General features: G+C 41.9%; 2 protein-coding genes and 1 long non-coding RNA gene across 6 annotated transcripts; all 3 read right to left on the bottom strand.

The window, feature by feature from the left end:
- Positions 1-33,135: 33,135 nt before the first annotated feature.
- LOC131562698 (uncharacterized) lies at positions 33,136-53,936 on the bottom strand. 4 transcript variants are annotated; one of them, XR_009275171.1, is made up of 5 exons: positions 53,881-53,936; positions 52,060-52,211; positions 51,866-51,977; positions 37,203-37,243; positions 33,136-33,350 (listed from the first exon to the last, which is right to left on the bottom strand). It is a non-coding gene; the product is annotated as an uncharacterized LOC131562698 (long non-coding RNA). The 4 variants fall into 4 exon arrangements; XR_009275172.1 differs by lacking the exon at positions 33,136-33,350 and adding an exon at positions 35,559-35,849; XR_009275169.1 differs by lacking the exon at positions 33,136-33,350 and adding an exon at positions 36,892-36,971.
- An 11,409-nt stretch (positions 53,937-65,345) lies between these two features.
- Positions 65,346-68,481, bottom strand: KCNE4 (potassium voltage-gated channel subfamily E regulatory subunit 4). The gene is made up of 2 exons (XM_058812305.1): positions 68,302-68,481; positions 65,346-67,883 (listed from the first exon to the last, which is right to left on the bottom strand). The coding sequence occupies exon 2, from the start codon at positions 67,855-67,857 to the stop codon at positions 67,366-67,368; it is 492 nt and encodes a 163-aa protein (XP_058668288.1). The 5' UTR covers positions 67,858-67,883; positions 68,302-68,481; the 3' UTR covers positions 65,346-67,365.
- Positions 68,482-88,926: 20,445 nt separating this feature from the next.
- ACSL3 (acyl-CoA synthetase long chain family member 3) lies at positions 88,927-139,281 on the bottom strand. Its single transcript, XM_058811988.1, has 16 exons — positions 139,191-139,281; positions 123,702-123,805; positions 118,826-119,247; positions 112,301-112,478; positions 108,384-108,493; positions 107,027-107,165; positions 105,099-105,249; positions 104,361-104,484; positions 104,134-104,205; positions 103,496-103,635; positions 102,631-102,803; positions 101,302-101,376; positions 100,464-100,655; positions 99,560-99,674; positions 94,930-95,087; positions 88,927-93,016 (listed from the first exon to the last, which is right to left on the bottom strand). Exons 3-16 carry the CDS (start codon positions 119,174-119,176, stop codon positions 92,853-92,855), a joined length of 2,142 nt encoding a protein of 713 aa, XP_058667971.1. The 5' UTR covers positions 119,177-119,247; positions 123,702-123,805; positions 139,191-139,281; the 3' UTR covers positions 88,927-92,852.
- Between the last annotated feature and the right edge of the window lie 4,898 nt (positions 139,282-144,179).

The raw sequence follows: 144,179 nt of genomic DNA, 5'->3' as shown, positions 1-144,179 counted from the left end.
TCCTCTTAGAAGCAGTGATTAGGACAGCCAGTAACAATGGTCAAAGAAAATACAGTATGTGATGTTGGAAACAAATTCCACACCAGGGAATCACTCTGTGCAAAAGCCCTTTTTATACAACAGCACCAATTATTTCAGAGTTGAAAGCCACAGCTTTGAACTTTAGTGGGGGAAACAAAACAAACCCAAATATCTTTAATTCCGTCCTAGCTCTTGTCAACTTCACATCTGTAGCACGAGCACCTTCTGCCCTTTATGGTGCAGGTATCACCTCACAGCTGTGTGCAAGCTGTGACTGGGTCCAGACGTGCAGAGCAATTGGGAGGATGCGGATTCACAGGACGAAGCAGCCCAAGGCTGTTTGCTCTTGTGTGGACAGCAGAAGGAAGGATGTGCATAACCCAGCCTTCCCTGGGCTGCAGGAGGGCTCGGGAGGGAGGCCCTTGGGTGGCTGCTTGGCAGGGAAGATGAGTGCCCTACACTGCCCTGCAACACACAGGGAAAGAGAGAGGATTGAAGTGTCACTACCCTGGGCTCGGGGTGACAAACCCAAAGTGTTCACAGCACAAGGGACAGAGTCTGCCCAACAGGCACTGTGATGGGTTGGGCTCATGGCTGGGTTGTTCTTTCCTTCCCAGTCAGCTCAGGGAAGGAAAGAACAACTCAGCCAGGAAAACACTCTGAAAAATCCTTCAGACGTTTGAAACGGTGCTTATTATTTTTAATATCTGCATTTCAGATTTTTCCTGGGGTTATTGTTATTCCTATCCTTTAACAAGTAGAAAGAGATGTGGAAGAGCTAAGATATTTCCTGATCTATTTTGTTTGCCTTTAGATAAATAAACCTGCAAACTTTTCAAAAGATGCTCTGAGTTCTGTTTCCAATACACATGACCCACGTCATTTCCTCTCAGAAATATCTTTGTGGGAATGCTCAACCAGCTCTTGCGCTGACATCCATAATAGCCAACTTCTGATTTCAAATTAAAGCAGGCAATCACCAGTACTTCTGCGCATGACTGGAGCTCATTGGCATGTGGGGGACACTTGTCTAAAGTATTACTTCTCTAAAGTCACTGCTCTAAATTCACGTACTTCTCTTTTGCAGGCTGCCATACTTTCCTGCACTACTGGTGCCCCTTACAGACATTGTTTTGCCCTGATGTAAAAAATCCCAGAGTACAGACCGAATTGTGTTGAAAAAAGAGTTTTCTGGTGGCTCTTTTTGCCTCAGAACAAACAAGTAGCAGTAGCACAAGTGATTGTGATCCTTGGGACTGTTTTCATTCTAATGAAGTACAACAGCAGCAGCAAAGCAAAAAGCTCTTTTAACTCCTTGCCAGCTGGATGCAAAGAATCAACTCCAGCTTTTTCTGCATTGCAACACTTTCCAAGTGCTTTCCCAAGACACCCACAGAAAACAGCCAGTGCAATCCTCAGCCCAGCAATAAAGCTAACATTGCTCATCAGAGCCACCACCCAAAGATCATGGAACTCGAGGCAGCAGTACACGCTGCTGCTGAAACACCCATCCCTGCTTTCATCCTGCCTTCTACTGATGTGAAAAAAGCCCATTTCACCTTGAAAAGAGAGCCAGCAGGCAGGATTTGAAGTGTGGATCCTGCAGGCTGAAAGGCTGCTGTTCCATGTCTTTCTGTTATTCCACGGCATGTCAAAGCAAGGGATGCAAGGCCATTACTCCATAACATTTTAGCTACTGAGAGCTTGACTGAAGAAGCCAGGCTGTACTGGAATGCTACCTGCTTTTATTCAGTAGAATACCAGGTTTGATATATATTGGGATCATTTTCCTTTATAAGAGAAGGATTCCTTCATAAAGGACAAAAAAAAAAAGCCAAACCCAAACCCCTCACTTCTAATTTAAAGTGCCTGAGTGTTTTGGGTTTTTTTAAAATCTTTTATAGAACAAAAGCTGGGGAGGAAAGATCTCTAGTGCTCATAGGACGTGAAGGTAACCTTCAAAGTGTGAGTCAAATATAACCTATGCAGCAAAGCCTACTCGAGTTACAAAGAGCTCGAAGTAACAACACATTAACTGTCCAGTTCTGCTTCTAGAAAAATTATCCACACCAGCTATTTCAGTGCTCAGCCAACACAGGTAAAAGGAACATGGTCATTACTCCAGGGATCTGTAAAATACAGTGCTGTCAACCTCAAATACTGAAAACTCCCACATCAATTCCCCTTCCCCAAAAAGACAAAGGACCAAGTAAAAGAGTTTAAATTAAATTCTTGTGGGTATTGTTTTATGCCTTTTTAATTTCATATCTCTTGTGTACACTGAGGCCAAAGTTTCAGGCTTTTATCCACATTCAGAAATGTAAGAAAAAAAAAATGAAAGTCATAATGCAGCCACTTGGCTTTTAAGGGCAGAGAGAAATGCATCATTCTTAAGCCCACATTTAACCCATAAGAGAGCTGACAAGGTCAGCAGCCACATGTGACCAGTCTCTCTTTTCTGGTGCTGAAGACAGCAGATTCTGATGGATCAGCCTTACATCAGCATATGATAAACTGGTCCTGAAAGGTTAAAGCCAGCTGAAGAAAGGTGAGCCTGTTTCCATGGCTCCATTTATACATCACATTTATTCATTTACTCTGGTAAAGACTCACCCCTTTAGCCCAGTCTGTTAAAGATGAAATCATTACTGTAAGTCATGCCCTCCTCCTTCACACCAAAGGACCTCATTCTTGTCACCATATATTTATGTGGCTGAAAACCAATGACAAATGTGTGCTGTGTGAATAAATCCAAAATGCAGTCCTGATAACAGTGTAGGAAGAATTACAATCACCGCAACACAAAAGAGAACCACTCCACTAGTCCATGAGACAATGCAATGAAGAAGCCCATTTCCAACATCACTTCCACGAGAAATAAAAACCAAGCCTGTCAAAACACAGATTGCACCTCTCAGCCTTTCAGCCCAAGGGAATGAATGCCAGAAATAAATAGCAAAAGCAGAAATGCCAGCAACCACAGCCATATTCCAGGCTGCTTTCAAGGGCAAGCTTTGATCCTGTGGTGGTGTGGGGAGATGAGAGGACAGGGTGGGTTCCCATTTCTGAAGCACCACATGGTGCAAGCATCCTTTGCTCTAAGCAAGCTCTAGATTTGTGTCCAGCACAACCCACTGCATTGCTCAGGAGAAGGAAGAGAATTGTACAAGTTTTCCCCCATTCTCCCCCAAAGTGCCTTTTACTTTAGAGAGACCCTTGAATCCACAAACACAAGCAAGGGCAAGGCAGTCTTTTTGGTTCCTCTGCAAGATTTCCTCCAAGTCAGAGCCTGTTTTAATTTCCTTCACAATAAAACAATACATGTCTGTCCCTAGTTACTATGGAGTTTAGGAAAGGGAGAGGCAGAAGTGCAAGGCTCCTTACAAGTAATGCTCTGAGCAATGTTCCTTACTATCCTTCTGTAGCATCAGACATTCATTAAAAAATCTTGGCTGTGCTCTCTTCCTTGTTAATAAAGCCTGTGTGGAGCTGTGGAGTCCTGCTTCAGGCACAATCCCTACTACAGATCATCTTTATTGAATTCAGTTCCATTGTACTTATATTTTCTTTGCACAAGGACTTCTGCAATTTCCAATCCGAAACTTGTTGTAGCATTTGTAACATTGTGGGTCTTTTTTTCCTTTCCTGAGTTATCCAAGTTCAAGCTGGACAGACTTGAGATACTTCCTATCTGGTTGCAAATCGTCATGTGTTCTCCATTGGAACAGATCCCAGTGGAAAAATTTTAGCTGGGATTCAACAGCCTGTTGCAATTTCCCCTTGATTTTATGGCCAAAAAGATGAAGGAACCAAGCTCTTCTATTTTTCCACAAAGGCCTCTTGCCATTGGGACTGTGCTCATCATTACAACAACAGCAGTGCAGTGAAGACCTTTGAGGCTCACAGAAATTCATTTCAGACTAACCAGGAGTGGAGAGGACTGCTGCAGAAAGCTGCCACCATTGCCTTCCTGTCCCTGTCCTCACTGGCACTGTGCATTCCTTCGGCCAAATCTTTGCACAATCCTTGAAGAGAAGGGAGCCAAAGGCCAGGCTGGTCCCCATCCTGACCATCAGCTCTCCTGCCCACCCTGTCCCACAGCAATGGGAGCTGTTGGCTGCTCATCAGACCCAGACGCCACAGCTGTGCTCGCAGCAAGAGCTGGATTCTGCCTCAAGCACCAGCTCTAACTAAAAAGGAAAGTAAAGAGCACATTACCCTGCTGTTTCACAGAGCACCAAGGCTAGCACAATATATCTTCTCTAGATGAAATGTTTGCAACCAGCAGATCCATCCATCTTCCCTGGGTGCAGTCATTTTTGCCAGTGTTGCTTGTGTTGGTAAAAAGGGGCAGCAAAGAGCCTTTTATCTGAAAGCACGTTTCCCAGGAGATCAAAAGTATATTCTTTAGTTTTCAAATCTTCCCTCTTTATCCTCACAGTTCCCATATAGGGGAAAAAAATGGCAAAATGTTAGTGAGAGTATATATAAATCACACCAACCCGTGATCCTCTTATCCAGTAACCATAACACATCATACATTGAAAGTCTTTCTCTGAGAGAGTAAAATAAATTACATTTTCCTTGCCAGCATACTGAACTTTATGTTGGTTATTGTAAATTACAGAAAGCACAAAGGTAGAGTCTTTGTGTGCTCTTCTTGGAATATGGAACATGAACATCAAAGGCAGCAGCTATCAGAAACTGCTCTTTCTCTGCCTCTGCTTTTGAAAATGGGCTCAGCTTCTCCCAGCCATTACCAAGTTAAAAGAAACAGAATTTGACAAACCATTAGAAAAAACAATTGTTATCAAAGATAACAAATTATCTGTGGTATAAATATCACCATAAACAAATAGTCAGCATTCAAACAATTACTTATATCATAAAAGCATAGACTAACAAAAAAAAGAGGTGAAAAAAGGATATGCTCCTTATAATTTTTTTCAACATTTAAGTTTTTTAAAATGCTACCACCTCTACAGCTGTTGAAAGGAATCATTGCTATCATCAAAATTTCATTTTTAAACAGTAGAAGATCATCCTTTTGCATGTGACAACATTAGCCAATGTGCAATCATCCTAGCTTTTTTCACCAGTCTGTTTTCAGAGTCAAGGTGAACTTGGCTCTTACTCTGAAACAGACACAGCAAGACACAGAGTTTTTATCTAGGGATTCTGGAACAAAATTGCACTTTTTTTGCATTCTTTACCACAAATAACTTAAGAATTTATCTCTTTCTTAATAAGAAAAATACCACAAGCATCACCACCACATTCATTTGTCCCATTCAAACCCACTAATCTATTTTAATTCTGGGGTATCACAAAGCTGCCCACAGCTGTACCCCACCTATAGCTCTAGGGTGGTTTCAGAAACGATGTTCCTGACTTGTACAACTTGGGCTCAGGTAAGAAAGCAAAGCAGCCTGGAGTTACTTCATTAATTAACTTGTATGGATTTTCTGTAACAGAACAGAGGATGCCTGCAGGTTTTTATGCTGTTTCCTGAGCAGCTGTACTTTCTCTTGAAGGTCTCAATCTTTTCCCAACAGATTAATTAGAGTCAGTGATAGCTGAGATTCTCCATCATGTTAAAACCTTGCCTTCTTTCAAGCAACATACCTAACTCATCAGCTCAATAATTACAACAAACAAACCAAATTTCCCCTCTGTCTCACTCTAGGTAGAGCCCATTTAACATCAGGGCCTGCAGATGCTGCTTTGGACAGGCTGCAGAGGCTGCAGGAATGGGGAGCCACAACCTCCTGACCTCATGGTGCAGAGCAGGACTGGTCCCTTCACTCCCTGTGCTCTCCACAGGGAGAGAGCAGATAGCAAAGGCAGTCAAATGGGAAGAGAATGTCTCTTCTCCTTGTCAAGAGGGCATTTTAATTATGTTTCTCAGTTTTAAAATGCACCACAATGACTTTGTTTTATAAACGCTATGGAGCCCGAGGCACACATTTGTATTACAGTTGAGTGCTTTTATTGCATTTTTAATTGTATTTTCAATTGTTCCTTAGAAGATCAAGCATCTTTCCACTGAGAAATCTAATACATTATTATTATTTCTGATTCCACAATTATTTGGATCACTGTGGTGCATGTCAGCCACATGACTCCTGTGTATCTTTCTTTTTCTTCCTCTCTCAAAGGATTCAGTTGTTTGGATTATGCAATCATTTTGTTAATACCAGGACAGATGGCCACAATGAAAACACACAGGGTACTCTCTCTGATAGATACTTGCCAATATCAACAGGAAAGAACAGAATTAAATTCATGAACTTCAGAGAGAAAACAGAAACTTGTTCTTGAGCAGCAAATGGCATAACGCTTTAATGTACAAAGAAACAGCCAGTGCCAGTCCAGGGATATGCAGGTTGAGAGACTTGAATAATTCAACACAGGGTCTGAAGTCACCTGTAGAGGTCATGTCACAGAGAGCTGCAAGTGCCCTGTTTGTCACAAATGGCACAAGGCCAGATGTGGAGAGGACGCAAGATAAGAATCCAAGGCTTTGCCACCCAAAATGTTTCCTAACACCAAAGTTAAACTGCCACCTTCCTGCTGCAATTGAGGCCCACATCTCCCACTCTGCCCAGTATTTATTCACCTCATTCTTCAGTCTGGAAAACTCTTCCTTTATCTGCCTGCTGCCACCTCTAAAGCAGGACAAACCAAGCCCCTGTGATTTAACCTCTGGCAGCACCATCAGTAGCACTCAATGACCCTGGCACTGAGCCTGTAACCCCTGGGGGAGCTGGGGGCACACACAGCTAAACACACATGTCCCACCATGTGCTCTGAGCAGGGGAGAAGGCTTCCTACCCAGGAATCCAGATTCCAGCTTGAAAACTTGCAGATTTGGCTGCTAAACTCACCAGACCCCAGCTGCTGAAAGGAAGTCCAGGACATCTGGAAAATTTCCATCCTCCTGCTACTGCCTGTTCCCATGACGTCATTGCTAGCTCTCAACCAAGAGAGAGACTCTCAGATGTCACTCAGTAGCACCAGGAAATCCATCTCCCTCCACTCACAAAGGGCTTTTGCATGTGAGAACCTTAGCCAGAACGTTCCACAGAAAGAGCTCGTGGCACAGAGGGTCACTAAGGAGCAAGGAGATTTAACAAGAGAATGCCTCCAACCAATGAAAAAAATTCTTTTAAAGATTAAAAAAAGTAAACATTAAAACTTTCATCTGACACTTTTTTACCAGCAAAATGATGATGTTAAATAAGCCACTGCTGACATAAGAAAGCTGGATGAAGGTAAAAGACAATCTTTGCTTTCTTAAACATATGGTCTCAGACACCTGGTAAATTTGTTTTAGAGCTTGGTACATCCAGAAGTCTCAAAATAATTAAGTGGGGCAAAGTCTGAGAAGAGAATTGGGCATCATTGCTAGAGAACCCTGTATTTCTTTAGACCAAGTGACAAAGACCAGATCCCGCTCAAGCCAATATTCCTTGTCTTTGCAATCAAAATGGAGACTCCTACACTAAGCAGACACTCTACCAAAGCTTACACCCTTATATTCCGTGAGCCTAAACCTCAAGATGAGACGTGCTATTTCCAATACCTCCAAAATCTCAATTTAGATGTCTCTGGTTTCCAGCCTAGGGCTCACACACCCTTGCAAGAGCACTAGGATACAGTATTAGCTCATTTGTCTGCGTTGCTCTCAGGCAGAAATGGGAAATACCTATTTGGGCCTAATGGAAGCAAACCAACATTGTATAAATTATCATTCAGGGAACTGTCTTTGCACTTTTGTCCTCAAAGTTTTTCCTTGTACTCATTAGCAGTTAAAGCAGAAGGATAAAGAGGAAATTCTGCCTCAATTTCTTTATCAACTGGATCAAGATATATATATATATATATATATATATATATATATATATATATATATATATATATATATATCTTCTGCAACCATATTTCAAGGAAAAAACATCTTCAGCTGTCAATAGCAAAAGGTAGGTTGGATATGAGTGAAATGGTGGGATACAAAACAAGGACTCTTTTGCAAATATGATTGTATTGTCCCACATATATATTCAAGACCTAATGTAAAAATTGGTTTTTGTCTCAACCTAAAGTAAGACAAGGCAATAAGTCTGTGTTCATTGAAGTGAAGCACATTAACAAATATCAGCTTTTCATGAACCTGACCTTCTGCTGGAGAAATTTAAACACTGGCTTTTGCTATCCAGAAATAGGATGGACTTTGGAGAACAAGTGAAACCAACTTCTGGAAAGATATGTGAAAATATCTGGGTTGATCAACATATTTCCTCGGAGAAAATGGGAACAATGAAGGCTGTGTCCATCTCAGCAGACATCTTTCAGAACAGAATTATAGACAACACTGTGGTAAACTGATACAGAGAAAAGTAAAGTCCTGGATTTATATACCATGCTCTCAAAAGAGCTCAGGCAACTTCCCAAGAGATCTGAAGTACTTGTCCTATGCTGATTTAGTTCCCACCAAGAATATTTTTTCCCATATTGGCATTTTAAAACAGGGCTTTTAATACTAATTTCCATGCCATTACAAAGAAAATGGCACAAATTAAAACTTAAGAAGCAACCTTGAGAAAGAATAATTCTGAGTCCTCATTTCAGTCCTTGTATTCCCTCACTCACTTATTCTAGCTGTCATCCCATTGTTTGGTTCATGTTTCATTAAAAATGGTTTTGACAAATGCACATTTTGTAGTGAAAACAGTTGCAAAAAAGAACACAGCAGTATTTTTATTCATAATAGTTCTAAAGACTATTGAATAAAACAGAAGGATGACATGTCAGCTGAGTTTATTTACTCCATCTGACTTTAAAGTATTATCTTAGAGTTCTTTAATGGAAGCATATGAAAAATTAAGACAATGGATGTGACTACCAGTGATACTTTCCCTAAATGGAGCGCTTCATCACAGCTGTTGAGCACTGGCAGAATCCCACTCATTTCATTTGCACAAGCAACTCCAAACCCTTCCAACATGCACATGAAAACTGCCATAAGGCTTTACCACACACCCACACCACTGCTGGCAGTAGAAGTGCAATTTCCTGCTGATCACACAATGTTTTCTCCCTCAAATCTATCAAGTGAAGCTTCCCATGAAAGTACTTGCTAGCACTGAGTCTCATCTCCCTTCAGCAAGTTATAAGTAGGGCAAAATGAAGATGTATTTCCCACGTAAATTAAAATTGTTCTTATGATTGCAATATTTGTGTCCCCTAGAGAAGAAGAGTGTTTGAGGTGGGTGGATAAACAAATATTCTAATCACATTCTTTTGAATGCTGCAATTTGATTTCAACATCAGTTAAATTTTTCCTTTTTAATTTCTCCTCTTAGCTCAGTGGGAACTATTAAAAAAACCCAACAAAAACATGTCCTTGTAACTTACTGCTTTTCGATCTGTTATGATTTATTTGCGTGTTTATTTTCCTTGTTATAATGATTGGCTTAATGTATTTGCCTTTTTTTAATTCCTGTTTCCACAGTGCATTTCAGGGATCAGCTCCACTTGATTTCTAGCTGCTGAGTGATTAACCCGGAGGGAGCCCATCTGCAAGCCCCAGGAGCCAGCTGGGTTGCGTTCCCTCGTGCTTCCAGCTCCATTGGCTGGATTTGCACCATGCTGCCAGGGTGGGTTCTGCTCACGTCAGAGCTCTGGTGGTGAGGAAGATGGGCTCAGGTTCTGTGCTGGCCCAAGGCTGCACTCACAGGACACCGAGCACAGGTCACAGCTGCCCTGGGCATGGGTCAGCCTTTAGGGAAATTAAAGGAAAAAATCTTAAAGCAGTGTTGTCACTGTCATGTTTTCTGAAAGACCCTCTTTGCCCAGGATTCCTCTCCTGGGAAGCTGTGAAGCCTCAGAGAAAAAGGAAAACAATATTATCTCATTTGCTTCTCCTGTGTTTTCCTGCTTTGGAATGTGGTTTGGAGATTGTTTATCCAACAGGCGCTTGTTTCATTGTAATTGTGAATTGTTTTAACTTAATGACCAGTCACAGTCAGGCTGTGTCAGGACTCTGGAAGGAGTCATGAGTTTCTCATTATTATCTTTTAGCTTTCTGTTTGTATCCTTTCTCTATTCATTAGTATTGTTTAGTATAGCATTCTATAAATAAATTAAATAATTAATTAGCCTTCAAAGGACATGGAGACAGATTCAATCATTTCTTCCCTTCGTCTGGGGAACCCTGGAAGTACCACACAGGGTCAACATGCATCCATTGTGCATGCTGCACTTACATGAGGGAGGTGCTAAGGGGTTAATTTGTGTATATTAAAGTAATTAAAACAGCAGCTCTGGAATTATCTTCCTATGTAGTGGAGTACTTTAAATAGTATCCCATTTGCATGGGCAGATTGTCACTACCTGCAGTGACATGGTAACAGCTTTTAGTGGCACAAGAGGCAATCTCTGAAGTCCTTTAACTAACAGGACCCTATTCATTTACTGGATCTATGGATGGCTTAGCCATGCAATTGCTTTGCATTCTACAAAAAGACATTACATTTTGCCATCTACACAACCCACAAGTGTCTGATGTCTTCCTAGTGTTTCCCTCTATCTGTCAATGATAGAAAAAACACAAGAGAATTTGAGTGGAGCAGGGTTCTGGATCTGAGCTGGAGAGAAGGCAGCCAAGGGAGAGAAGTAAAGGAGCAGTGGGACATGGGGGGACTGTGTGACCACTACTGCTTGTAGTAAGGTTTACAAGGTTTGGAAGAGAAGAAATCCTGAAAAAACTACTATGGGGAACATGGGAATGCCAGTAAGAGCAGCAGTCCAAAGAGAGCAAGACCAAAACTACAGAAATTAACTGAGACAAAGGCACTCAAATCATCAGAGGTAAATGCACAGTAAGTAAGTAATAATTAATGCTAGGGTGACAGTTCACTCTGCATATTTATATTTCTCTTCACTTTGTATTCACAGAGCTCTTTGAAATGCAGGAGTAAGTTTCTGGGAGGCTTAAAGGATTTAGCCATCTAGCTAAAATAAACAAAACACTCCTGTCTGCTGGAGAAGCAGTAGATAAGCCCAGTTACAAGAAATGCTTTAACCAGTTGCTACAAAAAGAAAAACAATCTAATAGAAACAACAAAAAAACCCAAACCCAATTAAAAAAACAAAGAGCAACAACTCAACCAAAACCAATCCAAAAACCAACCCAAACCTAAACATTCATCTTAATTTTAAGTATGTGAGTGTTGCTGCCACTCCACCTGTTCTGTAGGGCTTGGTGTCCCAACAGGAGAAAAGAAACACTGGAAAGATGGAAACACCAGAAGGACTTGGGAGAAACCATTCAAAAGGGTATTTCTGATTATTCAAGCTGTCCCTTCCAGTAATTTTCTTTGCACTCTTGCTCCTGGGAATGATCAGTTGCAGCTTTGAAACACACAGGAGTGCTCAACATGAAACAGCCAGACCACATGGACATGACCCAGATATTACCACATCACTATATTACATAAAAAGTCAAAAAAGTTTATTGCCCCTCCTCACTTAGAGCATTATCTCTGCCCTCCATGTTTCCAAAAAAGGGTTGGTGGAAAAGATTAGCAGAGCCAAAAATATTCCTCATCCAGAAAATACAGAAGAGAGCTTGAACTCAGACAATCCCCACTTGATATTTTTGCTTGCTATGAGCTGGCAAATAGCTGAAATTTTAGATAGCAAAAACCCAAGATGTATTTGGAAATTAATCAGTACATGAATTCTTCACATGAGAAGGTTGAAGAATGGGGGAGAAACAGATGCTATATAAGCAGAACCAAGAGAATAATGACCTGGATGCAGGTAGGAGTCTCTCCTGTACTTCTGTGAACAGATTATTTGCTGCACTATTGCCCAGTCTCCAACAGAAGGAACATATCTATTTTTCAAAATTGTGCTTAGGAGTATGAAGAAAAAACCATAGTGGGCAAGTCCCACATGACAGTGATGGGAACTTCTCATTCTGAAGTATGAGGAGGCTCCAAGCACACAGGCAGATTTCATTATTTCATTTCTCCTGCCATATCTGCGGTGTGCCTAGTTATCTCTTTCATGTAAAAGAACAAAAAATATCTATTTGAAGCACACTAATATTTCAAGACATTGTCTCTGCAATGTTTAATGACACACAGAATGAAATCTGGATGCAAGCCTGTGTAACAGTGCCAAAATTATTCACTAGGAAATGTCCATTCCTCACCTGAGCATTGCCCCAGTGCTCTGCCCTGCAGTTCTGTGTGTGCAGCCTTGTGCTGCTGCTCTGCTTTCTCAACAAGTCTGAAAGCTCCTGTTGCTAACAGACCTTTGACATCCTTCACACATTCCTTTTTTGAGGCAGCAGAAGGACAATTTATTTTCAAGACACATAGCTACCCACCTTCCCCCAGCCACTCTCCCAGAGGTCACCCAGTAATTCCATTTCAACACAATGTGTTTGCATGCTGGCATTATCTAAAAGCTCTCCCTGTGTGTTTTAAAGACCTGTTTTCTGTGGTTACTGAAAATTGGCAGGTGTCGCATGAGTGACTGAAGAAAGCAAGCAGTGCACAAAGCCAAGGGAGGGTGACATTCAGACAGGTTGTGTGCACTCTTTTAAGGTAATCACCCTAAATGCACACTCCTGTCAGTTATTTACTAATCTCATCTCCATTAGGATCTGTTTACAAAGCTCTAAATATAAAGAAATACAGGAAGTTCCCATTTCCCAAGTAGAGGATAAGAACTTGAGTTGTTTTCTCTGTGAAACGGAAACACTAGAAGTGAATATTACAGCCCTTTATAATGTTTTTGACAAGACATTTTTCATGAAATAAAATGTTATTTAATGACATATGAAGTTCAGTTCAGGTAGGTATCTGGGATCTCAAGTGAAGTCACAAAGATCCCAAATTTTAAAAAAGTCTGACTTGGGAATCTGAAAATGGGTGTTTCAACAGCTCTACTTCACAGACAGTAAAAGGTTTGATCTGGTTCCAGTGGGGAATTTCAAAACCTTAGAGGCTGTTGCAAGACAGAATTTCTTGTTCCTCAGCCAGCTCTTGTTAGCATAGTCATAATAACCATAATCAGAGATTTATGGAGTCTTTTATCCCTATAGAACTTAAAGCAGTTTGCAAGTGACTGTAATCATAAAAAGCATGTATGAAACAGTCACACTCATACTCCCCACTAAGTTAAAGAGGTTAGTCTGCACTGAATTATGACAGCTGTTGAAGAAACTGCAGAGTTATGGTTTAAGAATAAGTGTGGGGTAAATACAGCAACTAATTGAACAGCAAAGGAGATTTAAGTAAGCAACTTATAATTATTATAACTGAATTGAGCTATAAGATGAAAGCAAGTAAGCAGGTTTTACTGAGAGGATTTGTAAGATGTGCATCATTTGATGTCTCAATAAAGGCTCCTCCCATCTGTGGATGCCACTGAAAGCCCAGTTTTAGTCCCTAAGCTGAGTACCATGAGCCTGCTTTCACCTGATACAGCAAACCCAGAGTCAGACAGGTTTGTGAATAAGGTTTACCAGTGTCTGGAAAAGTTACTACATCACTGCAAACAGCTTCTCCACGACCACCAAACCAGAAGTGGAATGTCATGGGAAATAATTTACATACTACCTGATTAAAAAAAAAAATTAATTCCAATCTGTGCAGTTACACGCACAAAATTTGAGGCATTCTTATCACAACTACAAAGTTAAGCAGAGAAGATGAAGACAGTTGACATGATTCCAAATAGGCCAAAAAGGCATTTCTCATTCACACAATTTTAGAAGCTCCACATGCCAATCTCATACCACTTGGGGCTTAAATTCGTAATATACTCCTGTGAGATGCTTTAAAGGTTATTGTGTCAAAGAGCAAAGCAGAAAGCTCTGACAGGGAAGAAATTTCCAGGAGTTTCCTGAGACAAGCTCAGCAGAACACACAGCTGCTGAAGGAGAGTTTCTGCTGAGGGAAAACCAGCTACCTCTGTTAAAAGCAAAGACAAGAAACTTGTGCAGTTCTGCACAGGAGAAATACTCACCAAAGTGCAAAGAGCTGCAAAGAACACTGACAGAAACTTTGCCATTATCATGGCTGTGGGATGGCATTATCACTGCAGTGAATGCTTGTGCACCAAAGGCAAAAGAGACCAAAAAACGTTGTGTAAATATTGTAGGATTGTTGAATGGGATGCTGCTCTTCTGAATTTGTTTAAATTTATCAGAAATAAAACTATTTTTTCTTTTAGAAGAATGATTGATGGAATCTTCTCACATCAGGTTTAATTGCAATTCTGAAGTCATATGTAAGCTAACAAATAAAAGCTACTAAAAAGACTAAATTACACTGACATTTTAGCCTTTTTTTATTATATATATTTGTTCTTTATTGGAATATGAAACAACACACTGCAACAGTTCTAACCTTTTTTGTTATACCAGAATAAAGGGGACAAATCAGTTAGATTTGACCATCTCCTCAGTGTCCTCAACCAAAGTGGAATTTTTGAGATGTAAAAGCTTATCAAAAGAGACAAGAAGCCCTTCTTGCTCCCTAAATGAGGCTTTAAGGTGTCTCGTGGCAGGCCTGACCCCTTCGTGGGGGGCTGTTCTCTGTGCCCCTTGCCATGCACACTCTGGATCCAAAGTTTGCCATGGTTTCCTCACAGCGTACTTTGCTCAAACCTAACCAGCAAAGATTAGTGTGATCCAGGCATGCTTGGACTCACTCAAAATCATCACACACCTGAAATGGAGTGAAAATGAAACAGTTTAAGCAAAACTGAGCCCTGACAGAACTGTAATCTGTGAACCCAAGCAGGTTCTGGAGAAGGGTTCCTGGGCAAAAAAGGAGCACAGAGTATAGCAAAGGGATTTCAAAGTTCTTGATGCAACTCAAAGGAAAGGAGAAATTGAAAGAAGGCCCTGAACAAAATTTAAAATGTTTCTTTTTCCAGTGAAAGGCCTCTCAGAGAAAGGAGCACAAACATGCCTCTGCTCATGAAATGATGCTCACTCTCTCCCTGTGGTCTCTCCCATATGAAGTTGGGAAGATCCAACATCAATTGTGGAGCCTGCCTAGTGTTCCTCATTAGGTTCTTAAGAAGTCCCTGCTATGAAATCCCCAAGGGAAAATGAATAAGGCTGGGTTTGGGCACACAGAAAAATTGAATTCTGAATGGATATTTCTGTGGAGCACAACAAGGCATCCTTGACCGCAGTGAAGTTCTGTTCACTGCACACCCTGCAGACTATACCAAACCCTTTCATACATCTCAGCAAGGAGTGGCTAGCAAAAAATGGCATTGTGTCCCTGGCAGCTGAGGACTGCTGGGCTCACATGCAAGCAAGGTGATGGAGCTGGACTTAACACTGGTAACAATTGCTGTTGCTTTGTCTTCTAAAGCACAGTGTCTTGTCTGCTCACATCTGGGGAAAGGTCTCTCTTCTGTTTTTCCTGCAACTCCTGAGGCATTGCTTTCACACAGCCCTGTCCACAAAAGCAGAGGGATCTCTGCCAGACAAGAAAGCTCTTTTTGGTCCCACAGGTCAAAACCTGTTCCATGGACACACAGGAATGTCAGCAAGCACAAAAATCCAATGGACTCGAGGCTTCATGGTCTTGGGGACTCGACTTTTAAACTTGATAAAATTAACACTTTAAAAGGACTGACCCCTAGAGAATTTGTTCAAGTTTCATGAACACTTCAGCTTATATGAATTAGCTTCTACTGAGTATTTTGTTCACAGAAAAACATGTAATCCAGGCACTATTAAAGCTCAATCCAAAGCATTTCTAAAATAATTTATTACGCACTTTCAACTAATGGGTACTAGAGCTACATAGTAACTCTTGAGAACAGGAGAAACTTACCCCTTTGCCTGAGGAATGGCCATCAAAACAAGCTCACCGCCTTTCCCTCACTGACAGACAGCTTGCATCCAACTTCAAATCCCTTCTGAAGCCTGAGCTTCAAGTGTGGAAGGAAAATAAAACAAGAACCCCCCCTATTAAAGGAAGACTTCTGCAGGAACCTGCGTTGGAGTCCTGGATGCTGAGAATTTTAGACTTTCTGTGCATACAGACTCTAACTGTAATTGGCTTTGAGACAAAATTGGGACATGATGACATTCCCCTACCGTGGGCTGCCACAGTGACATTTCTGACTTTACAGTTATTTGTTTTCAGAGCAGTTTTTCCAGTTTTGCATCTTAATGTGGGGAGAATGTGTATTTGGCTTTCACTTCATTAGAGATTTTGCACTTCTATCAACAGAACAACAAAAACAGTAAAAAGCAATAACAACTCCCAGTCTAATTTTGATTTCAAGACTGCCTTCACACTTGCTTTACATAGGCTTTATGATGCAGCATTAAACTTTGTTAGGACAAGATTCCTATCCTTGCAACAATAAAGAACTCTGCAGTAGACCCTAAGAACTCTTCCCTGTGGAAATGTTAACACCCAAGGAATTTTCACCCTGATCATTCAGTTTTCTTTTTATTTCTTGCTACTTTCCAATGCACCAGTGCACACTGAATAGTACACAGGAATCTGCCTCCTTGCTAGTAGATAAGTGAATTATAATCACCCTCAACAAATAAAGCAGCCTAAATTTAGGTGCATAAACACAAACTTGCAGTGAAGTAATTGACTTGCAAGCTACAAGACGAAGATTAAACAAGCTACAAGATTAAACAATAAACGGAAGAGAATGCATGGTTATGAAAATGATTCTTTAAAAGCTTAAAAAGGATTTGGACTGAGTTGGAAACAGTGATTCTCATGTGAAAATCTTAATTAGTTTGTAAAAGTGTCCTTATTTAGACTTGCTATATGCTAAGAACTTCTCTTTGTGATTTTTTTTCTTTTTAAACTAGAAACAATTAAATGGTAATTTTTTACAGTGGTGTGGAAGATTTAGATGGCTGTTCTATAACTGCACTCTCTTTGGCTGGATAAGTAGTTTTCCATCTCAGGATTTTTTTTCCCTGCTTGCAAAAAGACTTCTTCACAGTTGAAAATAATACAAGAGAATATAACATAAGAGGAATATAATAAATCTCTTGCAAAAGCTACATATTTCAAATTTTTTTAGGTTACCTATTTTGATAAAAATGTGTCAGAATTATTCCCCTAGAGGAGAAAGTCAGGTATCCCTTAACAAAATATATGTATATTCAAGGCTTCTTCATTGTTTTTTCCATGGTATCTAGATTTAAAACAGATTAAAGTCTAAAACCTAAAATGAGGCAATTAGGTGAATCATAGCTGATCTTTAATTTGAAGGTTCAGGTGAGTCATTACGTTTTATAAGTTTCCTGATTACTAAGCTCCCCAACATACAGATAAGCACCCTGGATTAATTATGAGTAACAGCAGAAGCACAGGAGAAATATCACCACTTGTGTCTGAGATGAGGAGAAAAAATAAGGTTCCTGCCAAAACCACCCCCAGCACAATGCAGAATGGCTGGAGGTTCTTTAATAATATTATTGGGTGTAATTTGAGTTCAGATGAAGGCAGGAGAGGAAAAACATCAAAATATTAAGTAGAAAACCATTTTCTTTACAGACTTGCTCCATCTTGTGTGTGTATATGGGTTTTTCCCTGGCAGTCTTTTAACACAATCCTGTTCTTCACATCGTCTGGTTGGAATTACATTCACAAGGCTTTAAACCAAACAGTGCATATGAACCAAAATTATTAAACCTTCTCTATTGTTGCTGCTTATACCGCATATGAGTATCATATGTCTGCTAAAGGAATAGAAATGTCTTTTCTTTGCACACAGTAAGTTCTTTATCCAAGCTAACATCTCCATGATTCAGGGACAGGGCTTGGGGTGTCCAAACAGTGACAAGCCCTGGATTTCATGCTCCACTTCAGCTGGTATAGGCTGTATCACTGTGTGTCAGACCTGCAGATCATTCATGTGAATTCCATGAAGCCAAACCACTTTAGGAGCTGACAGTCTTGGTCTGGGTTATTTTTCCTTTCACATCAGTGTTGGGGTATGGAATTAACTACCAGGGTAGTAGTACTGAATTCTGTCCTTTTCTGCTTAATGTTGCATAGCAAGGGACTGGTCTGTGATTGCAACATTAACCACAATACCACACAATGAGGATGTGCAGAGCTTAAAGACACTGCTTGCTGCTGCTTGAACCTCACATGGCACTGAGGAGATGCATTAACCTTCAATTGCCTTGTGCTAATAAACAATTTAACAAAAAAAAAAAAAATGTTAAAGGAAAGCCCGTACCTGGCCCAGCCAAAACAACTGCAAAACTGCAGCTCTCCTGGTGCTCAGCTCTGTCCCAGCTGATCCGCTCAGCATTGTGCACATCCCAAAGATAGCTGAGAAACCAAAATATGAGATTTGTAACCCTTTCAACTTCTCTGCCCCAGAAGCCTGCACACAGAAACACCCAGCTGTGCAGGGAGCAGCACAGGCCATTATCAGCAAACAGAACCATTATCAGCTGGCCATGAGCACAGACCCCCTGCCCTGAGCATGAGGTGGGGTGCAGAGCCCTGACAACAGAGCACCCACAGCACAGGGCCGCAGCACTGAGACCCTCATCTGCTTCCTGACTAAAGGAAATCACAGATAGGGGTGCAGAGAATTATATTAACCTTGATAAGACCCCTCTCTAAATATATTAAATCATCTCCCTGTTCTTCGAGAAAGCAGCTTTGAATTCCTAAGCCAGCTGCTGTATACACTCCAGGGAAAGTGCCACACATACATTTGCAGCAGCTGAGTCTCAGCACAGCACTTTCCTGTCTGGAGAGACTCACCAGCTAAAAGATGATCAAAATGCAGAGTCCCAAGGAGCAGTGTGGAAAGGAGCATTGTCACCTGGCAGGTGTCCTCCTGCAGGACTGCTGATGCACCAAGCAGTGTTCTCTGCATGAACACGTTAGGATGATGGAGATGGAACAGAGGAGGGGAAGAGAAAGCTGCAGCTTGTGATCAAGTCTTTGTAAATCACTGCTTCACACTGAGAAAAGAGCCACATGGATTAGAACATGCCAATATTTTGTTGTAGGGATCAGGCTAGCATAACATCAAAGCTCTACAGCAAAGACTCAGTCCTGTTTCTCTGAAATGCCTGTGCTTTCCTTCCCCCTTCTCCCTTCCCCTTCCTTCTGATGATCTTTCCAATGCATGAAAAAAACCAGAGAGGCATCCACAGAGAGCCTGCTTATCTCAAAGCCTGACTATCCGCTGCCCAGAATGATACCAGAGCCCCACAGAATCTCTGTGGCAGCTGTGGAGCAGAACATCCAAAGGTGTCAGCAGAAGGAGGTGAACTGAGGTTGGATAGACCTGGTCATAAGAAATGGAAGTATCCAGAAATCATTGATTTCTGAATCATGAACTCTTGCCTAACTTTCATCCCGTTTCCTACCTGCAAACTTACCACACTCTTCAGAGAAGGTAAACAACATAATTTCATTTTATTGTGGGGAAACAGAGAAACAAAGCAATAAAAAGATTGGTCCATAATAATCCAAAAGACCCATGACAGAGCCGGACATCATTCTAAATCATCCTGGCCCTTTGGACAGGAGATGTAGCCAGGTACCCCAGCAATGCTGTGGGTCTCTGGTGCTGGTGCTTGGCCAGGGAGCCCTGGCTCAGTGCAGTGCAGACCCACTGCCCGCAGCAGCCACCCCCAGGACTCCACTGCCACCAGAGAAGGATGAAAGCAGCTCCTCACAAGCTGCAGGACAACCACATGGTGACCTCCAACACAACACACCCCAAGTAAGTAAATATTGTAAATAATGCCCAGTTAAAAGAGAAGAAAGTTTAAAAAAGAAAAAAGTAGTGGCATTTTCCTCCATTTGTTGCCAGCCAAGTGCTGCTGTTCACCCAGGTAAAAATATTACTTGTGTCTACAGGATGGTAGAAATATACTTTATTATTAGCAGTTGCTGAGAGGCAGCTGTGTAAACTTTCTCCTGATTCCTGCTGGTGGGTTGAGCAACAATTTGATTTACCACATTCAGATTTCCTTTTGGTTGTTCACTCCATCACATATACACATCAGAGGACACCACAGAGAAATTCTGGCCCATCTTCAGTTTAAACTATTAATGTAATACTTTGACTCATCCATCTCTCACACTATAAATGTTTTGTTAATATGATACAGTACTCAAGATGAGGATAAATCATGGCTGTAAAAAGAATTTGCTTTCCACTTCCAGAACCACCCTTTGAGTACCCGCATAGAATATTGACCTATGACACAATGAAAGCCTAGTAAAAACTAAATTAATAAATGCAAATCTATTAATAAACCCAGCTAAAATGTGGAATGAGGATGTTCACCTTCTCCTTAGATTTTTCATTGTGCCAGGGACAGAACAGGGGATTAAGGCTATGATTACTTTTCTGTTGGTTTCTATACCAGCTCATTTCACAAAAGGGACACTGGGACGTTAAACACTCTTGGAATAATAATCATCAACTGATTATCAGTGATTTCAATACAAAATTGAAGCAGTAGCAAACCACTGAAAAGCTCAAGCCACTATTGAAAGCTCAGTCTGTGTCCATTCTGATCTGAACCAAAAAAGATAGCTGGTTCTGGGACCAATTCAAGATAGTTTGGCTTAAAATGGAGCTGGAAGTAGGAGCTGGCTTGCTAACAAAGCATTTTTTTTTTTTCACAGAAAGAATAAATTGTAGAAAATTTTCCAAAACTTCTGCATGCATTGCTAGAATAGCTGAATTGCTCTAAACCATTTCTATTATTAACAAACTTTCGTTAGTTTCAGAAAACAACATACTTTCCAAGGTATTTAACAACCATATGTATATATGAAAGAGAGAAAAATATTTGTCCCTCCTTAGATACTTATTATTCAATCATAAGCTAATTTCCCCTCCCCTAGTTCCCTTCCTGAGTTGTATAATTTTTCTGCAAGAAAGGAAAATACTGGTGCCTGATCACAAGTTGGGATCTTGATAACAGCAGAAGTCAGCATTAAATCATCTGAAAGCAGTTCAAGTGACCCAGGTTCAACATATTCATTAAAGATTTATATAAAGCCATCTGCATTAAAACCTTGAGCCAAAGGTTGCATTACACTGGAAAAAACCCAAAATGTGAGTTTGATGAAAGTTACTGCAGAAAAGCAATTTGAATGATTGCTTAGGAGCAGTGAATGTGGGTCCTTTCAGACCCCAGGTAACACCCTGAGCTAGGAATAAATGCAGTATGTGCAGCCCAGAATAAAGAAAAATTACCTGGTGTGGATTACAATTTAGGCAACTTGGATTAATTTTAAGAACACCTATATTCATACAAAATTATGACAACATCAATTTGTTACAAAGTAATTATATATGTAATTTTGCCTATTTAATATGTTTATTGGTTAAGAAATGGTTTTAGCTCTTTGGGAAAAATCAGCAGTGAACTTCCAGCTCAAGGTTAAACTTAGGCATCAAGCCACCATAGGCTAACAGAGCATATCCTGCAAATTACCCAGCCCACTGTGCATATGCTGAATCAGTGCTTCTCAAACCATCAAAGTGTTCACAGGATCAGTTTAACAAGCTGATGTCACCCACATCAGAGATTTGGAAAGAACTTTGCACCCCATAGATCAGTTCAAATTGTGCTTTCAACCAGAAGACAGGCTCCTTTTCAGTCCAAGTAGGAGAAAAGTAAACTCAGTCTTACCCCTGGAAATGTTTCCACTAATACTGGGTTTCTTCTGCTCCCTAAAAGGCAAAAGAACTTAATCTGTGTTTAAAGAATGCAGAGTAGAGAATTTTTGAGCAGCCTCTTGAGGCAGGTGCACTTTCACACTAAATCTGTAGTGACCCAGCCAAAGAGGAACCCATCCTCCCGTGGTACCGTGTTGTTGTGTCACTGCTGTGGCTTGGGACAGCTAAACCCTGCTCCTTTAGCTCCTTTGCAGGGTGCTCACCTCCAGGGCTGATTGGCACCACAACTCACAGGGAACTGTCTTCTAAAGTCACCCAACAGCCACATATTCAACTCAGTGATCTTTTGAGCTCAGCTAAAGCTGAGTCAGCTTCTTTGATGAACTCCATGCTACAAATGCCAAGTCTCTGAGGAAATGGAGTACTGGCTTTGGCACTGAAAGGAAGGGCTTTAAATTATATTCTGTGTGGCTTCTACATAGGGAAAAAGTCAGGTTTAGCTACCTCAGCATAAAATCTTCTAAGTAGATGAGTCTCCAATTAGACAAGGATAGAAGTCACTCATTCTGAATCTAAACATGCTTGGGCTTTGGATCACACTGATTGGAAATTAGTGCCTCACATTTATTTCTAGTTAAAGTAGGCTAACTAAATTCCACAATTCATGATGTTTATTCTTTCCAGATCTACATACAGTGAGCAAACAGCAACTTAATTTCCAAGTAGCTCTGCCGTACTTGTGATTGCCTTCTGCAGCTCAGAACCATAAAAGGTTCCATACCTTTTAACCAAAAGGTTCCATACCTTTTAAGGAACCAAAAAAGAACCATACACAATTTTTTCCTCTTTTTAGTTTTCTTTGTTTTTCTCCCTCTTTTTGCCAGATGTCAAATAAAGGGATTTTATCTTTCTGCTGCTATTTCTCATTTTTCAGCTGCATCTCTGATCTCACCACAATTATCTGGAGTGCTCCTCTGCCTCCACACAGCACAAACAACAGGGCAGACCCAGCAGGAAGGATCCAGAGGAATCAAACAGCATTAGCAACAAGCTATTCTAAATGTGCAAAGAGATAAGGCCTTACCTGCTACAGAAGGGACTGCTGGTTAGAAGGTCAATGAAATCCTGCCCCTCTAGAAGTTCAGCCATTAACTGCACTGCCATTGGAACACGAGATTTGTCAGTGGCAGAGCCTGTGTGGACACAGATCCGATCAGATCACCCCAGTTCCAGCCTACCTGCAATTCCACACTCCTCAGTCACAAACCATGCCTCCTGCAGGGACATCTCCATTGTAGGGGCAAGATGAGGATTTTTTTTTTTTCACAGGAGGATCTCTTTTCACAGGATGACACAACTATCAAGTTGCATTGCCATCTTTGCCCATAATAAAAATGACAGAAGCAAAAATTGGTCTCTGAATTGCAACTTAAAGGAGGGACAACCTCATCACTTATTTTTTTAATTTATAGCTTTATTCGGAGAGAGGATCTTCAGCTCATCCTTCAACTTCAGCTGCTTAAAAAGAGATGCCAGAGGTCACTGAATCACCCTTAACCTGCTATGTCACCTTTAGGCAGAGGGATTATCTATGGCTTAGCTGAACTCTAGGTAGGGAGCTGAAATGGATTGCAAAAGATCCTGAGCAAATCTCATAGGGACAGGTGGGTTCAGAAGCATTAAACTGTTAATCCAATGAAAAGGAAGGGGCTACATTCATTACATATGCAATCAAATAATATAATTAAGCTTATTTTAAAGGAATGACTGTTTCGTGAAATGAAGGATGAATTTGCATGACAAATGTACAGGTGCCTTCCCACAAATATAAGTCTGAACCAATGGGTTGCTTCACACCTACTGTGTTATAGAGAGAAGGGCTGTATTTATTGCTGCTCACACCCACACCAATTTATGGCCACAGCTCTTTTCCAACAGCATCAGCTATGTTTTGGTCCAGGATACATAGCCAGAAGAAACATGAAGTCAAAATCAACCAGACCTGAATATAAACATGTGTTCACAAGTGTCTGATCAAATTTATGATTTTCAATAATATGTGCCTAGATTCAAGTCTGTTTTACTAGGAGAATGCAAAGTAAATACTGAATTGTTTAAACTACTTTTATTTTCCATGACTTCTAATATTGCTGCACTGCAAAACAAGGTCCAAAATTAATGATTTCACCACACAGGAATCTGAAAGATTTTTACCTCCTTTCTGGGTTCCTATATTTAAATGTCAATACATTTGATAATCTCCAGTGGCAAAAATAGTTATTTTCATTATAAATACCTTTACTCGTGATATTTGCATCTGTGTTATTATTTTATTATAATAGAGAGAAACTAAGGAAGAGTAAAATTGCTTGTAAGTAGAGCTACAGAGAACAAATCCTGTTCTGAAGGGATTTTGCAATGTGCTGGATCCAGGTTTTGTTCTGACTGGAAATTCTCCAAAGGAATGTTTTTCCATAGGAAAATGCTGATTCATCAAACCCAAGCATTTAGCAGTAGAAAAGGCCAACAGCAGTGGAAATCTGCCCAGGGTCCTGCCAGCCTGCCTGAGGCACTGTGCTGCACACATGGGAAACCAAAACATCCCAAAACTAAAAATAAGAGGTCTGACATGGAGATAAGAGCATGGGAGGCCCATTAGCTCCTGTTGCCAGTGTCCTACATGTCCAAGGTTTCTCATTCCAAGTCAGTTCACCTGGAGGATTGCTGGGCTGGCAGAGGAGGATTCAGGGTCATGAAAAGGCAGATGCCTCTCATCCCCAGGGCCAGGATCCCCACTGCTCTTCCCCCATTTGCCACCCAGGACGACACAACTTTGTTTTATGAGAGCACTTTAAAACCCACAAAGCTCATGTGAAGCACAAAACATGTAATTACCACTTCTTCTGGCAAAAAAAAAAAACCCAAGCAAAACAAACAACAAAACCCCCAACAACAATAACCCGCAAAAACAAACCAAATTTTTTAAAACTTTCTTTTGTCCTGAAAACCACTTCCAGCTCTGTGAAGTCATACATGGAATTATGTCTTCTACAATACTCCTATTAAGGCATTCAGAGCCATTCCCTTTCCCATTTAATGTTTAAAAGGGCCAGAGAGGAATCTTCTCCCCAAGCTGAGGAATATTTGGCATTTTTGCCAAGTGAGGAAATTTTATTAAATATTAAATTAAAGAGTAGTCATCAAAATACATTGAATTACAAATATAGACCATCTTACCCCAAACATTCAAAAAAATATTCCCAAAATATATCTGGGAGCTGCAGGTGCTAAGACTCCCTGAAATGGGCCATGAACTTGCCACCCACAGTTCCCCCACATGCACAGAAGGACATTTATGCACCTCACTGCTCCTGGGAATGTTGATGCACTCCTGCCACCCAGAAAAGAAAGAACAAAACTCCAGTCCAAGATCCTGCTTGGAGCTCACAACCTGGGTAACTTGTGGGATGAATCTCCAGGGAAGTTCATGGCAGGACAGCTCCCAGATTCTAGCTGACCCTGTTACTGTGGATCCAAGCCCATGGCCAGTGCTTGCACGGAAGGATGAGCTCAGAAGCAGCAGAGCCCACAGCTGGGGCTGAGATCTGCCTGAGAGCCCGGGTGGGAGCACACCTGCTCAGCAGATTGGCACCAGCAGCCTCCCCTGTAGCTCACCAGCTCTTCCCGTGCCTCAGCACCTCTCAGGCATCACAGGCTGGGCTGTGGGCATTGCTCCCTGCTCCACAGGGCAGGAATGAACATTTCTCAGCACACCAAGAAATGCAGTTCTGTCTTCCCACTTTATTTAATTTGGACAATTCTAGCCAGAGCCAGCAGCAACAAGGGCCTGACTACAGGAGTGCCAAGTGGCTGATGCTCAACATAAACAGGCCAGAGAATGCAAACTCCTTCAGGAGCAGGACTGCTGTTATGAGAGTTCTTAAATCAGTGGCAACTTTAGATATCTCTAAGGCAGGTGTTCAGGGCAGCTTTTGGGAAGTGGAGGTGATTACTTGCTACATAAATCATCTTGCAAGTGACACTGGTGCCCCAAAATTCAAACCTGCTGCCCACCAGTCCTGAGGGGCACAGGATAAGTTTAAACTTTTAAGATGAAACTTAAATTCAAATACCAATGAAGGAAGGTATATAATTGACTTGAATAACAGACATTTTCTACAAAAATTGCTGTTTCTGCCTTTGTTTTGTTATTAGATAGTGTTTTATCATTTGTGTGCACTAAAAGATGTAACAATGGGAATTACAGTAATGGAGTTGCATATAGGTAATAATTCACTAGCCTGTATTTGGGAAAGTATCCCCCAAATGCACAACTGAGCATACAGCTGAGATGTTGGCTAGAAAACACCAGCAAGCTCATTATATATCAGAGTTACTACACGCAGTACCAAACTTACTCCAGGATCTACAACTTCTAATGTGGCATTCAAAATACAGGGCCTTAATCAATGGTTCCTCCTTTTCCTTTGCACCTCTTTCTTATTATGGCAGGGTTTTGTGCTTGCCCTTTTCCAGTGTTCTGATCCTTGTCTTTCCCCCCAGCCCTCAAAGGCATTCTCTTAAGGCTGCCTCAGAAGGGCTAGAGCAGAGTACTTTGGAGCTTTTAAGACACTGAAAGTTCAGACCCACAGGGTGGCCATTACATGAAGAATCACAGTCTGACTTTAACAAAAAAATCTACCATTGCAATGGCATGAATCCTTTCAAATGAAATCACACTCCCTCTATGGCCACAAGGGATTCCTCCAGGAAAGCCTCCTCCTCTACAATCCTCACCATACAGTCTAGAGAATGAGGGAACCCTTATATTTGCTCAGCTGCAGTGATTCTCTGTGAAACTCCTCAGTGGAAGCCAAAGGATCATGGGGATTATAGAGAAAAGGAACAGTTCAAAGATCCAGGAACTCTTAACATAATTTTGTGCAGCCAAAGCTGTGCAGTGAAAACAGACCTCTGCTTTCAGAAAACTATAGGACCTTTCATGAGAGTTACTTGCTGCTGATCTCTACTAAGAGCACTGCTGAGCACAAAATTCTGGGAGATGAAAGGGACAAGAGTCTAATAAAATTATTATGTAGGATTTCCACTGCTCTCTTCTAAACTGGTCCTATATCAGAAATTTTGACCTTTGGGAAATTGCTTCTTGGAACAGCTCGTTCTGGAGCACACAGGGGAGAGGATGTTCTGACCCTTGTCCTGAAAACACTCGAGCCTGCTCTGGCACAGCTCAAGAGGCAGCTCTAGGGGGGCTGCTAGTGACAATTATCAGTACAGAATCCATGCAATAGCCTTGAGGAACAAAATTGATGGGGACAGGGGCAACATATCAAAGGAATGGTCAATCTCATAGAGTGACGCTAAACCCCAGAAAAATGAATTTTTTTTCAAACTTGACGTTGTTAAAGGCACCCTAAAATGAAAATATGCAAATAGAGGTACATAGCAAAGATATTGCTCTCGCATCGTTTGAATCAAAAAATCTATCCTGAGAAAAGAGAAATCCAACTTACATCCCTCTGTAACCTAAAGTAAACTAGAACAAGAAACAAATCCACTGAAATGAAGGCCAGAGTATTCCACATGACTCACAGTCAGTGATCAGAAGGATGTGACTCTGATAAAATTAAAGAATTAAATTAATTTCCCTCTATTCCCATAAAGTCACAAGTGCTGATATCTCCTCTGTTTGTTCTGCTAGGTTGTCCAGGATGTGGGAGAGTGGAGCTGGGTCTCACCAGCTAGAGAGTGACACAGAAAAAAAAAATGGTCTAGAAGGTACTTTAAGGCATAAATGAACTTAAAAAGAACATTAAATGAATTGGTTACCAATAAGTTTATGAACCATACCTCAAGTGTACAGTTTGAAAATACATAGTGTTGTGTATAAGAAAACAGCTTGTTTTCTAAACAGCGAAATGTTGAGCAAAAAGTAAAGGACAAGAAAGGAAACTTCTCAGTAAATAAAGGCAAAAAGCCACACTATCTTGCAAATTCATGCAGGAGGTTATGGGACATGGCTCCAGGTTTCTCAAGGCTCCAAATGTCTCTGCTGAGTACAAGGTATACATTGATGTCTTGAGATATCTTCATAATCACCTTCCTCCATAACCTTTTTCTACATCATCCTCCCTTCTTTAAAGGTTCATTTGCCCACATCCAAAGGCTGCTCTAACACCACACGGCTGTACAACCTTGAATCCCGTTTCCATAAAAGCAGGGAAGGTGTGAGAAGCAGGGCTTGTGCTTTCACTTTGCCTTGACTTCTTCACCTGACCCTGGACCTGCCTCGTCCCCAGACTTGTCTGGTGGTCACTGCACTCTCCTCTGGACCTGCTGCTCCCTCCCTCAGGATGAGCCTTGTCAGAGGGGCTGCTGCCTGCCTGCCACCCCAGCTGACACCCCCAGCTCCCTGGCACACGTGACATTGCACCACAGCATTGCAAGCACCTCCTGAGCCCTGCCTGTGTGCAGCTCATGTGATGATGAGGCCCAGCACTGATCATCAGCTAGATCAGAATTTTAAATTCACTGCTAAAAGTATCAATGCTGCAGAGTTGCTTCATCTTGGGAAAACTAGGGAGAGCTGGACTGATGCTCATGTTGTGATGGAAAGTTTTTTTGGCTGACTTTGTGGGGGGTGGTTTCCATCCCTTTGTGGAGCCATGGTTTATTTTGTTTCTTGTTTTGTTTCTTGATAGTTTGCCAGCATTCTCTGGGAGAGATTATTCCTCAGCATTTTCTGAATCTCTGTCAGTACAGTCCAACACTTCCTCCTCCCAGCTCTCATACATGCAATGACTCAGCCCTGGCTCTCACTTTCCCTTTGCTGAACTTTGTGACAATTTTTTCAGCTGCATTGCTGTGTGGCCAGAAGAAGTATGTATAAAGTGTGCCAAAAAGGCATTTTGTACAACAGGAAGAAAAAGCAAGAACGCTACTTGCTTCTCTTGCATTAGAATATATCTGCATTTTGTGTCTCAAATCTATGCGTATAGGGACACTCACATTTATCTGTGCAGGACAGGAGGGACATCTAAGATGCTCAGCAGTTGCTAAACCTGAAGAAACATTTACTCAAAAAAGTTTGGAATAACAATTTCTTGCTCCATGGGCCTCATATCACATTCTCATCAGAAGGCACTGACACGACACATCTGAGATTTAAAAAAGTTGAGTGATGAAATGAGCTGCAGTGTTGGAGTTGTGCACATACAAAGTAGGTTAAGACAAAAAGTCTCTTTGAATTACAGGCATAGAATGGGTTGCAAGCAAACAACACGTTATTGTTCACTAAACTCAAGGATTGCAGAATTAATGTCTACAACCTCACAGAGAAATAACACAAGGAGCCAGTGATGTCCCCAGTCAAAAGAAAAGGATGGCATAGCTGGAGAAATTGTGAGCCACTCTAAGGTAACTTCCAGTTGGCCTTTGAATGGACAGAAGCAGGTAATAATATTCTTGTTCATATAAGCTTAATTCTATTTTTCCCAATTCTATTCCAGTTAAAACATACATGGAAGGAAAACTCTTAATGCACAGGGCACTGTGAGGGTCAGGGAAAGCAATACAGGCATTGAATAAATGAAATAAATTCATTGAATAAATGAAATAAATTTCAATCCCCAGTGAAAATCCACATTTGAAAAAACCCCTCTGTACTGCACCACATCACTGTATGTTTATTGCAAGCTTGATGCCCCAGTGTTTCTGAAGCTATGGAACAATTAATTCTTCTGTGAAAGGAGCCTGGAGCACCATTAAATTCCATACTGAAGACTTGATTCAGGTTTACTAGAATAGCCTGAACTTTTTACAAGTTTCAAAATTTAGTGAGAAACTTATAAATTAAGTAGAAGGATTTGATAAGCTGTGGACATATTTTTCTAGTCTTTCTCAGACTAGCTTTGTAGTTCTGCTCTGCTACAATATTTTATCCAGGTGCTGAATAACAATAACTTATATTGATCTCCCAGGCAGAGCTCTGTCTCTTTTGATTTCATATGAACCCTCAAACACACAGATCAAGCCTTTGCCTTGGCATAAGAGCTGGAGTGGTTTTGCTTATCTAAGAACTGCTTGTACCATTGCTGCTGGCCAAGGGATCCACCTCTGCTGGAATCTTTTTGACTTAGTTCTCTTGTAAAACTTGAGCAGTGTTCAGATTCCTAATTCAATGAAGACTTGTTATAAACATCTCCTCCTCTCACCATTTTTTCTATGTCGTAGTCAGCCACCTTCCCTGGCAGGGATGTGCTGCTGCCATGGCCTTTCCTTAGGGTATCACTTATGTAACAGTGCAATCTCTGCAGTGACACAAGCCCCCTGCATGGCTCCCGTTCCAACAATGATCTACTTGGTATCTCAAGCTGGAGATGGGCCTGAGCTAAAACTGTGGTAGGATGCACATGTTCTCTGGAGATCATGCTTCTTAGTATGTACATAAATCACTGCCGGGTTGTTTATGTACATACCACAATGTAAAACCCACAATGGTTTTATTCTACCTCCAGAACTGCTCCCAGCTCGACAGAACCCGTTTCTGTGCCATTGTTTAGGCTGCTCAGCCTTGAAAACAAGAACTTGTTCATTAGTGCATAGTTATCTGTCCTTCAGGTTAGCTGTAGGGAAGGGTGGGAAATGTGGAGGCAGGAGAGTCTTTCATCCACTATTTTACTGTCAAACAGTTTATAAAGTAATAAATAGACATTCTTCTCCTGCCTGCTAACATTCAAAGAAGTTAAACTATTTAAAGTAAACAAACAGAGAGAAAAGTAGAGGCAATTCCCTCCCATTCTGGCAGCTAGTGAAGAAAACAAGCTCACATTGTCCTTGTTGTGACTAACTGGTACGGCTTCTGTCTCCTTCCTATCTACACTAATAATCTTGAATGGAACAAAAAAAGAGCTTCAAGAAACTATGATGTTTATATCAAAATGCCTTGCTCTTGGGTAAAGCATCATTTTAATAAACAATCATTTCAATAAACTTCAGCACTACATAGAAGCTTTCTGATTTTCTTAAATTATGATTTATGGCGTTCTGTACAGCACTGTGAACTATGGTTTAGGAAAGATAGGTTCGTGTTTGTTAAGCTAGGAATGAGCTCGTTCGCACTAGACAGGATTCTCTACACCTTGCCTGATTTTGAGGAGTTTAATAATACTTGAGACTGCTAAAATCCCAAGTGCCCTGGGCACAAGGGCACGGGTGAGAGGTTGGCGCAGGGAGCAGCTGAGCTGGCAGAGCCCGTTCTGCCCCACTGCCAGCCCAGCCACGGGATGAGGCAGCAGGGGGAAGGAGGAAGATGACAGGGACCAAAGGAATGTGTTAACTATATAGAGGGCACAACAAGATGTTTGTGCTGTGACATCAGAGCTGCTGGAAGAACACTTAGCACTCAGTGTGGGAATTCGACTTCACATGAAGAATCAGCTCCGACTCCCAGGTTACTCATTAGGAGCTTTTTGGTTATACAATTATCTGCAGTTTTAAGGGACTTGATCTCTTTGAAGGGAAAGCAGAACAAGAGGGAACTAGATATCTATTAGACTATGTGTACAAAATGGTGCCATATCAGGGAAATTATTTTTTCTTTAGTTAGAGGAATAACATTAAGCTAATTTTCTCCCAGTTCTGCATAAAAGATCTGAACTACAGCTCAGGTGACTATTGCAGGGCAGATCAACATCATTTCTTAGGCACAACAAAACACGAAAAGACTATTATGTTTTATTCAGGCACAAAAATGTTAGAAAATGAAACTCACTAAAAATTTACAATTTGCTGTATAAGATGAATAAATCACCAAGTAAAATAACGCAAAGTCTATTGTTCTTCTGGGATAAAATTGAACCAACTTGACATTTTTACTGAGGAAAGGGAGGCTTTTGCAAAGAGGGCACCATTTCTATTCTACTCCACAGATTTCTGTAAGGAATCAGAAACTGCAAGAGGTTTTCTCCAGTACAGTGGATAGCTGAGTTTATCCTGATGGGTCATGCTATCTGGTTCATTAGCTTTATACTATTCTGTTTCAGAAGTTACTAACAGCCTTTAAGACTTTCACAGGCAAAACACCATTGGTACATCATTCTGCTTTGTAAGGGGACAGCTCAATTTTTAACACATTTTAAATGTAACTCCTATCACATACAAGCTAGGAGAGCACTTTCAATGGTGTTTGAGTCACAAAAACTCAAAGGTTGGTTGAAAATCTGAATTACAGTCTTTCTTTTCTGATTTTGAATGCGAGTTTTTCAAACTTGGCAGTAAAGAGAACATTCAAGAGGCTGGTTTTCTCTGCCTTACCAGATCACAAGAGTGTGATGCATCGAAGAAAGCCTTTCTCAGAGGCCCGTAGAGATATAAAGGGATATTGACTTCAGGTAATCTTCCCATGTAATGTTTGTTATAACAAATGGGAAGGACTGCATGGCTACTGAAAGAACCAAAGGCATTTTGCATTTATTTGCAAACCCTCCCTAAAGACAGACATTTATCTGATCTTAAGTTCCCCCCTCATTATCTCTTTCTCCACAGCAAGATCACAGAGTTGCCCAGTAGTAAACATTTGCTCTGAGGATGGGAATCCACCATCAACTCGCCCAAGCTGGGTGACTTTGCTGACTGAAAAAGCCAGGAAAATTGGAATAAATCACTGTGATGGCTTGCCATCCTCTTTTAGTGGCAAAGAACCACAAATTTTACTTTACTTTGTGTAGCTGACATGAGAACTGGCAGCAGAGAAAGCCCTCTGCAGACACACAGAGCACCACTGCCATGGGCACAGTCAACTGAGAAAGCTGGAGAAACCACAATGAGGAACTCTTCTGGAAATTTCAAGTTACAGCAAACATGGGAGCCCCAGGAACTCTTACTTCATGGGCAAAGCTGTAATTTAATGTTCAGACTGAATTCGTTGCACTGAGCATTGGGGAGACAATGTGGTCTGGAGGTTACAGAGGAGGGCTGGGAACCACAAGTATCCTCTTGGGATTCCATCCAAAACGAGCTGCTCACTGCGTGACATGAAGGAAGTCACTTAATCTGATTTCTGTATGCCTTAGTCAATTTAGATATAAAACTGGATAGAAAGCAGAACAAAGCTAAAATTTCCTGTTGCTTCAGTTAGACCTTATCTATGCAGAATAAATAAGTCCTTTTTGACAATTCATTATGGAAAGGAATATCAGAAGAAAGGTGACCCAGAAACAGTCTGGTTTGTTAACAAAAAGCAAAACCAGGCACAAAGAGAAGCAGCGTTTTCAAATATTGAAGAAATTTATAAAAACAGTACAACAAACACTATATTGCTCACAGAGCCTGCAGAGAGGGACTTTAGGATAGGAAAAAAGTCTGAGGAGCCTCAGTGGCATTTTCTCATCCATTCATGAGCAATCAGAGTGGCTTTGTGGCTGCTGAGAAGACGGTGCTCAGTTGGAGTAATTTGATCAAGAGTTTGCAGTATCAACTTGTGAGAGAGAAGCAGAGACTATCAAAGCTGTAAGTAGATATCTTGCTGTCCTGATGGTCTGTGGAAGAGGACAGGATAGCCCTACAGGGTCACACAGTGTCCCAAGGCATTCACAGCCAAGCAAAGTGGATCTCTGTATACAGAAAGAAAATCCATTATTTTCTTTCTGTAGTTGGAACCAGGGTATTAGAGTTCTGGCTTTATCTCATTCAGGGTTTTCTAAAAGCTGTTAATCTGTTTCAGCTCTGAACATAAATGATCATGAAAGATAAGTGAACTCCCCTCAGGATGGAGAGTTAGATAACCATAAGATTTTAAGGCAAACAAACAAAGCAACCAACCCTGGCTACCCACAAAATACATACTGAAGCCTGGATCCATATTTCAAAATATTCTGAAAGTTTAAAGGGTTTTGCATGGAAAACTACTGAAAGAGAAGTGTGGAGCCATCATTCCAAATATGAATTCGAGAATCAAAGACAAGCAGAGGAATTTTGTGCAGATCCCTGTTTGATACAGGAAGGATTCTGAACCCATCAAAGTATAGTAATAGTTTATATCACCAGATGGAGATTTTAACCCCTGGATTTTCATATATGAAATTATTCTTTATATATATATATATATATGCATTTTATTTCTCAGCAATACAGGCTCCATATTAGAGTAACATGGGCCTGCCTGTGAATAGGGGGCATAACAGTAAAGTTGTGGTGACTAACAGAGAGATATTCCATTTGGAAAGCCTGCAGGAGCCCAGCCACCATCCAAAGAAATTTTACTCAAATTAACAATCCTGGACAGAGCTCGAAACATACAAAATGATTCAATTCATCTAACCCACTATTCTCTGAAATCTGCACCAGGATCCAACTAAATTAATAGCCATACATTGAGCCAAAAAAAAAAAATAGTCTTAGCTACAGCAAGATTTTCCCCTTTCTTAATATGCAACATACTGTCAACTAATATCAAAAACTGTATGGTATATTTTTATTGCATTGTTACTATTTCTGTGTTAATTGCTTTAAAGCACACTCTTTAATATTGCCTTTAAAAGTCATGTCAAATGAATACGATGGGAAAACATTCTACAATAAGCTTGCATTCTCCCTCTGCTCACAAATGGCTTATAAAATTCAACAGTAACATTTTGGCAATCAGAACTATTTACATAGGAGACAGATGACTAGGCATGGGAAAGCAGCTTTTGTTCACATCAAAGGGCCACATACAAATTCTCACATGGTACTCTCATTTTAAAAAATCCTCATTTTTATTTACAGAGAAAAGAGATTGAGCAACTTGATAAAAACATGAATGGTGAGAAGTACAGTATGTTGGAAGAGGGAGAATGCTGCATTGCTAGTATAGCATAAGGAAAAATTGTCTTATTGCATCATATAGGAAAGTGTCTCAGAGTTCAACCTGGGGATACAAAAGCATGGCTCCTGCACCATCTGCACTCCGTAAATGTACTGCAGCACAAAGGAACTTGCTCAGGAATATTTCTTATTTTGACTACCTGGATACAGCTATCTCTTGTAACTGCTGCCTCACATCAATGACCTTTCTCACTACAAAAAACTCCCCAGTTTATATAAGGAACAAAATTGGGCATGGAAACCTACTTTAAATGTTTGGGGAAAATTATCCCAAAAGGATATATTGCATTTAAGAAATTTCTTCACAAGCAGCTCTCAGCTCTACAGTTACTACTTCACACCATGGCCACTTCAGCTTGACTGAAGAATTTTTAGGAACCTAGTTTCAATTACCATGTTGTATCACATAAGTGCTTTTGGTGCTCAATAAAAGACCCTATAACACACCACCTGATCATACGAATACTTGTATGTGATAAACTTTACTACTTTTTTCCCCCCCTCCCTCAATGGCTGCTAGGGTTTTTTAATTAATTTGGTCCTCCCAACTTCAACAGGATTCCATCAATTTTTAAGCATCTAAATAATTTTTTTCATGATATAAAAATGTAGTTTGTTATGCGCAAATTGTGAATCACTGAGGTACATTGGCAATTAGTGAGCAATGACAGTTCGAAATCCCAAGGTATCTCCACAGTATGCTGCCATTTCTGGACGTGCACATACACATTATGTAAACACAGGGTGCTTAACCCAGAAATGGGCACTGAAGCTCTTAGAGTCTTCAAGCTTGCCTTCAGACTGCCCACAGTGTATATCCAAAACATAAAAGGCTATTTTTCTTCTGTAGTGAAGACTGTGCTCAACAAATTCATTCCTTGGGCATGGTGGAGCTCTCTACAGTTATGGCCAGAGTTTGTCTTCTCTGGAGTCAGACATCTGTCAGAAACAGCAAAAGACCATCTAGAAAACTCCCCCAGGAATGCAGGATCATCACAAGGCTCCTTCCCTCCTATTTTGACCACTTTTGTCATTATTCCTTTTTTAACACGGTTGCGTAGCAATGTGTGTTTAACAAGCACAAACACAGCCATGACACTTCACATCAGAGATGTTTCTCTCAGGGAGAGGATGACAGACACCCTGTCATGTGCCAGATGGTGGTTATATTAATTAACATTCCACTGGAAGACACTGAGATATTCCTGCATATGGCAGGAGAAGCTTTGAAGGGAAGAGTTCCCACCCTGTGAAATGAAGGAGGCAGACACCATTACTTGCTGCAAGACCACTCATTTTCCCTTCCCTGCATCTGGGGTAGTCCCATGTGCTCTTCCCAGCTAACAAACCAGAGCACATCAGCCCTGGAGAACTGACTTAAAGGGACTGACAGCTCAGGCCTCTTGCCCACTGGATTGGCAAATTCCACGTAGCTGTTGTTGGCCTGGAGTGGATCTTTTCCAGCTACTCGAGCAGTTTGAGCCTACAGAGCTCCAGACAGAGCAGAGTCTGCCTGATGGCAGCAGCTCTAATCACTGACCACCTGCAGCACACAGGCCACAAAGCTACCGCTCACTAACTCATTGGCAATAGCAATTTCTACCCACTACTTTACCAACTGTAAAACATCTCAAGTTTAAAATTAACCTGTGGCTTTAAATTCCGCATTGATGGTTGTTTCAGAAAATTTGACCTTCTCTAGTCAGGGATGAGTGACTTGTGGATGGGAGGAGCATCTCTAATACTAAATATGAATATAGAAGTAATTCAATCAAATTGTTTACCAAAGGAAGAGATGTGTTTACTGTACAGTCAATACTACTTGATCTTAGAGAAGAACAGACTGTAAGGAAGGAGATTAAATGACTCATTAAAAGTTGTAATATGCTTTTTTTTCTATTCCCAGGGAATAGAATTTTTTCTCATTTTATGAGTGAAACTCAGAGTTCTGGACATGCATAGTTCTTTCTTTGGTGCTAAGCCTTTTTTTTTTTTTTTTTGGTGCAGGCTACTGATCTGGGAAATAAACTTTTCACCTTTATTGCACAGATATAGGCATCTGGAAACAGTCAAAGAGTATTTCAATTCTTGATAAACTAGATCCTCAAAAGTGACCTTTTTCCCAGGTATAATTGCAGTAGCAAGGTACAACTGTTGCTATGGAATCACTTTTATCAGATAGAAAATGCTGCTTTAAATGCAGGTCACTCACTTGCAGAGCAGTTTTGACTAGAGAAATGTTTGGAGAAGATGGGATGCTAAACTTGCCTTTTCCATTTTGGTGGTGGCTGCAAGCTCCAAGGATTACCCAGACCATTCCACCACCTTATAAGGGACCAGGTTTAACTTCTTCAGCAGACAGAGAGGATCTGAAATCCAAAGAAGCTTTCCCAAACATTTTAAAGTACTCAACCGCTCCCTCAGCCATTCTCCTAAGGGCCATTTTATTTTATATAACTTAGAAAAGCAAAGAGCTGAGTGGTTAAGGAGGTGCAATGTATGGTTTGAACTCAATTCAGAAGAACTGAATGGGTTGGATGAAAAAAATGGAATAGCAGCTCCATTTAACATCTCCACAACCACCAAGTGGGAACAATTACCTTAATTTATTCCTTATTTCAGAAGGGTTTTCATTTGAGACCTGTGGTTCAAAAAGAAACATTTTCATTTTAATCGTGGTAAATAAAAAGCAATACATTTTAAATCTAATCTGTCTAAGAAATCTTTCTAGCTGTTGAACTTCAAAGACTGTTAGCACAAATCAGAATGCCCTTTACTTGTCTGAGATTGTTTAATGTGCACCAGTAGCAGGACAAACTTTTCTTAACCCTCAGCAGATATACACCACAAGGAAAGGAGCTTTAATAGAAACCTAAGTTTGTTGCTCTCTGCCTGGCCTGCATGGTCAATACTGTTGTCTTACAAGACCAGCACTGGAGCAGTCTGGGCTCTTGCAAGTCAGGTTGAGAATTTTTAAATCCAGACATAAAGCTTGATGCAATGTGAAACTCAGTACATTACTGAAAAAAAAATTATTGTTTGGAGATGCATTCAAATTCAGTGTTGAATGATGAGCAGGGTCAAGATTGTTGTTTTCTCTAAAATGTCATAAACCTCTCAAGTTTTGGCATGACACCCTTCAGTAGTGCAGTGCTGCAGCTGGTTCCATTGGCTCCCACACAGGTGGAATAAAGCATAAATAAAAGAAACTTTTCCTGGCTGAGATAGACAAGTTTATGACAAAGCAACCTACTCTTTACCTTTTATTAAAGAGTTGTGTGTAACAAATGACAGCCCAAAGGTTCTCCTAAACAGAGTGAAAGGTTTCAAAGTTTCAGCCTAGTAAACACCATTTGTCACTCTCTCACTCAGTGAAAACATTTTATGCAAGAGCTAACCAAAATAAAAAACCTGTAGCCAGGAAAACAAGTGTTAAATCATGCTGACAGTCTTGTCAATTTTACATATTTTCACTGGAAACAAAGGCACTAGCTACTTATTTAATTCTACTTTAAAATATGTTAGCATGCTAAATAAGCAGCACAGCCTAAGATAAATAAGACATAAATAGTTACTAGGATAGTCTAGCATCATTTATTATTTTTATTGATTCTTTTTTTTTCCTGACAGCTACTTAGATCTGTTGTTTCTTCACTTCTTTTTAAATTTCTTCCTAAGAAGAAACACTTATTTCTTGAGTAATTACAAAGACAGACTTGAATAAATTTGCTTTTTGCATGAAAATCTCTGCTCACTTCTGTCTTAAACAATTAAAAAATAGTGAAAATGTAAGTATATATTGATTAAGAGCGGGACTCTCAATTCTCCTGAGTGACAGTGGCAGTTTTGGAGTAACCAAGGTCCTGTGACACTCTCTGAAGTGCACAAAAACCCCTCAGCTTGTTTCCAATTCCAGCTTCACCCTGATTATGGGAATGACTTCAGCCATTCTAAACATGGGTTTGGCCACACTGCTGGGAAATACATCTCAGGGATTTCCTCAATAGATTAAGCTGCTCCTCACATGAAGAAGAGTTAAGCTGAAGAACTCCATTGTGGGATATTATAATGCTAAAAGTCTACAAGTGTTTAAGGGAAAACTGCATGTGTTCATGAGAGGGAGATTTATTGAGTGTTACCAAATACAAAGGAGCTCTGTTGGCTCAGGAGATCTCCAAGCTGGAAATGGGAACCTGTGAGAGCACTCACGGGGAAATTGTGCTCAATAATTCTGCTCCCACATTCTCCCCTAGACAGGCACCCATTTTCAGTCTCCATCAGAGAAGATGCTGGGCTGGGTAGGACTTTGGAATGAAATGAAGGTTCTAATGGTATTGTTTCCTGTAGGTTGGGATTCCTTCTCTTGCTGTTTTCTTAAGCTGTTGCTCACTGCTGTTATGCACTGTCTCAAGAACTGCTTTCCTCACAGAGGTTTCTGCATTGATCTGCTGGATCTGAGATGACCATTGGGACTGTAATGACAACAGCACATGATCAAACTGCTTTACAGGCCTTTACACAAGCTCCAACCATGAAATAACAAAAAGCAGTACCAGCAGAGCCTACTCCTGGTCTCTACTTCCAGCAGTTTGTAAAACACAAAATTATTCATGTGCCTCTCCAAGCCTGCAGAGAATTCAGTTACCTGATAATGAACAGTTGAGCTGCACAATGTCTGCCATGACAGCTAGACTTGTTCTGCACAGTACTTTAGTTCATCATGCAATTTTCATTACTATCACTGTAATTCTGTCTAAGCATGGAAGCCCTGTCTAGTTATCCCTGGCAAAATACACTCTTCCATTCATTTCCCAACAACAATTGTTTATTTCTTCTTCCTAATAACATCAGCTGCTTTCAGCTCTGTTGAGCAATGCAAATTAGTTTTTCTACACTAGAAAGGGAGTGAACAAATTGGCCTTGCTCACAATGGCCTCTCAAGCAGGAACCATTTGCCAGAGATTAGAAGATGAGCAGCTAATTGTGCCTTTCTGGAATGTTTTTCATATCCTCCACTACAGAAGCAGTCTTTCTGCTTTATTTATTTAGCTGACAAACACTCCCAGAACTATCCCTTGGAGGTGGGCTGAGCTTCAAGACAGTGATCTGAGCTTTCTCAAAAGCTCAGGTGTTCTGCAATCTTAGATTTTCTGTATTTCCTTTGCAGATATTCAAGTCAGCTTCAAAATTTCAAACTTGATATGCAACATTTATCACATTTCAGGCTGAGCATGATGTTTCTGAAGCATTTTGAGGTACTAGAATGTTAAGTGATGTCTTCTAGGGATGAACACAAATCTTTCTGCTGCTGGAGGTCAGTGTACTTTAAACATTTACAGAAATCACACAGAATAGATGCTCCCATCCATGCCACAGGGTCTCTCTTGTTTGAAGCCCTATTCCTTTATAGACTCTGCCTATGGCACCCACCCAAAGCAGAGGCCAAGCCCAGCCACGATGATAAAAGTGCCCAGAGAATGGTGCCAAGGTTTAGAGAGGCCACAAAGGCTGACAAGATAAAGAAGCTTTGGCTACCTCTGTGCTTACTGCATGAAACCCATGGTGGCATCATGCAGAACTTCAAATAAGCTTAGAAATAACCTCAGAAAACACATGAAATGTGATTCTCAAGCACAAGACAGCTCAAGCTGGATCACTGAAAAAATGCTCTTTGATGACCACATTACTGTCAATTCTAATACCATTACAAGAGAGAAAACATGTCAGAATTCCACCACAAGAATATTAAATTTTCTAAAAGAAATTACAGAAAAATGGTTAATCTTACTTAAAAGAAAATTTAAAGCAGCAGCTACAAGAGCAGGGCAGTTGCATACAGCAGGGAAGTAACTCAAAACATTACATAAAGCCTCTCAATTCACAGCCATCTGAGGGAAAAAAACCTCCAAAATCAGCAATAAGAACAACAGAGTGGTTAGACTTCTGAGGAAGGACAGATATCAGAAGATATAGTTTTAAAAATTAGAAAGCGTGGAAGATCTGGCTAGATGGAGAACACAGGAAAAGGAATTAATTCTGTCAAGTTAAAGGTAAAAGCACATTAAAAAAATATTTTCACTGCTGGCATAAAGTACAACTTGCTGTAGGTATAAAGACTACTAATGAAAAAGCTTTTTCAAAAGCACTGGAAGCCAGGAGGCTGCCAGAAAGTCTCTGAAAGCAGCAGATCCCACAGACACAAACACTGGAGCAGATAAGCCCGTTTCAGAAACGCTGCTGAATTCTTTCCGTGTGTGTGCAGCGCAGCGAGGCCAGGCGGGTTCACCTGCTGAGCCAGGACCCAGGCTGAGGAGCTGCCTCCACCAAAGTGGCCAGGGGCAGCTTTTCCCTGCTGTGCAACAGGAGCTACAGCAACTGCCAGGGCCAGGGAGGGCTCACCCAGGGGTTCCAAGGGACCCAGGTGTAAGATTTTGCCAGGATGTTACAGTGCACAGCCTGCCATGTAAATCTTCCTCACTTGCAGAGGGGTGTAGTGGGCAAACGCCTCCCAGCTCTGCAAAATGGATCAAGGCTGTTCTTGCAAACAACAGACCAAGGAATTTAACTGCTTATGTAAGTCAGTAAAACACTTACTGCATGTCAGAATCAATAGATACTAGGATAAATGTGGTTTAATAAGAGTCAATGAGCCTTCCAAGCACAGTGATGCCTAGGAAAGCTATCAGAATGCTTTATTAGCACACTGATCAATTCTCAAAGTGGCTTAGTGTACTAGGATTTCCCCCCAAAGATACTGACACAGGTTTCTGAATGGTCTTGGAGACACTACTCTTCTGTGGACTCTGATTTTGCTCTAGGATAAAGCAGTGTCTTTAAAGAATTACTGAGTTCAAATGAAAGAAACAAGGGGTTAATTTTCAGATTGAAATACATCTTAAGAGGGGTACTCCAAAAACCTATACTGGGACCTGTGCTACTCAACATTCTCTTAATCTGTAAAGGCCAAACAGGGACAGAAACAGGGCAAGAGGGTTTGGCAATCATAAAAACAGGCAGAAAAAAACCCCCAAATTAAATCCCCAACCTGGACAGTTAAAACTTAAACTGAACTATGAAGCTTCCCAGTATTTGATAATTAGCTGATTAAATGAAAATAGAATTTATTGTCAATAAAAAGAGAGCAATGCACATGGGGAAAAGCAGTATTAACTGTTCCTGTGTGGTGATGATCTGATTTTGCCATTAATGTTCACATCTATTATCCAAATATTGCTGCAGGTAACAACTAAAAGTGCAGAAAATTGTCAGAAAGGTGCTAAAAATACCCAATCTAGTGATATGAATTATTTTGACACGAAGAGGTAAGAAAATGTGTTCTAGTCAAAACCCATTGTTCAGATGTTACACAATATATTTAATTCAATCTTTTCTTTTACTGCTCTCTGTCTATCTGAAAAAGACAACAGAAGAATTAGAAAAGGAATTGGAGAGCATTCTGAGGAAAGGATCACCTAATAAATGACAGGGGGGTGTTGTTTTGATTTTTAAATTTTTTTGTTGGTATGTTTTTGGTGGGTGCACTGTTGACTTCACTAGGACTCAGATTTTATTTTTTCCATGAGGGAGGTAAAGGAATGGATGTCTTTATGCATATAAAAGAGACAGTGCATTTCAGAGGTCTCCATGTTTCATGCACAAATTGCACCTCACAGAGCACAGTGCCAAAAGCAGGTAGCACCATCTCTGTAGTAGCAGTAACCACCATCTCAAAACAAACCAGCTCCTGGAATATTTTGGTGTAAATGAACAAAGCAGTGCGTGATACCGAGCAAAACAAAACGAAAAAAACCACAGCCCCAAACAAAAACAAAACTCCCCCAGAAAATCTTAGAACTCACAGGAGCACAGCCCACAAAAGCTCTAGTTTCCTGAAAGCTCAGTATTTCTAATTTATAAGCATCTTTGGACAAGAAACAAACAAGAAAATACTAAGTAGGGGAAAGGGAACACAGTCTTAATTTTGGAAAAACACAGTAGAGAGCTTTCCTCAAATAACTTGGCAGCAGGATTTCTAGCTGTCCACAGGCAATGGCCCGAGCCACAGCACAGCCCAGCCTCACCAAATCCCATTGGAGGAGCACCAACTCATGCAACTCCTCCCAGCCCCAAGACAGCCATTGGATCACCACCAAACTCAGCTGAGGAAAATCAGGTTTGTCATGGTCCTCAAACCATCACAGCTTTATCCCACTCTGGGAGTGTCCATACAGGAGCTCAGTGCTCAGAAATTTGAGCAAAACCTCAGGTGCTTGCAGCCAATTCCTTTCTTCTCCCAAGTCTCTCAGCAAACATTCACCTGATCCAAGTGACAGCCGGTACAGCAAATACCTGAGTGTCAGGCAGCTCCTCTTCACATGAGTTTCTGTAAAGCATCACTTTTCCACACCACAAATAGAGAAGTCAAAATGCACCAGAGCTTCTCAAGTGAATCCTTTTGTTAGATTTCATTTAACCTAATCTGCAAACACCAAAGTAACAGAGGCCTTTTGCCAGCTCTTTGGCACAGGTTTCTCTTCTGTCCAAACCTGGTTACAGCCAGCTCTCCTTCACCACTGTGCTCACTACTGGCACAGTGGGATTACACATCAGTCACATCACATCACACCCCTGGAAGAAGGTACTTGCTGTGCCTTTCACTCAGCCAAAAGCTGGGTGAAAATCCCACAAAGCACCAGCAGCTGCAGCTCTTGAATTTGAGACAAATGCAAAATGCAACTGCCTGACAAACAACAAAAGTATCTTTTCCCTTCACCTTCAACATGCAGTGGGAAGATGGACAGAAGAAAGGAGAAGCTGTTCATTTCCCCCTCAAAGCACACTTTGTTTGCAAACCATGTCTCAAGGTACAGAAGTTTGCGAAGTTTCACCTTGCTAAGGAAAACAACCTGCAATTTAGATATTCTTTTAAATAAGCATCATTCTTTGTCAAAGAATTGGAGAGGAAATCTCTCTCAGAGATGCTGTATAAGCAAAAGCTAGGCAAAGTAGAAACTTTGAGGGTTTGTTTTGCTTCCAAAAGAAAACTGAGATTTGTAACTTCAGTCAGAGCTCAGCAAGCAGAGCCTTTCAGTGCTAAGTCAGATAATTCCTGTGCTGGTGGTGCAGCCAGGCTCCCTTTGCAGGAACATCAGCTGTGCCTGAAAGCTGCAATCTGCAGGCACAGTCACAAACTGAGCCAGTCCACAGGATAAGGAAAGGATATTCTTTTTCCAGAGAATATTACTCAGCAGGAACAAGGGGTATTTGCCCAGGGGAACTTCATAAAGGACAGCAGTACTGCAGATTTCCTCACCCAATTCCAAGGAATGGATCCAAGGGCTCCTGGGAGAGCTGCCCCAGCATGGGAGGGTGGCACACTCATTGAACCTGCTCACTGCTTTGCTGTGCTCCCATCACATCATGCTGAGCATCCAAAATGTACAGAAAATTAAAACCATGTATTGAATTCTCTTTCCAAAGATGGCAGATCCAATTACTCATCTGTTTTTTACTTCCACAGCTGCTCACTAAGTGTCTAACTAGAGCACATATGAATGTTAAGCTATCGGCTTAAACATTTTCCATATGGTATCCAATTATGTGGCTTGGATTCTTATATTTTGAAGCTGAATATCTGAATATTTTTAAGTCTTTTTAGAAATAGTACACAGTAAATAAAACCTAATTTCCTCAAAAGTCAGGATAAAAAGCAGTCTAATAGTCACCTGCTTCAATGAATCTGCATAGTTGATCATCACTAATGTGTATGAAAACAGGAAAAGTCAGGGGCTCTTAGAAGTCCCCTCTGTGTTGCCTGCTGCTGTCAAAAACATAAAAACACCATCACCATATGGAGACTGCAAAATTCCTGTGTTCACTCATCCTTAGGTCTGTTCAAACAATTTTTTTCTGAATTTCCCATTTTTAGATATCAAGGTGGATTTTTTTCTGAAAAGTCTGAGAAAACTTTTTTCAGCTGTTTCAGAAACATGGGAGTTAAAAGCCTCTGAGAAATAACCCACCAAACAGCCCCCTCCACCAAAACAAATCAAACCCACCCTCAAAAGTCCTCCTTTTAAATGACAGTGGATAAAACAGCAGCAGCATCAACAACTGAAATATCTCACATACACTTTAGTTATTAATTTTATGGTAAAATTTCAGCAAGTTTGTTATGCTGGGCCTCACACATGGGATAGATATCTCAGAGAATCTGCTGGTTGGGGATACAAAAATGGAAAATTCATCTGGCAGCATAAAGAACGCTGCAGGATCAGCAGAAATCCCACCAAGCTCAATTTATTCACTGTATTAGGAAGCCAAGAGGGGAGAGGAGCTGCCTTCTTTGTGAGGAGGGCTGGCAGAGGACACTGGAAACGGCTTTTATTGGCTTGGCTTTCAGTACACCTACAGCAGCCAGAATGTCACAGGGCAGAGAGCTGGGGGAGGACAGAGGCTTCCTTGGATATACCAGGGAGAATCCCCAGCAACACTGCATGCACAGGGTCAGGTCAAAGATCCCTCTAATCTGCTGCTTTCCCCAGAGCAGCTGGGATGCCTGGAGAAAGTAGCACAAGTACACAATAATATTTCCCAAGTGTATCCTCCCTGCTCTGGACTTCCTCAGCCTCAGACTGTATCTACTGCTCAGGAGTCTCTGGTGGAATTTGTTCTTCCATTGATTTGTGTCATAATGGTTTGAAACATTTGGCCTTCAAAACATCCTGTGGCCAGGCATGCCATCATTTAATTATGTTTCTATGGAAAAAAAAAAAAACTAAGGGGGGGTTTTGTTTGTCTTAAACTTGTCAGCTGGTTACTTCATTATGTACTTATAGACCCTGCGTCATGAGAAATATTGAACATGCCTTCACTGGCCACCTTTTCCTATCTCTGAGTTTATAAACTGCCAGGGACTGCCTTTCCCACCCTCTACCTCACAGCATATCTTCCATGTTAAAGGAATGCCACCATTCCCTACATCTTCACAGAAACTTCTGAACACTCTGAGAAGTGCTAAACTGCACAGACTAAGTGAGACAGGAAAAAAAAAACCACTATGAAGATGTTCTTTCTTTTTTCCTAATTTTATTTTTCTGCCTTTTGTATTACTGCCAACCACCATGGAAAACTAGTGCTTTACTCCTAACTCAGTCTCTGTGAGGAACTTTGAGGGTGTGGTTTGGGTTTGGGTTTTTTGCTTGTTTTGGGTTTTTGTTTTTGCTTGGTTAGGGTTTTTAAGAAGTTCCAGTACTCTAACATAACCAGATGGAGAATTATCTCCTTAATTATTGAGACCTTACAAAAACATCATAGATGTGAGGCATGGCTTCCTTGTGCAAATCTCTCCTCTTCAGCATATCTATATGACTACTAATTCTATTGTTTATTATAATTGCTTCATAGTTTTCTCCTGTAGAAAGTCATCCTTACCCAAATTAATCTTGTCAGATTCCCTTAAGAGTCAGCATCAATTTGCCATCTGCTATTCCTTTGGCACCAAAGGTAATTTAACTCATATACTGTGCACCACAATTAGCAGCTCAGTGATTTGACTATGTTCAGAACACCCAGGCTACCTACACTGCTCAGCTTTGAAAATTTGTTACTACCCATTTCTATGGATTTGTTACAAAAACTTCTGACATCACAACACCTCTCTGAGAAATAGTTCAAGTCAGTCAGACCAAGTCCCACCAGCACACACATGTAAGATTGGAGACTGCCCCCAGAAAAGGCTCCTCAGCAAGGGCTGCATTTTGCAATTAGAACACAACATTCACCTTAGAAGTGTAAATACCAAATTTGGAAAGAGTCAGAGACCCTTACCTTCACCCACACCAACATAAATGTTGACACCATTTATAACTCACCACAGGAAATTTCCAAGCTGACTGGCAAAACTTTTTGCTAGTTCTATAAAAGTGTGCTATAAAAGCCTGAAGACTAAACATTACATTAAGCTGTAAGCAATACCTCCTAGAATCACATTACTTGAGGCTAGGGAGAGTACAGAATGTCAAGACTGAATGAATACCTTCCAAAGATAAGCAAACAACAAAGTGCTTTGTCCTCAGGGCCCTTGTTGTTTTGTAAAAGATTGCTAGCAAAGCCAAAAACCACATGCTTTCAGGTTTAGGCTTATGTATGTAAGTCTTACAATATGAAAGCAAAGCTTCTTGAGGTTATATAATGAAGGTTATTTGAGAAAAAAGAAAGAAATAATAAATTGAGCTATTTGCACATGCACCCTTCTTTTCCATGGCCTCATTCTTTCCACTTTCCTCTACTTCACATTCAAGTTCCTTCTGCTTATAGTCACATCCCAAGATCGTTTCTTTAGCTTAGTTGTAAGTTTCGGTTAGACACAGAGCAACAATTGTGCTTATAGCTGGGTTTTAATGAAGTGTTCCTGTTACAACTCCTGCTTTCCAAAGGACCCTCCAGTTTCACACTCCAGCTTGGAGCTGTTGCTGCCATTTAGGTGATGTTTTGGACCCTTACTAAAACTGATGCCTTAGTTACTCTGGCAGCTCTCACACCTCTGCTGGGCAGGCATGGCCCTCAGCTCTGTATCTGGATGACACTACAACAAAAACAATAAGGACAGCCTAGCTAACAAACCACACTTCATTATCTAGAAGCCAAACAGAAAAATGGCACTCATCTCTTAATCTACATGCTTGTTCTCCTGACATCACGGGATCCCTGCACAAAGCAAAACCCCTTTCAAGGGCTGCCCCTCTGCCTGACCCCATGACTGTGATGCCCAGTGCTTTAGAGGAAGGTGGCAGAAGAGCATGGGAGTTAAAACTCTGTTTAAAAAAACCAGAAGAGCAGAAAATAATGAATTCTCAGCACTGAATAATTCCCTCTTCGTATATCACCTTAAGGATCACAAGCAGAAAAGCAAAATGTAAATCCACACACAAACTCCCAAACTATCTCCATATGTAGGAAATCACAAAATTTTACTAAATCTAAAAGTCTGAACCCTGTTGAGAACAACTTTTCACTGGGGAGAAATGACATTTGTTTGCTCACAGGAGAGACTGGAAAAAAGGAGGATTTCACATCCTCTGACTTATTTTGTCAGGTTGAATTTGATCTTACCCACATCATCTGTTCAGACAGGGAACACCAAGAGCTCCAAGGGAAAGGAAACCAGACAGTTCATGAGAAGAAATCAGATCTTTTGAACATGAATATCACTGAATATCCCATCCCATCAGGCATGTGCTAGAAGTGCTTACCATCCTCAGCCTGATGCAGTTTCTATCTACATTGCTTCTACTGAAGGAGCACCATTCCTACCTTAATTCAAACACTCCCACTGTCTTTTCCCAGTGGGTGTCTAAAACCTGGAGCCCCAAATAAATTGCTTTGTAGGAATTTTCACAAAAGCCAGAGCTAAAGCAACTCAGCACTAGCCAACACCTCACCTGCAAGCCAAATCCTTCTCCTCCATCAGCAGGGAGAGAAAGACAACAATGAGGAGTACAGAGTGCAACAACCCAGCCAGGCTTGGTCCTTCTCACATCCCTGCCCCGGAGGCTCAGATTTGACTCTGAGCATTGCAACATGAAGAATTTCCACCTTACAGCTCTGCAGGGACCAGCTGGCACTGAAGGGGTGGTCAGGTCATTGTTTCAGTGCTGTGCATTCCCATAACATGTGCAAGGCACATCTCTGTCCCTTCCTTGGGAAATTGAGGGTCAGGTCAGGAACTGAGCAAGTGAGGGAAAACTTCAAATACCTTTCCATTTCAAAAAAAAAAAAAAAAAATAAAATCACCAGCTCTTTTCATTAGCACTAATACTCAGACCTTCAAATATGTTAGCATGCTCAATTCCTGTTGAATTGTTTACAGATAAGGCAATTGAATATCTACAATCCAGTCTTGATTGGATTAGGCGATATGTTTTCTTTAGATATTTAAACAAGACTCTGAGTCATAATACAATAGAATAAAGAAAGGAAAACACATTTGCAGAGACATCTCAACAATAAAAGGCAGCAGGAATTAACAATCCTAAAAGCAGCATCCATAGGACAGATCCAATGACATAAGATAACATTGCCTCTGCACACATTTAACACTTTGTTCTTATCCACTATGAAAGAGAAAGCTACTGGGGCTTTTGAGTTGTTTTTACTCAGACTTTGTGCTCATCTAAGAAAGATAGGTATGAGCCACAAGAATCTTGAAATTCTAGCCATAAAGTAGAGCAGGTGCAGCTTTGTCTTAGGACACACAGGTTAGAAGGATCCAGAGCCTCTCTGTCCATAGTCCCTACTCTGGGACTGCATGATTAGGCCACGTGGGCCATTAATAAGAACAAAATGAACTGAAGGGTTTTGCACAGTCAGAGAAGAAGAAGAAATGGTAGAAGCCTTAAGCAGGTTTAACAGACTGGAATTCAAATTTAGAGTGCTTTGGGATTAAACTGGAGTTTTAAGATTAGAAATCCATTTAGAAGATCTGATAGGACTGAAGAAAATGCATGTCAGTGTTCCCTGGCACAGGAGAAAGCAAAGCACCAGGCAACAAGAAGAAAGTTGCTCTCTCAGAATTATCCTTACATTTAACAGGTCTGGTCTCTCAATAGCACTTATTTACAGAGAACACTGGAGGCATCTTTAGGAGCATGTGGGACACCCACAGCAAAGTCCCTGACAAGGCAGCAAGGTCCTCTCACTGTGTGTGCAGCGAGCCGTGGGTGTCTGAAGTGCCTGCTCTGCTCCTCATGCACAGTGAGCCCACCCAGAGAACACCAGGGCTGCTCTGTGGAGAGCATGGAACCATTGGAGAGGGTGGAACCATTGGAGCTGCTTTCATCAGCCCCAGCAAATGGAATTCTTCAGGGCTGCTGCACATGAACGCAGCAATTTCACATACACTGGCTTTGGGGCAAGTTCAGAAGCATTAAACCAGCACAACCAGGGACCTGCACGTCAGCCTCAGGTCACTGTTAGCAAATGCACCCCTCTGAGGAACCCTTCCCCAATCCTGCCTTGTGCTTACACAGCACACAGTCAGTGCATTCTCCTTGCCTGGCACCATTTATACCCACAGAAGAATGATCTGTTAGAGTTATTCAGAGTTTGGAGAGATCATGGACACCTCCTTGCAGACCACTGCTCACCTGAGAGCTTCCCACAGAGCCTCTCACCTCTCAGCATGCTGTGGGGTTTGCAGAGGTGCCAGACCCGCCAAGCACTTGCAAACAGACCCAGACACATGAAAGTTGTGCCCAAGGGCAGACCTTAGCAGCACTCATTGCTGTGGTGATATAAGGTAGCCAAAACTTCCTTAAAATAACCAGAGCAGCAATTTCAGAGCCTTTGTATAGTCAAAATTCTTTAAATTCTGTCCTTAAGCAGACCTGAAGGTTTTGACTGCAGTGATATAAACTTCCTTTATAGCAAAGATTGATATCCAAGCCCTTTCTTTGCCTGCACAGGTGACACACAAACCCAAACAATCCCCCTCCACTTTTAAACAATTATTTCACTCACACTGAGGGCAGTGAGTTTCAGCTACTCCTTATGCCTTGCATCTCTCAGAACTGACCCTTTTCTGAAAGTGGCACATCACAGGGAACTACATTTTTTGGAAGCAAGTGGCAAGAAAGGAATTTAACAGTTTAGGTAACCTTCATAATATAGGCAATACAAAAATCAGCTCTTAATTTGAACAATACTCTTCCCACCTTCAAGGGTCTCTGTCTAAAACCCCTTATCCCCAAACCTACCAGTGGGCCAAATTCCAGCAGTGTACCAAGCTGCTTTCAGTACAGGTGTGACCAGATTCTTTTCTCCCCATCACCTGTGTTTGGTCGCACCTGCCTTTCTGTACACCTGTGAAGGGCCAAACTGTTGGGAAGCCATGGTTTACTGACACAATTATTCATTTGCAAAGCCAGTAACAGCTTGCAAGCCTCTGGCTGATCTGAGCAGTGTGCGCACAAACTACTTTTTCTCATGGAGATACAATTTTAATGCCTCACATCTGCTGAACCTGCAGCCTCTGAGAATGACACAAAATGTTATCACTCTGTGTTTCCATGCATGTCAGCTCAAGGCTTTCAACTGCCAGCTTCTGCTCACTTTAGCTGTACAACAGGAAGAATAAATATCTTTCAAGTTTTGCAGAATAAAAGGATAAACAATATTTGCAGAATAAAAGGATATAAACTGCATTAGCAGATAATAATCCCTTTAAATTCTAGTGTGATTATCACACTATGATTATCCAAGAAATTTGAGCAGCTTACAACATCAGTAATGCAATAGCTTGTTAAAATTTTGTAAATATTTTAATAAGCTTTTTCTGTGTAGTTATTTTTCCCCCTAGGTAAGGTATATGTGTAATGCTTAGGAAGATGATAATATTAGGCTGTTACCAGAAAAGCCATCTAGCACAGTATCTCCCAGAATACCCTGGAATGGATGCTTACAGAGAGGAACAAAATCAGGGGAGCACAGGATAAGGCTTGCACAGAACAGTCTCAGCATCCTGACATGTTGCTCAGCACCTCTGTCATCAAGAGACCACAGTGGTCAGTTTGATAACTTCAGACCCTAATAGAGCTGTGATTACAAGAATAAAAACAGGGAATATGCCTGTAGGAAAATGGGATTGTGCTCAAAAATGAGAGAAAATTACAAATATAAGTCAGGTGGAGCACCAAGACCTGCATAGGATGAGCAGTGCCCAGACTGCAAAGGGCTGATGGCAGATCCCACTTCAGAGAGGAGAAAATGCCAACCAGGGCTGTGCTGCCATCACACAGAAAGATTCAGGGAACAGGGAGGTGACAACAGAAACAGATAATTTACAGAATGATGTCTAGCCCACCCTGATGGCAGCTTACACCTGCATGAACAGCAGCCGCCCTGCCTGCAGGGACCCGTGGGGTGGCACCGTGCTCTCTCTCAGAGCTGAGGGCAGCACAGAGAATCCTTCCACCTCCACAGACTGCTCCAGTGCATGGCAACATGAGCAAAAAATGAAAAGTAAAGATAATATGAACTTTGAGCAGAATTTGCCATTTTCATAATTTATGATTTTTAAAAAGACTTTGAGAATTTTTTTTCAAATTTTTGTATTTTTTGGAGCCTCTTCTGTCAGTAATTTATTTGATTCTGAGATTAGTGCTTGCCTTCACATCATTTTTCACAAGCAGATCACCAAGTAATATTTTTTTTTTTTTAATATAGAATCCTTTGGCAAGTTTTTTCCAGGCAACTTTTCCCATACCTCTTATAAAAGCAGTGCACAAAGTCCAATCCACTGATGGTAACTGCTCTTTATAATTTTTCTGTCAAATTCCAGGTGGCAGCTGCTGCCATGAGACAAAGTCACACACAATCTTGGGAAGAAAAGCAACAGGAAGGACCCATTAGTATATTCTACAGCTTCCAAGGGACAGATACTTAAAAATACAAACATACCTTTCTTTTCACCTTCAGTTTGTCAGTCTCGGGGTTCTCTGCTCATTGTGCTCCAGAAGACTTTTGCCTCCAATTCCTCCCAAAGCCAGGGAGTGGAACTCAAGAAACTCGTGCTCTGGGACAGAGCCAGGGCTCTCACAGATGAGGATGTTCTATGTAAAATATCAGAACAAAGCAGCACTCTGGAATTGCCACCCTGGTGCTCAGCTCACCCTGGCTGCTCTTTGGTGTACCCTTCCCTGCTGTCAGAGGTTCTGTTCTTGCACCACAGGAGCACACACGCACAGAGGGGTGAACACATGTGTGTACAAACAGATATATAAATGATATAACTGAAATCCTGTGGCATCTTTCACTGACTCCTCTTCTTAGAACATTTAATTGCCTTTAAAGAGTTTTGAAATATTTATCCACAAACCTTCTAGCCAGGTTTAGTGATGATAGCAGGGACTGTCAGTGAAAGGGAACTCTTATCGATGAGTTTGCACCTTTCTGACTTTACAGGAAAAAACCCCAAAACATAAAAAAGAACTGCACAAACAACCAAATCACAAAAAATCCTCCACATTAAGGTTCACCTTCAGTTTCTGAAAGCAGGACCTAGCCTAGTGCAGTTGTGGCAGCAGGGTGATTGTGCCTGTGCTGTGATAAAGCTGGTTTGGGGTGGCAATGGGTCACAGCCAAGGGAACAGAAATGGTCAGTAGGGGTGGTTTAACAGGAAATGAAAATGAAAAGGATTCATTTGGGACTTTGGAATAAGCTTGAGAACTGTGAACAGCAGAGTCAACCCATAAGTTTTCAGGCAGGAGCTGTGTCATCAGCAGCTTTTTGGGGTTTGCAGAAGGCTGTTAATGATTTGAGTAAGAAAACTGCTTCTCCCAAAGCTCCATCTCCTTGCTCTTCAACAGTTCAGTGGCACTGCAGCTGGGGCAAAGCTCAGAGATGTGAGCACAGCACCACAGGAGGTTTTAGCCAAAGCAAGGACTGGAGCAGGGAGCCCCAGAGCTCAGAACTGAGAGCTCCTGCTGCAGGAACAGCAGGCTCCGAGTCCATGTGCACACATCCTCTGTGAGCTGGGCACAGCTGGGGACTCACAGCACAGAGCCCACCCACACACTGCTCCTGGGTCACCCAGCAAGGCTGTGGGACTAGGGATGAACACAGCACTCAAATACGGTCACTCAGCTCAGCTTTCCAACCCTGGCTGTGCAGCAAAAAGAGCTCACTGCCATGCAAATGCCAGAAACTTCCCAGCCACCCCAGGCAAGCCAGCAGGATTGAAGATCCATGGTCTCCTAGACTCAATTCTCCTTTAACGAGCTGTCAGGGTGAGCCCTTTAACCCCCTCTGAGCAGCTCACAAGGAGGACAGCACATTTTCCTGATATGTAACAGGCTTCTACAGACAAACCTCCCTAAAACTGAGCAGGACTATGAATTGGAAAAGCTCTTGTCCCACAGAGATCAGTTATTACATACTAAGGTACCACAACAGATCTCACCATGCTGACAAATTCCTCCACCAAAAAGCCTGATAGCTTTCTTACTACAAAAGATATTCCAGGTCATATAAAATTATTTCTAAAAAATCACAAATGTGAGCTAGAGGAAAGAATCAAAACCACACCTTCTAGGCACAGAAGCAGTATTTAAAGAAACATCTTCCTGCTTTTCAACTTTAGAGAGCAAAGACGAGAGCTGTTGGAAAGGAGCTCAAAGTCCTGGGTGTCACAGCACATGTCACAGTTGAGACGGCCACCATACACAGAGTGTCACCACACAATTTCAGAAAGCTTCAACCCATCCACAGTAACACCATACCTCATCAGAAGGCTTCAGGCATCTGCCCATACAGAGGAACACGGTGGCACTTCAGAAGGCTGCAAGTAACCGCCCTTCTTGTTTAGCCCAGCCTTTTATCCCCTGCTGTTGATGCACTGCCCCTGTGTGCCCCTCACTGTTAATGCACCACACCTGTGTGTCCCTCACTGTTAATGCACCACACCTGTGTGTCCCTCACTGTTAATGCCCTGCACCTGTGTGCCCTCTGCTCCCTTTGGTGGTTGCTCAGTGCCCCTGGGCACTCCGTGGCTCATTGCTGTCAGTGCTGCTCACCTCCTGCTCACAGCTGAAACCAATTGGGGATGAGGCTCCTACAACCCCACTCCCAATTACCACACCTGAGGGCACTAATTAGCTTAATGACCCTGATTGGCCTCACCCACACCTGCCTCCATGGCCCAGATCTCCTCTGCAGCCTGGGTTTGGCACAGCAGCCCCAGAGCACACTGCAGGGACAAGTTCCCAGCTGGCCTGGGCTGCCCCAGACCTGAGCCCAGCACACACAGCCTGCCCTGAGCTGTGCAAGGACTGGTGGTCTCAGGGTTCTGGAAGGAGAAAAGCAGCTGAGGCCCCTAGAGGATAAAAGTAAAGGATGTCACCTTTTGATATTGTCTCTGAGCCACGTGCTTCAGTTCAACTCTTCTGCTGAGATCAATCCCATTAAATTTCCCCTTTGACTATCTTGTCATTCTAGGCTTCTCTTGAATTAAAAAAGAATAAAGAATTTTGTGCAGTGTTTGTGATGCAGCTGCACATGGCTTGTCCAACAGGGTTTGTACTTTTATTGAGACAGGAACATTTGCCTCAGAGTGCTAGCAGGTAAATGCATTCAGTGAGCTTTGGTACCTCTGCAGTGCCATGGGGTTGGAGACTGCGCAGGGTCTGGCAGCTCATAAGACAAATCCTGTGTGCTTACTCACTGAATTGATGAGAATTAGATCCAGTGCAAGCTACTGCACTGCTGCTTTTCTCTTGTACATATTTGTTTAGAGATAAATCCTGGAACTGCTGATCGTGCTGGCTCCTGCATTCTCTGTCAACCAGCAACAAGGAAAGCTGTGCGCTCAATTACAGATGCAAACCCAGAATATTACACATTTCCCTTCAAATATCATCACATCCTTAATATACACAGGAATTAGAGCTCAGTGGCTGGCCATGAACCTGCAACAAATCTGAGGCAGCAAGCACCACATACCAATTCCTGCACAGAATTCAGGCACACAGGGAATGATTGGGCACCTTCCACTGAGGCTAAAACTGCTTTGGTGCTTTCCTCAAAGACAGTCCTATGCCAAATACAGAACTGATGAGCTCTGTCCCACCTGAGTGTGCCAGTGAGCTGTTTGTGTCAGAACAGAGCTGCTCCATGGCCCACCATGGTCCTGTTTGCTTCACACCCCACTCTGGGCTGCTCTCCTCTCCCCACCATGATATTGTGCAGCCAGAGCCTGGAGGAAGGCAAATCCTCTTCAAATCTGCCTGTGAAGGTTCTCTTCAGTCTCTGCAACCCCTGCCATGTGTTCAGCTGTTGGCTGCATGGGTCAGGGTGGTTGGGGGAGAAAGGCACCAATGCACTGAGATCTTACAGCACCACTGTTAGCTGCCCCATCAGCTAACTGGAAACAACTGCAGAGATGCAGCTGAAATCCAAGCTTTCTTATAGGTTATGCCCTATAAGAATTTATTATATTAAGAATTGATAAGATATATATATATATATATATAAGAATTTATTATTATAAGTATTTTCATCCTTCCTGACTCTGAAAGGAATTTTATTTTTCCCACTGAAAACAGGTGTATAAGAAAATGAGCAGAGAATGTTGTGAGTTGTCCTGAACTGATCCAAAACCTGTGGTTATGGGTTTGTTTTTTGTAGGATTTTACCCCTGACATTCTGCCCACTGCACCTTCCCAGTACCATCAGCTGCTAAGAAAAAGACAGGACATATATATTCTCATCAAAATCTAAGGTCTGTTTCCAGTTAAGGGTGCAGTAAAATAACATGTCATTTATAAAATCAGATGGAAAAACCCAAAGAGCAATTTAAAGACAGGCTGGTTTCTTCTCAGAGAAATAAATGTCAGCCTAGCTCCACTTTGTCTCCTATGCTTAGGGCAGACTGAGGAGAAGAGAGGTCAGATGGTCCTTTCTGTCTCATGAGCTGCATATTTCCCTTATGCTTGCACTATGAGAGTCAGTTGTAGCTGGCAGCCCTTTAACAAGCACCCTGAAGCAGTTAGTGGAATCCAATTATTGCTTTCAGGTTGTTTTTAGATATTAACACAGTTATCAAAGACTTTCCTATTATCCATTGCCTGCCTGACTCATGAGCCCAAACCACAGCCCAGATCACTTTGTCTCAGCTCTGTGTTTACCACATCTCTTCTGCAAGCCCCGAGTTGAGCTGCTTGTTTTGTATCCCCTCCTTCAGCAGCTGCAAACGAGCCCCCCTTTGACAGATTCATGTGAATAACTGCTTTTAGTCAAAAAGATGATTTACAAATTTAAGTAAGTTGATGTTTCCACACCAAAAACTAAATCAACATGGCTTTTACTTGAAACACAGTTGTTTCAACAAAGTATTTGCTTCTTAAACAGCAAAGGAAATGATAGGATATTTAATTCCCTGATTAAATCCTAGGAGCAATGGATCCAGACTGACTTCTACCTATGCCCTGAGAGAATCCACATCTCTTATGGGAGCACTATGGCTGCCAGGCTATGGGATAAACAAATCTCACAGCATCTTTGTGTTCTTGTACAATTTTATACCAGTTACAGTCAGAGCAGATTATATAGCAGAAATTCAATATACTCTTGCCTCTGCATATTCACTAACCACCATACTAGGGAGTGTTTGTCATTTCTTTCTCTCTGGCTCAGGGAATACATATTTTATACTGTAGGGCACAGGTCCAGTGGGACATACTGTGGGTGTACTGCCCTTTCTTCCTCACATACCCAAAAGTGCTGGAAATTCAGTGGGAATGGATTACCCAGCTCCACCCAAGCATGGACTGAAACTGTATGAGGGATTCCCAGTTTCTGGCAAATGCATTAACCCCTGAATTTAGCAAAAAGGAAAAATTAATCCACTCCCAGAAAAAAAAAAAAATTAAATCCCAGGAGGAACTACTCAGAAAATTTGACCTGAATTCATAAATAGTTTTGGGATGACCTAAATACCATTTTCCCAACAAACTTACTGCTCACCAGATTTTTTTCCTTCTGACTTTGCAGGCCAGTTGGCTCATTTGAGGTCCCTCACTATAGGCATTAGACAACAAACAAGATTTTCTTTGTATAAAGCTAGGACAGAAAGGAATTCCCCATGGCATTCCTTAGTCCACACTTAAAAATCTGCAGTCTGGTAGATTTTGTAGAGTGACCATCACCACAAAGCTATCACTATGAGGAACAGATCAGACAAAATGGCCACAGCCATCCTGAAGAATGATATTTACCAGAGTTAAAGGTGACAAAATGCCTGACAGAATTGCCCTTTTCATAAGTCACTGGAAATATTAAAACTCCTGAGAAAAGAGGATGACACATTATCAACCTCAAACACAAAGCAAAATGAAAGGGCAGCTAATTAGAGGTTTCACAAATATCAACAAGGCACAGCTAGAGCAGAGCTTAGCCTGGGGGGAGGAGATGCTTTCTGATTATCCTGTGATGGAGGTCACAGCTGAGGTCACCACCAAGGACAGCCCATGTCCTGCTGGCCCCTCCATGGGCACAGCCACCAGGAGCAGGTGTTCCCTGAATCCCTTCACAATCATTTTGTACCTTCACAAGGCAGCTCTGCAAAGGCTGAGGAGATGTCAGAGCAGTTTGTGTAAAAGCTGCAGCAAAGACAAGGCAGCCATTGGGTGAGCTTGGCACATTCTCCCCAGCCTGCTCAGTGCTGGACATGGATGCTCTCAGCTAATGGGGCCCGACAGGCTGAGCAGCAGAGACATTAATCAGCCTGGGATGTGTAATTAAACCATAAAGTGCATCCTGACAGGGCTGCTGGGGACTAATCACAGGCCCTGGGGGATGAGGGAGCATGAAGCTGTGAGCAGCAGCACCTGAGAGGTGATTAAGGAGGAGCTCACAGGGTTTGTTATTGCTCTGGTCAGCCTGGTGCTGATGGACCATGGCAGGGAATTCTCACAGAATTATTCAGAGATCCCTGTGGGGCTGCTTTGGGACTGCAGAGGCCCTGGCTTGGGCTGTGCCCCACAGACACCTCTCAGAGATGCCTCTCACTGGGCTGCATGCCACTTGCTGCCCTTGCTGGAGGCAGGAATCCTCCTCATTTAAGGCTTTTATCACCTGACAGCTTCTTCTGAGAGTCAATCTGTGTAATTAAGAGATTTTTCCAATAACTTCCAGTTGCTCCATGCACATGAACTAAATAGCCAGAGGGCTGCACAGAAACACTGAGTTAAGACAATTGTGTGTCCATAGCCCATGTCTGTTCCATCTCTGCAACATTTTTCTTCATCCCTGACAGACTGAACCCCCACTGCAGGTGGAAGGAGCAGTTGGGGCACCCCAGTCCCATCTTGCCCCATGAGGGTCAGAGCTCTGTGTCAGGGCAGCCTGTCTCCTGTGCAGCTGATCCAGGGCACAGGGGGCAGAAAAATGCAAAACAAGCATATCCATGAATGGCAGGTTAAAAGCAGCATAACCTGCCCTCAGGGGCATCTGTGACTGAAGGTGAGAAATCTGGTATGAATTGGACCAAAACCCCAACAGATTCAGGGTGAGGAGACCCCCCTGACATGCCTGGAAACCTGGAGGATCCAGGCCACTGGAGCTCTTTTGAAGCCATTTATAGGGGAACTCCACTGATGCAAGGAGCCAAACCTGCACCTCTACTGGGTTGAGAAGAAACATGGAAAGCTAAAGTAACAGGATTTATTTTAATACTTTACTTCTACTATGATAGACAGAAAGTGACCCATGGTGCTGAGGAGGGCAGAGGAGCCCATGGAAACTGAAGTACTGGGGGAAGGTTCTGGATCAAAGCTAATGGAGCAAATCATGATATGTGTGAGGATGAGCTGTTCTAACCAATCTTCAGAGCTTCTTTTTTAAACCTTCACCAAAGGAAGCCATTCTCTGAGCCAGCTGTGTTTTTACAGCTCCAGCATTCCCAGTTTGGCTCTGTCTGGGCTTTAACATGCAGATCCCATGGCAGCACAGGGAGAGAGGCAACTTCAGCCAATTTTCAGCAATCAGGGTTGCAGTGATTGTCCATGTAGTGCTAACATCCCAATACTTGGCATAGTAATGAAGCCATTATTTCCACACACAGAATATATCCCCAGTGATGAATCCTGTGCAAGAGATGAGGGGTAAAAGGGCTGAGTGCTGTAGCTGACATTAGAGCAGGGGCTGTTTTCACTGCTGGTAACTTGCAGCCCAGTCTTTCCCTAGGGCTTGGTAGCACAGTCACTTCTATAAAGCCATGAATGGAACAGTTTGGCCTCAGATGCAACAATAGCTTACGTGCAGGACTCCCTAAAAGCACAGGTCCCTGGGGAGGAGCACGAGATGCCTATAGGAATGAGCTGGCCGTGGCCCGAAGTGGCCCAGCAGAACCCTGCAATCCCTTCCAGACCAAAGAGAGGAGTTAATCATTTTCCAGGCAGTGCTTCAAACTGGATCACTTGGGATATCTGTGAGGATTCCAAAAGCAATGTTCCTGATGGCCATTAACGTGCTCCCAGTGACGTACAAGATGCACATGCACACCAACAAAGCCGAGGTTAGCCTGGAAAAACCCAGCTCATGTGAAAAGGTGCACTTACAGTAAACTGCATTGCAAGGGACTCATTCATTTCCAGCACAAACAATGAACTCCCACTGCCCTTCCACGTGTGCTCCCAGCAAGGGGTGAGGGAGCTGGATGCAGGGCATGTGTACAGCCCAGCTTCCAGCCTTGAAAGCTCCAAGGGGCCACGCTCTGTTTCCATAACACTTTTTACTTGCTTACTTTTATGGGTCTCTTGATGACAATCTAAATCCTGCCTGTTCTTCAATAAACCATTAATCTTCCAGATAGAGTTCAGGGAAGTTGCTGTGTAGCAATAAAATGCATGTTTCCAGAGCCCAGAGGGAACAAAAAGGGGAAAAAAACAATGTGAAAGGTAGAGAAAGACAAATTCCTGGCTTGCAGGGGTTGGGGGGCACATAGGGTTATGTTCCCAAACCCTGCCTGGAACCTGTCCCTCCCCTCACCACACCTTGCTGCCACTTTGAGTGTAACATCTGTGAGAAAGTCCACCTTCCAACATCACTATCAGTGTAAGAAAGGGGCTGCTGACCTCTCTGCCTCCCATCCTGGTGGCCCAGGAGCCTTTTGTGAGCAATGCCAGCTGGGACTGTGCTTTAGTGAGCAGGTACCAGCTGGGGAGTGTCAGTGACCATCACTGCCCCTGCTAGGAATGCCTTGGAGGTCTTGGGGAGAAGGCTCCACCATTCCTCACCAGCATCTACCTCAGATCGCACAGTTTACAGAGCTGCTGCTGCTTGTGCAGAATGAAGCATAAATATCTCCTCTTCATCTTCAAATGTCTTCCTTCATTGTGCTGAGGGAACCAGCCTCACAAAGGCCACCAAGTCCCCACACCAAGGCTGGCCAGTCCTGTCCTGGGCTTGCATTTGAACTGGTGACCCACAGCAGGAGTTACAAACTCTGTGCCCCACTTTATAACAGGAGCAATGAGCACAATCCCTTGTGCTTCCAGGCCCCTATAAAGTTGATGGTAACCATATGTCAGAGTGTGGAGCTGGTAGGAAAGCACGTACTACACTGCTCAAAAGAGAGGCAGCAGTCAGCATTAAAGAGTGCCAAGGAATAGAAAAAAATCAGGTTCAACCTGACTTAAGTGCCTTAAGCTATGTCTTTCATGCAGTAAAGAAAAAGAAGGCAAGGATAGGCCTGAAAAAATAATTTCCCTGGGCTATGGTCCTTTAGAAAAATGGTAGGAAAGGGAGAAAAAATAGGCACATCAAGAGCACACATACAGATATAAGTACAATTATTGGGCTCTCCCAGTTCAAACTGACACAGCTCTCAACAGAAAAATGAGGGAAAATCATTGTCAGTCTAGACATCATAAATAAATAAAGGACTCAAAAAGTCTAGTGCTATTACCCTCAGCTCCTGGGTTTCTGATATTTCCCTGTTTCACATGTATCTCACAAATATTCCTATACAGGACACGTTTAGTCCCAAAGTACTGTCTATTCTATATGAATGTTTTGTACTCTTCTTTCCACGTGAATATAATATTCTTGCTGTTCCTGATGATAGCACTTCACATGACAAACTAAAGGTCATGGAAGAAAAGTTGTGGAAAAAACTCTTTTTACTGACAGAAGAAAACTTGGGATCTATCGAATGCTCTTCATGAATTTTGTAATGAAACTAACGCATAATGCACTGTGTAAATGCCTACACAAACAGTAAGTAAAGTACTGACAGATCACCTGAAGCCATAAAAGCCTTGAGCAGCCACCTCTAAGGCAGCATTTTGCTTGCCACTGCAGCATGGTGAAGGTCAGCCCTTTCAGCAGGCATTTGCACCTCTCTGCAGAAGTGAGCTGCATGATTATTTCAATCTGCTCTTGAATTCTTGATGAATACAGGAGAAAAAAGTCTTTACAGTGAGCATCCATCTGAGATACACCTCCTGGCCAAAGAGCAGCTAATTAGATATGACTGAAGTTAATTATGCTTAACACTGAGCAGATAGACCCTGAGAAACAGAATGTGACAGGGCTCCTGGTTCTGTTTCCTCCAGTGGGGGCACAAGGAGCTGTTTTCAGTAAACATGGGTAGGTGCTACCACCACATCCCCACTGGCCTCAGGGTCATTTCTTAGATAACACTCACCCTTGTAACCAAAGCAAGCAGCATCCTTTTGGTGTAAACAGCATCCTTTTGGTGTAAATCCTGTGCAGCTGATGAAAATTAACACATATGCACTCCATGCACATCCCCCAGATTTCTGCAGCACTCTCATGCGGTGATGAGTGAAGAAATTCAGACCTGGAGAAATGTCCCAGTGGTGCTTGGGCTTTCAGCAGAGCCAGAACTGCTCTGTGTTTCTGCCAGGAGTGTTCCCTGTTTGCCAATACAGGCACAGCACAGGGCTTGCAGCCTGGGGAGCAATCGCTGACACTCAGTGGCTGCTGAAATGGGTCCTTTTGTAGCATCAGGTGTTTGTAGGGAAAACAATGGGATGGCTCTTCAGTTAAGGGGTTCTCCTGTGCTGTGTTCAAGGGCAGCCTGTGTGCTGCTGTGTCACTCCATACCTATTGTTGAAAAATAGGAGCAGGATTGGTTTTTCTCTTCCCCTCTCTTCTCCTACAGGAAAACTTGTTCAATCAGTTTATCCTGACCTGGGGAAGGAGAAGGGGGATGTACATCTTTAGAGGTACACAGTTTATATTTCCTCCTGAGGAGAAGGAAAGAGTGAGCTTTTGTGCATTGGCTAGGGTGGAATTCAGAACCACTTGTCTGTCTCACATCCTCTCACCTGCAGTGTTTAGCTGATGTTTGCATTGCTGGGATGAGACACAGCTGTCCCAGGGAGGGCTGGGCTGGGGAGCAGCCCCACAGCACCCTGCTCCAGGCCAGCATTCGTAGGTAAGTTGCAGGGCCTCATACATTAGATAGTTCCATCCAAATAGCTGGAGTTCACACCAGAGGAAATTCTTTAATTGGTTCCTCCTCTAAGGACAAACAACTCTTCTGCCTTTTCTCACTTTCCGTCAGAGCTCAGCACTCTGAAGTTCTCAGTGTAGTTATCTTCACATCAGCCTTAGGCAGGGAAGGTGTGCTCTCTTTTAAAGTTTATAAAAGGGAGTCTTGGCCAAAGCAAGTAATTTTCCAGAGTGCCACAGTGAACCTTGAGCTGAAGGGAGAACTGAATTTAGTCTCCCATATCCCAGAACTACTGCCCTGCTCTCCAGCTCTCAACAAAGCACAAAACCCTGTTACACAGCTCCTGAGAAGGGATGAGCTGAAAATTCCAAGTACTAGAAATCAGCATTTGTTGCCAGTGGCTACTGTTGCATCTAGCAGTGTTAAGGAGGGCAAAAAACATTTGTTGTTCCTAAGTGGGCATGGGTTTTGTATTTTTACCATATCTTTCATCTAAAATTCACAAGCCTTTGATATCTATCAGAAACATCTCATATATTCACAGACAGCAATATAAGTAGCTTCATAAAGTAATCAAGAGAAGCATGGGCCAGTTGAAGAGATTACTGAGGGATAGAGCTGGGAACACAGTCTGTAATGCATCATCCAATTGCCTTTATTATCCTTTCTAATCACTTATTTGTGTGGCAAAAGCCTCAGTCTAACCTGACCTAACACAAACTAGAACCCTACCCAACCCAAACCAAATTAAACTTTGAAAAAGTGGTGCACATTGATTTTTTTATTATTTTCCATTTTCTTGCCTGGTTGAGCTGGTTACAGAAGTGTAACCAAACACCAAGAAGGTGCAGCTATTTTTGGCTGTACACAGCAGGACCTGCAGAGATGTGTGAAAATTGAAAAAATACAGAAGTAAATCAACCAAATACACAGAGGCAAATATAATCAGTGCATGGAAACCAATAGCCTAAACAATTTTACCAACTTTTTTACCTCTTAGATCCAACTGTTAACTGAGGGGGAAATCATCTTCCCACTAGGACAAGTTCTAAAAGATTATAACATGACCATGGTAAGTCAACACACACAGGGAGACCATGGCCCAGCTTTGCCACAATTGCACCTGGCAAATCCAACTATTCTGTGCTGCTCACTTTGAGCATCTCTGAGCATTTTTATTCACAGTAGGTCCTGCAGCCAGCCCATGGACACAGCCACATGTGGCCATCTTCTCCTTTTCTGTCCAAGGGGGTATGTGTTAACTACTGCAGCAAATGTATGAGGTATGGCACTGCCAAGAAACGGGAACATAATTGCTGTTCTTTTAAAGAAGAATGCATTAGTTAAAAAAATCACCTCCATTCAGTCAAATTACAGTCAATTATCATCGCCTTCAAGACAAGACCTATTAGCTCTGAATCTAACTTAACTCAGTTACTGAAGCACACTGGAAATGTCATTCATTTTGGAAAAAAACAATATTATTACCTTTTACTCCTTAGTAGTCAAAAGGATTTTGAAACAAGATTAATGAGAGCATTTTTTTCCTTCTGTCTGTAGCTTTTGAAGATTAACAACACTTCTTTTACTTTGGAATAATAGCTACCTGGCAGTCTAAGGTCACTGGGCTGTCTTCAAGACATCATTGCTTTCACTTGCACAGGCAACTTTTATAGCCAAAAGAGATTGTTTTCCCCCCTGATGTCATCAAAATACTGATTTGGACAAAGACAAGCCCCTTAGGACAAAGGCAAATACTGAAATACAAGAAACTGCTGGAACAAGTTACCTTTCTGATCCATGCAGCAGAGCTGTAGTTTACACTTGGTTCTGGTTTTCCTCCTTATCTCCAGTGCTGTCAGAAGTTCCTTGATTCATTGCTGTGGCAATGGAAGCCCTGAAGGCCGAGGCAGCAGTGGGTAAATGGGAGATGTTTGGGACTGATCCCAGGCCACCTGTGTGTCCCAGGACAGGGCAGGGCTGCAGGCAAACACAGCCTTGCTGTGGGCAGCTTCAGGGCCACAGCAGCCTGTGACCAGGCCCCCAGAATTACTTAATAGGGAGCCTGTTTTGTGGGAAAGTGAGCAGATGTAACTTTTTAGCAATCTGATTTTTGAAACAGCCTCAAACTACCCCATGCAAGCAGGTCTTAACCAGAGCTGGTGGATCTGTACCTGTAACTCAACAGATTTAGGGAAATTTAAAGTTGCGTCTAAACATTTATCATTTATCTCAGGGAGGCAGATTCTGAAAACCTCCTCTCTGTGTAATACTGGGAATGACTGAGCAGCAGTGAGACCCAGGGCCGAAGCTTGTGACAAAGCTAGTGGAAATCCAGTGGGATCAGAGATCTGTGTCAGATACTCGCCCATAACCTCAACCCCAGCCCACTCAATTTGCTACACTGCAAATCTAACTCTGAAACTCCAAATACAGACATCTCCAGAGGCTGAATAGGCAACACAAGTTTCCATAGCAGTTTTGCAGCCTGCCCAGTGCCTCCCCAGGTCTTGGCAGAAGGGGATCCCTGTTGGCACACACTGACACCCTGAGCGTGCTGCCAACAGGGACCCAAGGTGGATTGGGAACACCTGGCCCAGCCCTGCAGCCAGCCCAGAATGCTGCAGGACTGTACAGCTCAAGGAATCATTTCAAAAAGAGGCTAAGAACAGGATCCTGCAGGAATTGTGCCCAGTCTCGTTACTGGAAATCTATTTGACGTAGTGAACTAACATGAAGATTTTTCCAGGAAATGTGTTTCTTTATTTAAATAAAATTAGTGCCAGTAGAAACAATAAACTTTAAATACATGAGACAATTATATACAACTTGATGTTAGGAATTATATACATCAGTTTTTTACAGATACAAATACATTTATACCAAAAGTAAAGGACGAAGGAGAAAGCAATGGAAAATGTGACAACTTGTACATGTCGGTCTCATTTGGAAAGTTTCAGGATTCAAGTGATTCCAGGCAAAGTGCCAAACTTTAATTTGGCTCCTTTCAAACTTAAAACAGCCCCTTTTAGAGTAAATCTACCAAAAAGCTTTATATGGTCTGATCCAAAGTTCAGTGAAGCTGATGGAAAATCTCCCGCTGCCTTCAGTCTGCCCCATCAGCCCTTTGGAGCACAATGGAGCCTTTGTTCTGCTGTGCTCAGACAGACAGACAGACAGACAGACATCCCTGATCCTGCATCCATTAACCCTCCGAGCCCTCCCCAGCCCCAGCAGCACTGCACACTCTGGCTGCAGTTCATCTCTGCCCTTCTGCATTCATGTTTTTCGAGCTGTCTCTCAAGCTCTAATGCCAGTGGATAAATCACAGAGCTATTTTAGTGCAGGAAATACGTGGAGACATTTTGCAAATATTTTGCTGTGCAATGCTTTGGACTCAGGCTCTTCAGCCCTCATGCTTCGAAACTAATCAAAACACTCTAATAAGTTATTATAAAATATAAGGTATGATTGAAATATCAATATTCTTCTTTGTATTAATTTTTACTTCTTGTAAAAGTGCAATAATTTAGCAACAAATTTCATGAGCATTTGAAAAATGTCACAGTACCATTAAACAGGGGGAAGGGGAAGTCTGTGGTTGTTTTAAAAACTAGTTACTAACAGCTTTATAAAAATGCATGTGTCACATTAAGAGAGCTGATTAAAAAAAAAGATGTAACACAATGCTTACCTACACTGGCTTAAACAGAGCAGAAAGTCTAGATTGCTTAATGATATAAATGGGTACAATTTTACTGACCTCAAACTGAGAATTTTACTCCAACAGAGAAGCACAAAACCTTGTGCTGGTCCCTGACTCAGCTGCTGACTTCAGTGGGGCCAGGAATTCACCCTTGCTACGTTAAATTCCATCCAGAATTCCACCTCTTTTTCAAGGGGGTGTAACAGAGCAGCATCTGTTGGAGCCTTTCTGCATCTCACAGCCTGTAACAAAGATCTTTTAACCTCTCCATTAACTTACAGATCTTTGCCTTTAGTGACCATATGTACACATCTTTGAAAATACAAAAGCAAAAAACGAAACCACCTTTCCTGTTAGTAACTGAGTCACAGGCTGGATTGCAGCAGAAGGTGGTGAACCTGACCCAGCCAGTTCATGAATAACTTCAGCAAAAACACAGAGGAGTGTCATGGGTCTGGAGCCAGGCTCTGCAAACTGCACAGGAACTCAGTGCCTCTTTTTTCTTGCCTTGTCTTTCAGTCTTTCTGTACCTAAAGCCAGTCTCCAGCCATGCTGCAATCTCCCTTCAAGTACAGCATCAACAAATTTTCAGGTTTTGAGGCCTCATTGAGCAAATGTGCTGCTGGCTGTGGTTTGTCATAAGAAAAACATAGTAAGAGTATTTCTAGTCCATCACAGCTTTGTGTGAATGAGCATTACCCATCATCTTTAAGAACCAGGCAATTGCATGAGGGAAACTTCCCCAAACATTTCCCAGATATTTACAGAATTCTGAAATATGCAGAGACATGCCAGTAATATTTACCTCGTTAGAAAATACATATATATTCACCATGTTCTTAGCTTTCGTAGTAAGAAATAATAATGGAAAAATTAAAATTAAGCAACCCTTTTATGTGCAAGTCACACTTTGAAGTCAGGTCCCACTGCTTCCTTGTCCTGCCAGCTCTCAGGAGCACCTTGGGCTCAGGAGCACAGATACCTGTTCAGAGTTCATTGGAGAGCAGAAAAGCAGAGCCACGAGTTCTGGGTGGGAGCTCCACTCACGCTTTGGCACTGACCAGGGGAGCCCTGCGAGTGCTAGGAGTTCTTGTGGAGGTTTTCCACAGAGCCCTCGCTGCTCTCGTTGAGCGGCGTTTCTGACACTTCCCCCAGCTCAGCATCCAGCACTTCCTCCTGGATGGTGAAGTGCACGTCTGGGGAGGAGGACTCGGAGCTGACGCTGCTGCCCTCCATGGAGCAGATGGCGCAGGACAGGGAGGGCACCACGCTCTCCTGCAGCATGTTCAGCATCACGGGGAGCTGCACGGCCCTCAGCCCCGCCACCGTCGGCACAGGCTTCACAGCCTCCCCCCACTCCCTCTCCTCGTCTTTGTAGAGCAGAAGCAAATGGGATGACTTCTCCTTTCTTTTGGATTTCATGTAGCCAAGCATTATTCCTATCAGGAAGATCCCGTAGAAGGACATGACAATCAGGATGTAAAAATACTCGTTGCTGTTGTTCTTCTCTGTGCTGGGGGATTCGGCATCAAGCATAGCTTGGGTCACGTTTGCATGGTCCATCTTCAGCATGGAAAGAGCTTTACCAGAGCTAAAGCCTAGAGGAGAATGTAAGTGGATGTGTAAGATCAAACTTCAGAGCAAAAGTGTAAAAGAAACACCTGGAAAAAGTTACCCCAAACTCTTCCTTATCCCTTGTAATTGTAAGCTTGCAAACCCCACACCTGACTCAATCTCTCAGTCTATTATACCTCTGCATTCACTCTGTAAGTGAATGAACTCTTATTCAGATACAGAAAACATTAAAGGAAAGAAAACACAAAACATCAAATTCAATACTGAATTATAAAACCCCAATCCATATGATGGAAAAAAAAGAAAAATATATAGAAATTCTCTGCTAGGCACTTGAACATACTTTTGTGCTATTTGATCACGTTTCCACGGTGGGGGAAAGTTAGAAGTATTATTTTGTTCAGTGATGCAGGAAAAAAAAATAATCAAAAAGCAACTTACGCCAGTATGCAAATAATTCCTCCTGTTGCAAAGCTCAAGAGACCTTTCCTCCACCAAATGCCGGGTGTTCTGAAAACTTTCCTCTGCTGCAGTTGGAATAAATAGCTCTCAAGAAATGTTTCATCACGTGTTTTAGAGGCACAGTTTATAATAGTTTTGTGTTGGAGTCAACAGATGAACTTGAAGGATTGCAGTTCAACCCACTGAACTCTTAACAGCTGTGAAAAGAAAAAGAGTTGGGAATTCAGAATTTACTCTTTCCTAACCAGTTCCACACTGGCTCTTTCAGCCTGTGAATCTGCTCCTTTAATGTCCCAGTTGCTAAATCTGACCTCTTACCCTGATAGCTGCTACACAGAATGGAAAACCTGCAGATTGTTATTCTGTGTTTGTCATAACATACAGAAAAATATACTTGTGGATTTTATATCAGACACTACAAGTTATTTACATGTCTGCTATACAGAGACTTCTCTAAAGAGACAGAGGAGGAACCAAGTTATTTTCTTTGGTCAGGACTAGTGACAAAGCTTTGGAAAGTGTGTGCAGAACAAAGCGGTGACTTTCAACTCACACTGCAGCCCCACTTTGCCACAAGGTGAGGGGCTGGGGAGAGCTGGGCCCTGAGTCTGGAGTGAGTTTTGGGTGGATGGGTGCTGGTGCTGCCTAACTTTGGGCATCAAAGCAGCAACTGTGGGATCTATGTTCTCCAGGGCATCACTGGAAGGGTGCAGACTCCTCCAGGGAGCAACTCGGAGCTCCTGAGGTTTGCAGCTGCATTTTGCCTCCCTAGAAGCAGCTAAGAGCTAAAGCTGTGAGCGGGATATTGTGCCTAAACAGAGGCCAGGGCCACTGAGTTAATGGTGATTTAACACAAAGGGGCCTCAGCAGTGGCTGGGCAGGGGGAAGCTCTCTGAGGCGCTGCTGCAGGCTGCTGGGCAGAGCAGGACACCTCGCAGCCCACTGGGGAGTGTGGGTGCAGCCTGGGCTGCAGGGCCCACAGAGTTCCCAGTCCTCAGAGCAGTGGCACAGGAGGCTCTGAGACCCCCTTCCAACACGTAAGCAACAGCCCAGGCCATGGGAAGAAGGAGGCCCAGCTTGCACCTTAGGGATTTCATTTCCTTATCCTCTCCATCCCCGTTCCTCACACACAAAGCCCAATTAGTCAGGGCCCACATGTGAATGTCACCCCTTCTGCAAAGCTTCAAGGATGTTTATGTAACAGAACACTCCACTTCCAGAAAGCACTGGACTGGTGCTGGAGTTTCCCAACGTAGGTCTGGGGTTTTTTTCCCTGCAGTCACTTGTGGATTCTTTGCATAGACAGCAAATTCTTTTCCAAACTCTGCCCTCACAATCCCTCTGAGGTAAAGGCAGATAGGATTAACTTCTCTTCACATGTAAGAAAAGGCAAGAGAGAGAAGTTAAGCAACTTTAGATGTAGTTGAGCATTCGAGAAAAGACAGGATGGCATCTGTGTTTGGAACCAGCATTTTCCATCATTTCTCTGAACGACTACAGAAAGAAAGGAAAAAATTACATTAGCCAGATTGCCCTCTCTGCACCTTAAAATAGAGGATCCTCCCCTTAGGATGTTGGTTTTATCTCCCTGTGCATTCCCATGCGATAGCTCAGGAGCTGTTGATGTTGGACTAATGTCCGCTGGGATTTCATCTGACAAAATCTGTCTGCAGCGCCAGCCTGCCAAGTCTGGATTCTTCCTCCCTGTTCCCGACAAATTACCGAGCAGGCAACAAGAGCACATCAACTGTAGGCTAAAGCAGGACCCAGAGCAAGTCTCTGGATTTTCTAGCTAACTCTAGGGAATATTTACTTCACAACTTTCTCAGCTCCGTGTGATATCTGCCCTCCCCATTCAGCTCTGGAAATTTGGGGGTTGAAAAATTAAAGACAACGTGTCAGATTTTAGCAACGCCTTCTCATGCAGGACTTTCACAGACTTGTGAGGAAGAGCCTTGCATTGTTGGACCAATGAAAATTGGTTCAGTACATGGAGAAATCCTTTCTCTCAGCCCATGAAACCCTCCTGGGAGTTGCTTGATCCTGGGAACAAGACCAGCTAAAGCCTGTCACCAGTGTCAGCACTCACCTGGACACAAAGGCACGCCCAGGGGCACAGACAGCCCAGGGCTCCCAGCTGAGCAGGGGCAGAGCAGCTCTTCTGTAGGCACCTGCATGTGCAAACAGACCCCTTTATTTTCCCCAAACCCTTGTGCTCTTCATGTAGGTGAGACTTTGTACCAAATTATCATGAAGAACTGGAGCACCCAACTGGAACACAGGAACACTGCTCAGGGACATCCATAGATTTATGCAATTCCCCAAAAGTTTAACTGAAAAACGACTGAGTTGCATAATTCTGCAGAGTTATTGATGAAAACTCTTTGCAACTATGTTTACTTTGGCTAGTTGGTGGCAGTTCTTCTCCATCTGTTAGTCCATGGTTCTTAAAAACAGTTTTATTTTAAAAAGGCCTGCAAGGAATTCCTGAGCCTTCTATAGACATGAAGAGGAGGGATAGAAAGACACTGGGGAATTATCACCTGAAAAACATATGCCACTTGCTTACTGATGCCATCAGTCAGCTTTCTCAAGCTGTACCCTGTAGAAACTATATTTCTGTCTAAACACAAGATCTACAAAATTTAAAACTGGAGCTTTAATTTTGTGTTTCAAAATTGTATTTGCTGCAAATGATATTGTAAAACCATTGATCACAGCAAAAAGCTTGCCTAATTTAAAATAACTTATTTTAAAGTTAAGCTTACTAGCTACTTCTTTTTTGATGTTTCTTTCTTTCTTCCTTTCAGATCAATTCTTTTCCCCAAACTTCAGAGAATTTCCCCTGAAATTTCACCTACACATCTCTTGTGCTTTCAGCAATTGCCTCTCACATGTTCCTCTCCACTTTCTTTGCACCCATCCCAAACAATGCTACAAAGTTTAAGAACAATCCTTGTGCTGTTACTACCACCTTCCATATTCCCCCTTTGGAAAACATTCAGGCCAATAAAGCAGAGCAACAGCCAGGCACTCCAACAATGAAAAGGTCACAACATAGTTGTTGATGCCAGATTTTTTTTCTCAAGGTCCCTGTCTCCTAGAGAGCCTTTTGTGGCAGCAACCTCCGTCACCAAAGGACGCAAACGTTGAGGCTCGAGGCATCCCACGGGGCAGGAATTCACAACATGGCTTAAGGGATCATATAATGTGAGCCCTTTCTCCAAATAAAAATGTGAGGACAGTCAGAAAACTGAACAAAGACAGAATCTATTATGAAGACAACATGAAACCTCCTTAGAGACCCAGATGACTCTGCAGGCTGCCATGGAAAATATATGCCTAACCCTTCATTACGGGCATAGCCCGTGCTCTGATGCTGCATTTATCTTTCTTGCCCCAGTTAGTGAGTTAATGGGAATAAAGACACCAAACAACTGTTAAAGGGCCAGCTCCTGTGGGGAGCTGAGCCTGTTTGATGAGTGTTTGCTGACAGTACCACTCTAAAGAGCACCCAAGTATGTGCTTTTTGAGTTATCATCTGAAAAAAGAAAAGAGAAACAGGAAGCACAGAGGAGTTGGGTTTTTTCCTTCCTGAACACCCACATTTAACGGAAGTAAATGTTTGATAATTTTCTGCTAGGGGAAAAAGGAAGGGAGAGTTTTGCCATGTAAGTATTATTTTTGATTTACACCTTCCAGACACTACATTTGGCAAAGGACAGCCAACCAATGGTGATCAAACAGATGATCAATATATTTCCCTCGCATATATTACTTCAATTAAAGTTGGAGCTGCTTTTGACACCATAAAGGAAGACATGATAAAATAGATCTTCGTGGTCCTGATCTGGTCTTGCATTTAAGGACGTGCCATGCTGAGATGTTCACACTGACTTTGAGTCCTGCTCCAAAGCACAAACCTCACTGAGCACCTGAGCCAAAGCCCCCCAAGGTTACTGGCACTGCCTCTCCTAAAACAAACACCAGCACCTGCTCCTTTCAAGCTCTGTGCAGCTCAGTGAACCCTGTGAGTGTGTTGGAATAAAAGCTAGTTCAAAAGCAGCAATACACTCACCCCCAGAGCAGGTAATGAGGGGCAGGAGCAACACAAGCCCCATGCCTCCTGACTATTAAGTGTAATAACGGGAGGAAATTTATTATTTAATATATTATTTAATATATTATTTAATTTATTATTTTAAGAGCACCATTACTACATGCTCTTAACGCTTCTATGCCTCATCAGTTCAGCCACTTAAGTGAAATTAATCTAATAATACCTACAAATTTCTTGTGCTGGGAGGCACAGCAGGGTAACACCACCCAAAAAGGCAACAATCACTGGGCTGGGCTGGCATTTGAGCCACTGGCACAAGGCTCCAGGTTCAGTGTCATTTTCCATCACTCTCCCTTATTTTTCATACTGCAGAAATAGATGACATTCTTCATAAACTTGACGTGAGCAATTTCTAGAGGAAGATGGCAATTTCCTCAGTGTCATCTATAATATACTGTGTTGCCATCTGGATGCCAAGTGGGAGTAATGGTCTGATCTGTTATTAACTATAAAAAACTTAGTAAAATGCTACAACTCTGCCTTGTTACCTTACACCCTTCACTAGGGAAAACATGCAAATATAACTCCAGAAGAATCATGCATCAGCCCTCTCTCCAACTTCAGAGTTTAGTTTGCTTTAATTTGAATTTTGTTTAACCTTTATAGAAGATCCATATTCATGAAACTTGAAATTTCTCAGGCACACAGGGCAGCAAAAAAAATATTTAATTAATAGAAGCAAATACAGGGTTTAGCAGCATCTCACAGCCAAGGTGACCATCTGCACTCAGTCTCAGCTCTAACAGCAGCAAGAGATTTCCCAGAAGCCACGTCTGGAGTGTGCAATTGCTCTCCAAGCACACAAAGATCTGTAAAGGCAAAATGATTTCAGATTCAGAAAGATGACAAGCAACAGAAAACCTCAATGATATCTGTAATAACAGTTCAGACTAAATTTAGCATTTACTGTACGGCATGTTTTGTGAGAGTCTCAGAGTTTTGGATAGGCATTCCTTTTCAACCTCTAAACTGAATTTCAGAGAGTTAGGAGTGACTGGAAAGAGAGTACAAACAGGTAACTCTCATTATAGCAATAACCAGAAGGTACATTAAAAAATTACAAACTTTTCAGGGCTTAATATGAGAATCTGAGTTCAAAGTCATCACAGCCTCAATTTCATTTCCTGTATCTAAGACAGGTTACAAAGTTATTTTATCAACATAGGTTTCCATGCAATAAAATTAAACCTATACTTCACATTATCCTACCCTTTTCTTTTGATGTGACACAGTGAATGTAGTGATGCTTGATTTGAAAATACTTTTTTTTTTTCTCTTTCCTTTACTTTTTCTTCTGCCAAATATAATTATCTGTTGAATGCATTATCTTTAAAAATGAAATGAACTCAAAGCTTATTTTGCTTTTGGAGTCAAATAATAGATTCAACTCAACTGTGAAGTAGGCTCAAGTGAACTCAAGTAGGCTCAACCCTGTTCAACATTATTTGCTTCTATTTGGATCCAAAACAACCAGCAAAATACTAAATTCTGGATGCTGCAAAAAAAAAAAAAAAATTCAAGATCCTTTAAATGTGATTGGCAGAGCTTAGGAGAAATTCACTGGCAAATCCAAACACACGATTCTTTCTGTTCAGTAAAGAGAGAGTTCTTGCTTTCCCAGCTGTGATAAGGTCCTTATTTAGGTCCATTCATTCTCCCTGAACAGCTTCTACCTGTGATCTGCTCAGAATCAGCACTTTGATTTGCATTAGTGAAAGCTTTTCAACAAAAAAAATTTAGATAAGGAGGTTGTATCAATATTTATAGGCTTTTGATAAATTCCTCTGCATGCAGCATGAAGATCTCAGATTTTTTCTTTCTTTATTTTGTTAAATTTAAGACTTTCTACTACAAGAGAAATTCAGCAATGCCAGTTATTGCTAAGCATAAGAAATAAAGGGGACTAAACCACTGAAAATATTCAAGTGCTCAACTTGAACCCTCACCTGACTACAGATCATAAATTAAAGATCACTGGAAAAGTTAAGAGCTGCTTGCCCAGCATAAGGTAGAAAGCTTATGGAGACGCTGATAAACATCCAGCTGTCCAGCTAAACACAAGCAGAGATCAAATAGGAAAGCATGCCAGGAAAAATCTTTTTAGAATGTGTTCCCAGCAGCTGGGACCCTGCTGCTTTGTGGGTAGGAGCAGCCACACATCACCTGGCACCACTCAGACAGGCTCATGTCTCACCCCAGGCAATCTCTTCCTCAGTTCTGTGGGCCACGGAGAAGCCCAGCATGGCATGGTCATTCTGCTTTGAGTTTTTTAGAAAAAATGATATTTGGAAGCCAAGGAGAAGAGGGGAGCAGGATCCTCTCCCATGAAACGAGCAGGGCAAGGTTCACACATGCAGCAGCTTCACTTGCCCAGGTTCAGAGGTGTAACTGTTCTCAAAGCTGATCACACTTCAGAGAATTCGAGAAGAAAAACAGACGAAACTTTAATCATGAGGGAAACCACAGACTCTGAAATCAAGGAGACAGCTCTTGCTTAGTCCCACTAAACCACAGCACTGTGGGTTTAATTTTCATAGATCAAGGAACGGTAAAGACGTCAACATTTAACAATGCGTGCTCTGCCTCAGACACGCCCAGAGCTCCCCCTGAATCCAGCAGGAGTTTAGTGAGTGTTGGGAATACAACTGTTAATACAAGGCAGGATACCAGTCTGGCTTCCAGCATGGTCTGTGTCTATTTATGTGCCCTGAGGTTAAAATACCTGCCAGTAATAAGGAGTACTTTATATCAAGTTCTAACACTGCTCTTGAAAACTCAGAGTTCGAAAGAGATTGGAAACAGAGGAGATCATGGCATTTACTACAAAAACAATTCTACCCTTTTAGGAACTCACACCATAAAGTACAGACTTCAACCTGAGTGTCACAGTGATCTTCCACCCTCCCAAGGACAGAAAACACATGCAGGGGGAGATTCACTCTCCTCTCCCAGAAATAGTGCAGGGTAGAGATGAAAGGAACAGAGAATGCTATCACAGTAGCACAAATTCAGCCCAGCCAAAGTCAAAGCACTTGCAGGACCTTAGAGGAGCAACCCACATTTTTTTTTCATTGTTATTTCTTCCAATTCCACCAAATGAGTTCACAAAGAAAGAAGCAGCCCTTCCTTGTTTCACAGCCATGTCAGGATAACATCCCGGGTCACTGTGACCTTCAGCAATTGTGAGGCCTTCATTTCCACATGAGCACCAGATGTTGAGCCCTCTCCCTGTGATATTCACTCTTCTACAACACCAGGCACTCCTCACCATGTGTGTTTGCAGCACTCCCTCTGAGTTTTGCTTGTGAAACCTCCCCATTTAACTGTAGCTGTTACAGCAAACATCCATTAATTTCAGCTCTCAACCCTGTTGACCTGAATCTTCATGGGATTTCAAATACAGCTTAGATTGCATCACTGCTGTTCTCAACAGCAGTCCCTTCCTAGCTGAAGCAACTAAGATAGCACTTCAGTTTGATCTATTACATCTTGGCATCCGTTGACTGTATTCACTTTTTAGAGCATTCACTTTTTAAATACTCAGAACAGCTATTTGTATTCTTGCTCCAAAAGTCTGCTTTGGAAACACAACAAAAGGAGCAAAATAGCAATCTGGGGTGTAAAGAGCAACAATGAGATGAGCCCCAGGTGTACAGCAGAGAGGACAGAAGGAATACAAAAGAGACAGCAACAGCTCATGCATCCTCTCCAAAGGGAGGGGTTCTGCATCCTCTCCAGGCAGGGGAGGAAAAGCACTAAGCTGTGATTTCTCAACCTGAGGCAGAGATTTGTTCCTGTGTTTCAGTGTTTTGGTGTCAGTCCTAATAGCCACAGCTGTGAGCGTGCAGGGAGAGGGTCCCTGAATGCAGAATGCAGAGAATGGGCTGTGAGCAATGCAGGATCATGCCAGCTCTAACAGGACAGCATTTCTCTCTTCTTAACTGACAGGAAAACTTTATTTCCTTCAGTTAACACAAGCACTCCTAATCCAGCCTTGTGTGGAAACTGATGGAGTCTGAATAATCCAATCCTCCACTACCAGGACCTTGGCTAATGTAACAGCCCCTGAACCCTCCCATGAAAAACACTTGGAAGGAGCTCCAAGAGAGCTGGGAAAGCCCAAGGAGAAGCCCTGAGATCCCCCTCCCCACTGCTGTGTGTCCCCCCTGCACACCAGGCACACCCAGGGGTTGCACTGGCATCAAATGAGCAAAGTGAGCAGCCCCTGGGAATCCCTGCCACCTTCCATGTTCTGCTGGCTCTGTGCCCACACCAGCTGTGGCAAACTGCCCCTGTGCCACGTGGGGAACAGAAACAGGGGAGAGCACACGTCCACAGTGCAACTAGGGTGATCAAAGGAACCCAAACTAAATTCCCAAATGGATTATTAAAAAATTATACCAAAGAAAAAAAATTAGCAATAAAAAATGCCTACTCTAGACAGGGGTGGTTTACTTGTAAAGATAAAAAAATCCAGAGGGGATATATTTTTCAAATGCAATCTTTTGTATCTCAGTGGGCAGACATGAAAAAATTTTGTTAAAGCAAAGATAACCATTGTTTTGATGGAACCGTGCTTTTAGGACTTGTGGCTGCTTGTAACATGTGAATAATCAGCCCAAAGTAAACAACATGTGGTCTTGTGCGGTCTTTTCATAGGAGGTTGGTATTTCACTTGAAACTAGGAAGTGACAGGAAGTGGGGAGTGCTGCACAGATACAGGAGACCCTGTGCTTTCCCAACAATCTCTGGAAATGCTGTGTGTTTGAAGAAAAAAGATCATTCCTGTTGCAGATGGGAAACGCAAAAAAACTTACATCTAAATACATAGAATGAATAAATGTTTGAGTCACATAACTAAAGAATTTTGTGTAGCCTAACTTACAACATTTCCTGACTCTTTCATGAGCATTTTGATGCTCCAGCGCCACTGAGTACCAGTCAATTCTTAAACTGCAGTGTTAAAGGAGTTCCTGAAAGCAACATAATTTGCAATATAGCTCTTGACGTGTGGTGGTGGCTGACATAAATCACCCACGTGGGAAGGGGAGCAGAGCCCTGGCAGGCAGAAAGGCTCAGCCCAGCAGGGGCTGTGCTCCCCGTGTGAGGAGTCCATTGGCTGCTTTCTTCAGCAGGCTCCTGAAGGAAAGGTGAGTGTTTAACCTGCTGCTGCCCATTTTCACACACACATGGGCTGTGGAAGGTTTGTGCTGGTTTTCTGAACCACTGCCTGCTCACCCAGCCCCAGCATGCCCCAACTCCTCCCACCATGGCAGGGAATCACACAAAGCATCAACTCCCCGAGTTTTCCAACTGCCTGCTCCCTTTCCCTGCCCCAAAACCTCTCTCCCACATGACCTATCCATATCCCACGTGGTATTGACCTCCACCCTGCCCAGCCATTCCATCCACCCAGCCAAAGCCCAGGAGGGGTTTGTTCCCTCCAGGCACCCCGCAGGATCTGGCTGGGTCCCTGTGAACCCCAGGTCAGCTCTGTGGAGTACAAGGGCAAGGGGACACAGCCTGCTCTCATACACAAAATCTGCCACTCTGAACTGAAAATGCAAACTGGAAGCCACTGCTTTGAATACTGGGGCTCATGTGGTCCTTGCCTTCATTTCTGGGCCTGTCACTCCTGAGTTAAACATCCCACCACCTTCTCCCTGTGTGGCTCTTGTCACCTCTGATTTCTGCCAAGTTATCTCATTTTCACAATTAGCCCTTCAAAACACAGGTTGTCAAAGCATCTCCTTAAAACCCCTCTAAAATCAACCTGCTATCTTGTAGGGTGGGAAGTGAGATAGAAAAAAAGATTTTAAATAACACTAAAATACTTTGAAAAAATACTCATGTGCACTCAGCACACATCCTTGCATTTGTCCATACCTTCTGTGTATTTTCTCTGACATTACTGGCTGTGAACACAATGTGTCACATCAACCCAAATGCTGTGTTTGTGCTGGAGCAGGACTCTGTTTTTCTGGAGCCAAATACCTCACATTTTTCTGAGCCCTGAAGCAGCAATCACACCCCATACATTGGGAAGCACTCTGGGCTGGGACAGCTCTGCAGGGCTCCAAGTGCTTTCCCAACACCTCCCTTCAAGAAAGAGCTGCCCAAACCAGTTCCTTCCTTCTCCCCAAAATGAAATCTCTCTGCCACATTTCCCTGGGGTGCAGCTCAGCCCCTTGCTCCCCACAGCACCAGCACTGGGGACATTCCAGAAATGCTTCCAGCTCCTAACTCTGCTCCTTTTCCTGAGAGCTCACCCATGATTTAGTCAGATTTTTTAAATTTTAAATAGTTGTTCATTTGAAAGCAGAGAGGGGTGCATCTATTCTGGAAGGCCCCTGCCCAGGTCCTCATTGTTTGGTATATCCTATTAGAATTGGAGCACAGACCAGGAGAATATTAATCTGAATTCATTTCCATTTGTAAATAACAGATGTAAATGAACGAGTGAATGCAGATTTAACAGCATTAGGATTAGCTAGCAGAATAAGAAAAAAAAAAAAAAAAAAGAACCATGAAGAAAAACCTCACAAAAAAAATTAAAAGCCAGTTCTTTGAGATTAAGGAATTTTGACAATTAAGCTTTATGATTTGCTGCTGAACCAACCAACAAGTCAAAATATGTTTTTTCTAAATCCAAGAACTAACAAGGAAAAAAACTCCAATCAATGTTTTGGTCTATTATAAAGGCTTTTTTTTTTTCTAATATCAGGATCTGAAGATTACTACAGACCATAACTAAAACATAAACAGCACAAGATTGCCAGTGATGAGCTGTGCCAGGGTGCAAGTTTGAGATGACAAGGGCAGAACCAACTTGTTCCGTCCTCCTTCATGATGTGGGGGTGAATAAAACAAAATAATCTTTTCCAGTTACAAGTAGGATGAAAGGCAGCTGCAGAGTCACTCAGAGAGGCACAGGTCAGAAACCCCTGGGGATAACACAACCCTCACCTGCAGGAGCAGCAGGCAGGACCTGCCTCTGCTGCAGCCCTCTCAGGAGGCAGGGCTGAGCTGAGGGACATCACAGGATCCCAAATGTTCCCTGCAGGAGGCTCACAATCCCCACAATGCTTCGTTTTAAGGAAAGTATTTCTTTTATTACAGGCACTCAACCAGCACAGGCACAGCCTGGGAGCTGCTCAGTTCCACAGGACACAGCAAACCCACACAGAGATCACTCCTCACTGAAGTGCTGGGCTGGTTTGTTTTTCTGTGAGGTGAATCATACTCTGCCCTTTGTGTTTAATACCTACATCCTTTTCTAGAACCTACCACCTCAGCTCTGTGAATTGCCTCATAACATCCCACTGATGCCAAAAGCAACAAGGGTTGGTCACCTCTTCTCTGTGCCCCAGAACAGCACAAATCTGCCCCTTGGCAGCCACCTCCAGCTCTCACAGGGCAGTGTTTGCTGGTCCCTGGTACATCTCTGTCATGAGCTCCCCTCAAACACAACTCATGTGGATTCTCTTTGGTATTCAACAAACCACAACAGGTTTCCTGCAGGTGGGAGCTGTGATAGATCCTGTCTCATCAGAAATCTCAGGGTAGGGAAGTTTAGATCATCACTAAAACAAAAAGTTGCCATTTTAGGGTTTTTAATGTTTGGCTTGTGTCTTTTTATCCTGCCTCCCCCCGTTACGCATTTCAGGGTCTGATGAGACTCAAAAAGAAAATGAAACACAGACATTAATTTGGGTACCCAGTGCTCAGACACTTCCAATAAATTGCCCTGCGCCTTGCTGTAATCTAGCTCAGGAAAGCAGCCCTTTTGCTAAATTAAAGATATTAGAAGCTTTATGAGTAAAGTGATCCTAGGCTTTGCCCCTTAATTCATTACCATTTTCATTTGATTTCTCCTATTTTACTCAACCCTTCATTTCAGAGCTGGTCAAGTCACAGCCTCATAGGTTCATTATCACATGGAGAAATCCACGTGCAGGCCATCCCCAGGGGCTGCAGCAGCACCCTGAGAGCAGCAGTGGCTGCAGAGGAGGGAGCTGCACATCCCAGCCCGGGTTGCCATGGCTACCAGCGATGCTCAGCGAGATGAGATTGCCATGGCACCGGCAGCAGAGGCCACCGGGGCAGGGCACACACTCCTGAGTCCGGACGCCATCGTTTTAATTAATCAGGGGTTGTAATGGAGCCAGTTGCACACAGGTAATGCAGATTTATTTCTGGGGCCATTTCTGCTGGACTAAATTTAGCAGAGGTTCTAATCCAGCTTTAAAAACAAGTGTCAAAACCGCACGAGTTTGTTAACAAAATAAATCACAGACCTAACATATTGGATTTCTGCTGTTGCAACAATAAAGTGGGGGCAATTAATATGGATTAAACACAAGTAAAAACCAGATGAGGATCCCTCACATCTACATGAACTTCATATTACTTTCTAAAGATGAAAGGTGGAGGCTTCTATCCCAGGAGGCAGATATAGGGCAAGGAAAGCCGAGCAAGCAGCAATCTCCTCTGTACCAGCATTTTTAATCCTGGAAATTTGTCCACAACTGGGGGTGTTCAAAACTCACCCTGTGTGACTCACAGGCGCTCCTGAGCAGGGCCATGTTATCAGCTGCCCCCATTGAATCAGACACCTGCAGCACTGAGACACTCACCTCACACAGCTGAGCTGTTGCCAAGACACCATTCACACTTCTGGCTCCCATTAACATCAGCTAATAATCTTCTGCCCTGGGCTTTCAAAGCACTCCAGAAGGATCCAGGGCTGCTGTAAGAAAACAGAGCAAGAGAGAAAAGCTTCTTGCTCTCGCAAGCAGTCAAATTAAGTTTAGCCCGTGGCTTTTACATGCCTCAGATAACCAGGAAACCAGAAAAATAAAATCCTAAATCCATTACTTTAATCATCTGGGGATCTGAGTTGTGGATTTTGAATTGCAAATGGCTAGGAGTTGGCAGGAGCAATTAAACTTTAAAAAGCAGACATGACCACAGGTTCCCCTGCCTCCACCCGTTTCTCCCTCGAGTGCTAACAAGCTCTGTCTCTGCTTACATCCACAGCTGGGTCCCTCCTCCTTCCCTGAAGCCCACAGCACTGCCCCATCCCTGCTCAGCTGCTCTCCCATTTTGTTCAGAACACAGAGGGTTTGAGCAGAGGTTCAGACAGGGGCACAGAAGTGTTCATCCTGAGCAAAGCCTTTGGGATCAGCATCCCAGGGCTGGGGCTAGGGAAAGCCCTGCTGCAGAGGCTCCTCAGCATGGACAAGGGCAGGGAGGCAGAAGAATTCCAGCCAGCCTCATCTCACCCCATTATTTTGCTCTGACTGAAACAAACTGTTTTCTTTGACCCTGCTCTCCTCCTAGGATGCAATCACAGCACTTGTGAAATGCTACTGCTTCTGCAACACTGAATCCTCAGTGGGGAAATCAGTTCCCCATAGATGTGGGTCTGAGCAGGAGCTGCAGCCCCCCAGTGTGCACCACCTCTCCAGGGCTGTGTGTGCCAGGCTCTGCACTGCCAACACCCCATCCATGTCCTTACCCTCAGCAGGAGGGGAACAGGGGCACAGGGACATCAATGCCAAGGCTGCTGCAGCAAGCCAACAGAGCAATAAATGTCCAAACTCTACTGTAGCAACCAGACTGTTATTACCCTCAGGTGGGTTTGTGTCAGATCTTATTTCAGCTGAACTTGATATCAGCCTTCAGAACAGGTAAAATAAAGAAATCCTCACATCTATGAAAAGAAAATTGCAGATAAATAAAAGAGGCATAGGAACCCCAAACCAACACATTTTGAGGTTGGTGTGATGATACCTGGGTGCGAGAAGTGGAGATTTCTGACTTGCACCCTTCGTTCTGTCTCTGGTCACGTCACTGGCTCCAGGACTGAGAGGAAAACACGACGGGGTCACTGCCCAGCAGGAACACAACCTCCAGGGAGGTCAGGGGCTCTCCCTACAGCAGGAAAACTACAAAGGATGAATTCAGAAGAGATAAAGATTTTTTCTTTTTATTTTGCTCTGCTATTGTGAAATAGACAGTCAAAATATTTTCAAAATAAATAAAGTAGGACTGGGAAAATAATTCTTTACAGTAATGAAAGGTATTGCTTTTTTCTTGGTCCAAAATGTGAGGGAATCAGGTCAGAGCCATGGGTCTTTGCTCTTGTGGGAGATTCCCAAATTCACAGGAAAACAAATGTCGCTGCTGCTCACCCAGTCATCCTGCATCACCAAGGCATGCACGCAACTGCTGTCGTAACTGAGTCATTGAGGAGCTGCAAACATTTCCCACCATTTTCCTATAAGGTTGTGGGGGTTTTTTGGTCTAGTGACTGAAAAGAAAAAAAACAAGTCAGCTCCAGCCCAAAAAATTAAAATTACATTTTAAATATTACTTAAATTATATTTAAATAGTATAAATGTCTATTGCCATCCTTCACACCTTCTCTCAGCTGAGTTTTCTTACACTGCAGTTTCAGGGAATGAAGAGAAAAACACCAGTAGAGATTTTTTTTCTTTGAGATTACCAACACAAATATTTCATTTCATTAGCTGAGGAAATCAAATAAATTCAAGTAAAGGATCCAACCTCACACGGTCTGAGTTACTGATTCCCTCAGTGCTGCAGGAGCATTCCCCCCAGTGGCTGCAGTCACAAGGGGCTCTGTCACACTTGTTTGCTGATGTTCCCAGCAGTTGGGGACCCCCTGGCTGAGGTGGGTGCAGCTGCTCCAGCCCCAGCTCTGTAAACACCTCCAGAAGTGACGTCTGCTCACACCAAAACACTCCTGCAGGCAGCTGGAGGTACACACTCCAGAATAAAACAGATGAAGGGAAGGAATAATGAAGAGGGTTAAAGCTTCAATATACTTTAGAAAAAAATTTGACAAGACTTGTGTCAACTCAGTTAATACAGAAAGTCTTTTGCTGCAGTGAACACGTGCTTCGATTTTAAAAATGATTTATAAGTTAGGAGTAAGATACCAGATGTGGAGATGATGCAAGCATTTGAGATGCATCAATCTTTAAAACTATTTCTCTCCGAAAACTATGAGAAAGGTCTTGGCAGCAAAATCAAAACATTTTTTAAAAAGGGTGAAAGGATACTAATTGTTTATTAAGGGGAGCTGGGAAAAAAACCAAAGCAGGACTGTGGACCAGTGGAAGCTGGGTGTCATTTTCTGCAGCCTCTGCTGAAGGTTACCACAGTGTCCTTCACTGTATAAAGTCAGTTTTTAGGGGGAATGAGCTCAGCTCAGGGGCTGCTGTGGGGAGGAAAGGCTCCGTTTGCCCGGCAGGGTTTGTGCAGGCCCTGCACGGGGCGGGTGGCTCTGCCCTGCCCGGTCACAGCCCTGCTGTGCCAGGGCTGAACTGCGGGAGGGAGCCGGGGCAGGAGAGCACCCACTGCCAGTGTTACCCATGGCACTGCCAGTGCTTCCCATGGCACCACCAGTGTTACCCATAGCACTGCCAGCACTCCTGTGGCACTGCCAGTGCTCCCTATGGTATTGCCAGTGTTACCCATGGCACTGCCAGTGCTTCCCATGGCACCACCGGTGTTACCCATGGCACTGCCAGCACTCCTGTGGCACTGCCAGTGCTCCCTATGGTATTGCCAGTGTTACCCATGGCACTGCCAGTGCTTCCCATGGCACCACCGGTGTTACCCATGGCACTGCCAGCACTACTTTGGCACTGCCAGTGCTACCCACAGCACTCCCAACACCCTCCATGGCACTGCCAGCACTACTCATGGCACTGCCAGTGCTCCCCACATCCTTGTCAGTGCTCCCTGTGGCACTGCCAATGCCTCCCATGGCACTGCCGGTGTTACCCATGGCACACCCAACGCTCCTATGGCACTGCCAGCACTCCCCACGTCACTGTCAGCACTCCCATGGCACTGCCAGTGCTCCCCATAGCACATCCACTGCTCCCATGGCACTGCCAGCACTCCCCATGGCACACCCAGTGCTCCCTATGATACTCCCAGCACTCCCATGGCACTGCCAGCACTCTGGCAGATAAAGGAATAGCCAGAGATTCCCACAGGTACAGGCAGAAGAGAGCATGGAAAAGAAGGAACCCCACAATCCTTTAAAGAGGTCTCACTTAAACCAAAATCTGAGAGAAGCCAGAGCTTGGCTGCAAGCTCAGCCCTGAGAGGGGAGGAAGATGTGGAATGGTGTCAGCCTGTGTTCCTAAAGAGACTTTCCAAGGCTTTGCTGCACTGAATCAGCACAGGATTCTTCAAACCACAATGGGCTAGAAGTTTCTATCACAATAAAGCTGTTCTGAGTACTACTGGAGCTTTCTTGAAAAAGTAAACAAACAAAGACAAACAGATGGAAATAATTATAATTTGAATACTTGGAATTGTTGAAGTGCTGCTTTCAACTGTCCCAAATTGGTTTGGGCCCATCCAAACTTTTTCTGGCTAAATCTAGAAAAGAGAAAAAAAATTACAAATTAAAAAAAAAAAATAAAATCAATAAATAAATCCCTCCTGGCACAAACAGGTGGGAGGTTCCTGGGCTCTGGCCCACCCAGCACACACTCCATGGAGCCCTGAGGCACAGCCTGGCACCCCGGGCACTCCCACCCTCAGGGAGGGACAAGCCCTTGGAGTGGCACAGCCAGGGAATGCCCAGCAGTTCAGGTACTGAGCAGGTAATTCCTGCGGCACACTAGGGCCAGGACCATGGTCCAGCAAAGGAGAGGGGCAGCCAGTGCCCCCAGCACAGAGGGCATGGAGAAGGGGTGAAGGGGCAGCATCCTGGCACCAGGAGTGCATCCCGTGGCCAGTTAAACAGTCAGACATCACATGGCAATTCAGAACCTTGTTTAATATTAACTATGGGATATTTAGACTAATGGAAAAAGACAGGTGTCAGAATAATTACATTTTTTTCTCTTTTCCTTTTTCTTTTTTAACCAGGTTTTCCATTTCCCACTGAACTGGGGCTGCAACAGACCAGCAACACTGACTGCTCACAGATCCTCAAGCCAGAGGCTGAGGACAGCAAACCTTTGTTTTCATGGCAGGCATTTCTCAAACGGAATTCTTTCTCTCCACCAGATTAGCTCACCTGGTTCCACCAGGAGCACAAAGACAGGGTGGGTACTCACCTGCAGAGTCCCTGAGCACAGGCTGCTGCAGGGGACACCTGGCAGGCACAGCCTCCCTGTCCCAGCATTTCAGGAAAAATCCTACCTAGAAATCTCTGCCAGTCAAGACTTACAGAGAGCATCATGCCTCCTGTGGAAGCAATCCAATTTATCTACATATTTTTGTAAATTCCGTAAAATAATATAAAAAAGACAAACCATCAGTTATGGGAAAAAAAACATGGCAGAAAGATCTGATCAGCCCATGGTATAATGAAAAGTTACTGGTAGAAAACAAAAGTGAGAGAAGGAAATGGAAAAATGGTTTAAAACCAAGTATCCCTTAGTAGCACTGAGAAAAAAAATCTAGGGAAAGTCCCAAATTTCAACTATTTATGAAAATATGAGGAAAATTACTGTAAAACACCCACTTCCCATCAGCAACATGCTGCCCTCAACCAGACCTGCCACCTGCCAGTCCTGGAAAACCTCAGATAAGCTCAGAAAACCTCCATAGCTAAGCACATGGAGGAATAACTATGGGAGATACCTTCAAAGAGACACTTCAGAAGTTTATCAAGACTTCAAATAAAATGAAAGAAATTTCTGACAGAAGTTTTAACACATTTTACTTACAACATCCTCAGAGAGACATCAAACAGTTCAACAGAAACCACCTCCCCACAAAGCTCCATTCTGCACCAGGAAGGGACAATCCAAAACCTTCTGGCCCTAAATGTGCCCTGTTGCAGGTCACCCACACCATGTTTGCCTGTCAGCCCATGGGAGTGCAGAGGCACAGGCACACATCCCACTGGAGCTGCACTCAACCAGCAACTTTCCAACCCATTTTGATACAGAAATTACTCATGAAAAGTCTCCCTTTTTTTGCTTCTCCTATTGTTTTACAGCTCCTATGCAGCTTTGGCAAGCAGGGGAGGGAAGAGGATGTGATGCTGAACAGGTCACATTGCTCACTGGCATTCTCAGCCCTCCTGCTAATTGTGTTACACTGCTTTAGCTGGAACAGTCCTGAATTGCAAAAAAAATTGAGCAAAACCACCTCATTTCCAAGAAACCTGGCAGAAATACCTAGTGAATGTGTGTGAGATCCAGAGGACTGATGAAACATAAAATGCTTAATGAGTTTCAGTAAATAGCTTCCTTACAGCTTGCTAAACATCCACAGCCTATCTTCCAACTACATTGCATAACAGGAACTTTGCAAACCATTCTTTAGCCTTGTAAGCTATATGCTTAAGATTTAAAAATAACTATGCAAATATGGTACTAGAAAATGTACCAAAAATAGAGAGTTTGCTAAAAAATTCCCAATACAAATCTTATTTCAAAAAACTGAACTGTACCTGACCAGCATTATTAAGATAAATACAATGAATTTTATGGGAATCTGATAGTTTCATTTGCTATTAATAATTTCATATTTCAAAATTATGCTTCTTTCTCCCTTAACCTCTCTAGAAGCCTAAAGTAGCAGAAACTCGATGTAAATTTACTTTATGTAAGGAAACTCACTCAATGTAAGGGTCTACATCAAAATCTCACCATTTCAGAGGAATAAAGCTCATTGCCAAACACTACTGATTGCACATCAATGGGAAGCCATATACACTTTTCCACTGAAGTTCAACTCTTACATTCATAAAGTTGTCTCCCAATTATCTGCAAATAATTACCAAAACAAAAACCAACCAACCTACCCAACCCTGCTACCAATAGAAGGCATTGCAGTTCCAGAGAAAGAAATAAACACACACTTGTAATGCAGTGGGAAAGGGTAGGGTGGAATACATGCAAATTCAGGGGCTAGAGATTCAAAATGGTACATGGTTTTTCCTGCTGTTGCACTTGGCAAGACTGAGCACCCCTGAAGTCTGATATCAAACATCTTTTTGACACTTCATGCACGACAGGCTGCACTATCCTTTTGGGTACTTGTGCTCCCAGGAAACTGAACCCACCCAGCTCCCAACAGGGCAGCAGAGTTTGCTTTTCTGCCAACCACCCTGTACTGGGGAGCAGGCAGCATTTGGGGATGCCCATCCAGGAGCACCTGCAGATGGAAGTGCCCCGAAGGCCAGCCCTGTGCAAGGTCTTCGGTTAAAGCCCAGCCTTGCTTGCACATAAAGCAGGAATTAAAGGCTGAAGCCAGTCTACATAATGAAATCTGGAATTCAAATCATGGAGACACTACTAGCTAAAAGCCACAGGTATCTATTTTAATTGTAGCTAGAGTATAGAAAATACCTGCCAACACTCTGAAATGTCCAGCCACGCACAGCTGCTGTCCCTCCAGCCCCACAGCTGAATCCATTTAAAGTATTACAATTATTTTTTCAAAAACTACTCACCTTTTCAACTCTTTGAGTACTCCCTTTTCCTGTAGTCATCCTGGATTTTTGTAGACAAGAACAGCAACTCAGATTGACAATGTTTTTATTTGTATTTTTATTGTATCTATTTTGGATCCCCCGTGCCTCTCTAATGGCTACAATAACATATTTTCTGATATGGCTACACTTATCCTTCCTGAAATTAGTTGCTATTATAAATACCTACTATAATAGTTCTGAACTTGTTTATTTCTCTTTACTAAAGAGACCCCTAACAGCATTTTATTAGCTATAAATATCTAACAAAAGAAAAACAAAAAAATCATTTAAAGTGAATCACATTATCCTAAATAATTTGAAATAAGTTTTCAGTCTTAAAACCCTCCAGTATTTTTGAAAGAAAAAAATAACTTAGGATATAACCGAATCTAGAGGAAGCTGAAGCCTTCTCATGGCTGGTTAAAGGGATAAACAAAAATATCAGCTACACAGCAAGGAGGGTTTGACATTTTGTCAGCACTATGAATGACCCTGGGCATTTGGGGAACCTGTAAATAGAGACACAAAAAAGGCAAAAGAGGCTTCTGCTGAGATGCCTCCAGGCTGGACTGTCACCAGCAATGGTTTGTGAGCTTGTAACCAAAATTTGAAATTTAAGTGCTCAAGATCTCTTAAGAAGTCCAATTGCAAGCATCTAGTATCTGACCCTTCACATACAAACTTAAGGGAAGTTATACACTAAATACAAGTCCTAGCACACTTGGATAGGAAAAAAAAAGTCATAAGCCTACAGCTTTACATCAGGAATTACCCACAGCCAGTGCTTTTAAACCCAGGTAAATGGCAGGTCATATGCAAATAAAAATTGGTCAAACACTATTAATTTTCCTGCAGTGAAAATCCACACTAACCTGGGTAATTTCTGCTCCTGCATTCAGTCCAAAATGGTCACATGTATTTGAAACATTTGACAATAATGAACACATTTCTACATTATCAACTCTGTACCACTGGAAAAAAATGGATATACAGAACCCAATTTGTGAAATTAATTTTATTTTTGAAACATGATATCCAATTACAAATAAATAATTCATACAATATAACTCAATTAGGGTATACAATGTTCAGGCAGTTCAGAGTAACAACCAAGATCACATTGAAAATGAGTTTACATTAAATAACCCATTACAACAATATACAATTGGTCATTCAATTCATGTTCAGCCTGGTCCAGGGTGTAGGCAAGTTGAAAATTGTTCCTCTTACCAGTAAAGAAAGAGATGTACACTATTTTATACCAAGTCCAAAGTAGTTAATACACCACAGTAATAAAAATTAAAAATGCTGCATTGCATCACCTAAATGTAGTTTTAGTACAGAATAAAAAGGTTGTGAATTTTAGCAGGACAGAGGTTATTGCTAAGGAGTTTTATGTCCTATAGCAATTTCTGCATACACTTACCAGCTTTACAGGCTGCTCCTAATGCAGGGTTTGGATTCCACACCCTTCCCTGCATCTGTCTGTAAAGCAGTGGGATGTAGGACCTGTTATGTTCTTAGCTCCAGTCACACATTGCAGTCACTGCCATTCCAGCAGGATATGTCCCTGCTCAGCTGCAGCTCCCCTCTGAGGTGTGCTCCTGCCTCTGGGAGACCTGCAGCAGCAGCAAACTCACTTTTCTGACATGTAACTTTTGAATTTCTTACCTACCCAGAAATCCTATGCTCTGTAAAGAACAGATTGATTGAACATCTAGATTGAATGATAGCCTAAAGTCCTGAAAATGTTTTAAAGAATTGTGAAATTTAAAGGATATTCACAGCATCCCTGGAATTTCTTGGTCAACCATTTTAATAATGAAATACATAAGATTTTTCACAAGAGAGTAAGTAGTTACAATTTTCAAGGATTCAGAGACCTGCTAAGTTTTTATTTACAAAAGTTTTGTTAAAAACCCCCTCTTTTGGGGGCCTTTCAGGTGAGGTATATGCCCCTTGCTCTTAGTTTGAACTCAGATTGTTTAAAGTTACAGTTCTTTCCATCACAGATCCCCCATGTGACAGAGAGCACTCCTCCCAAACACACATTTCTCAGTTCTGCACATCTGCCCTCAGCCCCTGGGACACTGCAGTGCATTCCAGCAGGTACTTCTGTACTTTTGTTCTTGTTACTCAGGCATGGGAAGACACACACACACACAAAATTTAAAAAACATGGAGGAGATTCCCAGCTGGGAAGCAGTGCATCTCTGCAGGGCTGGAACAAACCCCTCCAAAGCTGTCCTTGTGCTCAGCAATGCAGGAGGGGCAGCCAGAAGGACGTGGCAGCCCAGAGGAGCAGGGCAGGGATGGAGGGAGCCCCACACCTGAGCTGCAGCCTGAGTGACCATCCCAGTCCCCAGCACAGGTGGCCTCAGTGGGACATGGAAACACTCACAGTCCAGCAGGAGTGGAGTCTCTCTTCTGCTATCAATCAAAAGAAAAAGCCCCACACTCATCACAAAGATTTTTTTAAAAGTCTATCTCCAGCACTGAGACTGAACTTAATGAACTGCTTTGTTTTCACATTCTGTAGAAGAAATAAATGTCCACAATGAATTTTAATGCCTAATGAAAGAGAAACTATATATATCATATGCATTTTAAACATAAAAAACCCCTGAACTGTAAAATCAAATGCACAGTTAGACAGCAACCCCATCTTGTGACTGGATTAGAAAAAAGGAAAATAAAACTGTTTCCAAACCCTTTTAAAAGTTTCCGTTATGCAATTTCTCAAAAGGGGATTTAAACCCTTAGCAGAACAAAATACTAACTTCAGATTTGTTTAACCAAAAGCAGATTTATTTTCTTAAATCTGCTGCACAATGCACCAAGTGATATACATAGTACTTCTGCAATTTATTATTTTTCACTAAAAATCACAAAAATATTTGAACAATGTACAGTCTGTGCTGAGTTCTATTTAAGAACCTGTTGATGGAGCACAGATAGAAATTTAAGTGTTAGTAATGTCTAATACATGGTGTGACACTTCCCTACAGCCTTGGCAATTTTTCCACATTTGGATTCTTCAGTCATTTTTCAACATTGTCTTATCTCTATTTGTCACAAGGTTTTTCATTCATGATCTGGATATCTAAAGGCAGTAATCTCAAAAACATGGTTCTGATTTCTTTTTGTTGCTTCTATTTTCATTTGATTACTTACACCAAATTTACCAAATGTTAACAGTTTGTCATGGACAGCAGCAGGGGAAATCCATAATTAGCACAAACCACCCCATCATTTCATCAGGGAACCTGCTTGATAGCCTTCAACTCCTATGAATCTGCTTTCTATAGTCAATGGAGAGCATTAATTAAAACAATATTTCAGAGGTTTATAAAATGAGAATTTGCACATCAAACACCTCCCCAAACCTCATGTCACAAAGACAATCAGCAGGAACTCCCTCTCCCAAATCAAGCTTCAGCATGGCTATGTGCTACCATAGCAGGGCACTAAGTAAGCATCAGGACCTTGAGTTTTAGTACTGCAAGTAAATGATACACAAGAGAGTAATCTCCAAATTAAAACCATTTTAGTATTTGCTTCATCACAAAGTTGACTAATGTATGCCTTTTCACATTCTCATGTAACCCTGAATATTCTTTCCAGAAATATTTTGAAAATAAAATTCACATCTGAAACAAATCTGAATGCTCTTACTCAAGATGAAAAGAGCCCCCATATTTTTTCAAACAATATCCATGAATCTCTGTTGAAACAGAAATTGAGACTTTCTCAAAGCAAGAATTAGATGTAACAAACCAAGCAACATAAATAACTCTGGCTGACAAATGCTTCAAATATCTGTTTTTAAAGCAAAAAGTACAACACAAAAGAACAGAGAATCAAAGGGAGATTTTTAATGGCACAAAGGGCAGCTAGGCACTGTGTGAGCTGAGAACATAACTGTCATTATGACTTTAAAAATCCCCCCAGGAAGATTTGGGTTGCAGCTAGGGCAGAGCAGGGGTCTTGCCAAACCTTAATAAACAACAAAAGAGGAAATCCACTGTAATGTCCAGACCTAATGAGAAAAGACAAAGGTTGCTACAGTCCCTCTGTTAAAAGGACACAGTCAAGCTTGTAAAGTATAAGGTGAAATTAATGATGAGAGTTCATAGTAGCACTACAGAATTCAGCTCTGGATGAAATGGTCACGAGCTATTTAAAAAAGGAGTTTCTGTATCTGAGAGATTATTCCTAGGTTTAACTTCTGCTGTGTTAATAGCATCTTCTGTATTAAAGGAGCTTCAACTAACACCTGCAAGTCTACCTGCCTTGAGGCAGAGCTGTGCCACGACCATCCTTCCATTTTCACATAAAAATAAAAGTAACCATTAGGCACATATTGAAGGTGCATTACACAAGCTGGAATGTCAAACATTTTCTCCCTCAGATTCACACAGAAAAATAGCACAGCAGCAAATAACCTGGTCCTCTGTTCAACAATTACCTTGTTACAAGCATTTTCAATGTGCATAATGTCACAACATCAATACCTTCTTATCTTTAAATAATTAGGTAAAAAAAGGCCCCCAGTATAACCATTTCTTATATAGCCAAGTTCTCTCTATATACATCCAAATTTTAAAGATACAAATAAAACATTATACAGGATTTATAAATGCTTAAAAACTTGAGGCTTCAGAATCATGGTTTCCCAAAAAGACCTGGGAAAATCCACAGACTGACAAGGTAGCAGAGAAAACTGGAGAAAAGGAGACACCCAAATTTGCTGCCACAACATTTTACCAAACTCGCCAGTCATCGCGGTGATGTCATTAGAAAGAGCAGTTTACGCTGGGAATGAGGAGTGGTGGTTTTGTGTGTTGATCTCAAGTGTCGGGTTGAGACAGGCAATTCAAGTATTTGCTGCTGGGTCCAGCTGAGCAGAGCAGCAGCGGGCAGGGGCTATTTGACGTTGGTGCCGTACATGCGCTCAATGTCCGGCTGGTAGAACGCCGTCAGCTCCTTGCGCTTCAGCTTGAACGCGTCCGTCACCAGACCAGTCTCTGGGGTCCAGGGATCCGGGCTCAGGCGGATCTTCACTGGGATTTCAAACTTCTCCAGGTTGGCTGTGGAAAGAAACATTTTTAATACAGAACCTAAATGGAGCTGTTTTCCTGAAGTTAAGCGCAGAAGGAGAAATCATGTTCTCACATAGGTGACCTGAATGAAGAAGTGCCCCTCCAACTCCCCATGGTTGGTTTGACCACCTCTGGGGTCACAAGCAGAAGAACAGAATCTAGTTTGCTAGTACTTGTTTGCCCAATTTCCACAGAAATATTGGAATAAAATTCAGCAGTTCAGGTATCTATGCAGCTCCCTAACTTCCATGCACTTCCTCAGTGCATGGAAATGATATCCTCAAAACAAACTCTGTTGGAATTCAGGACATCCCTCTGTCTGTCTTGGATGGCTCAAACCCTGCCAGGGGGCTCAGAGACCTTGGCACAGACACCAGGACACCTGTGACTTTGATTATGATCCATGGAGAAAATTACCAATTTTATATGAGGATCTGCAAGCCACGAAAGTCTAGTTAGTTTGTCACGGAGGTGAAAAATAGATTTTTGGGGTTTTTAGAATGGTGGCTCAGGAGGCAAGATAGACTGGACACACCCAGATTCCTCTATCTCCTCCTTCTTCTTGGCCTCCACTTTCTACTGTGATGCTGGCACATTTGGATCAGTTTAAGGTAGAATCCCACTGTCTAACACAGGTAACAGGTATTGGGAATTTATTGTAAATATTGTACATGTAGTTTTTAGTAGAAAAGATAAGACCGCCCAAGGGCAGCCAGTGTTCCTCTGTCTGACCTGCTGAATGGACCTCAGCAGGCCAAAGAATTTTATAGATAAGAAACAATAAACAACCTTGAGAATGAAAACAGAAGAGTTCTGACTCCTTCTTCAACTGTTGGGCTGGGAACAGAGACTTTCTAACACACCTCAGGGTCACTCTGACCAGCAGAAGGCCTGAGAAAACTCTACTATATCAGAATAATGGTACTCATCATCTGGAGAGAATATCTTGAAATCCATACTCTTAGGTTAGAAAAAATGGGGGAGTTTGTTTTTTCCTCATAGTTCTACATTGATCAAGGGAATTCAGTTCATATGGGAGCTCTTCCCTGTACTGAAAGAGAGCAGTGCTCTCCATGTTACACCTTCAGCACAAAACACTACCATTTGCAACAATTTCTGCTGTGGTTTCAGATATGAGAAAAGAAAATAACTAAGAAAAGTAGTCAACAGATAGCAATAATAAAAAAATACTCTCCTTTCAAGCTGAATTTCAAAAATATACACAAATGTGTATTTATCATGTGCAACCTGCCATTTTTAGATTTTCCTGCCTCTTTTTCTCCCTTTGGCATTAGATTACTAGATTTGGGTTTTCAGGGGTTTTTTTTGCAATTTGTCACTAAAAGCCATAGTGTTTAAAGGTAAAGCCTGTGATACCAACGTGAAAACCAAAACCAAATATAAAATAACATCAAAATCATTGAACCAAATACTACCCTTTATCAAATCTTTTAAAAGTACTTAATTCTGTTTAGAACAATGTTATACAAAAAATGAAAACAACTTTTACATCAGAGCAGCATGTGAGACTGTCTCATACCTAATATGCACATTATGATTATGGATCTATAGTTGGCCCACACTGGTTTTGGACCAGCAGCAAGGCCAACAAGATACTACAGGACATCTTAAAGAACACACATACACACAGAGAACTGTACTTGGAAAGCTTCACTGGTTTTATATTCTTTCCTCAGCTATGGGCCACACTAAAAGAAGCTTCATGAGACAAAAGAACTGACCCAATTAATCTTTTGTTGTTGGGGGTTTTTGTTTTCAAATCTCACTTCATACAGGTTCAATGAAATATACACACACAAGGAAATATTTTAGGGCCTATGTTTACCTATTTCATAGACACTACAGTCTGCAAGATTGACACCATCTACCCAGGCACTCACCTGCCACAGCAGCCTCAGCCAGCACCTTCAGAACCTCTTTTTCCATCTCAGGACTGTTACAGATCTCTTCCCAGGTTCCTTTAAATCCTTTTTTTCGGGCTAGTTCTGCGAGCTCTTTTTGATTTGGCACAACAAATCCAATGACATAAGAATGGAAACTGAGAAGCACAATGTACTTTAGTATGAATTTGGCAAAGTAAACAACTCTTCAAAAACAATATTTCAAGCTGGGGGTTTTACACTACACACAGAGATATTGCTCTTAACAGCTGGCTTTTGTTCACCTGATAATCCTCCTGAAATAGCACACAAATTACCTCTGCCTGCTTAAATGTAAGTAGAAAGAGAAGCTACTTACCTTACAGTAACTGGATTGCTTCAAGGTGTGCTGTCCATATGCATATTCCACTGTGTCTCTGCCCAAAGCTTTGGGAAGCAGCACCCACACGATGCCTCTGCTCATGTTTGGCAGCCCGGAATGGAGCCTGGTGTGAGGCCTCCCTACCTCAGATTCCTCTCAACTGCAGAGTCCAGTTACTGTAGAGGAGTAGAGGACTGCAGTGAAGAGGGGTTGGACAGCAGATTGTGGAATGAGCATATGCACAACACATCTCAAAGGATGCCTGCTTCTGTAAGGGAAGTGACTTCTCTTTCTCTTTCCAGTGATTGTCCATACACTCACTCTGCTGCTGGCACTCTTTGTCTGCTCCTGACATGCCAGAGCACAGGAAGATGTGATCTCTAAGTCTTTGGGCCCTGAAGCACAATTCACTCTGAAAACAGGTATTCAAAGCTTTTCTGATGGTGCAAAGTTTAGGTAAAATGTGCACAGAACTTCACACAGCAGCTTGACACATTCTAACAAAGCAGATCACAGAGCCAGAGTTGAAAGTGATCTCAGAAGAGCTCCTAATCAATTCACCTGCCCTGAAGCAGGGTCAGATACATCAGAGATGTTTGTCTACACCTTGCTTAAACATCAGCAAGCACTAATGCCAACACTTCATCATTCATAGCATGGATGAGCTGCTGCTGATGGCAACTCCTGACTCTTCCTCTTTGAAATTTACCTCAAAGTGTCAGATGTCCCCCCTCTTTTCCACAGAAGCTATTTATTCATTCACAGATTTTCCTTGTCACCTTTTTAGTCTTGCTTCCTTTTCTAGGTTTATTTAGACATATCAGCAGTGCCCTTTCCTCCCAATTCATGCCATCACAGGTCTCTGCCCAGACATTGCCATTTTTTTCTGGATTCCTTTCATGAGGTCAATCTCTTCAGATGGGCTACATGTGGAACTCAGACCCCTTAATACTTGTTAGAGCAAAGAGATCATTGTGCATTTTGTAGGCAATACATCTGGTTATGTCTTTTACCTTCTTATAACAGCATGGCACTTGTGGACTCATGTCAGCTTCTACAGAATTGCTACCAGCTGGTGGTTCTCACCTTTAACTTCTGCAGTTTATTTAGCTGTAAGTATAATCTACAACTCCTCTCTTTCAACTCACTGCTATTTTCAAGCAAATCTCCACCTAGCCAAGCCTGCTCTGAATTCTCATCCTATCCTCCACTGTGGCTTTGGTTCCCTCCCATCTTAACTATCTACAGAATTATTAAATCTTTTCAACTCTCACCAGACAGATCACTAATACAAAATATGGAAACTCAGCCCTAGCATGCAGATTACTGTACTATATTCTTTAAGGTCTTCAAGATACTTTGAAGATACTACCTCTAAATATGCTTTTGGTTACTGCACATTACAATTTTCTCCTTTGTTACTGGAATGAATGATAATGGGCATCTGACAGGAGCTGAGAAGACAGCACCAACGTCCATTATAAACACAGACTTCCCTGGCAGCACCATCACAAGCTTTGCCTGCCAGCACAAAACCATTCTCATATTCCTCTTCCTGAAAATGTATTAAGGGATGATTTCAGATTAGCCTCACTATCACTACTGCCTGCATCTCACCTTCTGCCTTTGCCTCTGCCCCATTTCCCCCATGCACACTCATGCTGTACTCTGCACTGAACCCCTTGTTTCACTCCTGGTTCCTATAGTCTTTTGAAATGCTCAAGATCATGTCCTGCAATATCACCAGTGTCTCCAGGGATAAACAGTACACAGAAGTAATCAGTTGGCTGGGTAAGCGTCAACTTTCTGTTAATCTAAAATTCAGCTTCTTCAGTAGAAGTGTACTTGTTTTGGACAAACGGGTTCATCCAATTGTTTTTTTCCTGGAAAGAACACCTTGCAGCTCTCAGTTCCTGGTACATGTAGTTTTTCATTCTGTGCCACAAAGTTAAATCTTCACTCGTTGCAGTTCAAATGCTAAAGCACTGTTTTCTCTAGAGAGTTATCCTGAAGGTACATCTTCCCTCTCGAGCAGTCACTGCCCTGTCGCTGCTCCTTATGCTGATCCTTTGTACTTGGTACCTTTGTCTTGGAAGTAATTTTCAGTGGAAATTTTCAGACTTTGGTCCTCAAGACCTCCTAAGTCATCTCTGACATGATGAAAAATTTTGCCAAAATGTCAGTCCTACACTAGGCAGCCTCATTCCCTTGCTGTGCTTACAGTTCTACCCACGTAAGGCTCTCAGAGCTGTGCTCAGAAACATATTTAATGGCACTACACATAGATACCACTATTTCTATTCTGTAAAGCCTGGTTCTCATCTCCCTGAGATTACTGGGGACCTCCTCAGGTTTTGTGCCATGTTTGCTCATTCCTCAGGTAACAGCTACTCATTTTCCTGACGTGATGCTTGAAACCCACTTCATGTGTCTTGGATGGGTGAAGTGTTGATAAAGCAGTAGGAGTCTCCCCTGACAGAGCTCTAATCACCATTCCTTTCAGCAAATGTTTTTATTCCTTATCTCATTTATTTTGTCTGAAGTCAATACAGCTTTTGAAGTGGCAATATCATGCAAACAACTCTGATGCCCTACTACAGTGTTCAGAGGAGCTTTGCACCCTAAAATCTAAGGTCAAATCAGATATTAAACTCATTTGTACAAGTCTGCCCTCCTTGTCCTTTTGCACGTGGGAGACAGAACAGCTACAAATAAAGGACTCCTCCTGCACAGGAGATCACCCAGGCCAAGTATTAGGAGAGACAGGATCCAAGAAAGGTCACAGGCACTGTTACAAAACCTCTCTGAGCTCACACTGCTGAGGTGAGCCCATGCCCACAATGAAATGTGCATATGTACAACCATTCAGGGACTCTATTACATGGCTACTCAGGCCACATTACACACATAACAGCATTAAGAAAGTACAGCAGCAACAGAAAAACCAATCTGGAATGTCCTGTCTTGTTTGTCCTTGGTCTGGACTCTTGTTTGTAAGTTACCTTTAAAAATTGCTCATAGGTTTTCCTGGTTTTAAGTAATAGACAAGACATGGCCTATCAGAGTCAAGTGTCTGGTTGGCAAGTGCATTTTAGCTTCCAGTGTTATGTTGGCCTGGCAAAATTAACACAAAAATTTGGTAGCACAAGTCCAACAGTGAACTGCAATCCTGGAAGAGAAGAAATCACATGTAGGAAGCTCTTTCTCCACAGATTACAGAGGGTGCTTGGAACAGCTGCAGCTTCAGGCTGTCAAAGCCAGCAAATGTGAGACTCACACAGTGAGTCCAAACCACAAATAAAGCTTAAAAGAATGGAAATTTCCTCAGCAGTGGCTGGCCCAATCCATGCCAGCCAACTGATCCAAAGCTGTCACAACTGCAGTTACAGAATGACTGCACAAACCCCCCAAAGTTACAGAGAACCAGGTGAACAAACCACAAGTTAATTATTTTATTTATTACCACTGAGCAATTCTCTGGTATGCTTATCCTGGCTTCTTTCAAAGTAAAGTTGGGCTTTTTGGGACATTAATGGGAGTCAGAATATTTCTGATCATTCAGAAGCTCCAAAATACCTTTCCAAACATCAGTGTCAAATGTCAACAGGAAACAAAGACTACCTGAAGTATATTTATATGTGTAAGAGCTAAGAAACTCTAGAAAGAGAAACTTTAGACATGTTTGAGCCGTTATCACCTCATTTATTAGTACACATATAAAGCAAATAGAAATGACATTTGATTGTCATCTATTGTGTGTTTGCACAGTGTTTAGATTGTGGTTTTTCTCAAGCTTCAAGGTGGTGTACAGCAGGGGTAAAGAAATGTAAATTTAATTCACAAGCCAGCTACTGTGCCATTGGTGCTTTTTTCTCCCACCTTCCTCTGAAGTACCCCAGTACTTCCTCTGAAGGACAAATGACAAGTAAACACAGCAAGGAACAAGGTGCCCTAGGGCTTCTAAAGGTAACAATCTCAAAGTGCTTGAGTGATGCCTGTAATTAATGCAAAAGAGCTCAGCTGCTTTTCAGATAGGGGAAGGGGGAATGTAAGACTCATCACTGGTATTTCCCAATAACTGATGACAACAAATGAGAGCGGACAAATAAAAATTGGATTTCAGATCTTCTAGTTTTGATAGTTATTCCATTGTATTATAAGTAAAAGCCTTTTTTTTAGCAGATTTAAAAAAATTCTACACATTGAGCAGCAAAAAAATTTGTTTCAAGAGGACAAAACAGAGCAGTAAAAAGTATAAGCTGCTCTTACCTGCTTGCATATGCACAAATATTATCCACCAGTGGGAGATTCTTCAGAGCTGCTTCTACTTTGCCAAGAGAAACATACTCTCCTGCCTGCAGCTTTACAAGATCCTTTTTGCGATCTACCGAGGAAGAAAGGAATTTAGTGTTAATTACAGAATAGAAAACTCAAACATTGATTTTATATTTTTCTGAAATGCTTATTTAAATACCCAAACTGACTCATGTTTGGTGAATGTACCACAAACCTTTAATGTTATGTTTCTAGAATGCATTTTATCAGTCTGTCTGTCCCAACAAAATTAGGGATATTACAATTCCATGCATTTTCTGCCTTCAGAACAGCATTTCCTATATGACAGCACCATCATGTGCATGGAAAATAAACAGGACTATGCAAAAGCACTGTTAGCCAGGAGCACACATATTGTGCTGTCTGGCCCAGACCCACAAAGCAAAATATGCACCATTTGGTGGCATTATGTTATTTATTTCAGGCTAAATCCATATTTAAAGAGCAACTGTTCACCTTTTGCTTGAAAAACAACAATAGGAACCAAAAATTATGCCTAAATTACTTGAGGTTATTGAACACAACCATACAAAATTATACAATATAAGGCAGCTTATCTACTCAGTTAGCTTGTATTTAACTCCCTAATTACTACCCAGTCTCACTAACTTAGGGAGTCAATGTTAAGACTGTTTCAAAGTGAAACAAAATTCAGCTTTTAAAGCACACAAACAAGATTACATTAACATATCAGAACTTCTCTGGGATACATGGGAAGGCTTTAGATGGCATGTCAACATATGGAGATTTTTTTCATTACTGTATTTCACAGCCCTGAAAAATGTGTGTGTATAGAAATATCTATACATATACATGTCACCTGAATTTATTAACTCACCAATAATTTTTAGACATCCATCATGATGAAACTCTCCAATGTCTCCAGTATGGAGCCACCTCTGCCCATTCTCATCAACAGTGAAATCTTTTTTGGTTCGTGCTTCATTTTTGTAGTAGCCCACAGTCACATTCTGCCCTCCAATAAGGATCTCACCTCTAGGATATGGTTTATCAGTGTTGTAATATCCACCTGGAAGGATGAGGAGTTTTATTAAGTTTATGTGAATGAAAACATACTCCAAAGGAAAAATGTGTGCCATCCTTCTGGCAGGAGTAAGTAATGTGCTTTATCAGTTTCATACAGGCTCAAATAAAACCAAATAATTTTGCCTCATAGTTTAGAGAAGAAAAAATCCATAAGGTTTTGCATTAGTCCAAAACACACTTAAGTATTATGCATTTCTACTCCACAGTACACAAAAGCCTACAGTAAAAGGAAGTACTGAAACGCATTTCAAAATTTATTATATGTATTTTACAATGTATCCATTAAGCTTCTATTCTACATGCCAATTTTAATGACTTTAAGAATAATATTATGAAGATTATTTTTAAATAATTTCTCAATGGCAACTGAAGGTATCATGCATACTACTACTTAGTCAAAATGCCACTTGCATTGATAACTTCTGTCTGGATATTTCCCTGTTTTGAAACTACTGAAGAATTTATTTTATGTTTCTTCTTCCCAAGAGCAAACTTTTATAGGCAAAAGTAGCATTTAAAATGCAAACAGCCAAGAAATAGTCTTTAATTACTGCTACAGAGCAAAGCCCAATAGAAAAACACAGTTCTTAAAAACACATTACAATTAAATCATAAGCAGGAATTCTCACCTTCTTCCCAGTTCATTAACTTGATTTCACAACAGACCAAAGGTGCTCCCACTCTTCCTGTAGTGTAGTCCCAAACTAGAATTTTAAAAAGTGCACTTCAGAAAAACAAAAACCCAAAGATAGCCAGAAAAGAAGTCTTTTGTTGTCATGCATTCTCAGTGAAAATTAACTGCTATTTATTTCTCAACTTTAACTCACAGAACCAAACCTCCAAGAAAACCCAACCGATTTATCAAGAGAACACTGACAAAATTCTTATCCCACTAGGAGAGTAGACAGCTGTATTAACAGATACTCTCAGTATCTAAAAGGCAACTGAAACCATTAGGTTCTATGAAATTAGGTATTAGGTTTTCATATAACCATTGGGTTATATGAAATTAAAATCTAGTGCAGGAAGATTTTAATTCCTGACACCTCAATATACTCAACAAAATTAGAAAAAAATTGTTATTAAGTTGATGTGGTAAGTACAACAACGCCAAGATCCCATTCACACTAGAATGGGTGGCATTACCTCATTTTACACACGGGTCACCTGTTTTAGCACTGACACTGCTTGATGCATTTTTGGGAACACCTGATTGCAGGATTCCCTGATGACGTTGGTGGCATCAGGAGAAGAGCAGGCGGGCAGGGCTGATCTGCGTGGGGCTGAGTGCGGGCGCCGGTGCCCAAGGGCCACAGTGCCACCCACCTTGGGTGATGGTGCCAGCCCTCAGGGCTACAGTGCCACCCACCTTGGGTGATGGTGCCAGCCCTGAGAGCCACAGTGCCACCCACCTTGGGTGATGGTGCCAGCCCTCAGGGCCACAGTGCCATTCACCTTGGGTGATGGTGCCAGCCTGAGAGCCACAGTGCCACCCACCTTGGGTGATGGTGCCAGCCTGAGGGCCACAGTGCCACCCACCTTGGGTGATGGTGCCAGCCCTCAGGGCCACAGCGCCACCCACCTTGGGTGATGGTGCCAGCCCTCAGGGCCACAGTGCCATTCACCTTGGGTGATGGTGCCAGCCTGAGAGCCACAGTGCCACCCACCTTGGGTGATGGTGCCAGCCTGAGGGCCACAGTGCCACCCACCTTGGGTGATGGTGCTAGCCCTCAGGGCCACAGTGCCACTCACCTTGGGTGATGGTGCCAGCCTGAGAGCCACAGTCCTACCCACCTTGGGTGATGGTGCCAGCCCTCAGGGCCACAGTGCCATTCACCTTGGGTGATAGCGCCAGCCCTGAGAGCCACAGTGCCACCCACCTTGGGTGACGGTGCCAGCCTTCAGGGCCACAGTGCCACCCACCTTGGGTGACGGTGCCAGCCCTGAGTGCCACTCACCCTCGGTGATGGTGCCAGCCCCAGCGGACTCGGTGAGGCCGTAGCCCTGCCCCACGGGGCAGCAGAAGCAGATGTTCATGAAGCGCTGCGTGGCCGCCGAGAGCGGGGCGCCGCCGCACAGCAGCACGCGGATCTTCCCGCCCAGCAGCATCCGCACCTTGCGGAAGATAAGGCTGAAAGGGAAAGAGACAACTTGGAGCTTCAAGACAAAGCAAGAGAGAACCTAGTTTTGGATCTGAATTGAGTTTTCACTGTCTTCAAATACACTTTATGACTTCCAAAGAAAGCCTTGAAGGAGCACATGGAAGTTTTCAGAAACACAGGCACAGATTTCTAAGATGGTTTCCATGTTCTAGTTTGAAGATGGGTTAAATGTTTGAGAACACAGATTTAATGAGGCAGTAAAGTTGCATGATTTTCTCTTAAAAATACTTTAAGTTGTATAAATTTTGCAAATACAATCTCCTTTACTCTCATGGAAACCCAGAGTTAGACTCAATGGTCCTATGGGTTCTTTCTAACTTGAGGTATACCATTGTTCCCCTCTGTTAAAATATGGAGTCTACAGTTTTCTGTAGGAATAAACTTCTATCCAAAAATGGTATAAATCTGTTATTAAATTCCTGATGAAAATTCAATAAATGTAAATTTTCAGTTTCAAGTTAAAGAACACTCAAATTGTATCAGTAAGCATTTAAATTCATCACACAAACTCCTGATTTGTTGTTTCAATTTACACTCAAGTACAATTTGTTCACGTTCAAAGTGTCAACGATAAAATGAAGAAAAGCACCAAAAAACCAAATACTGCTCCTGTGGTAAGACTTTGATTTTTTGGTGCCATTACAAAGGAAGTTAACATTACCTGTCACAGAGTGGGGTAGTGTAACCTTTGGAAATCTGTTCCATTTTGTAGTTGTAGGCCAATATAAATAGATTCCTCTGGAAACTGGTCATTTCATTAACTTTATTCATGACATTTTTGTAAATTCGATCCATGATTTCCTAGTACATAAAAATATGAACTTTATCTCAAAGAAACAGAAATCCTGAATTCAGTACAGCAAAAAGAAAACACAATCTAGAAATTAAAGTGAGCTTCAGGTGACAACCCCACTCCCAGGTTCCCTTCTCTTCCCTTGCTAAGAGACAGCATGATGTTCATGGAAAGGAGGAAAGCAAAATCTGGGCAGGAGCAGCAGTTAACCCCCAGCTGCCAACTCTATTCCACTCTTTCACAGTAACAAACTAGAAATGACTAATTAAAATGGGAATTGACTCTCTTTAGCTATCTTAGCTTTGAAAAAGTTTGATACTCATATCATGATTGTTCATCCCCAACATACAAACAAGTACCAAAATTATTATTTAAAGGCAGCTTAACATCAAAGATGCTACCTTTTCTATTTAAATGGTAATGTTATTGATTTCATTGCTAAAAATTTAATTATAAATTATATTTTTAAAAAGGTTTTAAAAATTATTCATCCTTCAGTTACTTACCGGAACTGCTGCCATTAGAGTTGGCTTAAGTGTAGTAACATCCCCTTTGCTTCCTTTCTTTATTTTAGAAGACTAAAGTGAAGAACAAGTTTACTAGCAGACACATTCAAGATCTTGAACATCAGAAACAAAATTTGTACTATTTTTAAAGAAATATTACAAAGATCTGGTATAAGTAATTTTTTTTTAATTTCTTTTTTACTTTACTGTAAGGACTTACGCCATACCTGGTCAGCCAGTGTCTGAGGGGAGGAGTAACCGATGCGGCACCCGTGAGACAGACACACGAGCTCAGCACTCAGCTCCAGAACATGGGCAAGGGGCAGGTACCCAATATAAATGTCCTTTTCCCTGCAAAGAATTTATTTTAAAATATAGCTTTATGCTGTATCCTAGAGTCCTCAGATGCGTCATTAGGCCAAATTCATGCAAAGTTTATTGTAGAAATGAGAAAGCAGAAAATGCCTTTGAGCTTGACAGCATATTTCAAATCATATTGGTTTTGTTTCAAAAGTTGCATACTACTGTAGGTTTCAGGCATGAAAAAAGGCTGATGGTTACTCTGGTTACTCATCTCAAGACAATTAACCATGTGTTAGGGTTGCAAAGGCAACTCAATGGATGAGATTAAAAACTGCACCACACACAAAGAAGCCACAAGATTTAAACATTAACCAAGGCAAGCACTGCTTAGGGAGGCTTTCAACCACTCTAGTGCAAGGAGGCCTCAAAAGTTTTTGTGTCCTGGTCTTGCCCACATACCAAAGAGGAGAGAACAAAGAGTACATGAAGTAGTACCATGTCATTTAGTGCAGCGCTGGAAGATGCTCAGATGTCAGTGCATAGTATCATGTGTCACAGACATAGCAATATAAAACAGTTCATATTTTACCCAATAATTAATGTAAAATTAAAAGCAACTACATGACTTCTTTATTTGCTGGTCAGTAACAGTTGGTACCCACCCCAGATTTGGGATCCTCTCAGCCATTCCAGTTATCCCAGCAATGATGTTGCAATGGGAGATCATAACTCCTTTGGGAATTCCTGTGGATCCACTTGTGTACATGATCACTGCGATATCCGAGGGCACAGGCCTGGATGGCTGCTTGTTTCCTGCAAGTTGTTAAAAAAGAGGATGTGTGATGTGTGGAGAGCCTCTCAAGCAGGGAGATCTGACACACTGACACATTTCAGCAGTGCTGCAATATAGCACACCACAGGACTCACGCTATTACATTTTGCTTTAAAAAGATTATGGTCAAGCTTAAGTGCCTTCACAAAGAGTAGGAACTTTGCACTAGCTGAGCAATACTTTGGCTGATTGTCCTTATCCACCACAACAGTTTTCCTATTATTTTTCCCCTGCTCCTGCAGTGGAGAGTAAAAACAGGCAGAGCTTTAGCTTGTCCAAAGCATCACTGAGCATCCCTGCCTGGGAAGGTTCACTGCTTCCACCCCCTGTGCAGGGATCACCACACTGCCTCATCTGCAACACCTGGAGCAAAGCACTGCTGAGCCAACCTGAGGTCCCACCTCCATGAATATTTAAAAGAAGTTCAACAGCTTTAATTGGATTAAAGTGCTTTTTAAATACTTGTGCTGAGAGCAAGAAAATACAAAAACTACTGTGCTTACTCAGAGGAAACTGCATCACACACAGTGCATGAGGCACAGTGCACACACTGAATGAGAAGCATGAAAGCAACATTTAATAGTTTTCCACTCACTGAATCCTGCCTATCCTGCACAATAAACAACACAGAGGAAAAGAAACACAAGCAATGGCTCATCTACTTAATATTAATTGGACATGCTTGGCCATAAACAATTCATGATAGCATTTCACAGTTTATGAATGGTTAACTTGACAAAGATAATGTTTCTTTATAGTAGTGCAGAGTATGTGATATTTAAAGATTAAATACCTTTTTACATAGCACATAGATTAAAAAATTTCAGAGAGCTAATGACTTACAGCCAAAATTTTTCTGCTGGTGTTGTATTAAACTGTTTTAGTAGTGCATGAAACTGGTATATCAAATTGGGAAATGCATCCTCCAAAGAAATTGAGAGGTCATGATGTTTGGAGCAAATCTGCCATTCCCCTGAACACCAAAATCAGATGGACTGACCACCCCCCACTCCTAAAATACAATCCAACATTCCTGAGCCTGGAATACTTACAAGATTCTGAAAACACAAAGGATAAGAACAAAAGAAAGCAAATACTGAATATATTGAAATCTCAAAATATTAGGATGGGCAGCTCTTCAGAACCAAGAATAAAAATTTCTTAAGATTGCAATTAAAATAAGTTCTGAAATTCTGAATTAGAGTTCTAAAAATATTACATAGACCAGAAATAGATTTCAATGAATTACATAGATTGATTGTTTCAAAAACGGAATAAGTGACCAAGTTCTATCAGACTCAAATGACTATTTTACATTTTGCTATCTGTGAATTTTACAAAATTTAATGGCTACAAATTACTGATTTTTTTGTTATAAAATACACAGTGATTTTCCTTCTCTGCCCTGAATAACCTGGTTTTAATATATCTGATCATAAGAATGCTTTTTAAGTTTGTATCCTGAATTAATTTCTTATCCTATAAACTACCCTTCAACCTGTGACACTTGATTGTGGAGTCAGTTTTTATACTGTTGAAAAACAAAAAACAAACTTACACCCCAAAATCCAGCCACCCACAATGAAAATAAAACAAACAAAACAAAAACAAAAAAACCCCACATGGATTTTATTTAAAAGAAAAGGACATAAGAAAAGGTTAAATCTGCAGAATTTTGAAATCTGCAGTTTCTTCAAGCTTACTCAACAGGGTCAAATTAGGGCACCAAGAGAGATGGTCTGAAGAGGAAGAACCTACCAGTGTCAGCCTTGGCCCCCATGGCTTGCACAGATGCCATGGTGTGAACGATGACCCCCTTGGGGAACTCTGCCCACGTTGTGGGTTTGCCATCCACTGTAATTATGTGTCGCAGTAGTGGAACTTGAGAAACTATTTCCTGTGAAAATGAAAAATTGGTTCAGAAATTAAAAATTTGTTTTATGCCAGGAAGTAAAAAAACCACAAAACCAAGAACAAAAACCTCCATGCTCTCTGCTGCACACTTTTTAAAAAGCACTAACGTAAAACATCTCCAGATTTTAAGGGATAAACCTACCAAGATCAAATAGCTGCAAAGCTCAAAGCTTTCCAATTTTAAGTCCAAAAACTTCTCCAAGCATTTATTGATTTGTATTTTATTTCATGAGAACCCCACAAATAAGACTGCAGTGATTTATACACATTATTGACTTTCTCTTCCCATAGAACACAGAGAAAAATTGGTGATACTGAGCTCACAATAATTCTTAGGCTGCTCCTTGGTTATTATGCTATTTAAAATAAGCAACAGCTAACAAAAATATTGAAAATTACTAGTTAAGCATTTCAAGCAAAACATGAGTTCAAAGACATTAATCAGTGTTTTCATGGAAGAAGAGATCACCACCTATAGCAGAGCAAACACATTCCCTCACTGCAAGCTGAAATAAATGTGCATGGCATAGATACTGTCATTGTAGTAACTTCTTTAAAAAGTTTGGGAAATTCTCATTCAAATTTCCACAGCAGCACAGTTTTTCATAAAAACAATTTCCTTAACTGAAAGGTCCAGTTTCCCCAAAACACACAATGATGAAGCTCATGCAGATTAGTTGTTCCACTTGGGTATTCCACCAGGGTCAGTAAGTCAAAAAGGTTCTTTGACTGTGCTAATGGTTAGTGAGCTTTTTCTCCCCTGCATGGAAAAACAGCTCTATCTCTTTAAACACCCATCTTTAGACATAAAAATCATTCTCTTCTGAGAAAACATCTGATAATAAGCCAGGAGCACAATCACAGTTAGCTCTTTATACATTTTTCTGCTCTTCCCATTGTTACATTTATAGGCACTAAATCCACCCAGAAACCACGGCAGTTTCTTGTAAAGGTGTTTTTCCAGGCAGCACTCCAGCTCTGCAAGACTGCAAATTGCTCATTCTCCAGCCACTGAGCAACCTACAACCCACTAAAAGCAAACTACCACATTCTGTACATGAACAGAGATACATAAATCTTCTTCCCAAAGTGTCTGCCGTATGGAAAGGCAATAAATCATTGCCCTGTACAATGGAACCAGGCCATTTAGAATGGTGAACAGACACACTGCAAAGAGATAGCCAAAGAACAGCTTTCTGACCTTCAGTTTTGTTTGCATCAGCTCTTTACTGGTAATGATGGTGGTCACCTCTGTCTCGTTCAGCCCATGAACTATTGCTGGGCCTCCCAGCGTGGCGTACAGAGTAACAACTGAAACACAAAACACAGCAAATGGTCAGGCCCTGGGCTACATTTTCAAGTGTAGTTTACAAAAAAGAACTCTGAGATTAATCTATTCCAACTTAGGCAACACAGTAAAAATATCTGTCAACTCAAAGATGGGACAGTTTTGTATTTAAAAAGCCTCTTAACATCTGAATTTAAATACAGTGTGAACTTCAGTTACTCCCAGAAGGAATAATGAACAGCCATTCTCTATGTGACTGTTTACTCTTTTCCAGGTCTAATTAGAGGTCCCAAAACCACATCACCTTATGAAATTCTGCTGGATCTACTGTCATACTGTCACTGCTTTTACCATTTGAAAAAGAGGCAAACCTCCTCAGCTTAATCACTGTCTTACATTCCTCTTGCACACAGGAAAGAAATAGCTTTCATCCATGTGACTTCTCTTTCCAGAATTCACATCCTCTGTTACTAACCTTTTACAACTGACTGCTAATAACAAATTATTACAGCATGGTAATATGTGTCAACAGGAGAGAATTCTCACACAGAAATAAATCTGTGACTAGCTTGTTCTGCCATCTATTTAAAATAATGTAATAAAGGTTTAATCATCACAGTCATTAGACCTTGAACTGACATCATGAGAATCACGCAGAATAGCAAGAAAGAAAATATTTAGAAAATTGGCTAAAAGAAAAATTGTTTTTTGTTTGTAAGGTCAGCTCATTAGTGAGCATGTTACAAAATGATTAAATATTATTTTAAAGGTGATAATATGAAATTTCCTGGAATTTTCAATGGAATTGAATGACGAGAGACCAAAATAGACCAAGGAAAAAAAAAGCAGCCAAAAAGTGAAGAGAAGTATTGCTAAAAAAACAAAAAATTCTATTTTCCAAGCACAACACTAAACAGGGACATCACATAAAAGCTCTAAGATCAATCAACACAATCTATAATTATAGTATTCTTGATGGGAGTTTTGTCACATCAAGGTATCTGATTATTTTCTGCTTTTTGGTCTGTGTATAGCTGAATATTTAAAGAATGTAATTATGAAAATAAGACAACCCATTGTACATTAGGACTGTGATCACTGCAAAGATTAAAAATTAAAATTAAAGTTCTGTTTTATTTTATTTTAATATTTTAAATCCAAGGAGTTACTAATCCAAAACAACTCAAAAGCAGTCTTCTTACACAGAAAAGTAAATAGTTGACCTCTACTTATTTTTTTTCTTGTTAAAACAGCCCATCATAGTTCAGAACTGTTGCAGGGCAAATGCACATGCACTGTGTTTTCTTTAATTTGGTGGGAGCAAAGTCCAGAAGAGTGCCTCTCCTCGTTCCCACGAGCTCTCTCTCCTTGCTGCAGTGACCCCTGTTATGTAAACACGTAGCAGAAATTCAGCTGCCCCGAGCCAAGGAGCAGAACCGAGCTGACAACACCGCCCAGAAGGCAGAGCATCATCTCAGGAATAACCACGGGGTCCTTAATTACTCATCTGCAAATAAGTGCTTTAAGACACTCAGAGCTATATGACAGAGCCAAAGGGAAAGAGAGACCATTTATATGATGGTGCACTGATGTCATGGAGAGAGCAAAACTGAGCATGACTCATCTGTGAAATCCTCCCTTCTCCACACTGGCACCTAAAAGTTTTTCAGGCAAATCTTAAAGTTTTGATAGGTTTTTTTCTCTCCTCATTCTCTTGAAAATGTACTGAGAACAGATTATTTTTTATTCACCTTTATACATGCAACAGTACAAGTGAGTCTTTGTTATCAGACCAAAGGCTTGACAAAAAGAAAATCTCCAACAACACTAAATTTGCCAGCTTGTAGAAAAAGACAAAACCTTACTCAAAAGAAACTAACAGAACTTTAACAATTTATTTCAGGGTAACTGGAATGTTAAACTGAGTACTTCAGCACCCATCATACATCAAGAATAAAAAGCAAAATGCACCTTTAAAGGCTTCAGCCAAATTTACTTCTGACAAAACCACTTCTGCTCAAGCATGATTGAAAAATGAACCTAACTTCTTCTATTCTACCATTTGGCTATGCACTTTTGTATTTTATCTGCCTACTCTGGTGAAGAGCTGTTCACACACATGAAGAGGTACTCAGGCAGAAAATCTGTTTTCATGCTAGTACTACTTCTTCTATCTCTGATCTAGCAATCCCACTCCACCTCCTGCAAATATAAGACTTAGAGAACTTCAGAAAAAGACAGATCTAAAATCAAGCAAGTATTTCTAACCATAAAATAACTTGTTTGTGCAAGTAATCCATAACAGACATAATTTTCCTCATTTTAATTCTGTAGTGCAAAAGGCATTCTCTCCAACACTATGTACCAGGCAGATGAACCTGTTCTGGGCCCACTCCATCAGACTGAACACATCTCACATTTGGAAACAATGTCCCAACACCCCCACAGAAGTTGGCTGGTATCAACCCTACACACTGAAAAACGCTAACACAAGCCATTTAGCAATGTCTTGCCACTATTACTGTTTCAACATCATCTGAATCTCCCAATTTGTCCTGCAAGATGCCTGTGGACACTGCACAGCTCTCTCCTCATCTGCCAGCACGAGTCAGCCAAGTTCACAGAAGATGACAGAGCTTAGCTGCTGAACACCACGTCAGAGTGTGTGCCGAGGCACGTCGCAGCAAGGGGATTTAAACCTCTAATCCAGCAACCCAAAAACACACACATACCATTCTGCTCACAACATACAGCCCCTAGCTCAGATTTCTCCCCTCAAATTACAAATATCCCTGGGATTTGTAAATGTGCTTCAGCTCCAAAGGAAAAAAAAATTATACAAACCCTCACATTTTATTCCCAGGATAGCCACCAGGAATGTGACAGATGCCAAAAGTGATAAAAGGGAACTGGCACAGAGACATGTAGTTTAAAAGCACACAGGCATCTTATGTGAGAAGAGTCTGTGCAGTTCTCTGCTCTGGTTGGCAGGCCAGCAGCATTTACCCACTGAGGAACCAACCAATACAATCACCAGTTTAGGTGGGAAGGCACCTGCAAAGATCACACACCATCATTGCAGCAGAGTGCTCAGAGCCATGGCCAGTCTGGGTTTTATGGCTCTCCAAGGATGGAGATTTCACAACCAAATCTTATTGAAAGGGTAAATGTAGCACAGGAGGGAAAAGGCCAAAGCCTGTGAGGAACAGCAGTTTCTGTCATGCTCTGAGGGACAAGATGCGTCCCCCTGAGAGCATCCCAGAACCCAGCCAGGCTGGGCTTAGTTAGGTAAAAGACATTAAGGAGGGATGATGAAACAGACATTTAAACAGCTATAGCACACTGAGACCAGCATTCAGTACATTCCTGACCAAAAAAAAGGCCCAAGCAAAATCCAAATTGAAGAACTAAGACAAAATATCCAGATAAAACAAAACTTGCAGGCACAGATGAAGGTTTGACGTCAACTCCTGAAACTGAGTCAATGAATTCATGTGTGATTTTTGTTTGTTTGTTTTCAGAAACTTGGGAATCTGTACTGATTTGAGATGAAAAGAAAATAAACCTCTCACAAATTCATTGAGCAAACTATCCTTACCAAAACCATTCTTAACATCTACCAACAGATACAGGTTTCTCTAGTCACTAAAGCAAAAGGCTACAAAGTGCACAGTTTCCACATTATGCAGTATTTTTTTAATTTGAAAACTTTAATGCTCTCTATAAAATCTAGATAAAGTTTTCTTTGTACAAAAAGCAAAGCAAGAAAGTTTTGTTTTCAGATTGTGAGGTTGAAAGCCATAAAACCTTCAGGGAAGACAGGTACTCACGCTGGTAGTTGCACATAAAGCAGGCCTGGGCTGCAATCATCCACTCAGCTCTGGTCTCACAGAAGATAGCAATGTTAGTCTTTGGCTGCTGACCCAAGACTGCTAAGCCATTTCCAAAATTAACAGCTTTAATGTATACATCTTCGTAAGAAAGCCAGGTGTACTTGCCAAGGATGACCTAATAAGAACAATAAAATCAATTTAGAAAATGAAAATCCTTAACACATGTCCTACAACATCTTCACCCATGTGAAGAATCCATGGATGTTAGAGTAACATGTGCTTGAATTGTAACTGCAGTTTATTTAAGATAAAGATGACACGTTTTCTTGCCAAAAGCTACAGGGCCTGTGGAAGTTCCAACATAAATACCATATCACAATGCAATATCTCCATGCATGTTACCACCTCAGTTTCTATTTTCACAGAAGGGAAAGCACACAATTCCCACCATCTTTTGTAGCTTCAGGAGCCCTCTGAAAGACTGTTTGGTTACCTGGCCCACATACCTCTACTTTTTAAATAAGTTTGGTTTATGTAAAGGATGGGAAGCACTAGTTAGCACAGTACATTCTCTGTATTTGCTTTCTTGGATATGTGGGCTACAATTCTACACAAATACAACACTCAGATATTAATTAAAAAAAAAAAAACAAACCAAACTTGAAAAGGGAAACTGGAATCCAAAAAGCAGTATATCCATGGGCCCTCAGAAATTGTGAAATCCCTTTCCCTTTGTTCTGAAACAAATGTCAAGGGGATGAGCAGTAATAATTTTGCCCTTTTATTACTGTTAAACAAAAGCAGGACAGAAGACAGATAGGAAATGACTGGCAAACCTCAGTTCTGAGAAGTCATGTAGAATGTATTATGCAATCTCACTTTTCCATGTGGGAAAGCTGGTGCACAGTAAAACTGGATTTGAATTTACAGGTTCCTGTGTGGACTTGCACCTTGCAGTACAATTTCCTTACTGACTGACAGGACATTTCTTTGAGACCAACCTAGAAATTTTCATATGTAGATACAGTATGAAGATGTTTTATACTGAAAATCTATACTTCAAATTATTATATCCCACCCATCTATTTATATAAGCACATTGACAATTCTGAAAAACAATTTATTAATCAAGTACTTCAGACATGTTTTTTTACAAAGCATTAGTAATAAATGCAAGCAAACACTACAAAAGCTAGAAAAGCTAGAACTAGAAAAGCTCCTTCATTCTTTTTTCCATATTTCATTCATCAATGGGAACTAAATCTCAAACTTTGAGCTGTCAAATCAACAATTTTTGACATGCAGCTACATTTCTAATGAGTCTGTATTTCCACATCTGCTTCTTTAATAAAACATATTTTAAAATCTCTCTCAAACTCTAACAGAAAAATAAAATTTAGTAGATTTCTGTTGTTAAAACTTTTCCAAACTATTCCTAGTTAACATTAGTTGTAACAATGCATTTTACCTACTACAGCTCACTGCATACTGCTCATTAACCTACTTATTTAGTAGGACAAACAGGTACATGTGCAGCTGCTTGGAATTTCATAAATGTCTTTGTGGGAAAATATCATTTAACAAGCCCAACAAACAACATTTGTCAATAACAGCAATATATGGCAATTCTACCAGAAAATACAGATTTCTCACACAAATATCTGCTCAGTTTTTCCTGGTTTATTTCCAGAAGCTCTGTTTCAGTGGCAAACAGGCTGTTTCAAAACCCAAAACCTGGGAGTCCCTTTTTGTTTCAACACACCAGGATATTTCTGGTGTGGAAAACTCTCACTGCTTCCAAAAAAAATATTGCACCTCTTCCTGTCCATACAAATTTTGGTAATTTGGAATTTAAATTCCAATTTGGGATTTTTTTTTTCCCCAAAGGCAGTATTTTTGGCAGATGGGGAAGTTCTTGACAAGCTCATCAGCTGTAAACAATTTATAGCAGTGACTTGGGCAATACCCTTTCCCTCATTATACTCTGCCTACAGTGCAGCCTCAGGAAAACTGCTCACAAATAATTAGGCCAAGAAATACAAGCAGATTCTTGTTACTGTTTCTGGTAAGCTTGCTAATCCATAACAGGTGTTAGTAATTTCCACCACTCTCACTGAACTGGGGAACATAAATCAGTAATTGGCCAAAAACTAATCTCTCCAAATAATACTTGTGATTCTACTTTTTCCCCCCTTTATTGTCCAAAATAATTCATCTTAGGCTTGTTGATATGTCGTGAAAGATCACTCACTGGTGCTTTCTTTTCTTAAAAAGGAAAAATCCTTTTTAAGGTTGTGTAGCACCATTGGCTGTAGCTATTTATATAAAAATACATTTCTGAAGAACACTGACATGAGAACCTTTTTCAATGCAGCAATTTTGAGTTTTACTTTCCTACTGCCTTGCATATATTCAATTCCAGTGTTCCTTCCCCATGCCCAGTGTTTTTTCTCTATTCCCTCCCTATGACATTTACATAATACACACATTAGTGAATAACAGCTGTTCATAGAGCCAGCTGGGTAATATGGATAGAAGTCCCCTTCTCCTGCATTTCTCTAGCAGCTTCCTGCGCAGGACACAGGGCAGGTTACAGTTTATCTCGCACTCCTCATGTTGGATCGTGTCTCCAAACCCATTTCCCTTCTTGGCCCTGCCCTCAGTAGCTTTTGCTGACATTTTCCAATGCACAGGCAAGAAAGACAAGGAGCTACTGGAGAGAGTGCAGTGAATGCCACAATCATGAGGGGTCTGGAGCATCTCTCCTTCAAGGAGAGACTGCAGGAGCAGTCTCCTGGTTAGTCTGGAGAAGAGAAGACTGAGGAGATCTCATCAATACATACAAAAATCTCAAAGGGGTGCCAAGAACATGGTGCCAGACTCTTTTCAAGGGTTCCCAGTGATGGGACAAGGAGCAATGGCCATGAACTAAAACAGAATAAATTCCACTTCAACATGAGGAAGAACTTCTTGACATTGAGGGTGGAGAGCCCTGGAGCAGCTGCCCAGGGAAGGGGTGGAGTCTCCCTCTGGAGACATCCCAAACCCACCTGGACACGCCCTGTGCCACCTGCTCTGGGTCACCCTGCCTGGGCAGGGGATTGGACTGTATGGATCTCCAGAGGTCCCTTCCAACCCTAACAATGCTGTGATTCTGCTTCTGCTGCCAACAGGTAAGACTGGCATTAGGCACCATAGCCTTTAAACACTCACACGTTTAACTTAACTTTCAGAGCTTACTTCTGCTTGGTAAATAATGGCAAGAAAATAACTGTCCAAGAGCTAGCAGAAGGGCCCAAGAAGAGAGTTTGGGCAGAGATGGAAGAGCCCCAGAGAGAGCAGGCAGCAGGGGTTTCCCTGGAAGCACAGCATTCCATGGGAGAACGCTGCCCTCTCGTGCTCCAGCCTTCCACTGCAGCCTCAGTCACACCGGCACACAAACACTGGGAGCTATCCAGACTCTACTGATATTTGGAAATCCAGAGAAGCAGAGACTAAACACACAGTTTAGTGTGTGTTTTAGTTAGTGTGTGTTTTAGTGTGTGTTTTATTTATTTTACCTGGATTTTAGAAACATATTAAATTTTTTAGTGTAATAAAGGTGAAATAAAAACTTGATAAAGCTGCAGGCTCATGTAGAGTCATTAAACTACCTGATCTCAGTTACTTTGAAGATCTTCCTAAAAGTACCTTATGAGGTTTAAAGAACACTGACTATGATTTGGAAACCAGTGATCATGAATTGAATACATTTTCCTGTAAAAGTATATTAAAAATAATACAATGGAGGTTATTTGAAATGCCCACTTTTGGCCTTTTTCACATGAACACCTGGATTGCAGATGAATATATCTGAAAACCCCCACCCTAACATACCACTTACATAGCAATCTATGGTTTTCAACATGGTAAGATTCTTGGCATGGCAAGAACCTTCCTGAACCTTCACTTTAAGTTTCAGTATCAGCAATAATGAGTAAAGCTCTGAATTCACAGAATTGCCCATGTGCTTGCTGTTGCACCCAAGTCTCCCAGGCTTTAGATGCATCACCTTACCCAACAAAGCTGTGTTTTATTTATTATGCTCCCAGTAATTCTGTTCTTGGTTATCAACCCTTTATAAAGCTGAGCAAGACAAATGAACAACCCCCAAAACAAACAGACATGTCCCTCAAAAAATACAGCAATTAAAGAACACACACAAAGCCAAATCCACATACCAACATAGATCAAAGCAAGCACCTGATGATATAAACGACAACTAAGATGACACAAAATAACAAAGCTCATCTTTTGGGCATTATAAAATTTCAGCTGTGGTTAAATTAAGTCCCTTTTCCAATTAATTACATCTTAATCTCAGAGGTATTTTCAACATTATTTTATACTGACTTAAATACATGGTTTATGAAATGAATATTAGGTATGCATGATATTGGAGAAGGAAATTTCACAGTACAATATGGAAGGAAATAGAATAACTAACCATTTATGAATTACTATGAAAAGCAACAAGTGCATAAGCAAGTATTGTATTTTATTCACATCCATGAATTTTTGCTACTTTGGAATCTGCACAGGAACAAATATTTTTGCAACAATACACTATCATAAAAATTTTAAAAATTACAGATTATCTGAGATATCATTGTTCTCACAAGAAATCAATGGAGTATCTGATCTTAAAGATGTTAAGAAACTCTAAATAATTTTAGCTACAAGTGCAAGGACACTTAGTTTTCCCAATAATCAAAAGCTGAATATTTTACCTTTTTATTGAAATATACATATATATAATATAAAGATATACTGCAATACTGTAAAGTATAGAAATAACCCACATTATACCTAAGAATTAAACTTGTTGTGCACCTTTTTGAAGTACTGCACCAAACCTCAGCAAGCTGGCTTTGTGCTAAAGGGAACCAGGCAATAAAAGGTGCCTGGAATGAAAGAAATCAAAAGAAGAGAACCCTGACATTTAGAATCAACAAGGTATCTTGAGAAATGTTCTGATTTTCCTCACTTGCTAACACATGCCATGAGACCTTAAGAAACAATGTATTCCCTAACAGGAAAAAAAAAAGAAAACTAAATGGTCTTGTGTGATAATGCCACAACTTGGAACAAAGTAACAGGAGATTAAGTATGGCAACTGACCACAATGAACCCTTGTGTCGAGCTTAGACAAAATTACCTAACTTGGGTAATTTCTAAACCTAAATACTCACAAACAAGTAATTTAAGTGGATCAACACAAACATCCTTCAGATTTTCAGATTTCCAATATTCGCAACACTCTGCTTGCATAATGGAAAAGGCTAAAACTCCTAAATCCTTAAGTCTTACATTCAAAATTATGATTAAAAAACAGGGCACATGTTTTTTATGTAAAAAACAGGGCAGCCAAAATTCTGATCTGTGCTCAGAAACCATTCTTTGTACAACATGAACTTTCTGTTTCTTTATAGGGTAATGAGGCAGCAAAATGTGCATCAAGCACATTTCCTTCATGCTGCAAATCTACCTCCACAGCTAAGGGCAAGTTTCACTAACAATAAAGATTATACACAGATTTTAACAGAACTGAACTTTTCCATATATTCTGTTATTAACCAAATTTGATTTTAAACATACTCCTCTATCAGAATTAAAACTAGTAGCATGAAGATAAATTTTCTCCATCTGCACAGAAACTAATCTTAACTAAAAATTAACTATTGTGGCTATAATAACTTCTAATACAGGAATGCAGAACTTTAACACACAGAGATGCACAAATATGAACATTCTGTTGAAGTATTCTGCCCTTCTTCAGGCAGAAGTGCATTTTTCAATGTGTCTGAACAAATACAAAGCAGCAAATGACAATACAGGCTTGAACACGATACACTTTAAAAATTAGTCCCTTGAAACAGAGCTGCTGTCAGACACTGAAATCACATCTCCCACACACATGAGGATTACAGATTAGCACAGTGGTTCACCTTAAAGAAGACCAAAAGAACAAAAGACTCCTCAACCAAATCTGAGCAATCATTTTCCAAACAAAAAATTCATTTAAGTCCTGAATTCCCTGGACAGAACAGCAAATCCTTAAATCAAACTAAGGCTGCTGGAAAGGCACATCTGAGTACTGGCATCTAGTATTTTTGCATATTTATCTGATGACAGTTCAGAATAACACAAAGGGAGACTTTTTTAAATTCACTTAAAGAAGAAACCTTTAAAATCACTTACATCACCAGCTGAATATTAAAAACAAATGCCTAAAACATACTTGTGTTTTTTCTTTGACTGAAACCATAAATAGGACATCTATTCAAGAGTGCAAAAAGGTTTAGATTTGGTTTAAATGCCAAGTATTGAAAGATTGGGAATTAGATAATTTAATTTCTTTTCACAGCTACTGAATCTAAGCAGAGAAATATATTTTTTCCCAGCTTTGCTTTACTGGACTAGAAGTGCTGGTAAACATACTTTGGAAAAAAACTCTTGAAGACAGACTGCAAAAAGACTTACCTTTTTAAAAACTTTTCCTGATGGCTGGATTTCATCTTCCTCTTTCAGAATTTCACGTGTTCCCAAGAGTTTTTTGTCCTTATATTTCGTTTTAGCATATTTAAAAACTTTGTCGAGTGTATCACACCCAGGATATAAAACTGAAGCCAAGCAATGCAGACTGTTCACTGATCTGTATGCACCCCCAGGCTTGTTATTCACAGGCCTGGCTTTAACCTGCTTGGCTTTTGCTATAGCCTGCTTTGATCCTGAAAGGATGTACCATGGAATGTATGTTACAAGGGAGTACACCAGCACTATGAAGTTTATAAACTGTAAAAGAATAGGGTTGATGTTATGCTTCAACTTCATTTTGGCCGCTTGAGAATGTTACAAGAGACAGTTTGGAAGCATGGATCAGCTAGAGAGGGGTCCAAAAAGATCTGAAAAGAGAAAAGAAAAAAAGAAAAGGTTAGTAGTAAACTATTACTGTTAGCAAAAGTTATTTTTAAACATGCTATTACAATCCATATCCCAGAAGGTGTCTTTATGCAGGAGTTGGAAGTCTGAGCCCCACACACAAATGAAAGCAGATACATGAGGCAGAGCTGTTCCACCCCCCTTCAGCAGGCTGCAGTACAGTGACATTTGCATCACAGGTATTTATCTGAAAGTGTTTTGTGAATATGCAGTTTAAAAGATCCTCTTCAACATCAGAGCACCTCCATGTGCACCTTCACTACGAATCCCTATGACCTCTGACTGTGAACCATCAGCCTCCAAACAAGCCCTAGGAACAAGGCAATGTCACTCTGCACATGGGAACCCCAACCATTAAGGATGTTAAAATGTTTCCCAAGTGTTGGACACACTGGGGCAGCCACCTGAGAGAAGGAAAGCTGTGTATGTGACAGAACTTTGCTGCTTTATTCCCAGGGACTTCCCATCAGTCCTATGATTTCAGTCTCAGAACCAGTATCCAGTGAGCCCACTTGTACCAATAAATATGAGCTAAGCAATATTGGGTAAATACCAGAAAAGAGCTTATAAATATCCCCAAATTCCTAGCAACAGCACAATGAAGAGATGTGTAACTTTTTCCAGAGTCCTTAATGATGCCAGGATATTCACTTTGTCTTTTTTAAAAGCATAATTTACTATATCTAATGACTGCAATAATGATGCAACTTTCTAATGTATTCTACTGTTGAGTCATGAAATTATGCAATCTGTCTAAAAGATTAAAAAGGTAAATCAACAAAATAACTGAAATCCTTATGGAAATCAGGGATGGTTGTCATAATGGCTAAAGATGAATTTCTGCAACAGTCCATGAGCCATTGGCTGAAAAACAGGGCTTTGTATATAATAAACTACAAATGCACTTCACTCAGTAAGCTTTCAAACTTATTGATACAACTTATTAAAAGCAGTATCATAAATCAAGCAACTAATAATGATGTATACATAATCTGCACAGCTTTTGACAATTCTAAATTAATTTTTATTTATGACATTCATTATTCTGTGCTGATATCTTACACTCTTTGACTTTTCCTCCATTAACTCTCTGAAATCCCTAATAAACAGAAATTTGAGTTGAAAAAAGTAATGTTTAAATCATATAAGATCCTTCAGTAGCAATGGAAAGAAGCCTTGCTTCATTAATCCTAGATCTGCAATCCTTTTGGGAATGGATCAATCCGGCATCCTTCACTTCTAGGATGAGATTCATTCCATCTTTCCCTGAAACACAAAACTTCCTAAAACTCCAAGCAAAAATATTTCATGATCATCTTTTTCCCTAACAAGCTGCTGTAATCTCACTGTTAACAAACTGCCAGCAATGATGCAGTGAAAGAACCAAACAACATCAAAGTCTGTTCTGCAGAGCACCCCGAGACACAAACTCAAATAAGCCACAGGAGCTCTTCACAGCAGGAACTTACTGCAACAAGCAGCAGCGGAGGAAAGATTTAAAATATTTTAAAAATTAAATGGAAGTGCATATATTTTAATGTTCAGATCAAAGGCAAAAAGCAATGACAAACAGAAAACAAACCTAAATAGGCTAAAGGGCAAATTCAGTAATCACTTGAAGAGACTTATGTTCTTAGGGTGCCACTGAAGGATACGTAATGAAAATAATCATGATCCAGCCAATCAGCTACTGCAGGCCAGAAAAATTATACTGTTGTTGATAGCAACACAGAACGAGATGTTTAAAAGCCAAATCCAGAGTTCACACAACAAGAGTTTAGTAATTTTTAAAAATTTTTTATGTTGTACTATTATTTTGCCTGGCACAGTTCAGGAGATGAACATCTTTTTTCTCCTTATAAAGCTGGAGAACTACTCTCTGCCTAAAAAGTAGAAACAGAATTTAACCAAACACTGCTACATATGAAAATTAAAGCAACTCATTTAATAACTTTAGGCAAACTGTATTTCAAAGAATTTTAACACACAGTCAAAGCTGTTCAAATAATATTTTCTCTAGGTTTCATAACTTTCCTTGGTTAGAGAGGCACTGAACCCTTCCAGAACAGCAGCCTCCCATTTCATTTTGCAGTTAGTTATCTCAACAGCTTTATTCTTTCCTCAGAAGGAGAGAGGAACCTTTTCCACTATTTCCATGATAACCATGCCAAGGTGCCATGTCAAGTTCCTCTTCTGGCTCACCCTTGCATAATAACGCCCAAACCTGCAAATCTCTGCTTTGAATTGCAAACATAAATTGTGCTTTGCTCACTATTTAAGGCTGCATTGCAAGGAAGGGTCTAAGGAACACTCCAACAGAACAGACTAAAGTGACAGTCTTGCTCAGAAAAGCAAGCATCCTGTTCTAGAACTCTGCTCTGATGTACCTCTCTTAAATTGCTAATTATTTCAGTTATTCCTTCACAAAAGTGAGCCTATTACCAGTCATCTATTGAAAACAGTTTATTTTAAAAATTAAGACAATTTTTTTTCACTAAAAATGTAATATTTTTGAGATTCAAAATTACCTTTTGCAAATGAAGTTTCTTGTCTTACAGGCCGAGTAAGAGTCCATTTTTATCCTTCAAAAATCTTATCACTATGAGATAGCAAACTTCAGCAAGAGAGAGAGTCAAGTGCCAATGTCTTAAGAATTTGGCAATGGATTGAAGACTGTGATATTTACAGAGCATCTATGCTTGTAACTAATTGTAATTACCATTGCAATTGGACATTGGAAAAGTACAATGCCTTTTGGAACAAGAAAGAAAAATATATTCCAGCAGTTTCATTAGCAGAATAGGCTCCAGGACCTTCGTAGGGTGATGGTTCTAAGGAGAGCTGAGCCATGACACCAAGTTCCTGGGTGGCAATATAAAGGCTCCCCCTCTTTCCCTGTGTAACTGAGGAACAGAAGCTGCATTTTAACTCATCATTTTGTTGATTTGTTTGCTATGTTGTTGAAGAGGAAAATACCAGGTAAGCAAAGGAGATGCAGTTTAAACTGCCTTTGTGCCCCACAGATTTATAACTGCCATTCCCAAGACAACATCAAAGTCAGCTAAGTGGATCACTAAACATTCAATTAAAAAATCATTTTGATGAGAGTGTAGAAGCAAAACTGTACCCTGACTTGAGGCTGGAGTGCTAGATGTAAGGCAATTATGTTTTACAGCAAGCAAAACCAATGCAGCTGAACATGACAGTACATTTTGTTTTGGTTTTTATTTTCCTTTTACAAAAGGTCATTTAACCTCCATTAAGAAAACCACTTTTAATGCCAATGTAAAAGAACAACACTTTACATTAAGATACAATGCTTGCTCATGCATTCTTCTCTGTAACAACTATTATTTCAAAATGCTATTTTATTCTATGCTATTTTAAAAACTCAAAATGAAAATACAGTATTAAAAATCAACCTGCAGAACTAATCTAAAAATTGGAAGTTTCAGTGAAATTTTCAAGGTTATATCAAACCGGGAAGTCCTAAAAGGGAAGCAATGTTTGCTGTTTAATATTCTGTCTTTAAAAAATGTAGTACCCAACAAAACCAAAACTTTGAAATGTTTAGTGAAATACTATACATGGTTTTAACAATATGTTGTACTTTTCAATTTTGGAAGTTGATGACTGCTTCTGACTATAAAAAGAGTAAAAGCAAACCCATCATTTTGGGGCAGGGAACAGAAAGCAGAGGACATGATCCTAAGCAGTTTTTGCAAGTGTGAGACTATGGCACAGTGAGAAAGTTCACTGCATTTTCATGTTCTTAGGTAGCTTAATCACTGACAAATAAAAACACATGACATGTGGTAATATTCTAACTCAGTGGTTTGGTCTGCAGATTAGCAGTAGACACTCAGGTTCTTACAGAACATGAGTCCATCCTGGTTTCACATAATCCTGCTGGGGTTTTTGAGGATTCAGTGCTCAGACCCTGACTAGTAATGCAGGAAAGGTTGGGAAGTGAAATCCTGGATGAAAGGGCTGCGAATTTATACAAGAATACAGTTTATAGAAAATCTGCTCAAGCAAAGGGTTCTGGATATGCATAAGAGCTATTCAGTAACATGTCATTCATGTTTAGTCTGGTAGTCACCAAATGGGAAAGAGCAAGACCATAAATTAAGTCTGACACACTTTTTCAACAGCAAAAAGAAGCAGCAACCAGCACACTCATTCATGAGTCTGGAGAAATAAACCAGCACTTTTCAGGACTGATCCTTCTTAATGCATAATCAGTGATTTGGCCTGATATACTACTTATACTAATACTGTTATACCCTTTAGTTTCAGAAGAAAACTTTTGTTAGATGACAAAGAAAAAAATCCTTCAAGGAATGTGTTTACTAATTGACCTGCTTATAGCAATTACATGACAATAAAAGCATGAATTAACAAGAAAAAAAGGAACCTTATGCAACTTCTCATCGTGGCAGATACAGGTTCAAGGGCTGATACAAGATGTTCCAGTCTCAGTTTACTCAACAGGAGCTGTCACAGGCAACTGCATGAAATCTAAAAATGGAAAATTCCCATTAAATACAGCAATTATAAAACACATCCTCCATTTTTTCACTCCTATTTTATAAAAAATAAAACCTTTTTCTTATCTGATACTGCACTGTATCACCTCAGAGAGCCCAGGCCCATTGCATGCAAGTTATTACAAAGCCAGATGTGACCCAGAGCACAGGCACTGCTCAGACCTAAGTCCTGTACAACCAAGGTGGCTGCAGCAGCTCTGGCTGAACTCAGGAGCTCATGGTGCTTGTCTCCCTGAGAAATTCTCACTCCCCAGTGCCTTTCAGTGTACACTGAACCATTCTGTACATTCTACCATGTGGGACAGGAAAAAGACAGACCTATCATTGTGTATCCACCCACACAGAGAATGCACTTCAGCCTGAGCAATAAAATATTCTTGAACATTTTACAAAAGGACTTAATAAAATAGTAATCATTATATTTATTGATTTTGCTCTACTATACATTAAAGTTTTATTTATTGTGCTTTGCAGAAAGAAGTCTTGAAAACCTGTGCCAGCCAATCACATTTAAAATAGGCCAATGTAAACATTTTGTACTTATTACCTTTATGCAAACATTACTATTTACACAGTTCTTAAAGATAATCTTTTCCAGTGTCAGTGGATTAACTATTTGCTGTTTGAGGTGAGCACCCAGGGCGCTCACTGCCCTGGTTTTTGACTTCCATGACTTCACGCATAATAACCAAACTCCAACCCAGAGACTCCAAGATACTCTTGCAAAAAGACACCATTTTGGTCAACAATTTATAGTTGTAGAAATAAATATTAAATTTCTCTTATCGGTGGATCTTGCAAAAAAAATCCCCCTGATTTATTAACATTCACTGTAAGGATAAAAATGTTATACACTGGGTTAGACTTTAACAGACAAAATAGAGTATCTTCATGTACTGCCCAATCTCTTCATTACAGAATAGAAAAATAGGAGTTCTCAAGACAATATAACAAAGCCCTTCATACTTTAAAACTGCACCAAAAAATAGCCTATATTAGTTTACATCTGGACTCAAAAAGTAACATTAACAACCCTGAAGAGGCAGGCTTTTACTACATCTGGAATTCACTCAAGAGCTGTCAGTATTTGCCAGCACTCAGCAAGTAAGTCTTTCTTTTACAAAAAAGAAGAGACCAAAAAGAAAGAAATCCCCATCACTGATTTAAAAATACTCATGTAGTCATCTATATAAACATAAGGCAAACCAAATGTGCACAGACACAACAGCCAATGCTTCACAAGGCAACTCCCTGGACTGTGGAGCAAGGAGGGCCCAAGGCAATGAACAGGGCAGAGGAGAAGCCCAAACATGCACCTACCTAAGGGGAAGGTCTCCTTAGCAAGATGGGTTTAAGGGACAGCTCTATTTGAAAACAGATGCTCTTCATAGGTACAGCAAAAGTGTTTTCACATATTTCTTGAAACAAAGGATAGAAATCCCAGCAAGCCCTACTGAATGCTGGAAATGGATGCTTTGGGTCCCTGGAGAGGAACTGGTCCTCAGTACATCCTCCCAAATTGGAAGCAACAACATCATGGGCACAAGGACACATCTCACCTCCCCAGCCACCCTTCACTGCTTCCCACAGGCCTCTCCTCCCACCACCTCCTGCACTCCCTGGGCTCTGCCCCCCTGGCCCTGCCTGTGGGGGCTGTGCTGCCCCCCTGGCCCTGCCTGTGGGGGCTGTGCTGCTCTCCAGGCCGTCCTGGCAGGCCCCTCTCTCCCAGGCCCTGTGGTTCCCACACCAGTGCACACGCTGTCCTTGTCCACTGCTTGCTGATTTTCCAGCCTCTGACCCCTCCCAGTCTCCCTTTTCCAGGCTGCTGCTGGGTCTCAGCATCTCTTCTAGCACAAGGGAGACCTTCCATGAGCCTGCCAAACATCCCCAGAACCCTCCTCCAGGCAGACCTGGACGCTGTTACAAACAGGAGTGCCTCTCTGCAGTCAGGCTGGGAACAGGTCCGTGGCTCTGTCCCAAAGGACATCTGCTTTCAACAGGGAGGAACAGCACAGCTCAACACTGACCCCCAGGAACCCCCACCCACTGGGAACAAACCCAGCAGGACCTTCCTCAGCAGCTCCACATGACCACACAGGCATGGAACAGCCTCTGCTACAGAGAGAGCTACAAGAGGACTGCATGGCTGTAACACAGGCGCACACTCAGCCAGAGGTTCTCCTGAAACTCTTTCAAGCACACAAGAATGAAAGTAATTCCCACATCAACTGCAGTCCCTGATGTCTCACTCCCAGTCCTGGACAGGAGACAACCTGTCTGTCCCTGGACTCTCCCCTCCCTGCTGCTCCACATTCTGTGAACTGCTGTGGTCTCACACAGAAAGAGGGATGGTGGGACACTAAAATTGCTACTGATTATGTCTCTGTCCTCAAAAGAAAACAGATCTTTAGGATATTAACTGAAGAACACTCTCTGAAAGGACAGGTAGGGCAATTCTGAGCTACCTTGCTCAGATCATCTGCAGCCTCCAGCTGTGACCCAGCGCCAGCACAAGGCTGGGTGAACCCTAAGGCTCTTTAAATGCTTCCCCTCGCTCTGCCAGGGAGCACAAGGCTGGCAGATGGCCAGAGCCAGCACAGCACTCCCAATCCTGCTTCCACAGCTCAACCCACTCAAGGCTTCAGCATAAGCACATCTACAACCCAGCTCCAGTCCTGAGGGAACCTCAGGCACTGCTCTGCAGGAGCGTGGCTCTGAACAGCACAGGGGTATAGTACAAGTCCTAGTAAAAGATCTGTATTGTATTTTAATATCTGTATATAGGCCTTGCCCTGATAAGCCCTGGTTGTTTTTGATGGGCTGCAGCTGTGGCTAGTGAAGATAACTGCGATAAAAGGGGGTGGGCTTGGCCAGTCAGGGAGAGCCTGGAAGGAGCCCTGACTAAGAAGCAGCAACAAGCAGAAGAAGTCTGTGCTGTGAAGAACTGTCCCCAAGAAATTTCTAAAGTCCTGTACCTTCTCAATGATATATGATTGCAACAGTATGGGAATCTAGAAATCAGATAACAACAAGACAGGGGCACGCAGAGCAGCAGGGAACAGGCACCATGACCTGCAACAAACCAGCTCCCAGGTAGGAGTTTGACACACTGCTGGGGCAGCAAAGGGTGTGCATGAACTGCACAGCCCCAGGCTGTGATTTCAGAGTGGCTCAGGCAGATTTAACGCTGGGCTGCTAATAAAAACAGACTGCTCATCTCCAAAAGGTAATTCCACTCTTGCCCTCCACTGTATCAACACACCGGTGCCTGTGTGGCTAGGAGTGAGTCAGATTAGCTTGTTGATCCAGTTTAAGCCCTCTCCTTCTCACGGTGGAATGGTGGATCTTGTGGATTTTCCTTTATATCAACTTGTTTGGAGCCTACCCTGAGTCACTGCAATCACCTAAATCAACAGAAAATTAGCACTACAAAAGATGTTTTCTTCTGCTACGGCAAACTGAGTAACCATGACCTGACAGGAGTTACTGACAAGGCAAAACCCGAGGAGCAGAGGGAAGGCAGGAGCCTGGCAGGGGAGCTGCAGATGAAATCCCACTGGGCTGTGGATGAAGCAGGCTCAGCACAGGGACAGCAGGATGGACACCCTGTGACACGGGTGTCACAGCACTCTGCTCTGGGGATTAACCTGCTACTCTCCTGCTCATCATCTCACTGCTTACTTCTACACAAGAGCTCAGCCTTGGGGGGTTCAAGTGCTACAGGCTTAAATACCTTTAAACTTTGGGTATGGGCTCATACACATCCTATAAACACAAAGGGGTTTAATTTATGTCCTTCACATGTCAATGCTATGTTTGTAAAATTATACTCCAATTTCCTTAGGAAGCAGCCAAAAGGCATGTTATTAGGATTAATAAATTATTGCGTCCTTGTTAAACACCAAGATACTACAAAGGTAGGAATTACATGAACCAAAGAAGTCCATCTACCCTAGAGAGACACTCTCTACAGTATTAACTAAATTTTGATACAAAGGAGGAAGTTTTATTATCTAGAAAATATTCCTTTTCCTCTTGTAGATTAATTTACATCAAGTAGGAAAAAAAAAATCACACCTAGTGTTGGCAGACAACAGGGAGCCAAATGCAGAAACACAGAACTAAACTAGACAGAAGGAACTTCTTCAGGGCACAGAACTGTTCTTTCTCTAAAATAGAGCCTTAGCATATCCAGTTATTCTAAAAAGGTAATGGTAAGTGGGTATTAAAAACTTCAATTTGATATCAACCTCTTTTAGGTACACCCAACCCCTACTGTCTGCAATATCACAGCACACTGCAGGACAGCAAGGTTTGTACATTTCTCCTTCCTAACAAAACAGAGTGACATCTATAAGAAACTGAAAGCTAAAGTGACATCACAAAGCAGACAAACAAAAAGACAAACAGATTTATTTCCCCCACAAAAAAGCTACAGGATTCCAATGCACAGCCTGACTGCACAGGCTACAAGATTGAGTTTAAACCTTTGTTCCAGGTGAAAAATAAAACTAAATCAAAGTGAGTTCAACACTAACAAGCTGCAGGAACAATAATTAAACACTCCTAAAGCTACCTTGCCTTGTAAGGTGAACACCCTTCCAATAAAATCAACTAAAAATGCAAGCCTCGTTGTAACACTGCATCTTAGATTTTTTCTATTTAAAACATTTTAAAACTTATTTTCCTTAAATAAGGGTTTTTTTTAATTTATCCAAGACAGGTTAGATATTTAGTGGATTGACAAACACATCTTTATTAATAAAAACAATAAAACACAGGTCTAATGTGACAACTTTGTCAGCAAACCTGAAAGCGCTTCCCAAAAACAATTGTGCTAAACCCACTTCTTTAAAATCTTGTATGCCAGAACACAATCCAGTGCTGCTCCATCTTTCATCTCCTTCCCCTCCCACTACATACATGACACTTCATGGCAAACAAGTGTCTTAAATCGTTTCAGGCACTTTGCCAGACACTGTCAATACACTGCTTCCATTCCTTTTCACAAGCAATTATTAGAGCATTTAAGAAATGCATTTAGTGTCAAACTAAATTAAATGTTTTCATGTTTGTAACAGAGAAAAGAAGAAACTAATGGGTAAAGTACCTTACTAGTGGAGAAGGCCTCAGAGGAACTTTAGTCTCTGCCAATTCACTGCTAGAGAGAGATGAAACCACCAATTTCCCCAGCATCCTGCTGGATTTTCAAACCACAGACACAAATTAAACGTGGAAGAGTACATAAGCACCACGGCACATACAGTATGAAAAAGTCTGCATAAAAATAAGCCAGAAGCCTCAGCAGTAACCTTTGCCTACTGATTGAGTGGTGGAACAGCTGAGTTATCACTGCCAGCTTATCACTCCAAATTCCTACAGTCATTTTCCGGCTCGTTTAAGTCAATTGCCCTAAGTGCTTCCACTGGGAGGCAGACTCTGCTCTCCATCCCGATCCAAGGGACTCACCAGAATGCCTTCATGTGCTGTTTTCTACTACAAAACACAGCCTAAGATCAGCTCTCCAGTTTCTGGGAAATCTGAAATGCTAAGGCATGAACAGCTCTGGCTTGTTTGCTTCTTAGCAAATAGAACAAAAATAGATGGTCTACTGCCATACATTCAATGTGATTTGTACTGTATCCTAGTCATGTATTCATTAGATCAGAACCAAAAAAATTTAACAAAACAATCCCACATATTTTTAACTGTAAAGGTGCTTTGGGATTTTTTTCTCCAGCAGAAGCTATACATGCAGAAAATTGTTCTTACTTTTAGATAAATTTGAGTTCATGTAGTGCCACAGTAAAAATTATAACCCATTACCCTATATTCATTTTTCAGTTCATTTTGGCCAGGTCTGAAATCTGGTAAGCCTGTATATTTATGTGGTCTTTGCCTTCTTCCTTTAACATTTCTTCTCTATTTGGGATGGGATTTTGTCAGGGATAAGTGTTGACCCTGATGCTGGCTCATTCGCTGGTGTGCAAGGTCAACTCACACACACCAAGATGAGATATTTGATTTCTTTATTCTAGTTTGCACAAAGGAGGGATCCAGGTGTAACCCCACAAAGTCAGCAGAACTTGACACTAGTTACACCTTTTACCAAGGCCATCAGTGTTACAAATACACATAACTAGTACTCAAGCCCCTGTTCACTGGTTACCTCTCTCAGCACTCCTTGCCCATCAGCCCACATGCCCAGCCCTTCTCTGCACTGGGGTCAGGCTCTGATTTCAGTGGGTGCTCATGGGTGGGTGCCCATGAACCCCTGCAGAACCCCCTTTGCCCAGCCACTGCTCAGTCCTGCTGACTCCACTCCTGTGCCCCTGTCCCGACAGCCCTCTCAGCTTGGATTGTGCTCCCCTTCCCTCCAAACACAACATCAGCCAAGCCTACAAGTCTCTACAGGTTTCACAATGCAATTGCTTCACCAGAACTGCCTACCCATAGCTACTAATTAACATCAAAACAACTGCACAGCTCGGCGCAAATCTTGGGGGACTTGATAACCTTACACCAGAAGCTCCTGAAAAACAAGCAGCAGATGAATACTCAGGTAACAAAAGAAATCTGAGAGAACAAAATAGAAGATATAGACTTCACAGGAAAAAGTGTGAAAATTCCAAGTCTTTAGGCAAATTTCTCACGAGAAAAATATCAGATGAACAATACATATAAGAGAATTTTACAATACATTTCAAAGCAACAAGGACATCCGCAGCATGATCTAAGTTATCAAAGTGATAAAGTGGGATGTTTCACCATTTAATTTGAAAGGCTAAATGACATTAGCTGGTGACATTTTTAATACACTTTCTCTTTTGAAGGATAAATACATTCTCAGGTTTCAATTATTTGGAGTTTTGCTAGATTTGGTTTGTTATTTCTTTTTAAACATCATCGTGTCTAGTCATCTACAGATTTACTGTCAAAATAAATGGAATTAAGTGGATCCCACACGAATATCTACTTTTCTCACATCCCATGCTCTCTACTGTAGTGCTCCAAACCCCAGAACAGGAGCAACCCCTCTCCTCTGGCCTGCAATGGAAGTCACAAGTCCTTCAGGAAGGATCACCACTTTATTAAGGAAACACTGCTGCTCCCAACCCACGTGCATGGTTCAGATTGTGTAATCCAACATTCAGTCTTGGTACAATGAAGAAATGCCCCTCAATCCACACAGCAGAAAAACAAAAGAAATGCAATTTATAAAAACCACAGCCCTAGCAGGTCTTGTCTCAAGCCAATACTCACACAGGATTCATTGGGAGTTTCAGAGTTTGTGGACTGAATCTCTTGTAAGGACTAACCAAAACATCTCAAAAGTAGTGCTTCACTCCAGCAGCAATATAAATGCAAAAAATAACCAGTGGAGCTTTTCCTGAGCACAAACACAAAGAGAGAAATGAAATTTGCTCCAAGTTCTGGGAATATGTAATTTTCACTTTTGGTAACTTTACTTCTGCCACAGGTTAAAAACCTATTCTCAAAAGCAGAGTTATCTGCTTCTTAGATTGCTCACAGTGGTGTCTGTGAAACTCCACATCCTAAACACCCAGGTTTACAGATTATTAAGCCTGACTCTTAAACTGGTTTAACAGAAATACTTTGCTTAAGATTTGGAGTATATGTCCAAATGCAACTATTGTCCTGCAATGACCAGAAACTGCCTCCCTCCTAGTATTATTTAGGACCTAATGCTAAAAAATAACTTCACTTATTTAACTTCAGATTTCAAAAAACTCCAACTAAACCAAACCAATTTATAAGGCACCAAAAATGCTGCACACACAATCAGTAGAAATGGGACTTCAGTAAATATTTCCTATGGATACAAGCATAGCCCCATAAACACCAAATTGCTAAAAAGAACTGGAAAGCCTGGAAACCATGAGCAAACCATTGACCAATCAAGCACTTGATGAAATCTGGGGAAAACTACCAAAGATGATTTTGGCTGTTAATGCTTCAGCCTCACTTCATCTAATTATGGTCAGACAGCACATTTTGCATTCAACAAGTTGTGTGGTGACTGATGGCAAGTCACAAAAGGCTGAGCTACAGAAAGACAAGTAGGCTGATTCTCTGCAAACTGCTTTGTGTGGTTTTATTTCTTTTGGCTGCTCTAAAGTTCCAGGAACAGTGGGGAATATGGTACTACAAAATAAAGAAACAGCCAAGGAAAAAGAAAATACTCAAATTCAGTGTTTTCCTAAAGAGCTACTTGATCTAGATTTTATATCTATACTGCTTGGAGAAAAATTACTCTTGTTCAAAATCCAGCACTATAATTTATTTAACCATGGCATAAAGAAGTCTACCCTGCTTATTTGAGTCATCATTCTATTTTCTAGCTTTAGAAATAACAGAGTATCAGGACAACCTCTCTCCATCACACTGGAACAAATATCCTTTTCTCTCTTTTTATCACTCTTCCTTTTGTAAGCAAAGCAAGGCAGGATCAGTCATGAACATGCTCCACAATTGCATAACTCAAAGCAAGCAGGGAACAAGGTCTCATTAAATTAGAAGCCATTTTATTCTCTGAGAAGCAGCATTACACAAGTGTGCTTCTCAGCTCCAAGCTCTTATGTGCCACCCTTAAAAACAAAACATACAAACACAGGTGGTGACAATCAGAGGACAATATCCAGTGCCCACAGATATGTTCAGACTGGGATGAAGGTGAGGAAGGAACTCCTCATCCTCCCAGGAGATCACTCAAGTCAGTGGCTCAGGATCAGTACACAAATACTGCGTAGGTAGAGGGAGGTTTGGGTAGAAGAGATTCCTGTTTTTCTCTTCAGGGAAATCAAACACACCCTTAGACTCTGATTATGTAAACATGACCAAAATTGAGGTACGTGGCTGGGCAGAGCCTTCACTGCTAAGTTTCAAGAGCATTGACCTTTTTAAAAAAGAAAGGTACCACCACCACAAATGGTAGCAACACCATTTGTAAGAATTTTGTGAATATTCTCAGGAAAAATTATTTTGTCTGTCTTATACAGATGTCAGCATTACATTAATACAATCTGACAAGGTGGAAGTCCAGAATAGACTATTAAATATTTCTAGAAGTAGAATATAAATATTTCAAATGTTTCATGAGCTGCTAGCATTTCAAACAAGAGAAATAAATCTTGCTGTTAAAAAAAAAACCCAAAGAATCATGAAATATTAAGCTAATGATGTAATTAAAATACATGCAGTTTCAACCACTGTACTCTTAGAATCTGTTATCTTAGATGTATACACATCTATAGATACACAAAAAAACAAGTCAGGGTAGCAGATGTGTCAGTCCTTTCACAAGCTGACCTGGCCACAACTGCATTTGTGACTGTGTAACACAGGATTTGGGCAGAGGACTATTTTTTTCTTAACTATAACTGATTTTATTAGCAAATTAAAGATTTAATTTTTTTGAGTGTCTGCTTTACCTAGCTTTCCTGATCAAAAACCTTCACCCCCCCTTCCAACATCCACTAACAGCCTTGCCTTGGTGACCTGGACATTCACACATGAGCACACAGCCCTGCTGGGAAGTGGATTTGTACCTTGCTCTTGAAAGTACTGGATGTTACCACATTAAGCCTTTTGTGCAGATTGTAAGAAAAGCAGGTAACAATCTCCACAAGCACCCTCAAGAAAGGTGAAAAAATGAAATCTACCCAGTTTTCAGCACTGCAGAATTGGAAAATATTTTCTATGCATCTCAAAGTTATCCATTAGGAAAAGCATTTCTCTATTCACAGTTTCTCTAGAACAATGCAGTGCAGCAATACTTCATCAGGACAATTAAACTGCAGCTGTAAATGCCTGGAAAGTTCTGTTACCAGGGCTGTACAAGTCATTTGTGGACTTACAATGGGACAGACCAAACCCAGCTTGCCACAAAGATCACCAAGCTCCTGCCTGAGCACTCCTGGGACAGCTGTCTCCCCTGGGTGCCTGCTGCCTTTACCTCTCTTCAGCACTCACCAACAAAAATCCTCACAGAACCTGCAGACAGAAAAAAGCAGATGTTTCTCTACATACCCATTTAAATCCTCCTGCAAGCCATCACCTCCTGCTGCTTCTATTCCCTTCTGCCTTTCTCCATACCCATACACTCAAAGCCAACTACAGATACTTCTTTACCAAACACAAATTATCAACTCATCTGAATTCGGAGTTAACCACAGGTGCTCCACTTTCCAGTTTTTCATGGGTTCTCACAGAATGAGCTCATAAACATTGATTTTAATAATGGTTTGGTGAAACAACTGCAGTCCACACTCAGTTTCACAGACTGTCTTCTCATACTGTCTTAACTTTGGTTGGCAGAAATTTTGCTGTATGTCTGATTAACAGAATTTACATCAGCATGCACATTGATGTATGGCACTGCTCTAACTGTTCAAGCAGCACAGCACCCATGGAAAACCTTCCTGAGGATGGCCAAGCCTTCCCACATGTCTGAGCAGCCATCCTGAACAACATGAGGGATGTTCCATACCCTGTCCTGGAGAGCAGTAAGGCAAAGGCAGAAGTCTTGCCTCTAAAGATGCACAAAAAGCATTTTTACACAGTTTTCAGTATCCTTATGAAGTTATTTCAGGAGAGAACATACTACACACAGGAATGTCACACAGCAAATAGATGGGAATGAAAGTGGCAGTACTGCACTAGTGCCACGCTGATGCTTCAGCTTCTGTAAGTCACTTCTAATCTTCACTATTTTCCCCTTCCAGGTCTCATACTGGTTTCATCAAATAGATACAAGCATTCAAGGTAAGGATATTTTACATAGCTCTAAAACCCAAAGCACTAGATTTCCAGTTTTATAAGGCAATGGGAGATTTGCAGTTTGTTCTTGCTGTTTTCAACATCAACAGTGAAAATCCATAAGAAACTCCAATAATCATCTTCCTTGCTTTTCAGGAAACTCACTGGACTGAGAAGGCAGCTTGTCCCATTTCAGATATGGTAATTAACTAGCACATTTTTGTAATTAATAAGACTTATGAACACTGAGGGAAAGACACTGTCCCAATGCACAGGTGGTGACAAATTGCCACCTCCTCCTTGGGGATTACAGACACCTCAAGTCAGCACCTTGACTTCCCATGAGCTGCAGGCTCACTTATGGAATGAGAGGACACGTGGGTGAGGATTCCTTCCCAGGGATCAGTAAAAGACTCCTGCAAGTTTTGAACTGAGTTGATTCAAACCATTTTGAATTGTGAACAACTTTTCTCTAATTGATTCAGAAGGTAATACGGAATAAGATCGGAGTTTCCTTCAAAGTTGTATTCCTGCCCCCCGGTATTTCAGAACAGTCGTTCAGGAGGTGTGTTTAAGATCTATCCTTGTACACATGGTTTCCTTCAACAGACTCAAAACCATTAGATCCCAAACTACTGAATCCTGAGAGCCCCTCAGGCTTTACTCCATGGCAAGCCCTGATGTAGACCAGGCCCTCAGGAGGAAGAGCAGGTTCTTCCAACTCTAGCTGCATAATTAAGCAAATAAAGTGCTGCCATTTGAGAGCTGCCTAGGACTGGCTTGACTGCTTGCTATACTGCTCCAAGCCTGACATGTAAACCTGCACTGCCAACCCTAAATAAGCTGGCTCACAACCTTCCACTGCAACTGCTCTGTTGGCAGAAAGTAGATAGAGCCATAGGATAATTCAGGTGGAAAAGGACAACAGGGGGACTCTGCTACAACCTCAAGCTCAAAGCAGAGTCAGCTATGAAATCACACCTGCTTTCTCAGGGCTTTACCCAGCTGGATTTTGAAAACTTCCACAGAAGGAGTCTGCAGGAGCTCTCTGGGCTACCAAGTCCCACCACTTGACACACCTCAGGGTGCAAAATGCCTTATGGACACAGACCTCTGTGACTTCAACTCACACCTGCTGTCTCTTATCTTCCCACCACGCACCACTATGAAGAACTTGGCTTCACTCTCTTGAAAACCTTCACACAGGTGCTGGAAAGGCCCCCCAGGCCTATTCTTCTCCAGGCTCAACAATAGGCACAGCTCCTCTACCTCTCCTCACAAAGCAAAAGCTCACAACTCCAGCCAATCTTGGCAGCTGTCCCCTCAACTCACTGCAGTTTATTGACATTTCCCTCGTCCCAGGGAGGGGAGCACAAGTGGATGCTGTATTCTGGACAGGGTCTAACAAGTGCCAAATGGAATGGGATAATTGTCTCACTTGACCCACTGGCTGTGCCCAGCTCACTGCCCACCATGACCCCCGAGCCCTCTCAGCTGGGCTCCCCCAGATCAGGCTGTGCTGGTGCAGGGGTCACTCCTGGCAGGGACAGAGCCAGAAGCCCCCACCCACCCCTGAGGAGCTGCTTAAATGGTAAATTTGCTTAGTAATCGGCAGCAGATGAAACGGATCGAAACTGAAGCCAAGTCCTCTTAGTGTTAATGCACCTTACTTAGTAGGACTAAGTCGCCTCTTAGGGCCATATTCAGATGGCCTAAATTCCACATAAATCCTTCTGCCTCCTATTTCTTATTAGCTGGCTTTCAGGCAGCTCCCCACTCAGTGTCTTATGTAAATTCTCTGAATTGCTTTTCAGAACCACCTAGAATTCTCCGTTGACTGGGAAAAGGGCCTGCAGAGGAATTGAGGCCACCTGAGCCTAGTTTTTAAGGTCCAGTAACACTGCATCAGACTGCATGATTTTTTGGATTTGCCACCATGGCAGCAAGTAGCAGTTGGCTGTCAGGACAGGTTTAGTTACTCTCCCACTGGAACAAGTATTTTAAAAGAAAATGTAGACTGCTAAACAATTCAGGACTCAGTTCTTCCTGGTACTTTCTGGAAATTTAATCCATAGCTGGATTTCCTTTAACAAGAACACTTTATCCATAGTTCTTTTGAATTTTGTCCTGAGCCATGCGCTATGTTTGTTCCAGAAGTCTTGACAATCCATTCAAAAAAATTGGGTCTTTAGTACGACTCAATGGCTCAAACCATTCACTGGTCTACAGAAAGGAAGAATAAAAGCCCTACAATCAGCACTGAATGGGGGCTGGGGAAAACAGTGGCTTAAATGCTCACCAGTTCAGCAGAAGCACACCATGCTTTAAGTCCAACATGAAGACAACTCCGCTAGTTCTTCAGAGATTAACAGTTTTACAATAAACACTATTCTGATTTTCTGAGGTTTCTGGCTAAACCACATCTTGGGTTCTGGGAAGTGTCAGAAGTGAGAAATTGCTCACACCAGCACAGTCAGCTCAACAAGCCCTACTCAGTGTTCTTACACACTCAGGATTCCCCAAGCAAAAGAGATGGAGCAGGGAAGATGGGAACCACCAATAAACATTTCTGAAAAGTGGAACCAGATTCCACACACCACAGTCCTCACACCTCTTTTTAGGCCATTAATGGTGCTTTTATCAAAGCCTCACAGCACTCAGGTGCACAGGCATGGAGAGTCCCTGGTCCACAGCTGTAAGCCAGAGCTCTCTCAAAACATCCCACCTCTGTGAAACATAAAGAATAAAACTGAGGCTGGAATTTACTACCTGCACCCTTACTTGAGTGGAATTGGACATTTGAAGATAGAACAAACATTCAGAACCGAGTGCCAGCTTATTGCAGGTGAAAGAGACTACTGTGGAATTAAGTCAGTGAGCCAAGAGGGACCAGATCCATACCACAGACTGACTTCATTATGAGTTTCAAAATTTTTCATCTCAGACTGACTGAAGTTTGTCAGCCAGCCATCGACACTGAACAAATGTTAAACCTGAACCTACCTCCCGTTCCTAGGGACCAACAATAATAAACATGCTGAACAACTACAAACAAAAACAGGTCTGTAAGTCACAATGAATGGTTTCAGCCATTCCTGAGGTATAAATCTACAGGTCATTCTTGGTAGTTCTTCCCAAGCTTAAAAATGTCTTAACTTTTCAAAGCACACAGAACAAATAGTATGAGAAGTGCTGCAGATAGTAATGAACACAAAGTCTTATGAATGCACCCAGATGATTATCTTCCTCTTAGGACACAGTCAAGACCTGATAACACATCTATTATTTCATGCTTCTGGTTTTTTAGCCCCAGGAAGTAAAAATCATAAGCCACAGTGAATTTTTGCACAATGAGATGGCAATCCACTCTGGAGAAAGACTGTATCAAGAGAAGAATTTAACCAGTCAGAAATCACATTAAGGCTGTTGGTTTCAGTTTATGTTTTTCTTTACATGATGCTTAAAACAATAACAAGACAAAAAAAAAACAAATTTCATGCGAACTAAATTTTTGTATTCTGAGTAAAAATGACTGCCCTTACCCTTAACAGACTTTTTTAAGAAACCAAAATCTTTTACCATTGGTATTACTCTTTTTCATTAATTCTGTACTGGTAACAACACTTTAAAACTAAAGCTACTCAAATACAGGAATTTCAGGTCTGGTGTTATCAAACCCATTTCACAGGCCAAAAAAAAGTGCTAAACTATACAATCTGATACTCCTAAACAAAATGCAGTAATACTTTACAATAAATAAAAGATTACATAGCAGCTGCTGTACATAATTAAATGTTGGGGGGGGGGGGGGAAGGAGGGCTTGTTTCTTCAGTAAGGTAAAAAAAAGTAGTGACCATAAAGTATCTTACAAATATTTTTACTCTGTTACTGCCCTCATTTTCCTGGAGGTTACTGTTTCCTCATTTCCTAGGGATTCTGTATGAGTCCTAAACACCGAACTTCATGCTATTTATGGCACTATCTGCAATAGTATTTTAAGGCGTGCTGCTCTCCCTACGAGTGAAAGGTGTTCCTGTGCCATCCTTTCCGGGCAGGTGCGGGAAGGGAACGCACCTCAGCTTTAAATCCCGCATCAACCCCGGGAAACCGGGACCGCAATCCCGGCCCGCTCCTCCCGCGGCCCTGCCGCGCTCGCATCACCCGCGCCCACCGACCGCACGCCGGGACCGCGGGGCCGTGTTGGGTCCCGGAGCCCGCGGCGGGGACACGGCACACGGCACCGGGCACCTGCCTCCCGCCACCGCCTCGGCCGCCGGAGGCCGAACACAAAGCAGAGCGGAGAGCAAACCCGCGCGTGTTACCGGCTATTATCTCGCTAATGATCCGGAGCGCCGCTCCCGCGGGGGCGACGCCGGTGCGCAGCCGCTGGCCCCGCCGGCAGCCGGGCCCGCGGCAGCCCCGCCGGGCGGCTTCAGCACCCCCGCGGCCCGGATGGCCGCCGCACTCGCCCCCGCGGAGGCGGCGGGACGCCCGGCGGGGCCCCGCACGGCCGGGCGGGAGCGCTCGTGGCGGCGCAGGGCCCCGCAGCCCGCCCCGGCCCGCGGCCCCGCACTCACCGGCCCCGGCCCGGGGACGCCGCGGCGGCACCGCCCGCTCCTCGCACCACCCGTTCCGAGTGCGCGCCCGCGCTCACCCGCGGCCGGGCCGCCCGCCACCGCCGCGCGCGCTCATTCCGTATGCGCCACGGCGCCTCCTGGTTGGCCCGCGCCGAGTGGCGCGCGGGGCCGGGCTCCCGCGGAACGGGGTTACTACAGGTCACCGCGCCGGGGGGCGGGGCCGGCACCGGGGGCCAATGGCTGGCGAGGGGCGGAGCCGCGCAGCAGCGCGTCCGTCCGCGGTCGGCGGTGGGCGGCCCGTGCCCGTACCGGTACCGGTATCCCCCTCACGGAGCCTCCTCATGGCCGCGGGCCCGCCGCTGACCGCCCTGGCCGGGGCGCGGTAAAGAATGCTTTCTGCCACGTGTCCCGGTCAGAGCGACTGACCGCGGCATGAGCGTGCCCCGGAGCCCCCGGCGCGGGTCGCTGTAAGAGCCGGGGCCGCGGCGGGGCCTGAGGCCGCCGTTCGGGCTTTGCCGGCCCTGAGGGTTTTACCGGAGCGTGGCACCGCGGCAGCTGCTGCAGGGCTCCTGGCCTGCATCTCTGCTGGGAGAGATCGGTCATGGCACATCCAGCACATCCACCCTGACCAGACTGGCCTCACCTGGAACGGTTTTGGTCGGTGCTGCTCAAGGCAGGGCTCTCCCTTAACAATTCCTGAGGACCTTTTGTCAATATTGACTCATCCAGGCCCTGCAAATGTTCGCTCAGAATTAGAGGTTTTCGTTTAACCGGTGTAATACAATACTGAAACAAAACAAACGAGCAGCTGCCAAAGAGAAGCGAAACAAACCCAACGAATGTGAAGAAGGTTTCAAAGCCCAGGGGACAGCTCTGGTTCCTGCGGTGCCGGGGTGGCTCCGCGGCGGTGACAGCCACCATTGTCACCAGGGGAGGTTTGTTTGGCTCGCCTGGGGCGGGTCAGGCCCTGGCACGGCAGCACAGGGATGTGAGGGCACGGCACGTGGCAGGGGGAGAGCAGGATTGCCGAGGCATGAGCCGGGACACCGCTGTACCCACAGGCACCAGCAGTGAGTTACTGTGAGCCGGGTGCGAGCTGTGCAGCTGCCACCGCCCCGGCTGGGTCCTGTTCCTGCTGCCCCTCACACAGAGACAGAAACGCTGTTTGCATCTGCAGCCATCTGCGGAGTTACTCGGGTGGCAGAGAATGTGTCTGCTCTTGCTAAAAGCAGATTAACAGGATATATACTTGTAATCCAAAGACCAACTAAGTCAGTCACCTCAGTTACTGGAAAAAACACTTCCAACTGTTTAGAACTGGAACACAGGAGATGGCTGCTGACTGTTTGAAAACATTATCCACAGGAGTTACCTGAACTATAAAGGTCATGAGCTGCTTAAGCAAAAAGGTTGCTACCTGAATTATGGGCAGGAGTGTGGAGACATACTTAAAACAGTTGCACACTCACTGGAAAAAAATGAAAAAGACATGGAAGGAGAAGAAACTCAGTTTTCAAAGATGAAAAATGCAGGCATTTGTGCAACAGAAGGGAATTCAGGCATTGTCTGCCAAAAGATTTACTAATGTTGGTAGAGACAGAGTAAAGTTAATAAATTCGTTGTGAACAGTAGCACAGGGAAAAGTCCTAGATTTGTGTTACACCATCTTTCACATTTCTTCCAAGGCAAGGAAGGTTCAGGATAAAACTACAAAAGTGAGTTGATGTAAAGGAAGATGAGAGATAAAGCACTGGACAGCACAGAGCTCATCTGCTCAGCATCAGATCTCCTGTTGAACCCTCTGCTATTATTTATTTCTGGGTTAGCACCAGCAACTGAGCCATAAAACACCTTGTCAAAAGCCTCACTTTGAGAAATGCTTGGAATCTGTAACTTGAAATTAAATATTATCCTTATTAAACTACAAGATCTGAATACTATCAAGTTGTATTAGAAGGAGTTTTCAAATAAACTTCAACTTCAAATACAGATTTGATGTAAACTTTGTACTTCAGCCTCACCTTTATTACAGGGTGCATCAATTTAAGTTTGCCTGAACTTTTCAGTCATTTGCAATCCAAACACTCACTGTGGAACTGGCTATATTTATTCCAAATAGACACAGCTATTGGCTGTATCCCTAACAGGGTAAATGAGGAGTTGATGGCTCCTGATTCAGCTCAGCATCAGAGGAGAAACAATAACTGCAGCCTACAGTGATAAAGCAACTTCAACTTTACAAACACCTAAGGCTTAAGAAATTATACCTATATACACAAACAACAGCATGCTAATGTAAAGATTCTTATATGTATGCAGTATTTTCACAAGGTTCTTCATAGATTCCTGATGTTTACATACTGTAGAAATAAAGCTTTTTATGATATCAGTGATATTACCACACCTTTTGCTTAAATGTGGATTTTACAGGGCAGGGCTTTGAAAGATACTGGTGTCATGTGTTACTTTGGCACTTTTCTTGCATGAGCCCATGCTGAGTATTCCATGGGGAAACCAAAAAATGTGGGGATAGATGGTACACATAAGAGTCACCAATAAAATCAGGGAATAACATGTTTATAATTGGAAATCTAACCTACACAAGGCACTACACTAGTGACTGGGGGGGACAGTGGCCTTTCCTACACAAGTTGTGCATAACGATGGGTAACTGAATAGTAGCTTATTTATATTTTCATTTAAAAGGCACAAGAGCACAATTAAAGGCAGGAAAGAAGTAGTTTTATCACCCAAGAGCATTCAGGCAGGGAAGGAGTACCTGGGAAAACATGCATGGCTGTTCCTAACCACATTCATGTATTCACAAATTCTTGTTTGCCTTGGTTCTTTTTGATTTCCAGAAGGAGAAGCTCATTAACTATTCTCACGTTCCCTTTCAAAGAGTTTCAGGCATGCAGTCAAGGGGAAAAAAACATTGCCATATGTTTTGTTCAACAACAGAGAATGAATAGCAAGTGGTAAATAGCAGGGAAGATTGCAAGTGATCTTCTGAAAATGCTGATTGGGAAGTACAGTCAACTGACTCATCAGGAAAGAGACCAGCAAGCCAATGTCATAGTTGGCCAATTCTAGCTAATACCCAGGAGGAATTAATAAAAACAAAACCACGAGGCACTGAAAGAGGAGAGTCTGTGAATGGGTAAATGTGTGTGGAAGGTTGGCGTTGATCTTTCATGAACAGGCTGCTGCCCACCTACTCTTGGGAAGAAGCTTGAGGGGGAAAACCCAACAGTGCCACAGATATAACAGATGTGGGAGCTTTTAACTAAAAATCCTTGAAGGCACACAAAATTTAGGAGTACAGGACAGTACCTACGTTTAAAGTAAAATCAAACTGAGTTCTTATGTGAAATAACAGAAACCATTAAAGAAGGGGGGCAAAGTTCATGCTCTCAACAGAATATATTTCAGTGTATGCCTTCAAAACTGTGAAAAATGAATGACTAAAATTACAAAACTGTCTTCATGATTCATTAAATAATTGAGTGCTACAACTCAATACAGTGTTAGTCTAAATTAAATTATTTGTAACTAAAGGTTACATTTTCAAAGTACATTAGAAAGATTACAGTTTGCTTAGAACTTATTTTGCTTTAGTTACAAACAATAACATGTTCAACAAAGGGATTCATATCCATGATCATTTTTAATTAAAGACTCAAACTGCTGTTGTAATAATTTATATTGAAAGATATCCTGTTAGTGTGACATTGGAATGCCCTTTTAAGCATAGAGAGGCTGAGCTACTACTGAAGGGGCAGGTAGAGCCAACTGGGATGCAGGTTCTGGCAGCAAAATCAGCTTGTTGTGTTCCTAAAGTGATCATTCTCACAGCTGTAAATTTTGGGGTGTTGCTTTAAAAGATGGAAAAACATTTCTAGACCAAGCAACACGAGGTTTCAATGCTAAATAGTCCTCATGTACATATCAGTACATTTGACTCATTTTTATCTGTGAAGCTTTTTGTTTCCAAATAAAGAAACAAATGAGTAAGTTGCTAAGATTAAATTGGAAAGCAGCAAACTCTGGCAGCGTGCCCCAATGATTAATTATTTAGTAGAACACTTGGTCATATGGGCATGCCCAGAGCCACTTTTCAGAGAGAGATTGATGACATTAATAATAAGGTGATTGAGGGTATAGTGGAAAATTTATCACCACTTGACACAGGCTCAGCTTTGTTAATGCTTAAAGTACTTCTTTAAATTCCTGGCTTGTATTTTCTCATCCTCCAGCTCTGTTACCAACCCACTGTGATAAATCAGAGTGTCATTCAGGTATTAATGGTAGGATAACCCCACAAACCTGAAATTTCTAATTAGGGGAAAGCATGTAAATGGGTTAAATCTGTAAAACAGGCTGCAAGGCACACTCGGCAACACTGCCACACCCTGGAACTGCCATGCCATGAGAAACTGTGTCACCCACGGAAAATCAGGGGAAGGATTAAAAATAGAATTTATTTCTGCTCCTGAACTTTCTTGCTCAAAAGCTGCCTGTCATTTTCTAGGCCAGTGAAACCTTACAGTGGAGCTGAGTGTCAAAGGCAGCCAAGAGGGATCAAATCATCAAATGGTGTCTCAAACCTGCAGAAAAACATTCATCCCTACAGGCTCCAAGGACAGTGGTATCTAAGAATCTCACAATACAATTGAATCATCAAATAGACCATAAAAACATCCAAGCCCAGACCTAAGTCCATGTCTGAGCCTTCCACACTGTACCCCAGCAGCTGCCCAGACTGGGCTTCCCCATGGATGCGCAGGACATGCTGCAGCCCAGCCCACCACCCCTCCCAGCTTGGTGCAGCACAGGTTTGAGTGTTTCTTCATTCAAGCAGCACTGGCACAGAGTCTTTTTGCTTTTTAGACCACACTAGTAAGACTCAGCAGGTTTGTCTGGATTACCCTGTGTGCACCTGAAACAATTTGAGAAGGGTGGAGAAAAGCCCCTTCTCAGGACAGATCT

This window comes from Ammospiza caudacuta, chromosome 11, assembly GCF_027887145.1.
Source record: "Ammospiza caudacuta isolate bAmmCau1 chromosome 11, bAmmCau1.pri, whole genome shotgun sequence".
Classification (NCBI taxonomy): Eukaryota; Metazoa; Chordata; class Aves; order Passeriformes; family Passerellidae; genus Ammospiza; species Ammospiza caudacuta.
The sequence above is the reverse complement of the archived record's forward strand: the minus strand, read 5'-3'. Positions and strand labels throughout refer to the sequence as shown.

Excerpts from the sequence above, each read along its gene's own strand:
- KCNE4 (XM_058812305.1), bottom strand. The coding sequence starts at position 67,857 with ATGCTGAAGATGGACCATGCAAACGTGACCCAAGCTATGCTTGATGCC.
- ACSL3 (XM_058811988.1), bottom strand. The coding sequence starts at position 119,176 with ATGAAGTTGAAGCATAACATCAACCCTATTCTTTTACAGTTTATAAAC. Across the intron at positions 104,206-104,360 it reads CTCAGACACTGGCTGACCAG|TCTTCTAAAATAAAGAAAGG; the intron begins GTATGGCGTAAG and ends TCTTCACTTTAG. Across the intron at positions 102,804-103,495 it reads ACTACCCCACTCTGTGACAG|CCTTATCTTCCGCAAGGTGC; the intron begins GTAATGTTAACT and ends TTTCCCTTTCAG.